At 42.1% G+C, this 110,134-nt stretch overlaps 2 protein-coding genes and 2 pseudogenes across 4 annotated transcripts; 3 read left to right on the top strand and 1 right to left on the bottom strand.

Annotated features, from left to right (window-relative positions):
- Positions 1–764: 764 nt before the first annotated feature.
- On the bottom strand, positions 765–10,816 carry LOC145446863 (uncharacterized). 2 transcript variants are annotated; one of them, XM_080325235.1, is made up of 4 exons: positions 10,056–10,816; positions 5,433–5,508; positions 3,178–3,373; positions 765–2,391 (listed from the first exon to the last, which is right to left on the bottom strand). In XM_080325235.1, the coding sequence occupies exons 1-4, from the start codon at positions 10,492–10,494 to the stop codon at positions 2,344–2,346; spliced, it is 759 nt and encodes a 252-aa protein (XP_080181361.1). In that variant the 5' UTR covers positions 10,495–10,816; the 3' UTR covers positions 765–2,343. The 2 variants fall into 2 exon arrangements, with proteins under 2 accessions (XP_080181361.1, XP_080181360.1); XM_080325234.1 differs by having other exon boundaries at positions 5,433–5,511; positions 10,056–10,798.
- Positions 10,817–26,887: 16,071 nt separating this feature from the next.
- LOC145447167 (cytoplasmic dynein 1 heavy chain 1-like) lies at positions 26,888–85,691 on the top strand. Of its 2 annotated transcripts, XM_080325580.1 has the most exons (87): positions 26,888–27,090; positions 27,168–27,316; positions 28,585–28,666; positions 28,732–28,905; positions 30,035–30,290; positions 31,625–31,811; positions 32,173–32,276; positions 32,338–32,457; positions 32,820–32,930; positions 32,995–33,086; positions 33,540–33,669; positions 34,061–34,302; positions 34,803–34,875; positions 35,244–35,424; positions 35,844–35,944; positions 36,334–36,453; positions 36,519–36,608; positions 37,169–37,313; positions 37,578–37,757; positions 37,824–37,960; positions 38,505–38,687; positions 39,085–39,159; positions 39,219–39,341; positions 40,514–40,615; positions 45,479–45,649; positions 45,730–45,876; positions 45,989–46,188; positions 47,082–47,283; positions 47,445–47,669; positions 48,530–48,739; positions 49,172–49,318; positions 49,386–49,586; positions 49,773–49,912; positions 51,674–51,839; positions 52,160–52,293; positions 52,351–52,508; positions 52,958–53,100; positions 53,461–53,639; positions 54,465–54,621; positions 55,199–55,393; positions 55,689–55,844; positions 56,851–57,096; positions 57,449–57,629; positions 58,148–58,332; positions 58,427–58,681; positions 59,537–59,830; positions 59,978–60,094; positions 60,154–60,321; positions 60,399–60,576; positions 61,177–61,309; positions 61,763–62,014; positions 62,304–62,484; positions 62,932–63,179; positions 63,546–63,633; positions 64,207–64,398; positions 64,864–65,093; positions 65,819–65,965; positions 66,577–66,732; positions 66,834–67,008; positions 67,452–67,639; positions 67,791–67,954; positions 68,933–69,095; positions 69,247–69,474; positions 69,939–70,098; positions 70,812–71,057; positions 71,364–71,572; positions 72,825–73,077; positions 73,788–73,919; positions 74,497–74,637; positions 74,965–75,081; positions 75,152–75,309; positions 75,707–75,815; positions 76,045–76,146; positions 76,205–76,378; positions 76,843–76,971; positions 77,303–77,464; positions 78,018–78,232; positions 78,829–79,047; positions 79,112–79,296; positions 80,254–80,324; positions 80,820–80,846; positions 81,656–81,846; positions 82,229–82,393; positions 82,637–82,745; positions 82,810–82,984; positions 84,216–84,346; positions 85,416–85,691. In XM_080325580.1, exons 1-87 carry the CDS (start codon positions 27,011–27,013, stop codon positions 85,536–85,538), a joined length of 14,040 nt encoding a protein of 4,679 aa, XP_080181706.1. In that variant the 5' UTR covers positions 26,888–27,010; the 3' UTR covers positions 85,539–85,691. The 2 variants fall into 2 exon arrangements, with proteins under 2 accessions (XP_080181706.1, XP_080181707.1); XM_080325581.1 differs by lacking the exon at positions 80,820–80,846.
- A 20,958-nt stretch (positions 85,692–106,649) lies between these two features.
- Positions 106,650–107,870, top strand: LOC145445752 (phospholipid scramblase 1 pseudogene; annotated as a pseudogene).
- An 880-nt stretch (positions 107,871–108,750) lies between these two features.
- LOC145446697 (phospholipid scramblase 1 pseudogene) lies at positions 108,751–109,508 on the top strand (annotated as a pseudogene).
- Positions 109,509–110,134: the final 626 nt, after the last annotated feature.

Genomic DNA, 110,134 nt, shown 5'->3' with positions numbered 1-110,134 from the left:
TGTAGTAGGAATTGTAAAGATGCGACGGCCAACGTGTAGTATAGAGCAAATACATTATCTTATATTGTTGTAGCTGTTATGCATTTCCCATACCTACGTTCCACTGTGGATATACGAAGAATGCCTATACTTACGAAGCCTGCATGTGAAGAGTGCTAAGTCTTCAGCTTTAAGGTTTACAAATATGATATTAAAGGGAATCTGCACCCATCCCAGCTCTTCAATATATAACATTAGTTTGTAATCTGATAACACCTTCCAGTTATGCCTACGATCTATTCCCGCCAACACTTTCGCGAACCGACTAGGAGAATCATGCATAAAGTTCGATCCATCATCGTATGATGTTATCCGATTTTCTACTAAGGAAAAACCTTACGGATTTTTCAGGAATTTCCACTTATGTCTCCTATAACTGAAGACTCAATAATCTATCAAGATGCACCTTTTCTGCTAAAAAAACACAGTCAACGTAACCAATGCTCCGTTGTTGAAATTACTCATTCAAATGTCTACCAGGAAGTCGTACCTGATCTGGTAGCTCGGATGTTATTTTAACGTATAGTAATTACCCCAGTGAGATGGGAATTTTTCGTAGGTTATAAATCCAATTCACCGAGCAAGGTTGCTGATAGCCATGAAGACTGTTCAAATACAGTCGTGTAGGTAGGCTTTCAAAATGTTTCTACTGTGACGCTCTCATCTCATCGCAAGTTATGACCCATGAAAATATCTTGTTTCTGGCAAATCATAGCGAGGCGCAATTGTCTGCAAATACCACCTGTTGATGAATTAGGATTCCTTTGAAGGTATTTATAGGAAAATGCGAAACGCCGATGTCATTAAGTGAGTGAAGAAAGTCAGCCGACAATCCTCTTGCTCCAAATAAAGGATGCATGAACGACATTACTCATTATTGGAGAATTCGCTAACCCCAATAACAATCGTTTTCGGGATAAAATATAATAAAACAGTTTTTTGTAATCAAAACAAAGTGCAAAATGCGAAGCATAACAAGTATAAACTATCTTTTCGACAAAGGCTAAGAATAAATACTTAGTCACGTTGCATGGATGTTATTAAACTGAAAACATTCATAGGTCAGACATGTGAAGCCAGACATTTAGAGGACATGGCATAACTGAAATATAGTCTCAAAATCTCGGTAGCTGAAACCATAGTGACCAAAAATGCTTCAAAATGATACGTAGAAGGAGCTTGAACAATACATATTTGATTACTACTGCTAGAACACAACCCGATATATCTGAATCGCAGCTTCGTGATGGTTGTTCTCATAGTGTTAGTGATACACGCACGGCCCACGGCTGTGTAATTCAACAGCACTACGCTCTACATATGATGTGGTATCAAATTAAAGTTGAAGGTGTGAAAAATCTTTTGGCAGCAGCTATATTTTGATCTGAAAGCCACCGTATTCAAACTGCAGCTGATAGGTTTTCTCGAGTGGTCGTTTTGCAGTTCATAAATCTCTATGGTATCGTGGACACGCTTCATCGTTTCTTAACCATGTGCAAACTTTCAGAATAATATGAGCTGACCACTATCTAAAATTGGTTGTCCGGGTAACTGCTTAATCGCGTCGAGAATGTGCAACAGTGAAGAAATGCGTGCCAGAAATTTCGCAAGTCTGGAAGAAGTGATGCGTGCGTGACCTCGATACCATAGAGATTAATAGTACCATTCGTGAAAATCATTTTTCTGTAGGCCTAATTCTTTCTGAGGAAAATGGCTGCTGCAATTTTTTTCAGACTTCAACTTTAATTTGATTTAATCATATAGAGCAGTGGTTTCCAACGTGGGCGATATCGCCCCCCAGGGGGCGATTTGGCGGTCTAAGTGGGCGAAAATGACCAAGGGGGCGATAGGGGGGCGAAAATGGATAAAGGGGGCGAAAATAGCGAACGGGGCGATAGGGGGCGATGGCACGTTAAAACGGCTTAATTGGAGCCAATTCGGAGAAATGACCTTTTTTGTTAGTCAACTAACCTGTCATTACAGTTTGTATGCTCGTTATTCGGTTCACAAAATTCGGGGGGCGATTATCGGTGTGGAGCTTGTAAAGGGGGCGATGAGACGAAAAAGGTTGGGAACCACTGATATAGAGCGATCTGTAGCTTTCGGCCGTTATGCACTTTCCGATCCATTTGGTTAAAATGCCTCCCTATTCACACGTTGTTAAGCAGAAGCGGTATTGATACGAATGATGTGCATCTTGGTCCAGCGGTTAGTTGGTGTTTGCGGACGATCTGAAACCCCGCGATCTCCGTCGTTTCTTTTAGGCATGACGCATGTGTAACTGCGGAATGCTATGGCTGTCCGTTAGAGACACCCCGGTACCCAACACACAAATTTTCCAGTGTGAGGTTTCTGTGAAAGGGGGCATATGGTTGTATCGTGCAATATAAAACACCGGCTATCGCATGTTAAGACCGTCGAATTGAATGCAGACGTTCAATAAAAAAAAGTATGATATTCAGATTATATCAAAACGTCCATACTCTAAAATCCAGACATTGCCCGCCACCGCGTGAAATTGACAGGAATGCGAAGGGTCGTCTCAGCTGCACCGATGTCTGTTACGACATAGTGATCTATGTACAGGCTAGAGATGGTCAGTTACGAAGAACTTCAACCTTTTGCAACTACTCAAGAAGGCTTTGCATATACTTGTACAAGTTCCTCCAGTGCCGATGTTTTAGATTACTTCTAATTCTACTTTTCAATTTTATCGGCAAAACTACTTACTTTAGATTTTGTAAAGAACAAATTGGTTGAGATTTGCCTGCATCTCCTTCATGAGTAACATTGCCATGACAACGGGGTGAAAGGGCCTCTGTATCACGGTAACTGAATACATTTTTGAAAATTGCACCTGTTGTACTATTGCTAAATTAGGGTTAGTCGCGAAGATGCACCCCGCAATTTCGACGGTGACCACCTATTAACTTCAAAAAGTATGCGACCCATTGCCGAAATCTACTTTTTGAAACTTTAATTCCTTGAGTAAACTTCAGATCTTCATTTTATACTTATTTCTATACTAAGTATTTTGCTTGCAACTGTGTAAAAACCGACAGCGTTTCTTCTACTTCTACTTGAGTATGAATGTGCAGTGTACACCTCTAATATATTGGCCTGAATATCATAACCAACCTTAATTTTCCGATTGCACGGAAATTTTTTCCTGGAACACGTCAGTTTCTTTTTGATGCATCTGGCGAATCGCTTCATGCACGAGAAATCATTCGCTCTACATTTCAAACAGACAGGCTCCTCTTGAAACAAGCAGGCGCTGCATGAAGTGTGCTGGCAATCCCCTTGACAGTCCTGCCTCTCTATGGCGGTGTTCCTTCAATCATGAATACAATCCCTTTAAAATTATGTAAGATGGGAAGCCGTACCGAACAAAACTGTGAGTCTATCAATTTGATTTATTGAAAAAAACGTAAGAGTGTGGTACCCATAAGTACCCATATGCAGCACCGTAACTGCCGCACCCCAAACCCCCCAAATGGGGGGGGGGGCCGAGCTCAAAGGGGGCCCAAAATTACTTCGTGAATTAGCATAAATAATAAAGTATTTCTTGAAAATTTATGCCAATTTTTTAAAACTTATGCCAATTTTTCAAAATTTTTTCGCGCCGTGCGCGAATTCAAGAAGCCATTTATCTTTATTATTGGGTATTAGGCCATTACCGCGCTACGACGCACCAAGACCTACAATCAAGTTTTAGGCAATATAACATGCGACTCCAAGAAGTGTGCCAGAACGATCGGCAGCGAGAAAACCTTGGCCGAAAAGGTCTATGCCCTTATGCTGACCGAAGACTGCGTTCTATATATAAAATACACATAGGTTTAATTATACATAGGCGCCTAAATGACTGACGCCGAATGTTCCTGTCTTTGCAATCTGAAGCTCACAAGACAAATACCATCCCGCTGGGAAAAAATTTATGCCAGTGAAGAAATACCAATTTGAAATCGTGTGCGTCTCTTAGTTTAGAAGCCAACGTTTGGGCGATTCTATATGTTTTGATATAGCAGACTGGAAGTTACGAAATAACATCATGTAACGAAGTCATATCAACGGGTCCGCCCGCCAGAAGATGTTTAATTATTATTTGCGGGCCATCCCGTTTTCAAGACACTTCACTCAGCTCTACCGGTAAATTTAATTACGTGAGTAGAGAGGAAAATAAATTGATAGCATAATATATATGCAATCGCCGATCTGATTGACCGATTTTATCATAAATTATCGAAAATTTTCGCGCTTCGCGCTGGCTCACAATACAGTACAGGTGATTTCGTGACAAACGCGAACAACGTGATGAGGGGGTCGTTTTATCACCCTATGGGAGCCCAAGACCCACGTTTTTGGGGGCCTGACGAGGTGCTGTTTCGTTCCTGCCAACGGGTATACGCTTGAAGATGTTTAATTATTAATGGAGTGGTCCTACCTTTTCAAACACACCTCACTCAGCTCTACCGGCAAATGTGATTACGTAGGCAGAGAGAAGATAAAAATTGATAACAATATAGGCAATTCCCGATCATACGGACCGATTCAATCATGAATTGTAGAAATTTTTCCGCGCTTCGCGCGGTTAGGCGACAAAATCTGATTCACTCAACAAACTCCCAATGAATATGATAAATAGCGTTAAACAGTGTATCGCCGGAGGGGGGTCTGGGGGGCGAAGCCCCCCAGAAGTTAGGTCTATAACCCTATGGGGGGCCCAAGACCAAAGTTTTGGGGGGGGCCTGACGAAGTGCTGTTACGGCCCTGCCCATATGTATACATTGTACATTGAAAAAGCCATTTGTGGTACTGAAATTCAGAATTACGCGAAACAATAACTTCATATCGTTAATTTATTCGCTGAAAGCTTTTCGACTGACTCTCATCAGTAGCGAACGTCAGCAACAGAGTGATTCAAATTCGAAATGTAGCAACTATTTTGTCTGTAATATGAAGTCATTGTTTCGCGTTTCATTGTGGATTGTACAATTGTACATATGCCGGCATTGCCGGGCCATATCAAGAGGCAATGATTTAAAAGCTCATTCAAATCAATTCAGTCATCTGCATATTGATTATCAGATGCGGATATGCAGATTGCATATCAAGGAACCCGTTGAAAAGTTGACATTGCCGCCCAATTCTGCAAGGTATGCGACTGAAGAAATTACCACAGAAATAAATAAAATAAGGTTTAACACTGCTTCCATTGCGATGTCACAGATATAGGATGGAGCTCCATGTTGACCTATTCAAAATCCAAAATTGTGACCCCGCATCACGCATATTCTGGTATATAGAACAAAATAATTTTTATCATGAATCGCATGCGCATATAGTTTGCCCAATATATCCAATAGTAATGATCTAATGCTACAGTTTACCTTGCCGAGCAAATAGCTTTCCGATTCGCAAGGCAGAATTCCGGAGTGCATTCTCTTTTACATTCTGATTCTCTGGCTGCTGTATGCGGCGAAAAGAAAAGAATAGTAATACAAGAGTTGGGACTAATTAACGTGATAAGGGCCAACTAACTATCACTGTAAAGTATTACTGGTTGGGTGGCAAGAAATCAGTAGTCTACGTGCTCATGAGAATTGGGAACTCATGTGATATATTAGTAATCGGAAAATATGCCCACACCATACTGCTAAATTAGGAAGCATATATATTATATATGTAATAGTTGAACTCGATCTAACTTGTTTCTATGCGAGAAGGGAATCATACCGGTGTTATTATTTTGATATTTGCTTTACCACACTATAGTAAGTAGTTGCTAAGTTTGTGGTATTGGCTATCGTTATGAGAAAACAAGTGTGCCGATAAGGACGCATATGCGCTATGCTCGCTTTCTTTGATGTGAGGTCGAACCGGAAGTTTACGCCATAAACAAATTATACGCGATCTATGTCTTCACAGTCGTCACGCCTAATCCTAGGCAAACACCGCGTGATTTAATTACGCCGGATTAGAGTGCGCCCCCAACAAATACATACACGAAATTTTGATTAGCATGAAAACACGAGACCACTTTCGACGATTTGATTAGGCAAATATATTATGCCCCTTTCCACGATTGAGCACAGGTGTACTAATGACCATATTTCTATGGCATGCAATATCGTGTTCTGATGTTCTGTCTACATATTGCGTTGATACAATATGGAAGAACATTCTGGGTACACTCTACCGATGCAACCGCGGCCGGCGCATACGAAGAAGAATTAAAGTGCGGGCTATGTAGATTGTTTCTGTTCTACCTGCCGAACACAGCTCTTGTGAGTGTGGAAACGGGAGGTCAATGTAAACGGCCACACACGCGCTTGGTATAATTGTCAGGGCAATACGAGAAATTGCAATAAGTTATATATTGGTTGTTATTATATTCTTAATTCGCCGTAAAACTGGTAAATACACACAATCCGGGGAGCAGTAACCCACCATTAACGGAAATATCAAGACTGAAGACTACTTTGAAAATTTCAGTAACGGAGTCAAATTTTTATTCTTAATCCTATATGCAATACATGAAGATAGGATAGATTACAGAATCGTGGTAAATGAAGAATTGGTAGGAGTTCTGGAGGTACAGAGATGCTTGAAAATGAAGAATCGAAATTGCATAACTTAAGCTCTGATTTTTGAGTCCAAGTGCAAATTAGATCAGTGATGCATTCAAGGTCTTCTTCTTCTTATCATTATTAGTAGAAATCGTGGTAGAGACACTTATCACATCAAAGATTTCATGACCCGCGCATATGCATTTTATTATAGGGTGCTTTCTTATATGACATGTTTCGCTCACCCATAGGATAGAAAAAGACATATAACTTAAACTATATGTAAGTTGAATTATACATATCGGTTAGTAGATTTCGTATTCTGTTGCCTCAAATTATAGGACAGTAATGTAAATTTCTTCAATATTGAAGTCAGGAAACGTTTGTGAATGCCATCATAATATTTATCGTTAAATGCAGTTTTCATAATTTAGTACTCCGCGATGTCGATTGCCGGGTTAGAGGTAAGGAAAATCTCTTAAAAAATTGCAGTTAGCGGTTATAGTTCTCTATTGTTCAAAGACTAAGTTTTCACTTACTACCTGGTATTGCAAGTGCAATGTTAGGGAAACGATGCACAGCAGCTGCACACATACCGATAGCCCGTGACTGCACTTCATTTTATGCAATATAGTTTTCATAACGAGACAATTATGATTCTGGTGAATGGAGGTTGAGGCATAACTTGGATGTACCCAATTCGAATCCAATTATTTCAACATCATAATTCAAATATCAGTTGACTGGCTTCGATGCGGTTTGCTAGTTTCAAAACGGCACTCCCGATCACCCCGAAAATATTGCCCCCGTTGGTATAAGACTACGACCAAGGTTTATTAAAATAATTACGAGAGGGAGTGCTGTTTGTGGTATAGTAATTCACGCGATCATAAGTAGCTTTAATCGAATTGTGAAAGCTTGTAATATGTACAGGTAACCGCCAGTTATGCCTGAAATGACGAAAGCAACACTAGCGCATTCCAAATTAGGACTGCATTTGAAAGTTTATCGCCGAACCCGGAACCGCCACAATTATATCCTGAAAATACTGGTATGCCAGAGATTCGGGTTCATTAAACGCCGCCCATCTATTGGTTTCCATTTGAGACTAGCCAGACACGCGATTACGATGCTGAAGTATAAGTAATTATTATAAGTAACAATTCATCACTGCCAAACGAGTGCTTGTGAAATTATAAATGCTGCTAGGAAGGATAGTGCTGTGTTCATAACAGAATTTTATGATTTTGTGACGATTCGTTCAATGGGGCATGCGCCAGGTATAGAAACTTGAAAGATAGGTTTAATGCTAATGTGTATGTATATGCTGACATATATCTTTAATACGACAATATTTTCAGTACAGCATCACTGCAATAATATAGTAATGAAGATATATCTCAAGTATATACGCGTTGGCATCAAACCCATCAAGTCAATGGGATCTGGTCTATATGATAATTCTAGTTGCCTAATTTCACTAAATTAAAGCGAAATCTAATTTTAATCTAATTCGTGAAATGTTTCCACGATCTAATTCTAATTGTGCTCTAATTTGTGAAATGTTCCTATGCCCTAATTTCAATTCTAATCTACTTTGTTGTTTTCCTGAAAATGCCTCTTCATTCAAGGCATTTTGCAGCGAGTTAACAGGAATATCCCTGTCGCGCAGGGAAATCCAGTGCCTAGCCCCACAATATTCGTTGAGTTATATTTTCATCTGGACAAGACACACACATCGCATTACTTACACGGTACAATCATTCTAGTTTTTAAAACTTTACGTTAGTACAACGTCGTGCCGACTAACATGGGCGATGCTCATGACCACAGCATAAGCAATATTTTATTAAAGTAGTAAAAATATAACAAGAACTATCATGATCATGGACATCATTTTATTTTGAACTATGAGCTGAGCACGATACCTGACAACGCTTTCCAACGGCCAATGAATCGATATTGGGGCTAGTCAGACATGTTACTATATGAAAGACTGTCTCATCCTAAAGATTGATCTTGTGGGGACGTCCTATGCCGTTTTCTAAGCGTCTCGGTCTCGACAGCGTTTGGGCCATTGCACGTCAAGACAATATGAATATGATATCAGCTGACTCTAGATCGATGGAATGCTGTTGCAATCGCCGAAGTTGTTTCAGCTAGTGTGGAATAGTGTTGTTGGGCACAGGCGAATAGCTTATTTTTAAACAACAACAATAATAATAATTTGAAACTAAACTCAATTTTAGCATTTCAAAATGCTTTATTCCGCGTTCTTCCAAAATCTCAAATAAGATGACCAGCCGCGATTGCGGCGACCTGGTATAGTAAAAAAACGAGCCAAGTTTGGTGTACAGACGTTAACAATACTCATGGTTATGAGATTGCGCTGTGACTAGACATGAACTGATGTTTGCTGTATTTATTTCCCATTCACAATTTCATTCCATCTCCAAGTTTTTTTTCTGCGGATTCAGTAATTCCAATTCTAATCTAATTCGAAAAAAAACCTGTGTAGCTCTAATTCTAATCCTAATCTTATTTGGAAAAGCTGTGTAGCTCTAATTTTAATTCTAATCCTAATCTAATTTGGAGAAGCTGGGTAGCTCTAATTTTAATTCTAATTCTAATCTAATTTGGAGAAGCTGGGTAGCTCTAATTTTAATTCTAATTCTAATCTAATTTGGAGAAGCTGTGTAGCTCTAATTCTAATTCTAATCCAATTCGGAGAAGCTGAAAATTTTCTAGTTGTCCAAATCTGCTATAGATAGCGATGACATGTGGTGGGAAATAGCAGTTTCGAAAAACAAATAATTTTATCTATAATGGCAAAAATTTGACAATGCACGTTTTTGACAATACAAATCAGCCAAAAAATATACTAGAATTTATATATATATTTCACTTCATGGCCTGATCATGCTATGTGATATCAAAATTGGATACCTCAATAGTCGTCGCATTTGTAAATCTCCTTTCTCTTTAGAGGTTTACAGTTGTATAGTTTACGAATAATTTGAATGCTTTGACCATGTTGATGATATCTTCTAGATTTCTACAATTTTGGATTCAAACATTTTCGCGTCATCTGTGGTGACTATGTGTATCCGTGATGAGTCGTTACACCTATGGACGCATTGACTACAACCCCAGTATAACTGGATTGCTGAAAGGGACCCATAAAGTGTTTAAGAGAATATCCGCTTACACGACTATCTGAGGTGATGAAATAGCCTACTTCGGTGTAAACAACTAGGCCATATTTCTAATCAAACTTGGGACGTGAGCAGTTGATCGACCATTAGGATTCGCAGAAAGACTTTCGTTCTCATCCACATCACAGCAAGTTTACTTACTAAAATGTGTTTCATCAGCGTCAAATATTATCGCTACTTTTACAAATGGAGCATATTGCATCTCAAAATTGCACGCAAAGTAACTCACCGTCTCTGACACAACGCCCCCTTTTGTTATCCCCGGCAACTACGATGCTCGGAAGGGATGTCAAGTCGTACGGATCCGCTTGTAAGGCGCAATGAAGACCGACGTCACATCTGCCTAGGTACCAATGCTTCCCTCCGCATTCTTCTCCCTCGATCCTGGCGCACGTCGGGCAACAATTACAGACACCCACCGTCAATCCACCTTTGCATTTCAGCTTTCTTGGTCTTTTGATTGGACACGATATCCGGGAGCAAGGCGGGCAGTTTGGGTATTCAGGTATGATGAGATTTGTCAGGATGCGATTTTCCATTTGTTCATCTTCTCCGCAGTCTAATAGCGAGGCACAGTCTCTTTGTTGTCTTCGTTTCGACGCGTTTATCAGGATGCCGGCGCGTTGTAGCGACACAAATGTAAGCGAGTAGAGCAATAATTTGTTCATTTCAATGTGCTAGTCCGATTCCTTTCTGCAAGTACAGATTATGCAAATATTTTGATTTGATCGATGTCTAATACACTAGTTCAAACGTAACAGTTTTCGAAAACTTGCGTTAACGTTATAATTCGCTAATACCCCTCGAGTCTGCATCTTGTGCTCTTTTCTAGAATGTCGAGTTTTCATTGCATATTAAAATGCCATGGAAGCATGCCTCATCCATAGTACACATCATTTTATTCATAATGCTGCTCCGAGAACTCATTTGAGGATATCAGCCACACGGACAGTCAAGTTCCTGACTGAATGAATGTTAGCAGTTTCCCCGCTTATGTAACAATCACCGGATCGTTGTGCAGCTAGTCTCACATGGATAGGAGAGAATGACGATCAAATCGTGTGTAATAAAATGGCTGTTAATCAAACCATCGATCTCAATTTTGACGCGTGCCTCATCCGTGTATTCTCTACTCTCGAAGTCTTGGGTTCATCAGCACTCAGAGTTATCGGTTCGAGATTTTAAAAAGCTACTATATGTAAACAAAAGGGAGAATTGGCGTGTAGTAGATATATCGAAATCATTGATACAGGGAAACACCTGAAACATTCGACAAGACATTGAGCAATGACTACTACAAATGAGTGTTTGTCTTATATTGAATTCCACGACACAATCATTTTTTTACCTAGATCAATTCTAAAATCGCCGACAAAACAACATGCATCGATAACGAAGGGGCAAATACAGTCATTGAACCGTGTGTCAGCAGTTACAATCGCTTTCTTTTCGACAGCTGTTAGCAACGCGACCTGGGGCAAATAGATAAATATAATAAGCTAATGCCGGTATGTATATCGCGTGAATGGAACCGCAGTGTCGGTACATCTGAGAATAAATCTTGACTGCCTTTGTTATCAGGTTATATACAATCGTCAACCGTGAACCGTTTTATCAGAGGTGTCATAAAGACTAATCGTCCCTGTCTTAAATTTATACGCGAATGGTGCATACACTGTCTTTATTCTGGACCTATGTATAATTGTATATTGTATAGGCCTACTTGCATATTAGGGCTCTTCAAAAATGACTTTTTTCTCAAATCGTACTGACTACTTCATAAAATTGTTAGGTTACCTAATTTAAGCCTACACACAAAATTTGGTTCAATTCCAGCCAGTAACCGCTCTCTCTCTCTCTCTCTATTTATTATATAAAAATGAATAATAAAAAAAAATTGAAAATTTTCTGTTCACCCCATGAAAGTGTTAGGCTGTCTATAGAAACGATGCTTACCAAATTTGGTTCAATTCCAATCAGTGGAAACGGAGCTATGGCCGTCGAAAAATTTGGATTTGAATAAAATAGTATTTACGGTGACCGATTCTTTGTTTATTTATTATTGTTATGCTCACCGTAAATACTATTTTATTCGAATCAAAATTTTTCGACGATAATAACTCTGCTTCCACTGGTTGGAATTGAACCAAATTTGGTGAGAATCGTTTCTATAGACAGCCTAACACTTTCATGGGGTAAACAGAAAATTTTAACATTTTTTATTATTTATTTTTATATAATAAATAGAAACTTTCTTGTAGCAAAGCGGTTACGGGCTGGAATTAAACCAAATTTTGTGTGTAGGCTTAAATTAGGTAACCTAACACTTTTATCAAGTAGCCAGTACGATTTGAGAAAAAAAGTCATTTTTGAAGAGCCCTATTGTATATTGTTCATCGATATGCAATTATGCCTATTCAGACAGATTCCATCAACAGGCGGACCTTCCATCAACCGATTTCAATGGTACGGTAGAAATAAGTCGACAAAACGATATCTAAAATTACACTTTGAGAAAGACTTATAGTCAAGTACTTTTCATGAGCTCTCTGCATATACGCTGGGATTTTATAGGTCTACTTCCGCAGTCCCATCTTAACTACTTATATCTAGTAACCACTGCAATCGCATTTGAGTTGAAATACCAGCATATAGGTAGCCTACGCATTGCATATTCATTATTTATTGCATACTTCAAAATATTCGTCATGCCAGATTGTGAGATGGCGATTAGATTCAAGTTTACGTACTGACAGCTTGTGCAGACAGGGATCATGGGCATTGAACGATATAGTGCGCATCAATAAAATGGCAATTAGGTCATTTAAAATGGCATAAGAGAAGTATCGTGACTTTTGGTTATTCGAATTATCAGCACAATAATTGAATCATTTGGTAGTCAATCGTCCATTCACGTTCATCGCCATCTAATGTAAAGTGTAATCAACCGGTAATATGGATTAGGTGATATGTTCTTAGTAATACAAACATTACATCCCTCAAACCACCCGACTTAGAGATTGTGCCGTATCTACAACTAATCAGAAAATGAATGCATCATGAATCTTCTGAAATGAAAACAATGTAACCCGCACTTCCCAAAAGTCGTAAGCCATCAGGATATCTGTGATTTTTCCCGCTGGTTATCACAACTAACGAGGTCACGCAAATGCCAGGTTGACAGCGTCAAGAGTTGAGTGTGATCATTTGGCACGCCTGGACGGTAAGACACTCGAAACGAAAGGAGAAACAGTAACGACAACACAGGGTCCGTAGGTCTGTTTAGTGATATTAATATATGAATCAACCGTCGTGTTTATCTAGTCATCTATTCGTTCTTGACAGGTGTAGTGGAGTGTTGGACACACGAAAGATTTCGCCGCGCTTTCCCACAAGAACTGTGAAATGGATCCGAAGAATTTGTGAAAATTTTATGAGTTGGTAACTGCCGATGAAAATTGCACAGGAAACAGTTGCTCAACTTATTTCTTGCACAAATTACATAACTTAGTACTGATTTCATCGTCTAGTACTGATCCGTGAGACGATCGTTGACATGCACTGAGCGAGATAATGTAATGGTGATGAGTCCGGCTTCTAGATCGGTAGGTCGCGGGTCCGATTCCTGGCCGGGTCAGACCAAAGACTAAAACCCTGGTATCCGCAGCAATCCTGCTAGGCGCTCAGCATCCACGGATAGCATTGAGAAGAAAAACGGTGGTGCAGACTTGGTGACCCTACGCTCGTATCGCATCACCGCCTTCAAAGCATCTCGATGATACAGGCCAAAAATTATGTAATATATATCTCTCTCTCCCCCCTCTCTCTCTCTCTCTCTCTCATACAAGAAAAAAATTGTTTTCGGCGTTGTCTCATTCACTGATCTGCAAAGTGAAGAAAATATACCTAGCGTGGTAGTTACAAACTAGATTAGAATTTGTAACCTTATTAACAGAGGTTAGAATATGAAATATATTTGGAAGAGTACTTATGATTTGGGTTGTCTGACTTAAAAGACTACTACAAGTCACTTCAACAATTTCCTATCCTTTCATATAATCAATCTTGTGGTTATACTAAGATGGATAAGGTAGATGTAACATATATTTTTGGGGTGTTACCGACATATGTTTACGATGTCATAATATCCATAGGCGATGCCAAATTATACTTATGCTAGTGGAAGCATTCGGTTGGACATTTGGATGGGTAGGGGTTGGTTAGGTCAGGGCGTTAGGGGTTATATTAGCGTTATCCTTGGGTTGGGGTTCGGATTTGGTTGATTATGGGATAAGTCGGAGTTATCTCCTAACCATACCTTGACCTTAAACCCTAACTCACCCCTAACACAATCTCACCGGAACATAACCAGAATCAACCGATGACCAGACTCAGCTCCTACAACCTAACGCTTAACTAAACCAACACAACTCCTTCCATATCTTAACCCTTAGAACCTGCTGCCCAAACCCCTAACCAAACCAAACCCTAACCAAACGTGGTATCGCCAAAATACTTAGTGAGACTGCTGGTGACAACATCGCCAAAGATTATGATTACACACTGTGAACATCGTCCCATTCCCCATATGCAACATTCGCTCCCGCTTTTCCACGAAGTCTCTGTTGTGCTGCCAAAATTGTCATGTGCATAAGTGTGTTATAAATTAAGACATATAAACAAACGTTGTGAATATTCGCGTATAGTATTGCATCGCATCGCTCGGTGTGAAAATGGAATTAGGAATGACGTTTCCCGTTCCTCCCTTACGAATCTTTCGACTTATATATGTCGACGTGATTGTCAACATGCGCGCACCGGGAAACATGCTACAACAGAACAAGCCGATGAAGCAGCCCAACGCAGAAAAAGCTGTTTGATATTGTCGGTTGAATCCATGTATACCGCGTACTTCTGCAACCAAACAAACATTTAACAAGTGGCGAGGGTAAAGTAATGAGATGAAACCACATTTTTAGTTTACATTCAACGTCGACATGAGTTGGCCTAGCGATGTCTAGTCTACTGAGCCCACATAGTGACCTAATGATGTCAGCGCACAATACGTACTAATCGCGCGTATAGCTTTATCGGAAAGTTACTTCAGGACACTGCTAATAATATTCTCATTGTAAATACTTGAGCATGCGGTTTAAAGCAATTTGTCAATTTACTGTGTTTAAACATATACATCACAGATAGTGCCGATTAAACCTACGCAGACAGATTTTGTTTGTTCCTACATATACTTGCAGAGTCTTTTTTCCATCATCCACCATTGGCAAGATATTATGTATATGCATTGCTAAAAGCTGTTTCATGGACAACGCAAATTCATATTGCAACAAGACTCATTCGAATCTGAATAAGTATTTCAATTTTTCAAAATTGTGTCTTACTTAACTTTACCTGTGTCAGGGATCTCCTTCCTCGAGGCGCATTGTCATTGTTACGGGGACTAGAAAAGCCGTGTGGCCGATGATGTGACTTTGTTCTGTTGTAACTACGGTTAATTAAGATGCCAAATTAACATAGATAACTCATTATAACCATGTTCTTTCGGTGCTGGTTTACGTCTAATACTCACACGCGGTTCGTTCATTGTTATGCTATAGATCAGTGGTCGGGAACCTATGGCTCGCGAGCCATATATGGCTATTTTGGGTATAAGATATGGCTCTTTGCCAAATATTTATTTTTGTACTGAATTGATCAATATTGCAGCGACTTGTTGGTGAATTTTGATCACGGCCAGAATAATTATTCTCGTGGCAGTATAGACATGTCTTTGAGAGGTAAAGACAATGCCGTCTTCAGGTTTATGGAGTCGGACCCCCTCTTTTCAAAATCCTCAAATTTAAGTTACTGTCACGCCGGCGACCAATATCACTCGCGAATTATATGTACCCGACTCGAAATCTTGAATTGGGCGATACGTTGATTAATCAAAGAGCATAGCAGACATGGCAACGCAGTTTTCAAATACACATTGTCTTCCTGATCTACGGCGCGAGATGAACTGTTGTGGATGTTACATTCACTATTACAAACTCGAATTACAGACAACGCCATAGCTATAATCCACGTTGATTGGGTAAATATAGCTCTGTGTGGTACCAGCGATAAAATGTATGCGTGTAGCGCAACGTTATGTTAACCCGAATACTTCGTTTATAATTGAGAAGTCGATAAGTACTTAGATTTTCGGAATCAGTGTGATAGTCACATTCCATTAATATCAGTTATAATAAATATCAAGCTACTTGCGATGAATTGCGTCATCAATCGTGAGGCTTGGTCCGTCTGTGCCTTAGCCTACCTCTCGCTTCGAGCTATGTTTTCGAACAATAAATACCTGTCCTTACAGAGAAAATATGGCGCACACGAGGAATCCCATGTAGTGAGTTCGAATTCGTGCTATGATGACGTCACAAATTTTTAATTGTGACGTAGCAGTTGATTGGAATGTATGTCTCTTTGGGAGTTGAGATGGAAAAGATAGGGCCAATATGTCTCTTCGGACAAAAAAGGTTCCCGACCACTGCTATATTAGATAGAGCAATGGAAGCTGGAACAGTGTTAACAAGATCGTTTCTCAAGATGTGAAAGGCAGTGATATCCTTGCTTACTCGCCATACCAAGACTAGTGGCAGGATTTCGTATTTAATGATATATTCCAGATTCCAATCCTGCAGGGCGGTATGTAGGGTTGCATTTATAACAAAAATCAATTTAAAACAAACATGATTAAAACAAGGCTTTTATTCAAAACATGTTTTTTAAGCCATGACGTCAAGAATTTTTAAGTATAAAGCCTTATCCGCGTTGTAATCCAAGTCAACCTTGTTACATTTCGTTTTTATTTTATTTTTTATTATTGGTGTCTTCAACAAGTTTTCATTCTGCCTGCGCCATTACCAACGGCGTTGTTTAATTATGGCGGTCTTCGTCTTTGATGCAGGTATATTTACTTACCTTATCATTATGCAAGCTTCCGTTCAGTAGCTCATCACTACAAAGTCAATCATGCATCTGATTTCGTGAATTAGGCAAATAATTTGAGCGAAGATTGGCTTAGGCCTACAGTTTCTGGGGTGATGTCGTAAGATCTACCTACAGCGTAGCCTATATACATACGAATAGGCTACTTCAGTTCAAGTGCCCGAAAGGTAATTACAGTACAAAGACATGAGATGTGATGCCAGCGAAATACAATCAACTCGTCCTCTTCGCCAATCCCGCTGTAAATACAGCGCTTTCAAAAGCCCAGAGGAAGAGAGAGCCGGACTCAAGGAAGCCGGCAGCAGAGACCAGAAAAAGTACGCAAGAAAGCGGAAAGACCTCAAAAGACACGAACTTAAGAAATTACTGTGCGGGCGCAAATGACCCAAGTGTTGATAAGCGCCAAACAAACAACCAACTCGCGAGATCTCTCCCGTTACGACTTTTTCGCGTGGGGCATTATGGCGATCAATCGAACAGTGTGCACTGTGCAGTGTGCATAGCACCACAGGCCTATAACCGGAAATGCTGAATTTGAGGCATGAAACTAAATAATAGGTGGATGATAAGCATTGAGATTTCTATTGAAAACGTTCACCTGCACGTGAATTGTCAATTTGTTCAACATCCTGAACATTCGATACTATATGGCGTAGAAGGGCATTTTACAGCGTGGCTCATTGCGTCTTTGGACCTCTTCAAGGACCTCACTGCCAGTTGGGGTTGCATTTAAAACATAAATAAATTTAAAACAAACGTGTTTAAAACACGTTATTTTTATATCCACGACGTCATGAATATTCAACTGTGATGTCATAGTGGATTGTCATTCACAATTAAAAATATAGGGTAAATATAGCTCATTTGAAGAAATAGGCTTCCAGTCCCTGTCATATTCGGACCAAAAATATCTTTAACCAGGACTATCGTCATGCAGCATTTTCACGGTCGGCGGTCTTCATCATCGGAACATTCATTCCTTACCATTGATCTATAATATAGATTCTATATCTATGTACTATAGCTGTTGAACCGACTATTTCGAGGGTTCCAACCATCTGCTAGTGCAGCGGAATCGGGGATGAGATGCCCAGATAAATCCGCGACACATTGAAGCTTGCCCGAAGCGGACAGGGGTTTTGTCGTCGAAGCCGCCAAGAAGTAACCCCACATCAATGCGTACCACACACGGGCCTGCAATCTTTCAGCCCTTTCTTGTCTTTTGTTTGTTTTCCCCTTGAATATTTTTTCATATTATATTGAATATTAAAGCCACTCGTGATTTCTAACCATTGGTTAAAGCAAGTGAAGTGATGTGACTCAAACATGACAGCAACGATTTTGAATTGTTATCATAAGTGGTATTGTGATCTGTTTGAATGCAGGCAATTATGCATTACACACGTATGTCGATTCGACCATTCGGATTAGATATTGGAGAATCAGTCGATCGGTTTGTATGGGGTGAATTGACTCTCCAACACCCTTGCCCAGTGCTTTTCAACCTTTTTTGTACTTCATTCGCACTTTTTTTGTAAAATAAATTTCATTCGCACAAACGAACCGAATATTGTTATACAAAAGGAAGATGAAAATACCGTTCCACTAGTGCTTGGATGGTCAGGTCTTGAAGTGTGTTCTGCACTCCTATCCAACATAACATACACCGTATTTTTCACGAGTGAAAAATGCTTGCTGAAAAAAAAAAACGATTTTGAGAGCTGACAAAAAGGTCTAGGAGGCTCCAGTATGTCGAAAGGGTGAAAAACCCACTTGTTTGTGTTGAGGCTTTTGCCTTTATGTCTTGGAAAATAAGATCCAAATAATCAAGGAAAGTAGGCACATTATAGCTCGCTACCTTATGATACGTTGCCCCAACTTTTTTTTCGATTTCCCATCTTCTGTCTCGCGAGTATGCGGTAAGAGCAAATAAACTCATGATACTGTGTGTTCTGTTCTTTAGCTCAATATAACTTGAGAATTTATGACTGTTTATTAACGTTAAAGCAGTTTTTAAGACTACCACCAAAATCTAAGTTTTTGTGGCATCTCGCAACCTGAGCCTCACCCATGAAAATAAATTCATTTTTAATATTACAGTGGTATGCTATGATTTTACGGACATGCATGACATACAGAACGCCCACACCACAATTCTATTCAACACAGCTCCAACGAGCCAGATAGTGTAATGGTTATGCGTCCGGCTCTTCGATCGGTAGGTCGTGGGTTCGATCCCCAGCCGGGTCATACCAAAGACTCGAAAATTGGTATCCACGGCTATCCTTCTAGGCGCTCAGCAATCCAGGATAGCATGGAGGAGAAAAAAACGGGGGCGCAGACTAGATGACCTCACGGCCGTATCGCAACTCCGTCGTCAAAGCATCTCGAAGTTGCAAGAAGAAAAAGAGTATCATATCTCTCTCTCTCTCTCTCTCTACAAAATGTCTGACGCACATGATTTCAAATTAAGGTGAATTAAATTCCTTTGCGTGTCGCAGTTGTACTATTGTCTACTCTATACTCAGATTGCAAGAACGGGAGTATTCCGTGCCGACAATGGAGCGTATCCATATCGAATGGTTTTGCCATCCAGTATCGGTCATTCTTTGGCCAAGGTTTTGTCGACGCTTATGTTTTGGCAACGCATTTTCTCAACCGTTTGTTGGTCAAAACTTTCCGTCTTCATGTGACCCGACCCAGAAGGGTTTGGCCTCGAAATGAATGAGTCTCATAGGCCTGCACTCGCTCGTTGCACACACCTACACTAGTTCATCCGAACGGTCTTCGACCATGTTTTCCATAAAAACCAGTCGGTCTAATCTTATCACCAATACTCATGATAAAGCCATATTTTCTGCGTGTCTCGCTTATTCGCTCCAGTACCCAACACCGTGACCTTAGATTTGTAAAAACTATCGCAGGATTTTTGCAATAAATTCAAAAATTATTATATTTTACATACATATTAACAGATAGCTCTGACACCGTGTCGACCCAAAATTATACCTTCTGCAGTTCATACTTTAATAACCCTCGATAGGATAAAATTTGCGTTACTGTAACCTGCAAATTGGAGTCTGTGATGATGGTATTTACTACTATCCTCGTGCCTCGAACAGGTGTTACGGAATATGGTGATTGTTTAGCGAAAGTAAGCAGAAAGTCAATTTAACGTCATTTTCCCAGCCTGTCGCAGGCTCAGACGGGCTGATATACTGTATGTCTGCCACTACACCAGCTTGCAAACCAGACTTTTGGTTACGTAATAATTATAGGTGCGTCGTAAGTTAAACAAGTTTATACAATTGCGTCGCAACAACAAAAGTTACACTGCCCTTGAATTTTCTATAAGGTTTATTTGAATTATTCCAGGTCAGAAAAATTAATTATTATTCACGATTTTCATTCGCACTCATGCGTGATTTTCATTCGCACCGTTCGCACCATGCTCGTCATTCGCACTGCAATTTTTTTCATTCGCACAAGTGCGAACCGTCACACAGGTTGAAAAGCACTGCCCTTGCCCATTCCGTTTTTACTCTCGCTGTTTGTTGACACAAAGTGGATACTGGATACTATACTGCACGTTTTGTGACTTTCCTTTGATATGAAAGATTAAACTATTACACTATACAGCGTTTTGTATCGATAATTCGAGTATACAAATATGAATTGCTAGCGATGCCAATACTGCCAAAATAAAATCTGAAAAATGCCGAAAATAACACTGCCTGCGAATGACCCTATATCGAACGTCCACATTACATAATTCGAGTCATTTATGGCGTATAGAAGAACGAATTTCCAAAAAAAGGGGGGGGGGTATTTAGGCATGCCCGGTGGACATATTCTTATTAGCAGGGGAGTATGTGTAGTGACATCCACCCACGCAGACCAACCGGGTTCGATTTTAGCCGATAGCCGAAGCGTCGGGGGTTGATATATGGGCTACACTTCCCATGTGTCGCTCGTTCTTACGACGTCAATATAGTCACGGAGCAGGGGCGGGCAACTTCTCCGTCCAGCGGGCCGGATAGGGAAACATGAAGGTAAGGCGGGCCGGATTCAGAAATTTTTATGAGCCAAGGGGAGCTCCCCCATGGGAACGCGCCACAGATCTGTCCATCCTACCCTGCACTACCCTTTGTATATACAATTCAGAGATGAACACATTCTTGCAGTTGCGAACCATACCTGTTATTGGGAGACCGATTCACGGGCGAGCCCAAATCGGCGATATGAGATCATGTGTATGTGGCTTCTAGTCACGCCAGGCGCGATAATTTTTTTGAATAAATGAATGAATTTGATTAATGATATTAGTGCGTGTATGAACAAGTGGTTTCTTCGAAAATTCACGACACATTGTTATAATTTTGGACATTGGTCATGTCATAAAAATATATATTCATGGGCTTGTCCCATGTCACTTCGGGTGGTTTAATTCTTATTAATTACTTGGTTTTAGTGTATCTATGATACTCTATTCTCACAATCAAGACACGCACTTGGACACACTAAATCGCGCCAAGCGCGCGAAATTGTTTTGGTCTGACATCTGCCCGAAAATATTGTACTATTAATAGATATTACGAATGTTCTCGAAAAATTTGCGAATGGTATGTCCCCATTGACCCCTGGCTACGCCTGTGCAGTGAACATCAGTTGTATTGGAACGTCGCTTTGTTTTACTAATAATGTTCATTGTCCAAAATGTTTGCGCCTAAATGCTTGTAGACGGCGACGCGGGCCACATCATCACTTAAGACCGCAATCTGTCGGCGGGCCGGACAAAATCCCGTCACGGGCCGGATCCGGCCCGCGGGCCGTATGTTGCCCGGCCCTGTCACAGAGAAAGACTCGATGAAGGAATGAAAAATCAAATTGAACGGAAAAGAGCAAAGGAGAACTGACCGACGCGAAAATATCAATTTAAATTTATTGTTAACAATTTCATCATTTCAATACACCACAAGACTGCGATACAATGAAAGATAAGAAGGTATCGAAAAATCGACAAAAGCTGCATCTGGCATCTTCGCCGCCAGTCTAAGCTGGATGCCAGATTGAGAGACTGGTCCTTTCGGCTTCCTCCGATCAGTTCATAACATCATATTCTGTCTTGTAGTTCGCATTATATAGGCCTATTGTCCGTGTGTGTTGGGGGGATGAAAATATATGATCCGACGATTATACGACCTTGGAGGGCCGTAAGTGTTTGATTGATAGATTATTCCGAGTCGTTTCGACTTCTTCCCATCTTTTCATTGTATCTTCATCTTGTGTTTTGAATCCATCTTGTGCTTTCAATCTATATAATCATAATTTTATTAAATTATATGATTAATAATAATATAGAATATTAATAGTAATGCGTATGCGTCAGGGTTACAACCAAGTCACAAGGCTCCGACTCACAAGTCAATCCCACTTTTATTGTTTTGAATCGAGTCAAGTCGAGTCATTTTAAATTCACCACCGAGTCAAGTCCAAGTCAGCGAGCAGAGGGTCGAGTCCGTGTCCAAGTCATTGTGTTGACAGCTCAGTTTCCAGTTAAACACCCTTTTTATGACTCTGTTTGGTAATATCGAATGGTTTGCAATTATAATATACTAATTTACTCACTCTTTAGCAGTTTCTGGTCACTCAAGCACCAGTAGGCCTACCAATAGACGAAATCCCAATAGTCTGGTTACATTTAGTATTCTTCGAAATCACAATGAGTCTGAGTCCCGAGTCATATGACTTGGTTCGAGTCATGCGCATTGACTCGAGTCCAAGTCGAGTCAATTCACAAATTGACTCGAGTCGAGTCGAGTCATTTCCATATTTTGAGAAAATGACTCGATTCAAGTCGAGTCATCAGAAAATCGCGACTCGAGTCGGACCGATCATGGTTCCGGATCCGTTCCTGTTCGATAAAATGGAATCCTGATCCAATCCGGACCCTGTTTCCATATCAAATATTGGGATCCTGATCCAAAAAGATCCTGCACAAGGTTTAGCAAATGAGCATTCATTTGACCCAGTAGTCGATATTTTTCTTATTACACCTCGGCAATGCATTGAAGTTTGCTATTAGGTATTTTTCGAAACAGCGGTGCAATGCTGAAATCAGCTGATTCCAGGTTTATACCGAACACCGAAGTAAACAAACAGAAGGCCACTTTCGTGAACTATAAATTTAGAATCCTGTCATGATCCGGATCCGGCAGTTTGGCAAAAATGTGAATCTGGATCCGATCCCGTTTAAGAAAGCTTGTCGGATACCTGTCCGGTTAGAATCCAAAATCCCGATTCTGTACATCTCTAATGCATATACGAACGAATGAAAATATTTAGCGGCATCAGCGACTGAGACTTTCTTCCCACTCTGATCGGATGATGGCAGCATAAGCCAGGGTTGTAACCAAGTCACATGGTTCCGAGTCACGAGTCAATCTTACTTTTGTGGTTTCGACTCGAGTCGAGTCGAGTCATTTTCAATTCATCACCGAGTCGAGTCCGAGTCCAAGTCACCGTTTAAAGGGTCAAGTCCGAGTCATAGTGTTATGACTCGAGTCCGAGTCCAAGTCACAGTATTGAAGTCATGTTCAACTTATGTTTTCAATCCTGCTTGAATGATATCGAATTCCTTGTTTCCCCAAACATGCTTATTTTGTACCTATCAAAGTCTTGGCACATGTTTATTTAGGCAGATAACGGACAGTTCCTGGCCTCATTTACCGATGCTACAGATAGACGAGACAGACCGCCAAATATCAAATATCTGTCTTGTCAGTCTGATACATCACAAATACGAGCATTCAGTTTTTATTACGAGCACATCGACGACCGCTCACAAATAGCTTATAGAGACTTAACGAATTCACGCCTACATACTATCTGATAGAGAACCAACGAATTCACGTCTAGATACCAGCTGGTAGATAATCAACAGATGCATGTTCATGTAGAGGTACAGTTTTGCTTTCACATTATCAGGTGGTTGACCAAAAAAAGGTCAACTTTCCTGCTCAGCTCCCGAAATAGTCGCCGGAGCGTTACTTTAGTGTTGATATACTGTATCGTAGTCGAATTTGCCCTACATTTACCAAAAATTCTCAAAAATGAGGAAAAAACCTCAAACAGGAGGCTACTTCTTAAAATTGTTAGATTTCATGAAAGAACTTAAATTTGGCTCAATTCTAACCAGTAGAAAGCAATGCTAAGAGAATATTTTTTGGATTAATTACAAATAGAGACTTTCGAATTTTACCGGCTACCTCATGATATTGTTAGATTTTGTAAAAATATGATTCAGAGCAACTTTGGCTCAATTCCAACTAGAAGAAGCGAAGTTATTAGAGTGGAATATTTTGGATATGAAAAAATAGTCGACTTATACTACTAGTATGTAATTATATTATATGAAAGAATTTCTCACGAAAAATACTCCATTAATTTTCAAATCCAAAATTTTCTCCTCTCATATCATTGATTCTACTTTTTAAAATTAAGCCAGATTCAGTGTTCTTTTTATGCAACATAACAGCTTTATCAAGTACAGCCACATAGTAGAATAAAAAAGAAGTTCTTTTTGATCAGCCCTATTGTACAAACATCACACAACATTAGCCATTCATTATTACTCACATGCACAATGCACATATCCCTAACCAAACGTCAAATGGGCGGAGGGTATTGTGGGTTTTCACCTGACAGCAGATCAAATCAATGAGTTACACTTCAAAAATACTAAAGTGGAAAGGAGAAGCGGCATGGCCTTGAAATAAATTCACATCCACTACATACACGTCCCACTCGTGGATTAGATGCAGGAATTTAAAAGCATTTTTGAACCACGCTGAAGAGCATTGGATAGCCTACTCATCCATTCTAGTCGCCCAAAAATGCAACGAATCATCGCCTTTAATTCTACAAATGAGCTTATCAGTCTCTTCCATGTACTTGACCATCTGAGTCATTTCATTGGCTCTAATTGCACTTTGCTTCGATTGTTTGCTTGTATAATTGAAAATTCTTGAGTACTTTGATTGCGGAGGATCTATTACCTCTTCATCACTGGATGATTTTGTACAAGGCATTGCAAGTTGCTACTATTTTAGTGCCAATGTCTTTTGTTTTTACGGCGGCATAGGCTATCTGATATCAGACGAGTGAAACGAAAGCAGTGGTGAAAAATAGCGATGTCGACAGAGTTCGTCAGATAGGTTGATCTAACCATTACGATTCGCAAATTTCTTCATCTTCAAGTCATATAAAATAAGCCGAGTCAATGACTTGGGTCGAGTCATGCGTAATCACTCGAGTACAAGTCAAGTCAATCCAAATATTGACTCGAGTCGAGTCATTTTACCACTTCAAGAAAATGACTCGAGTCAAGTCGAGTCACAAAAAAATCGTGACTCGAGTCTGACTCGAGTCGAGTCATATGACTCGAGTCATTACAACCCTGGCATAAGCATTGGCAGAGAGTGTAAAGTGGCGATATCCGATTTTAGTGCATGACGTCCGGGGATTTTGCGTTAGCGATTAGGGTTGGTCAAGGGCCAGATATGGGTTGACCCTTAAAACAACTATAGGCTAGGCGTAGCCAGGGGACGGAATTACACATCCCCATCCGGATATTGGACTTGGGCATTGCGGCATCACATGTTTCAACGGCGGATCCGTGACGTCAAGTCATTATCAAAAAGAATTTTTGCTCCTCCAAATTTTCACACGCCGTCCCAAATTTTCATCCTGGTCAAAAATAAGAACACTATTTAGCTTAATGTAATACAACCCAACTCGGCGTAAACTCAGTCCCTAAGAACTGCTAAGTCAATTCTAATCCTTCCTTGCGCGAACCTAGTTCCTGGTGCTTGATGGTAAAAAGACTACTCCAGGTCGTTTCGACACCCTCCTATCTTTTCGTCATATCGTAATTTTGTGATGTTTTGATTAGGTAAAACTGTTAATAAAATGAGCATGATCCACCCCAACTCTAACGCATCAAATGCGTAAATGTCCAACAAATTACTGCTCAAGAGATTCGGTGTCCTAAACATAAGATATATGCTGAAACTAGAAATTGCCAAGTTTATGTACCAGTTCCACTGCGGCCACTGCCCCGATAGCTTCATCATAATCATCATCATCATTGGTTTATTAGCAATTTTTATCAGTTGAATACACCACAAAATGCGATACAATGAAAAGATAGAAAGGTTTCGAAGCGACTTGGAGTAGCCTAGTCTATGGAATCAGACACCCACCTTGGCCTCCCTAGGCAATGTAAAGAGGAGGCATGCACACTGAATGGAAAGTAAAGAAGATAGTATAGAAAAAGAAAGCGACAAGAAATGGGGCGGCATGTCATGGAAAGCGAGATCGATAGGTCAGCCGTGGTCCGGTAATCTTCAGGATGGACTAGTATTTATTTGGTTGCCAGTGAACTCGGCCCTTTGTGAACTCGGCACAATTTATTTAGTAGTAATTATGCTTGTATTTCGACTTGAATGTAGACATATGCTCGTCGACTACCGGATGGCCGGCGGGATATTGCTCCACACATCAGGTCCGGCATATTTGACAGAGCGCTGATCTTTTCGATCGATCATATGATATTTCGACGACGTCGACGCGCGTGTGTTGTACTTGATCCCCTCACTCCTCGCTCCTGACAGTACTATACCGCGATATCGCAAAACTATGTTAAAAAATCGCCAAATATATTGTAAATTGACGAAATGCCAATATATATGGAGGACTTTACCAAAGTACATTGAGAAATGATGACATTGAGTCATCGCCGAAGTATAAATAATATGAAGTGGGACATCGCTGACATCGCCGACATCGCCGACATTGCCAATTTATAGTCACCCCGATGCCAATCAGCTGGGGCGTTCTCTCGCTAATGATTGGTGTCTGGCTGGACTCTGCCGCTGCAACTGGCAGTTTGCACGAAATAATTAATGTCGGCATCCTTATCAGTTCATGTCACACCCGTCGCCTCTTTACGTATTGCGCACCGCCCGTAACCTTGAATAAGATTCATCAATCAATTCCTTACCATTATTCACCAATTTCAGATTAGATTGTATCTTATTTGTTGCTAATCGCTATCTCAGTTGCAGTTGGGAAAGAGTATTCGTGCTTGTCGAAAGATTAGGTACAAAGTAAGACGTGACAATGTCTGAATCGAGTCAAGGTGGTAGTACCGAGGCACAAGAAATAGCTGAACCTGCGTTGCTAGTTGACTACATAACCAAGTAAGTCGAGATGTGAAGCAGTACCATAGATAATATTGATTTCATGCTAATGAGCCGGAATTTCTGATGTTTTTCAGGCTTGTACCGCTATTGCTTGAAGATGGAATCAATGTTCCTACAACGTTGAAGTCATCCTTTGAAGATCGAATCGTCAAAGAGTCGATAGCAAAGTTCTTGGGCGACTCGCAAGTCAGATCTTTGATGATTGAAAGAATCTCTCATAAAGGTAACTGGTACCAATTGAATATTCTTTTTGTGCAGTAGCAATATATACATGCATGATCCACCCTTTGCTTCAAACTGCATGAAAAATATGTGGAGTTTTCAAAAGCAAGATTGTTTGGATATTCATAATACTTCCCAAAAGCGTTATGCTGTGGCAACCCACAGATTTTTTACAAAGCTGTTTTAGTCAAGAGCTGCTTCCATACTGATCCAAAAAATAAATAGTATTAAGACTACACTACAAAAAAAAATTAGACAAGTTTGGTCTCAAATCGATTTTTTAGCAGAAAGTCTTAAAGACAAATTAGTCTTACCAAGTACTTTCTGTCTTAAAAGTAAGACCGGAATTGATCGAAAATAGTAGGGGTGCTTTGGGGGCATCCTTTGCAATGCTAGGGTCTGAGCGAAGGGGAAGCATGAGAGACCAGAATTTGCAGTGATGGGATGATACTGTACTAAGGAGTTTACAAGATATTCACTAGATATAGTTATCAAGGTACATGCCACTTACTACTCACATGTACTATTCAGATCAATATATATATGGTTGTCTGAGTCGAAAATAGCATTTATGGTGAGTGGGTGGTAAAATGAGACCAAATCATCCTCATTTCTTAAATTTGAGACCAAATTTGTCTAATTTTGAGACCAAATTTGTCAAATTTTTTTTTGTAGTGTACTGTGCACTGGAACCTCCCATTCAGTGGTCTGACTGTAGTATGCGTCTGTGCGATGGGAGGAGCTGACCGTTAGTCTACGATAGTATACGGCAAGTCTGTGGTCTACGGATAGACTCTTACAAAATGCTTAACTGGCAGTAGCTGACGCGAACGTCATGTGTAGTTCTTGACTGGTAGTTCAATAGACGACAACAACTGCCTTTTCCAGATATATTGTACAGATTGTTAGTAATTTAGGTAATTTAAGCAGTAAGTTGTAGCGTGCATGAGTCTCATATCCTGAGTCAATATACTATATGCGCTATGTTCTATACCAGCGATAAGTCACGAGATGTGACATTGTACCATAACAGATAGGAGAGAGAGGGAGCCAGAGCTGTTTGGAAGTAGCTTTCGATTGAAATTGCCAAGTTGAAAAAAATCTGACACTGGCCACAAAGCTATATTGCTGCTACTGCATTAAGAATGTTTGTCAACATTTAGTCGCTGATTCGATAACCTTACTGCTCCATCACATCTCCATCGTGAAATGATTTAAATTCAATAGACAGCGTCAAACATCTAATCATCAATGTATGATGCAATTCAGATGATTCCGAAGACTCCGAGGATCACGAGGCTACCTATAACATCTCTGTCGATGTGCACTACAGCAACGGGAAAGCTACAGGGTCAGGATTCCAGAACGTCGATTCTGAAGAGTCCGTTGTTATTAACGGTGCATTTATTCATTTAGACTCGCGTTGATAAAGAGAGGCATGGTCGTGGAAGCGGACAAGCCGATAGCGCAACAGATCCGCGCCATCACGCTGACCGAGGATTCCCCTTACGAGACTCTCCATTCGCTTGTAAGCTGTGCGGTCGCGCCTTTTTTCAAGTCCTACATCAGGGAGAGTGGAAAAATTGACAGGTAATCAACAAGATTGTAATGACTAGAGTCACGATTTTTTGGTGATTGACTTGCTTTGAGTCGTTTTCTTGAAATACGGAAAATGACTCCACTTGAGTCAGTGTGTGTAGTGTCTCGACTTGTACTCGAGTCATTGCGCATGACTCGACCAAGATGTATGAATCAACAGTCTGATGGCTAAGACTTGCATTTCGTTGCAACTTTGAAGAATTGTACAATGTACAGTTATCACATAATTGCTATTTCGTCTATCAGTGCTGGCACTTGAAAAATAGGGCCAGCTACAATTAAGAGTGAGGAAATTTGTATGTTATGAATGAGAGACTTTTGATAGGCCCTATCACCCAAGTAGAGTTGCAAATCAGTGGGTTGAACATGACCTGAACTCGGAAATTCACTTTCGACATGAGTCACTCGCACTGTGAAGTGACTAATTGACGTTGTACCTCATTTGGTAGAGTCTTGGAGTGGATTTCGGAAGTTGTTGCAGGTCATTGTCATTTCACCTCAATTGCCTGCTTGGTAAAGCAACCGCTGCTTGCCAGGCGCTTTTGAAACGGCACATCTTTTACAATGTTTAATGCGAAACTCGAGAACTTTTTATGCGGCTACTTCTTGAATGGAAATTCTTAATTTAAACATAATCATTTCATGTCAATGATGACTCCAAGTGTGTCCAACGCTGTACTACAGCTGTGTTTTGGAGCTTCGTGACTGTTAAGATTCCGAGAAATATTTTTTACGTGGTTCTATTGAAGTATCTGCCAGGCGAAGTCTTTGAAAAACCCATAACTCCATTTTGATTGTTTAGTTCCTTTTGAAGGATGGGACTATGCTTTTTTCTAGCCTCTATTATTTTACTGTCAAAAAAAGTGTTTCTATAAACAGTTTGAAGATGGCAAATGGTAAAAGAGACGAATGAAGAAAATTTGTTCGAAATTTCTGAATCGATGTAAAATTTTATGCTTTCAGTTATCTAATTATTGGACAAGCATCAAACTCCTTGCATTTTGCAATTGAGATGTAAAATTGTTATATATTAGAGATAAAAGTTGAGTCGGACCGGTGGTTTAAAACCACTGCTCTGGGCTATTTTCAAAATAATGATACACCGGCAATATTTATGCAGGGAGGGTGACAAAATGGCGCCGTCTGTGGAAAAGAAAATCGCCGAGCTGGAGATGGGCCTCCTGCATCTGCAGCAGAACATCGACATCCCGGAAATTTCGCTGGCCATCCACCCCACCGTGCTGTCCATGATCAAGTCCTGCCAGTCTCAAAATCGACGGGCCCGCGTCCAGGATTTTGGCGACAAAGTGGAAGATTCGACGTACTTGAATCAACTTCAAAACGGCGTTAACCGTTGGATCAGAGAGATTCAGAAGGTGCGTTGCGACGCGATTGTGTTCGAGAGCTACTTGACTTTGTAGTACGATCAACGGATCGCAAACCATCTGTATCTGCCTACTGGTGTGTGGTTCTGGTTCAAAGTGTTCATATATGAAATATTCATGAATGAGTAATGAGTGAGTAACTTGCTTTGTAGGGTATGACACTGTGTAAAATGTCGACACTGGCTCTTGAAAAATCTATTCGTGTTTATAAGACACTTGATCGTTTGCGGAATTGCAAAAAAATATTGGGCCCACATTAGCAACTCGCGTTGTCCAGAAAATTCGCGTTTGAATGTAGAGGTGCGGGTCTTGTACAAAAGTGATCATGTTGTGCAATTATATCCGTTTGCTTCACAATCACATACTTCCGAGTAAAATTTACGTTACGGTATCCGTTTTCATTTCCATCATTTCCACCCAACATTAGTGGGCAAAATGGACAACACGAATCACTGGTTCGAGATGGATTTGAATCCTTTTTGATTACAACATATCAAGTCGTGTCGTTTTGAAAATTGAATGACATAATTCCAAGTGAATCGGCGTCTCACGACTAGCAATGTTAACTAACTTTTGCGAAGCAATCCACTGAAACTTGAAGCAACGGCTCATATACACATACACAATGCAATTACATGTACGCAGCACATGCTCATTCCGAGACGCCACTATTTTGAGTTACCCACTCCAGGGTTGTAACCAAGTCGCAAGGCTCAGAGTCAGAAGTCAATCTCACTTTTATAGTTTTGACTCGAGTCAAGTCGAGTCATTTTCAATTCACGACCTAGTTCAAGTCAGCGAGCAGAGGGTCAAGTCCGAGTCATGGTATTATGACTCGAGTCTGAGTCCAAGTCATTGTATTGACTGCTCAGTTTCCAGTTAAAGTCTTGTTAAACCACTATTTATAACTTTGTTTGGTGATATCGAATGGTTCGCATTTATAATATACTAATTTTCCTCACTTTTAGCAGTTTCTGGTCGCATTTTCAAGTACCAGTACCAATAGACAAAATCCCAATAGTTACTTTATTATTATTCGAAATTACACTGAAATGTCGGTCTTGGTCGTCTGGGTCTCGGGTCATATGACTTGGGTCAAGTCGAGTCATCAGAAAATTGTGACTCGAGTCGAGTCATGACTTGAGTCATTACAACCCTGACCCGCTCGTACGGTACTTGTTTCGGTTCTTAGAGGAACATTAAATATAGAGATTCGATCTCTGTTTGTATACGTTTCGTTCGATATGAATTGGCTGTGATATTCCCCATTTCGACTAACCAGTAGCCAGCTTGCCGCAACTAAGTTACCTGTGTCTTGAAAACAGGTGACGAAGTTAGACCGTGACCCGTCTTCCGGGACCGCTCTGCAAGAGATCAACTTTTGGCTGAACCTGGAACGCGCCCTGTTGCGCATTCAAGACATCCGGGAATCACCCGAGGTCACCATGACGTTGGAAATTCTCAAGCACGGAAAGCGATTTCACGCGACTGTCAGCTTTGATACCGACACCGGTAAGAAATATTCGACGTGGTAATTGCAAGCTGTGTGCCGAGAGGCGAGCATAGATAAGGATTTGAGAAAAATTTGGAGGTTTTGGTCATAGAACTAGGTATAGGAAGCTCTTTATTTTTGTCCTTGATGTTTTTGCGGCATATAAACTCGTCAGATATGTATGGACTTTCAATAATTTTTCACCTCTATTTGCATTCATCCTTGGACACGGATTTCGTGAAAAAATTCAACTTTCATGTGACTTGAATAAATTGGAGTTATTGCAGGATTCGAACTTGGACACATTCGGGTTAAAATATGGATTTAGATTAATGCGTTTGGGTTTGAATCTTCAATCTAAAGTCCTGTTTTGAACCGCAGGCTTGAAGCAGGCCCTTGCCAAAGTCAACGACTACAACCCGTTGATGAAAGACTTTCCCCTGAACGACCTGTTGTCCGCTACCGAATTGGAAAGAATTCGCAGTGTAAGTGACGGACGTGCTCCGTTCTACAAATTCTGCAAATAACAGCCTTGTTTTATTGCAGGCCCTGACTGCGATTTTCTCTCACATGCGTAAGATACGTAGCTGTCAGCAGTATCCGATACAGCGGGCCTTGCGGCTTATCGAGGCTATTTCAAGGGACTTGATGGGACAAATGTTGAAGGTATGTGTGTATTTTATTTTATTTAGGTTATCGAGCTTGGTCAGCTGCTTATAATTTGCTGTGCCAAGAACGACCTAATCCATGTCTGCAGTCTATGGTCATTGTGCTACAGACATGGTTGTACTGCCATGCCGCGACTCTCTTGGTTGAGCTTGTGAATGAAATCGAGTAGCCTAATATACTTAGTCTCAAATTCGTTCAACATATTTCAGTCTTGTTGCAAAATTTAATCTTGGCATCAGCTATTACCGCGAATTATTAGTCGTACAGTGTTAGTCGTATTGGTGCCCTTGTTTTGTGAAAATGATCCTGATGCTACCACCAATCGATTGTCGTTCCAAGCGGCGTGCATGGTTTTCTAGGTGCTGGGCACAAGACGATTGATGCATATCTCGCACGACGAGTTTGAGAAGGTGATCACTTTCGCTTTTGAAGTGTTTACGACCTGGGACGAAGAGTATGAGAAAGTCCAGGTGGGTGTCCCGGGGTGACCGGTACCGTCGTCGATTACGTAGAGTTGAAACGTTGTTACGCAAGGGCTTGATGAGGGACATTGTGAAGAAGAAGAGAGACGAGAACCTGAAGATGGTTTGGAGAATCACGCCGGCCCACAAGAAGTTGCAGTCCAGGTGCGAACCGATTTCTGAATTAACATATTACACATTTCGTTGCGCCAATAGCAAGCAGACTATGAAGATAAATTAAGATCCTGGTAGCTTTCATGCCTTGCTGGATGTCCACCATTTTTATTCAATAAAGTATTATACAAATAGTAGCTGACTTTTAGTGCTTGGTCGCCCAGATGCTCGATATGCATTCAGTGGCATTTACTAGCGTATGTAAACGGTGGTGTGGGAAAGTCTTTCCTGTTATGGAGTTTGTCATCTCGAGACTGAAGGATAAATCATTGTGTTGTTTGTGGTATTCGCGGTATATTTCGACTACAGTGGTCATGGTCATTTACACCCTGCCGAATCTTTATATTTTAAATTTTTGTGTCGTCAGAATTCGAAATGCTTACCAGTCGCATTCTGCAAGCAGACGAACCAGCAGCGATAATCCTCTTGTTTGTCGTCATTTAGACTGGAGGCGATGAGAAAGTTCCGTAGACAACACGAGCAGCTCCGTAACGTGATCATTCGCGTTCTGAGACCTACAGTTCAGCAACAACAGGCTGCCACGCCCGAGGAGGAGGAAGCGGACGGCAAAGGGGTGGGTGTTAAAATTACGTTTTGCTTTTCGCAATCGTGCTTTCGTATGCGAAAAGAAATTCTCTTCTCCAACCCTTGGATTTGTGGCCGATATGGAGATTTTGCGAGTGATCATGTTTTTGAGTAGATTGAATTGAATTTTTCAAATCCCAAATAAGGCGTATCAATCCAGGTCTAAAACTTCTCCTGTGTTGCCCGTCCGTCTCTTCAGCTTTATCATATCATTTTGTACTTAAACTTGGGTAGTTTTGACACGTCTTGAAAATTGACACTTCTACTTATAATTGAGAAGAAGTTTACAGCCTCTGGCGAATTCTACTTGTGTTCTACTTGAAAACACAATTTTCTTCCGTGTTTCCTATTTCTGTGACACGAGAAAATTGCTGATTCAGCCCAACGCCGTAGTCTTGGAAGCCGCTGACGCCAACGCCATCGAAGAGGTGAACCTGGCTTACGAGAACGTCAAAGAAGTCGACGGTCTCGACGTCGGCAAGGAAGGCACCGACGCCTGGGAAGCGGCTATCAAACGCTACGATGAGCGTATCGACCGCGTGGAGACTCGCATCACTGCGAGACTCCGCGACCAGCTGGGGACCGCGAAGAACGCCAACGAAATGTTCCGGATATTCTCTAGGTACAGACCTCAGACTCGTGCAAACTACTGGGTTTGCAAAATACGTAACTGCTCGCTTTCAAAAACTCGCACTCGCAATTAAAACTAGATCTAACGACCTTGAATAAAACACAACTAACTAGACTCAATTCTGAGGCAACTCGTTGATTTTCATTTGATCGGAATTGAACAGGTATTTTAAAAAGACGAGATTTCAAGTTTGAAATGAGAGCCCTAAAAACTCCGAATCCCACCCCCTGGCTATCCAGTATCAATAGCGAGGACTCTTGAAGTAGAAATGGCTGCAAGAACACTGGTATTACGATTCACGTCGAACGGTGACACATGTTTTCTAGTTCCGCAGCCAAGTTTTTTTTTTCGAACCGCAACTTGAACTACTCGCTGTTGAAAATCTCTTGGTAGAACTAGAACTACTTGCAGAAACGAGATTGGTAGTTAGTACAAGTCTGAGAGACGTCTGTCATCCGCCGTTGCGATATCTCACGGCTTCTCTTTTCCAGATTCAACGCGCTGTTCGTTCGCCCGCATATCCGCGGAGCCATCAGAGAGTATCAGACGCAGCTTATTCAGAGAGTAAGATTTTGCTTTTGTGATGTCACATCAACTGGTGTAATTATGCAGTAGAGGTTGACACGGGCTCCGATCTGGTTGTGGACTCGGTGACACTTGGAGATTTCGTCCCTTGTGAATAGTACAGAATCTGACACTGTTCCCACACTCACTTCTAAATGCGACTCCAGTTTCGTGGACTAATTTTTTTTCTTTTTCGCAAGCAATATGGGATATATTTCCACCTAATTAACAATCAGCATAAATGAAAGCGTTGTTATAGAATTTTGTACTATCCGGAAGGTGTTTTGGCATGACATTGCTCGATGTAATAGAGATTAAAGCATTGTACGTAATTTTTTGTTGTGTTATCACCACAATGTCAATTTAAGGTGAAAGATGATATCGAATCGCTGCACGAGAAGTTCAAGGTTCAGTACGGTTCCAGCAAGTGTGCGAAGATGTCTCGCGGATTGGATTTACCGCCAGTGTCCGGTTCCATCATCTGGGCCAGGCAGATCGAAAGGCAGCTCTCGGCGTACATGCACCGTGTTGAGGACGTACTCGGAAAAGGTACCGGTTCTTTATATACTCTACCTGTTTTATTGCTCTGTATTCATGCTAGACATGCTTGGCTCGCATTTAATGAGTCGTCTTATACAAAGGTGATCAAAGTGGTCACTATTAATACATGTAATCAATTAAAAGTAGTAGAGCTTTGAAAGACCTGTCAAAATTACGACAGAAACTGACCAATGAAACTACGAATACGCGCATATTTTGAATATATCAGTTAGGCTACTATGGTTTTTATGACAATTTCACTCGTCACTTGACCCAAAATTACTTGCTACTTTTCAAAATTGAAAGTGTAGAAGTGAAAATAGTCTGAAAGCATAACCACTAGAGAAGTACAGGAGGTAGGCAAAATGTACTCTAAACTTTGTTATTGAGCCACTGTAGTCTTGTCAAGTCCGAATTGTCTCTTTCAGGATGGGAAAATCACATGGAGGGACAGAAACTGAAGTCTGACGGCGATCAGTTCAGGACTAAGCTGGACACCAAGCCGCTGTTTGATGATTGGTCACGGAGGGTGAGTGATTTGGATCATGTACGGTCAATTACTAGCTCGGAATAATATTGAGAAACCCTGGTTGGCATGAAAATTTGTTAATGTGGTTTTTGAAAGGTAATTGTCGTTTGTCATGAAATTAAGGCAAATCTTTGTCCGGATTTTGTTATGTACTTGAAAAAGTCGCGTGTGACAATTCAGAAACTTATGTGGTTGTGATAAAGGAAATCTGTCCTTTCTAAACAACCGTCCGTCAGGCGAAATTTGAAACGTTCAAACCAAGTGACTTTAAAATTTAGCTCACCGGGGCTTTTACGCACTGCTTTTGAATTTATTGTTACTCGACTTGACAGCTTTTTTCCTTTCTGTATTGAAAGTGTCACTCTCAATCCTTAAAATCTTTTCGCCAGGTGACACAAAGGAATCTCGGAGTAATCGGGCAGATTTTTGCTATCGAACCGACCCGTAGCAGTCGTCGTCTGCCGGGTGGCGAGGCTCTGAAAGTGCTCCGGCTGAAAGTCAACTTCCAGGTCTGGTTTTTCACCTGCCCTCTTCTTCCGACTGGTTTTCGAATCTGGTCGATGTTTCATTTCAGACGGAAATCATATCTCTGTCCAAGGAAGTGAGGAATCTGAAATGGCTTGGATTTCGCGTCCCGTTGGCTATCGTGAACAAAGCTCACCAGGTTGGTAATGACACTGACGAGTACCGATTGCGATGATTTTAGGTAGTAAGAGTCTGTTTATTCAGGCATTAAGACATCTTACCAAAAGGATTTATCATTACCCCCCATAGCAGCCCAGGAAACTCTATTAACTTCATTGCATTGTTGCAAGCTAGCATGAGGCTGTGCTTGTGCATGTGCATGTATATAGAAACGACATTTTTGTATAGATATCAATCCATTCGATTACCAAATTTGAAAATACTTTAACTGTGTAACTGCCATTATTTTCATGTTCGTTGTGCGAAGTTCGAATTTGAACTTCGCAATTGATTAACTGTATTTGAGTGGTACTTGGACAGAATCTTACTAGGGACAGAATCTTACTAGATGCGGAACGGAATATGTCAGGTTCTCTCATTTTCCCCAGCCTAAGTAATGACAGCGTTAGTCGCCTTTTCAGATCGACGATACCGAGCCATTCACTGACCTTTTGCGACATGGTGATCCGGGATCTTATATTCTCATTTGGTAATAATTACCGCTGCTCATGGGATTCAGAGATGCATTGCTTTCAACAGGCGAATCAGCTCTACCCGTTTGCGATATCGCTGATGGAATCCGTGAGGACGTACCAGAGCGTGCTGCAAAAGATTGACGAACGTCCGCCGGTTTCGACTTTGATGGCGTCTTTGCGGAGAGAACTGCAAGCTATCATATCCGAAGGTTTGCTAACCCTTGGATTTTAGGGGCTTGAAATGATGTCATGCTTTAAAAGGATCGAGGCTGCTTTTCATGGTCGTTCTGAAGTACCAATTCTACTTGAAGCTACTGCCACTTGTAATTGAGTAGAATTTTTTCTTTTACTTCTGCTTCTACTTGAATAGCGACAGGTCTTCTTTTTCATGCATCCTTTGGTAGAAAATATATCTGTTTGACCGCAGCGCATGCATTGCTAGATACATTTTCGAACCCGATATTACTTACCAGGGATACAGCTGGTGTGGGAATCCTACAAGCTAGACCCGTTCGTACAAAAGTTTGCCGACTCCGTGTTCGGATTCCAAGAGAAAATCGATGACCTGATCGCGATCGACGATCGCATCTCGGCCGAAGTCCTCAGCCTCGAGACTTGCAACTTTAACCACCAAGTCTTCGGCGAGATCATAGGTGGGCGCTGTGGATTAATGGTAATGATGCGGCCAGTGAATTTGTGAACATGGTCTGCTTTTTCAGGCCGCATTCAAAAGTACGTCGACGATCTCAACCTGCATTCGTACTCCAATTTGACGTTCTGGGTGAAGAGGTTGGATGAAAAAGTGGAAGAGAAGCTGGCGGCTAGACTAGAGGCTGGGCTGCAAGCCTGGAATCAGGTCATTGGCTGTGCTTTATTTTAATTTTGTATGTAAAATACAGTCGCTTTCATCTCAGCATCCGTTGCAACAATGCCGTTATTATAACTCGAATTCCTCTATACAGAGTTATCAACACACTAAAACACTCTTGATAAGAGGCAGAGGAATACAAAAAGTCTTCGATGTGTGATAAATGTAATGTTGCAGTGGATGATGTGATGAAGGCAATATTCAAGTTCTGTATCACGAACCAGCTATTGATGTATACAGTTTTCTACCGTGCGAAATTGAGCGGATTTAACATTTTCAAACCAGTTCTGGATTTCGAGAACCAGCACCAACAATTTTATGAAGGGTGATTAATCCTTCGTCAACCGGAACGTTAGGAACCAACCAATGGAGTATGTAAATTTACACCCGAAAACACCTACACAATCATATTAGTGTGTACCTAGCTATCTGTATAACGGTACAGACAATATGATCCATATAGAGGAATATTCGATTAGATATTATCTCTGTTGGAAAAGTCACAATGTTACGAGTATGTCTTGCTGCACAGGCGCTGGTAGGCAAGAAAGAGAGTAAGAGAGAAGAGTCTGTGTCTGAAGACGGAGCCGGTGACGGGAGTGGAAAAGTGGTGGCAAAGCTGAGCGGCGATCCGAAAATTGCAAAGCTGTTGTTCGAGCTCCGGGTCATGAACCAAGTGATTTACATGCATCCGAAAATCAACAACCTCAGAACGGTGAGTTGTGCCAGCACCCGAGTGTCCGTATCTGCGTCTCTATGGCCTGACCCGTTTTAGTCAAACTGTTCTGTTGCCAACCTCTCTATCTATCAACTAAAAGGCCTAATTTGAGAAAATCTTACACTAGCCCTAACTTAACCCGTTGTTGCTTAGCTTAACTACAATTCAAGCTAAACTCCATAACCCAAACCTAGCTCATATCCCCCTATCCTAATAGTGACATAAGCTAACCCGACCCCTAACATCAAACCCTATGAAATATGACCATGTCCCTTACCCTAGCATAAATAACTTGACATTTGTAGTGCCTCGCCTAACTTCAATACCTCACTATTTTGCCCGTATGCCACATTTGTGTAAATCGCAGTAAATTTCGCCTTCTTGTCACATGCAGGAATTGATCAACGAACTGCAAGAGTGGTGTGATGTCATTCAGAGGCTTCCGCGGATTTTGAGCAGCCGATATCAGGTTTGCAATCGATATACCGATGTTGTTGTGCACCATATTCATTCGCGGTGTCTCACTAGGTCGGACTGGACGCTGGCCTGACCGACGTGGATATGTACTACAGAAAATGCTTGATGAAGACGCCTTCCGGCACCGTCACCTTGCAGAAATGCTACGACGCCATCGAAGCTCTTCACGCTGATGTAAGTATTTTGTTTCAACGGTTGTGGTAAATTCCACGATCAGTTTGCGTGCATAGGTGGTCAAAGTTTTTATCGATGGTGGCCAAGTTGAACCAAAAGTACCATATCAAATTTTTACCAGAGTGAATGAAGGTGGTGCAAGTAATGAATTTCAATGAAGTAAGCAAAACCAACTGGAGTGCTCAGAGAATGTAGAAGTACTTTATTACTGAAGGCCTCTGATCTTGCGATATCAGCGATGCGCAGAGGACAGTTGTGATGATACACGAGTGCAAGTATCAGTGGTGGCATATATTTCTACTAATAACGATTTGCAAGACATGTTGAACCTGCGAGCAGGGGGGATAGCTCCCGAAATCGCCTGTGTTTACACGGGCACCACTGGTTATAGTTGCATCATGTTTCAGTAATACAGAGGCTGTGTTGCAAGATTTGATGTGCAAGTTTTTCTTGTAAAAGTGGTACAAATTTGTCCAGGCTTCAAACATTGCTGAAGTGGAAGTTCAAGTAGTGAAAAATCGTAACGAGTGCACATTAGGACTGTTGAAAAATAGCTTTTTTTTCTGGATTCCAGCCATTCAGTCATTAAATTGTCAGGTTACCCAAAAAAAACGCCGCACACCAAATTTGGTTCAATTCTAACAAGTATAGGGCTCCGCAGATCCAATTAAAATTTTTAATTCGAACAGGAAAATTGAAAAAAAAAATTTCAAATTTTTCTGCCAACCCCATGAAATTGTTGAGCTGTCTTCAGAGACGATGCAAACCAAATTTGGCTCAATTCCAACTAGTAGAAGCGGAGTTATTGGATTTTTCGTTGATATTCTTCGGATTATCCTTGATTGGTGGATAATCCGAGGATTATCAACGAAAAACTCCATTGAAAATTTTTTTTTTTTAATTTTCCTGTTTATATTAAAAATTTTAATTGGATTTGCGGAGCCCTATACTTGTTAGAATTGAACCAAATTTGGTGTGCGGCGTTTTTTAGGGTAACCTGACAATTGGATGGCTGGAATCCAGAAAAAAAAGTTATTTTTGAACAGCCCTAGTGCGCATAGACAAAAATCTACTCTGAAAACGAACAAGTGATTTGTTACTGACCACTTCCAGTCGGTGCTCGCGATGTTTTTTTTTGCTGCGGACACTGAACTGACTCTTTGCTTCGACAGGTGTCGGGCTACGTGGAGGAATGGTTGCAGTACCAGAGTCTTTGGGACATGCAGCCCGAGCTCATGTACGACAAGCTGGGCAACGATATCCAATGCTGGCAGGTACATGAATTTATTGTTTGTACGCGCTCCCGTGCTCTGGTCTCTGCGGTGACTTCATTTCAGGATATTCCATAATTGTGGCCGTGCCCTTGAATTCCCTACATGACTAACGTTGACATCTGTCAACGCTGCCTGATAAATGCAGTGTGCGTTAAGGAGACTGCAATATCTTCATTTGGAATTTGTTCTGCATATCAACTTTCAACTCTGTTAGATATAAAATCCGATAACACCATAATTTATGCTGTTTTGTTGATGTCAAGGAAGAATTGCTTTTTGACAATCGTTATTTTCCAATATCTTAATTTACAGAAATGCTATAGTTTGGATGTTCATATGTAGCAGCTTGTCATAGTGGTTTGCGCATAGATAGATCATTTATTAAATTCGTCTCACCAGGAAAATTTGAAACATTCAAATAATCGGTATGGACAGGGAAGGGACGATACGACCGAGAAGTCATCTAGTCAATCCCTTCCCTATAGAGCATACAAATTATAACTCACGAGACAGACGAACACAATGATAAATTTCAAAAACACAAAAATAAAAGAGATCGGTATAGACGAACAACATACACATAAGAAAGCCATGTTCGAACAGCAACAACAACAACAGTGCATCAATTACAGACCAATAGGTTGATTAGAAGGGTCCAGCAAATAGTCTATCAGTGATTTTTTTAAACCGTTGAAGCTTCGTTCACGAATTGTAATGGGTACATTATTCCAGATGATAGGACCGGCTATCAAAAGAGATCGTTTGCAGAATTCCTTCCTTACTAAATTGTGGCGATAATTTGGTGCGGCTGAAAATCTGGTATTGTGACTATGGGTGGATGTTGATAGTTGTAATTCATCCTCCAAACTAAAGGCAAGCTGTTTATTGTGAAAACGATACATGAATTTAGCTACTTCCAGATATTTAATTTCTTCAACTCTCAATATTCTCCACTCCCGATACGACTTCCCAAGATTACATCGAAATGACCCCGTAAGGGCACGAATGGCGTTGTTTTGAATCACCTGTATTGGATGCAAAGTACTTTTGTTGCAGAAGCCCCAACTCAAAATTCCATATTGCAAGTGACTGTGAACCATTGCAAAATACACTTCTCGGAGCACCGTCTTCGGAACTAGATGTCTAAGGCGCCGTAAGATGCCAACACCACGGGAGAGTTTAACCGCTAGCTTCTGGGTTTGGTCCTTCCAGGATAGATCGCCATCAATGAATATGCCAAGATATTTTGCAACCCTAGTAGGGTTTATCATCTTATCATTTACCATTACACTAACAGTGCGATATTCTTTAGTACTTATGACGTTACTAATGAATATAATCTGGGTTTTGGCAGCATTCAGCGTTAATTTATTACACATCATCCATTTGGATATCAAAGTCATTTCTCTATTAAGCTTCGCATTGAGCTCATCAACGTAATCTGACGAGGCGAAGAGGTGCGTGTCATCAGCAAATAGGGTGGTTTCCATCGATGTGGATTTAGCTAGGTCGTTGATATATATCAAGAACAATGTCGGACCAAGAACAGACCCTTGAGGGACACCGCATCGTATGGCGCCAGGCGACGAGTTAATGCCACCGATATCGACACATTGAGATCTATTGCTCAAGTAAGATCTGAAAAGGTCATTGGCGACACCCCTGATACCGCAGGCCGATAACTTGGCAAGAAGGATGTCATGATCAACGGTATCAAACGCTTTCTTGAGATCAAGGAATATACTGCATGCCACTTTGTTTTGCTCAATTACCTTATAGTATTTCTCCGTCACATCGAGAATTGCCTGGGAGGTATTGAATCCTTCCCGGAAACCAAATTGCTGTTTCGACAGAATTTCTTCTTTTATCAAGGAAATCCACCAACCTCATATGGACTAGCTTTTCGAACACTTTAGCCATGGTTGGTAGTATAGAGATTGGTCTGTAGTTACTTCTGTTGGTGTCATCTCCTTGCTTGAAGATTGGGACTACTCTCGCTATTTTTAGGGGGTTCGGAAAGATTCCATTATTTATACAGAAGTTGAATATCTTGCAAACTAGTGGAGAGATGTACGGACAAATTAATTTCAGAAAAGCTGCAGGGATGCCGTCTACACCGTTAGCCTTATTGCTGCGAAGGCCAGCTATAGTCTGTACAATTTCGCTTTGCGATGTGGATCTCAAATAAATGGATTTCGATGAAGTCGAGGCAAATGACTGGCGCTCAGTCGGCGATGGCAATTCGCGCGCTAGCGATGGACCTAACGTGCAAAAATAGTCATTAAACGATTCAGCAATCTCACCCGGGGTAATCATCATCTCGCCAGTCGAATCAGTGATACTCAATTGCTTACTCGAGGTTTTAGAATCCCTATGAATGATACTGTTGATCATTTTCCACTTCCTTTTCGGATTATTTCTATTCTCTACGAAAGCTTTCAAGAAATAGTTTTCCTTAGCCCTTTTTTTGATACGAGTTAACTTATTCGAGTAAGTTTTATAAAAAATTTTCTGCTCAGCATTGCCCTTAACAAAAAGAGGATAATGCATTGTGTTACGCCGTCTGATAGAGATCAGAATACCTTTCGATATCCAAGGTTTGCGGAGTAATTTACGGTCGCGCCTGCTGAGTGTTATCGGAGGAGCATGACTGTTCAATAACTCGTCAATGGCATTCTTGAAAGCATCGAAGTATGCTTCAAAATTGCTCAAGGTTAAGGGTTTGTCAAATAATCTAGAGAACACATATTCAGATTCGGTTGCTAGACGGGAAGGATCGATACCATCGAGGTCACGTTTATAATAACGCAAGGGTTTGCATTTGCTAGTTCTCAAATCAACTATCGCAAAAACAGGCAAGTGGTCAGATATTACATATGAGCACACACACGGTTGGATTTCCCGGGTGGTTAAATTCGTGTAAATATGGTCAAGAAGAGTACTAGAACTGTCCGAATACCTAGTCGGTTGGGAAATTAATGGTACGAAGTTACAGCATCGTAACATATTGATATATCGGTTCGCAGTCGGGCTATTTTTTGCTTTGAGGTTAACATTAAAATCTCCAATGATGAAACAATCGTTCGACTTTTCGTTAATTTTACACAAGGCTCGATTCATTTCTTCTGTGAATTCGGTGACATCATCCACGCTAGATCTAGGGTGTCTATATATGATCGCAATGATTAGGGACCTGTTATGCTGGATATCTTCCAAATTGACCCATAGCTGCTCACAGTCTAGATACGCAAGATTATAGGCCGTAAGCACAGTGAATCGCAGATTAGATTTGATATAGAGGCCTACCCCGCCCGCATTGGAACGGGTCGGTGAGTGCAGGAACGTATATCCATCCAATGCTATATTAGAAGTCGGATCAGATTTGAGTTTGGTCTCAGAAATAGCGATGAGCGTAGGCATACTATTCAGTGACGTTATAATTTCAGAAAGATCATCATGGTTCTTCTGGAGGGATCTCATATTAAAGTGAGATATTGTGAATCGATCTGGGTTGGAGGATCCCGATAAGATATGAGTCAATTTATCTAGGCAAACATATTCACATTTCTTGACATTGTTAAAGTTGAAGCTTTCTGGGGACAAATCAGCACCTTCATGGAGGTCTGATTGAGGTTGCAAACAGTCCGTGGCATTGATATTGTGTTTGTCATGTCGCCTACTAGCAAGATCAAAGGAATAGTGGGGCAAAGGCATAATAATGAATGAAAGAATGAAAAATAATGCGCTTACTATGAATAGATTGGGTGAGGGAGAATAGTTACTCACAGGATCTTCTTTAGATCACTATGTTTTTCGATTAGAAATGCTGATGAGTCAACGTTCTTTTTTGCCCAGATCTTCCCATGTCTGGTCCAAAGGAAATCAAATTTTTGCTTCTTTTTCAGTTGACGGGCGTCATACAATAACTTGTGGGTCCTCTCGGTGAGATTTTCCGCGATGAAGATTGAGCTGCAATTTTCCAACTTTGCGCTCGAAACGTCGCGAAGTTTCAATCTTGCAAAGTAGATCTCATCTCGGATAGTTCGATCCAAGAATTTCACCATGATAGGGGATGTTTTTGTAGCATCTCGGAGAGGTTTACGATAGCATAATGATAGGTCCTCTTCATCCAGACTTACCCCGATCGCTTTACAGATGTCCATGACAACTTTCTTTGTATCCTCGTTTTCTTTCTTCACAATGCCTTGAAATTCTAGTAAATCGAGGCGAGATATGCGGTCGAGCTCGTCAATGCGACTAAATGCAGTCTCGATACTTTCTCGATTGGCTTCCACATCTGTTAGGTTCTTCTGAACCTGTTCTTCTAGCACATCTAGTCTCGTATTAAGTTTGTCCATTTTAGCAGATATCTCGGAGGTATTGCTCTTGATGGTGGCAATCTCCTCTAACAGCCGATCTTGGTTTTTTTGCAGCATGTTGTTGATCTCTCCTGTTAGCTTTTCTAGCAGCGAAGGCAATATCTTCTTTATCATTTCTTCCTCATTCAATACGACCTTTCCTGAGCGAGACATACTCTAACAGTTCTTGATAGAGAACACGCCTTTGATTGTCGGTCCCGTGAGCGTAATCAGACACGTCCGCACGGTAGCTCGCCAAATGCTCACTGGAACAAAAGTTTTTTTCATTTTTTATTAAAAGCGGAGGGTTTATTTTCTTGACATCTGAAGCAATCAATATAACTAATCAAAAACTTGAATAGAGCTTCAAAATTATTATTCTCTTGAAATACGGTCATCATAACATCTATTTACTCATAGTATATAAACGAAAGAACATTTGAAAGCTGTGTTGAAATTCCGTACCACAAATTTGTTCTTGAATTATTTTCTTGTTTTACCCAAGGCTTTGCTGGTGGAGATTCGGAGACGCCGCGCTACCTTTGACACCTCCGAGACAAAACGGACCTTTGGTCCCGTCGTGATCGAGTACGCCAAAGTGCAGTCAAAGGTCAACCTCAAGTACGACTCTTGGCATAAGGAAGTGCTGTCGAAATTCGGCCAGCTGATTGGACAGGTACAAAAGATTGAGAGTCGCGTTCTCGAGAGAAAATTGAGGGCTTTTGTGAAGCTAATGTTTTCGCCTTTGTTTTGTAGGAGATGAGCAAGTTCCACGGACAGATCACGCGTTCCCGCACCGAATTGGAGCAGTCTTCCATAGACACCGCGAACACCTCGGATGCCGTGGCCGTGATTACCAACGTACAGGCGTTGAAGCGCAATGTGAAAGGATGGGAGAGACAGGTAGACTTCTTCGTGATCAGCTTTATTGGCTGAATTTGGAGTTATAAATGCGTTGCCTTCCGGAATCGTTGCAGCCTTGTCGATGTGTGATCTCCCGTTTCGATGTTTCCAGGTGGAGATGTACCGCGAAGGGCAGAAGCTCCTGGAGAAGCACCGCTTCCAGTTCCCGTCTTCCTGGCTTTACATCGACAACATCGAAGGCGAATGGATGGCATTCACGGACATCATGAAACGCAAGGCGGGCTCCATTCAGACCCAGGTCGCCAGCCTGCAAATGAAAATTGTGTCGGAAGACAGGGCCGTTGAACAACGGTATGTGTATTCGTCCTGCAGTACTGATGTACTTTACTTTTTAGAAGTAGTCAAGTGGAGTTTACCTACTTGTGTTTAGGGCTGGGCACAATGATTCGAGTACTCGAATCTGAATCGAGTATTAATTTTAATGATTCGAGTCGAGTAGTAAAATACGATTTTTTCGAGTACTGAAATTATACTCTCCTCGCTACTGAAAGCTAATTTATCAACGAGAATTATAGTTTCGATACTAATTTTCACTGTTGAAGCCTTGGATCCTTGATTGGCCGTATCGTAGCATACGAAACATATAGTACAAAGCTACGAACGGTATTAGAAATAACGCATTTGCGAAGTCATGATCATCGCACAACATTGTCACCAAGTGCAATGAAATCAGCATGGTCGAAAAAATACCAAAGTATCTTTAATGTGATGGATAACAGGAATTATAGTCTTTGTGGTCGAATAAAAGGTACATATTTGAAATTAGACATATTACATTATGTTGTTAGGTCATAATGGATGATACTCGATTACTCGACTCGACTCGAAGCATTTCACGTGATTCAGAATCGAATCACTCAGGTACTCGATTTTGCCCAGCCCTACTTGTGTTGCTTCCTCGAGCGATTGATATTTTAGACCTCTGCATTTACTTCACAGTGAACTCTCAGTTTTGTAGGCAAAGAAGTAGGCCTTGAATACTTCACTTTTTTGGCTGACGAAGGGTTTGAACCAGTGCGTTGGGAATCGATGTTAGATGCATAAAATACAAGACTTCGTATATCTTTTGGTATAGAAACAACACATAGCCGTCATACATTTCTAAGAGGACAGGCTGGACCTTGAATAAAAACCATGTCATGTCGGTTATCCTGAAATGGACGGCCAATACATTTTCTCTGTAGGACTGGCGAGCTGCTTTCGGACTGGGACCGCGGCAAGCCCGTTGCCGGTCATCTGCGTCCTGAGGAGGCCTTGCGCTCGATCACCATCTTTGAAGGCAAGTTCCAGAGGCTGCAAGACGACCGTGGCAACCTTGTCAAGGCCAAGGAAGCTCTCGAACTGGCCGACGCCGGTGTCGTCAGCCCCACAGAGGAGAGAGTGCAGGTAGTGCTTACACACGGTTCAAGCTTGAATCATTACATCACGTTTAGTGCTATTCGTACACATTAGTCGTACATTTTGCGTGGGGACATAAGCTACTTTGAACTATGAACATGTGACGTAGCTACTTTGGTTTGGTTTCTCAACACTTTTGCTCTTGGCAGGTGGCCGTCGAAGAGATGAACGACTTGAAGGAGGTGTGGAACGAGCTGTCCAAAGTGTGGGACCAGGTCGAGCAAGCCAAGGAGCAGCAGTGGCTGTCAGTGCAGCCACGCAAGCTGCGGCAGGCGCTGGAATCGTTTTCGGAACAGCTGAAGAAGTTTCCGGCGAGGTTGCGGCAATACGCGGCCTACGAGCATATTTGCAACGCCGTGAAGGGATTCATCAAGGTACGCTATTCCAAATTGCCATCAGAGTGATTGCAATTAGAGTCTATATAAAATAATCTGAGTGCTGGAATCTGAAATGATTAGCAATTTTAATGATTTGAATAGAGTAGTGGGAGGGTTGATGTAACTGAATTTATATGCCCCTTATTACTTGATGAGCGTGAATTGTTGCAAGTAATTTCGTCACGCTGCTGGAACCCTGAAACCTTGCTAGGAGCTCGCATATCAATCAAAACATGTCGCACCAGGCTGCCTACATTTCATCTGTATAGTAGCTAATTCGTCATGATGTGTAAATGCATTATTAATTTGATGGTCGCGTAGCATGTCCATATTTTGACATTTCAATTCTGTTTTGCAATGTTTTTTTAATTGGATTTGTACTTGGGCAAGGAATCCAGCGATAGGTTATAATTTTTATGATTTAAAGTTATATCAGTCATAAGATTGTGGCTTGGATTATTACATCATTCAAAAGAAATTCTATATTTGGATTTGAAAATGTTAAATCTGTTCGTTTGTGATATATGTAAAGTATGCGATATGAATGAGTAAAAATTAGTTATATCATAAAAATAGAGGATTATTTACATATACTTCACAGCAGATAATATTAATAATGTTGCAGTGTTCGAGCACCATAATGGTGTACCGGTATTTAAATATACCATCTAGCAACAACTGATACTTCCAGATTCAGGAGGGTGTGAAACAAATTCACAGTTTAACCCAAATATGTTAGTCTGTTATAGCCGGTAACAAAGTTATTCACTTCGTTTACAACTGTCACCGTACGGATGTTGAAATCTGCGCACTTGGCTGTTTTGATATATGATTCGTAACGAACAATCTCGTCTCAGGTGAACTGGATGGTCGTGGAACTCAAGGGGTCGTCCGTGAAAGAACGACATTGGAAGCGGCTCATGCGTCAGCTGCGCGTGACATGGGTCCTGACCGACCTGACCCTGGGACAGGTTTGGGATGTGGACCTGCTGCGAAATGAAAATCTTGTGAGGGACGTTCTTTCGGTCGCGCAAGGAGAAATGGCTTTGGAGCAGTACCTTACTCAGGTAAGGAAGAAATGTTTGGTGGTGGCAATTCACGATACAACGATAGGCCGACTCCAATATATGTCTTATGCGTTGTGGTGGGGAGTTCAAATTCAACATGATAGATGCCAAAAGGGCGTTCAACAAAGCTCTCAAAGTGGGCATCCTCAAACAATTTTTCATTCAACATAGTTATATGCAAATATTAGTAGAACTATTAAAGTATAAGTCACAAACCAACTACTCGCACTCTGGCGTTTAAGGGGGATGCGATAAAGGCATGTCGAGCTTAAAATGGAGGCGATGTGTCGAAACAATGTTTCAGACCCACTGTCGTAGACTGTAGTGCCAAACATTCATCAAATTCAATTCATATCATTTCATTCCAAGTCATTTTTATCAAAAGACGCTCATTCATTCGCCTTTAAATATACAATATTTAATTCCGACCAGGTACGCGAGGAGTGGCAGGCATACGAGCTGGACCTGATCAACTACCAGAACAAGTGCCGCATCATCCGGGGCTGGGACGACCTCTTCAACAAGGTCAAGGACCACACCAACTCTGTGTCCGCCATGAAGCTCAGCCCCTACTACAAGGCGAGTGAAGGCTTTGTAATTGTCCTGAAAAGACTCGTTCTGCTAATTGCAACCGACTTGTTCTCAGGTGTTTGAGGAGGAGGCTAGCTCTTGGGAGGAGAAACTGAACAGGATAGCTGCGCTGTTTGACGTGTGGATCGACGTGCAGCGGAGATGGGTTTATCTGGAAGGGATATTTACGGGCAGTGCGGATATACCGCACTTGCTGCCGATGGAGTCGCAACGCTTTGCGTCCATCTCATCCGAGTTTTTGCAGCTCATGAAGAAGGTGTGTTTGTTGATTTACTTTAAAATCAGAATCTCTCGCGAAACAATGGCGAGTCATTCCTGTGATCCAGTGGTTTTCTTAGTAATCAGCTTGTTAATCAACTTGCCAAGTTTGGTAAATGGACAATGAGTATATCTGCCCCCATGTCCATACGTGGCCCCCTGTCCATTGGCAATTTTTTTGTAGGTGACCCGGTCGCCGCTGGTTCTTGACGTGATGAACATCCCCGGGGTGCAAAGATCGTTGGAAAGGTTGGCCGACCTGCTCGGAAAGATTCAGAAAGCTCTCGGCGAATATCTCGAGAGAGAAAGAGCTTCGTTTCCAAGGTTTGTGTTCAGTTTACTTTTTTTCGATTAGTTTGTGCTAAAATGGTATTACACAATTAGATTGCATCCCGAATATTTAGTGATGAGCAGGCCGTGTTATTTTTGGCATTTCAGGAGCCAGATGCCAAAACTGCCAAAAATAAAAATTTGAAAATGCCAAAAATAAACAATTTTTGGCATATGCCAAAAATAACACGGCTTGCCAAATAGTGTATTTCGTTCATGGTGTTGTGTTAACAGGACCGCGTTACAAGCGAGAAGAGCGTTTGTGAAAGGCAGGTTTCTTAATCTGGGTCCAGCCCACCCATTAGGGGTGAAAGCATGGTGTCCTAAATAGTGTGGGCACAGCGAGATTGAACGGCTGACTGCATTTGGTTTACGTCATACTTTCCATTTGTCCGAAGGCAATTTTACGACCATTTTTTACCGGCTTGTCGAGCGCTAAATTTGATAAAACGGGTATCAATGAGAAGCTGCCGCAGTACTGATTATTAAAATATAAATTATATTCTGCTCATGGAACTGGAACTCCCGAAATCAACCACGATTTTTGCATTGTGATCGAGATGAACATTGTGACGCAACAAACTGCCTGGCTATTTCTGAGCTGCATAGACTCGTTTTTCCAGACAGTCTTGTTGCGTCAATGTTCTTAAGCAAGCTAACCTTCCCAGGACTCTTCCATGCCAGTTGGTAATATTAAAGCCACCTGAAGTGAAAAAATGTCCTCCGAAAATATATCGGTAGACTGAAGGAGAAATGATAGTCGGGCTACTACATAGAATGTGTTGAGAGACAACACAGGAAACTCCTGGAAAAGGATCAGGAAGAAAATTATTTCCACGATGAGATCGATGGCACTGGCGAAGTGATCTCTTTTCATGATGCATGGCAGCCGGTTCGGCCCTCCAAAGATTTTGAAGCTCTGAAAACCTTTTGTGCATGACTGGCAACATTCTTTCTCTCAGCGGCTACTGTTGAAGCCGATATTTCCTAGATTCGCTGGGCGAGAAATGAATTTAGGAGAAACTTAGCTGACCTGAGTTTGGAAGCACTGCTACAGTGCAGACGACTTAAGTCTATTCAACAGCTGTGACCATCAGCTGTTGAGCGTGTTTGTTAGGCTTTTCTTTCTTTTTTATTTTGCTTATTGGCACCGATTCCGATGGATACTGCACATTTTGTGGTTTCGTTTGATATAATTAACCAATGAAATCGTTAGGTTTTTTCCTCTCTTATCGTTTGTTGGCACTGATTATACGTGGATGCTGCACATTTTGTGGTGTCTTTTGACAAACTAGCCCAAATAAAGCGTTTTTGTGACTAATTCGAGGCTGAAACTATCTATTTAGAGGACGATGCCAAAACTGCCAAAAATAAAAATCAAAAAATGCCAAAAATAAGTTATTTTTGGCAGTTTTGGCATATGCCAAAAATAACACGGCCTGGTGATGAGACTTAGTCGGAACTTGACTGCATGTGACTCTTTTCGCTTTATGATTTTGACGACTCGTGAATTCGCCGAAATCTGAAATCAACTTGAAGACTGTATGATTAATTATATGGTCCATAGATATACGAATATGCAACATAGTAGCATGAGTATGCGCATTATGTTAGGGTTTGGTCAGTTTTAGGGCTGTAAAGTCGCATAGAAAATTGTCTCCAACTCAACGGCCATCTTTTATTGCGTCACATTCTCAAACGCCGGCCGTATGCCGTACGACTTGGCGCTTAATCGTTTCATACCTACGTCGGCAGATTCTACTTTGTCGGCGACGAAGATCTGCTCGAGATCATCGGAAATTCCAAAAGCATTCCCAAGCTGCAGAAACATTTCAAGAAGATGTTCGCCGGCATCACGTCGCTGGCTCTTGCCGACAAGGACATGATTATAACCGGCATTCTGTCGAAGGAAGCGGAAGAGGTGAAGCTATTATTGAGAAGGATAACATCTACTTGCACAAACACTTCCAAAATAAGTAGAAATTAGTTTCGGGATAAGTTTGCATTGTCCTGGCAGCCTGAGGAAATAGCATCTGTCTGTATCACAGTCACTGTGCATATTTTGAGTACTGACTTGCTGCATGCTCTATTTTCATTTTTAATGTGATAATGGCTGTGGAGGGCAGGGAAAGTGAACTTCTCTTTGTGTAAAATTTAGAAATCTGGAAACATTTTTACCCAACCCTGATAATGCATTGGTCTTTTTACGATGCAACAGCACTGTGATGTTACTTTTATCAGGTCACCTACAAAAGCCCGGTGTCTCTCGCCAAGCACCCGAAAATTAACGAATGGCTCACCAAGCTGGAGCAGGAAATGAAGCAAACGCTCGCCAAACTGCTGGCTCAGTCCGTGACCGACATCTCTTCCTTCAAGTGAGTCGTCATCGATTGATACATTCGGAACTGCTCACTAACACTGTTTTGCCGCAGGGATAAGAAAGTGGAAAGGCAAGAGTACATGGAGTGGATGGACAAGTACCAGGCTCAACTGGTGATTCTGTCCGCTCAGATCTCGTGGTCCGAGAACGTGGACAGGGCGTTGCAGAAAACGGCGGAAATGAAAAATCCAGACACGTCCGCATTGCAAGGTCTGCATTGCGAGGAATTTTATTTTATTCCCAGTAAAATTTCTGTTGAATCACCGTGATTTAACTGTGGTGTCGGCGAGATGGTTGCAACGTACATTTCGGCATCATTATTGTCCAGCATCCCCTAATATTTGTTTTAAAACTTTTCACTTATTGTGTTTATCGAAGTAACCACATTGCATTTATCAAAGTAATTCCATTTGCCTAACAGGTATATTTCACACTATTACTTTCACGCATGACCCTGATCTTTCTTACGGAACGCACTAGGTTTCGTGAAAGTATGGTGTTGATTTGTTAAGGACTGATTACGTTTCGAGATCATAATTGGGAAGTGATCTGCTGGCACAATTCCTTGTCGGACCTGGTGCACGACTGAGTACACGCAAAGTCATTGTCACTTATTGTCTTTGGTAGCATCAATTATTGTGTGCTCCTATTACGAACAGGAGTGCTTGCTCAAGTCGAGGAGACCCTGAACGTGTTGGCCGACTCTGTGCTTCACGAACAGCCCGCCGTACGTCGCCGAAAATTGGAGCATTTGATCACCGAGCTGGTTCATCAAAGAGACACCACCAGGCACTTGATCAAGGTACGCGATTTATAAGATTATGTCAGAGTTTATAGGAAAAAAAACTTTGTTTCTTCTGATGCGTCTTATGTGTTGAATCACCAAATTGTCAACACTTTAAAAGTTTGATTTTTGAGCTGCTGCAGTTGTCAGAATATTGTATGGCATATGTTCAATTTCTGTTTCATTACACTGTGATAGCAATAGTTATCGAAATATTGCACCATAGCAGCATTAGATAGTTAGTGCCGTCAAATGTAACAGCCATTCATTGATCTTGTGAAATATTGGATATCTGTATTAAAACTTAGAAATACTGGCTATTCTATAGCGCCCGTTCGTCTATATCTCTGTAACTTCATAGCACTTGTTCGATTTCAGGAGCGCACCAGCGCGCCGCACGACTTCACTTGGTTGATGCAAATGCGTTTCTACTACGACCCGAGACAAAGCGACGTGCTGCGACAGCTTTCCATTCATATGGCGAACGCGCAGTTCCAGTACGGATTTGAATATCTCGGCGTGCAAGACAAGTTGGTCCAGACGCCTCTCACTGACAGGTAATGGTTAAACGTTGCGCTCTGAGTGGATGTTGGACTGCTGGGGGCACTGCGCTCCAGATATGATAGTGTCAAATTAAAATTGTAAGTGCAAAAAACATTTTCGACAGCAGACAATATTCTCAGAAAGTCGCTGTATTCGAACTGCGGTTAAATGTTTTCCAGAACTGTACCATTTCACTCCGTCTGTCTCTGTGGTCTGTCTCTGCAAAACTTAACCTGCTGCCCATTCTTCACGTTATCATGCAGTCACGTAGACCACTGACAAGATAGCGTCATGGTTAAGCGTCCGGCTTCTTGATCGGTAGGTCGTGGGTTCGATCCTCGGCCGGGTCAGACCCAAGACCTAATTAGTAACACTGGTATCCATGGCTTCCCTGCTTGGCGCTCGTGCATTACTGGGACAGCATGGAGGGGTGGCGCAAGACTTGGAAAGTCGTAAAAGGATATATCTGCACCTTCCTTGTCCAGCGACATATGCACATCATGCACTCATGATATGCATATGCGCAGATCGTGTGTATGTGTATCATGAGTCGGTGTATATGACGCAAAAACATCAAGGACAAAAATAAACTATGTCCTTTCCTTTCCTTGATTAACCAATATTCTCGCAGAAGTGTCGTGAAAATCTGCTATTGTTCAAATTTTTGTGCAATGCTGCTCCAGTTATGAAAAATTTCATTCAAATTCGGTCCACACCTTCAACTATATGCACATCACACGTCCGTGTTTGAATGAGGGTAACAGTGAAAATGTTGTCATAGAGATTCCAGTAGATGACTTGATTGCTCCTTTTATATCTACGTTATTATTTTACTTCAGATGCTATCTCACGATGACCCAAGCTTTGGAAGCTAGGCTCGGCGGTTCACCCTTTGGACCAGCCGGCACGGGAAAGACGGAAACTGTCAAGGCTCTGGGACACCAACTCGGAAGATTCGTTCTCGTCTTCAATTGTGACGAGACGTTCGATTTCCAGGTGAAGTGCCGTTGTCAGTTGTGCGTAGCTAATTATGATAGATTTTATATTATCCAATTCCGTACAGTCTTTTTACGTGTTGACCTTGATTCGATTTGCTCGTTCTTTATGCCGTATGAATCCAAGCAACAGGAATAACCACATTCCAGTAAAGGCAATTTTGATGGGCAACTCCCAATAATGGTTACAACTGCTAATTGATTGACTGGAAGATCATTTTGGACTTGAAGCGATATTGCATGCAATCACCTCAATTTTGTTGGCACTCGATATACTTATTCATGCTAATGCTGTTTTATCAGCTTTCCAATTAGTCGAATAAAATATCTTTAAGCTCTACCACCCTTCACGCCTCTATTACGTCATTTAGGATCCATGACTATATTACAATTTTGCTACACAGTATCTGTAGCCCTCTGCATTTCACTATGCTAAGCGCTTTGAATGTCCGCTGTAAAGTTTGATCAATGACATAATATTGAAAAGTGGTGACTTGATTCCATCCAAATCTATATGATTGAATCAGCTGTGATACGTTTTCGCCCATCATTATTCACGATGATATTTATCTTTTCAGGCTATGGGGCGTATTTTCGTCGGGCTCTGCCAAGTCGGCGCGTGGGGTTGCTTCGATGAATTCAACCGCCTGGAAGAGCGTATGCTGTCAGCCGTGTCACAACAGATCCAGCAAATTCAAGAGGCCCTCAAACTGCACTCTGACCCGGCGAGGGACATTGTGAAATCTGTGTCTGTGGAGTTGCTGGGAAAACAGGCAAGTCCATCCATTTAGTGGGAATAGTCGAAATCTATACTGAGCTGGTCAACGTGACCAGCGTTAGCGCTTATGCAGGAGTAACGTCATAAATTTCTACTTGAGGTAAGTAGCAGTAGTGATGTTCAAGTCATCGCAAAGCTAGTCAAGTGAAAGTAGGAAATAAAAGGTTTGAAAATTGCTCGAGTGGTTTCATCATGTGAATTTGGTCGAGGTTTCACATAGTTTAGCAGTATCCCGAATAAGTTAAATTACTCGTTCTGTTGATTTGTATCACACTTTTACATTCTTTCAGGTCAAAGTAAGCCCAGACATGGCGATCTTCATCACCATGAACCCTGGATATGCAGGACGTTCGAACTTGCCGGACAATCTGAAGAAGTTGTTCCGAAGCTTGGCCATGACAAAGCCGGATCGCCAACTCATCGCTCAAGTTCTTCTGTATTCGCAGGTACGTTGCATCGTCGACCAAGCATTGCATGGCTTTGTTTGTATTCCGGCTGATAGCGAAGGTCCCAAGGGTTAGTTCTGTATCTCCAGAAGCTCTCACTCTTAAATAGAGTGATGAGTAGAGGAGAGCAAGATTTTGCAACCGTTACGACTTCTGGCAGCTTCTTAAAGACTCTGAAGTTATGTAGTATCGCGTTTTAAGCTGTTTGGTAGAATCTGATATGCAACTTTTTATTTTTTCATGCAATTTTTTTGAATTTTCATACGACTTCTTGCAAGTCTTCGATTTTTCATGCAACTTTTTGCACGTTTTTCCAAATTTATATGCAACCAACTTTTTATTGGAAATATTTGGCACTATATGTAAATAGATCGCGTGATTAATTCGCTGTAGTTTAAATTTGAGGTCCTTTCTTTCTGACTTTCTGATACATTCAGGCTAGACCGCCGAAAATTATATTTAAACTGAGTCAATTTTTCCACGCTATTGATTTTGTTGAAGTCCCATAACATTGAGTTTTTGCTACTTTGCTTTGGATGCGGAATGAGTCGAGTATCTCGTACACTAATAATTTCAAGGAACTTGTCCGTAAATGCAACTTTTTAGTGCAACTTTGTGAAAATGAAATCACCCTTTTTACTGCAACTTTCGTGTAAAATAAGTGCAACTTTTCACGGATTTGACTGCAAAAAAAACTTGCCCTAGCTGATGAGACGCAGGGTTTATACTGCAACCTAGCTGAGCGCTGCGATATCTCTACTCGTTTGTTCAACTGTAATGAGAGATGGCTGCTTGTTTAAATTTTACAAGCATCTAAGTTGCTCCTCCAGTCCCCCATATTGATGTAAGATGTTTCTCATTGCTTTGATATGAACCAAGCTATCTCTTCAATACCAACCGATGGAAAATTTTTCCCATTCGTTTCGGTCAGCTGTAAAGTTGGTCTTTTTCGGAGGTGCTCGGGAACAAAGTAGCTTACTAACACTTTTTCTTACTTGTACTTCAGGGATTCAGAACTGCCGAGAAGCTGGCCAGCAAGGTGGTGCCCTTCTTCAAGCTCTGCGACGAACAGCTCAGCAGGCAGTCGCATTACGACTTCGGGCTGCGTGCCTTGAAAAACGTGCTGGTGTCTGCCGGTAATGTGAAGCGCGTGCGCATCCAGAACATCAAGCAGGACAAGGTCGGGCGCGGCGAGACTGTGGACGAGGCGGAAATTGCCGAAAATCTGCCGGAACAAGAGATTCTGATCCAGGTGTGTGCATTGCTTTGAAGGCAACTTGGTTTTGCACGTGGGGCTTCGGCAGTTTGGAGTTGAATAGCAAAATCTTATACCAACATGCAGTCTAGTGTTTATGTCCATTAGTTATTGAAATCTATTCAGAACTTTATTTCGAACACAGTCTGCGAGACATGGAGTTCATGGTCTACGAACGTTCCACCAAACCACCGATGACTAATTTGAACCACCTCCAGCGAAATTGCATCTCCCTTAGCAAGGGAAAGTAATTTTTTAGGCCGTTTCCTTCTCTGAAAGATGTGACGTGTTTGCCTGCACCGGAATACTAGGTATTTTCGCACATATTCACATTTTTTTCTATTGACAGAGTATCATGGAGACCATGTTGCCGAAACTGGTTGCGGAGGACATCCCGCTTTTGAACAGCCTGCTGCAGGACGTTTTCCCGAACGTGGTGTACCGTCACGACAGGATGGAGGCTTTGAGGAAGGAGCTGAAGATCGTGTGCGAGGAGCTGTTCTTGATTTACGGAGAAAACGACGAAACAGGTAATATACAGCAGGGGGTTCAAATATATAATTGAGCAATATATCCGTATTGAAATATACCCAAATACTGATCTTGAGCCTCAATTATTCGATTTTTCATGCCTGTGATGTCATATTTGGTGGCACATTTGTTGATATACGAAATTCTATTCAATACTCTACTAGCTTCTGACCCTGACCAGTGTCATTCTAAAATATTCGGGTTGGTTTCAATATTAATATATCATTCAATTTAATAGTGAATGTAAGGTACTGCAGAAAAATACAGGCTACCACTCAGAGCTGCAGTCTTTGGAACAAATATTTGTGTGTCCGAGAGTCTTTTTAAAGCAGGAGACTTATTCTGGTTTCTAGTTTGACTAGATCTTGATGATTTTGGTGCATTTTGAATGAGGCTGAATAGTGAATAAACAAATTTTTCTTGACAATCGTAGTTTTATATTTTTTGGATTAATGCCGGTCACAGTGAAACTGGCATAGATATCATCATGATCTCACAATGCTTCAACCGTTTCCAGGCACCGCGTGGGTGGAGAAAGTGATCCAGCTGTATCAGGTGTCGCAAATTAATCACGGTTTGATGATGGTCGGCCCGAGCGGTTCCGGAAAGTCTATGGCTTGGAGAGTGCTGTTAAAAGCGCTGGAGAGACTGGACGGCGTGGAAGGCGTCTGCTATGTAATCGATCCCAAGGCCATCAGCAAGGTACGATATTGTAACTAGAGCCCGACCGATAGTGCGGCGATACCCCGTGTTTAACTTGCGTCGACGTATCTTTCATCTTGTAACTCACCCATAGGAGCAACTGTACGGTAATCTGGATCCCAACACCCGGGAATGGACAGACGGCCTCTTCACTTCCATACTGCGACGCGTCATCGACAATGTACGTGGCGAGCTCGGAAAACGTCACTGGGTTGTATTCGACGGCGACGTTGACCCCGAATGGGTGGAGAATCTCAACTCTGTGCTGGATGATAACAAGCTGCTGACCCTGCCCAACGGAGAGAGGCTTGCGCTGCCGCCTTGCTTTCGAGTCATGTTTGAAGTCCAGGTGAGTGGGATACTTACTGAGTATTCGATGCAAACTATGTCTTGTTCCGTTGACACCTACTCTACAGCAACCATTCAGAATATATGCGCTGAGCAGAGATTTACGCTGTAAATTCATGCTTAATTGCAAGCAGTGGTAGCTATTTCCAAAACATGTCTATGTCCACAGTATGGTAGAAGTAGAATAAGAAGATATAGAGTTGATCTGTAGGTCGCATACATAGCCACTCGACCGACTTGATTAAACGGTGCAAGTGGTCAAAACCTACTTGATTACTCGTAAAATGTAAAAGTACTTCATTACTGAAACTGTCAAGCTCCGATGCTAAAAAAGAAAACGAAGTAATAATGCAAATAGGAAAGGATGTACAAAAATGAATATAGGGTATATATAGGATTGGAGTGTTGTATATTTTTGTCCTCTGTTTTTTGCGGCGTATACACCAACTCGTGATAAATATACTACACGCATGGTTTTTTTGCGCCGTATACACCAACTCGTGATATACACGCACACTATCTGTGCTTATGCATACCATGAGTGCGTGATGTGCATAACTGCATATGCCACTGGACAAGGAAGGGGCAGATATAGCCTTGTAAGGCTTTTCAAGTCTTGCACCACCCCCTAATGCTATCAGGATGATGCTGAGCGTCAAGCGGGGAAGCCATGGTCACCAGTGTTTTACTGAAGTCTTTGGTCAGACCCTGCCGGGAATGGAACCCAGACCTACCGATCAAGAAGCCATTACGCTGTACTGCCGTTTATTTTAAATTTCAGTAACTGTAGATACTTACACTTGACCTTTGTGTTCCCACTCTGTCGCCTATTTATTTCAATCTTTCTGCCCCACAGAATCTGAAGTACGCCACCCTGGCGACGGTGTCCCGGTGCGGCATGATCTGGTTCTCAGAGGACGTGCTGTCCACCGACATGATCTTCTCCAACTTTCTGTCCCGACTCCGCGACGTACCCCTGGACGAGGGCGACGAAGAATTTGCGGTGGGCGGCAAACCGAAAGCCGGCGGGGCAGACGAGAAAGAGCGCTCCCCGACGATGCGGGTGCAGCATGACGCGGCCGCCGTCTTGCGACCTTTCTTTTCTTCCGACGGGCTGGTGGTCCGGGTGTTGGATTACGCCGAAAAGCAGGTGGGTGCCCCAAGCGTGCTGGATAGCCTTCAACTTTATTTGGGCAGGTATAAGGTTGATGATAAAAACATGTCAAGCTTGATAAGGGGACGATCAGTCGAAAAAGTTGTAGCAAGTCTGACACATTCAAAACCCCCTTTTTTTCAGGAACACATCATGGATTTCACAAGGCTACGAGCTCTGAACTCGCTCTTCTCCATGCTCGATCAGGGCGTGAGGAACATCCAGCAGTACAACGCGTCTCACTTTGATTTTCCGATGGAGGTCAGTTGGCCATCACTGTACCCGGGTTTAGCGGCGACCTTATGTGTGTGCTATTTCAGTTCGTGGTCATGGAGAAATACCTGCAGAAGTACATGCTGTACTCCATACTGTGGTCGCTATCCGGAGACGGAAAGTTGAAATTGAGAGAAGAAATGGGACAGTTTATCAGACGCACAACAGGCGTGGCGCTGCCCTCGCAGCACAACATGGGGATCATCGACTTTGAGGTATGATTCCATACTGGGAATGTGGATATCGGTTGACTAGCTCGGGAAATTGACAATGAGTCTGTTGCACAATCCAGGTTACCTTGACTGGCGAATGGTCGCCGTGGATTAACAAGGTGCCGCAAATTGAAGTGGAAACTCACAAGGTGGCTGCTCCGGATGTTGTGGTGCCGACTCTCGACACCGTGCGACATGAATCGCTTTTGTACACTTGGCTCGCAGAACACAAACCGCTGGTTTTGTGTGGTCCGCCAGGTAAGGATAGTTCATGTGTAATGTGTAATGCTGTTCATTCGGTGGAGCACCCAGATGTGGTACAATCTACTCGTGCTTTTCGGAGTACTAGAGTAAGTTTTGCTTGCTTGCACTACGTACTCCAGTGGTTTTAATTTTACACTACATTCACTTCTATTTGAACAGCACCTCTGCTTCGCTACTAAAAGTATGCGGCCCCTCTACCAAATCTATTTTGTGAAACTAATTGAGTACTTTTCGTACCTTTTTTCATGTTATTGTTTCGCTTGAAGTAGTTTTGAACATTTCTATAATCGCCACTTCTACTTGTAATTGAGTAGAAGTTGACAGTGTTTCTTCTACTTGTACTTAAGTTGCAAGCCCACCAACTTTGACCCCTTTTGAAGTATCACATGAAGATCACCTAGCTCATAGTTGAACTGACCCGTTGAAATATATGCTGCCCTGAATATGCCAGTTTAAACTTCCGTAGGTGTAGCAATGTTGAAATGGGATGCAACTCCATATGGGTGTCTCTTTGTGAATGTTATATAATGGCCACCACATTTTATTCTGTGCTCAATTACGCAAACTATTGTTCATACGTCTGCCGTATTATAGGTTCTGGTAAGACCATGACCCTTTTCTCTGCGCTTCGCGCCCTGCCTGATATGGAGGTTGTCGGCTTGAACTTCTCAAGTGCCACCACGCCGGAATTGCTGCTGAAAACGTTTGACCATTACTGCGAATACAGGTATGTGGTTTATCCCTTTTTTTCGCACTTATCCCATACATCCATCATCATTGACTCCATATGTAGTGATTTCGAGATCAAGATGAAGCGAAGTAATCTGGTGATCATTCAGGCTACTGTGGCTATTAGGGGAATTGGGTCTACGTTGTGTACTCGGAAGATGTGAATAGTGAATATAATATAATACAATGATTTCGGTAAAGGGCAAATCAAATTTTGTAGTAACTGTAAATAATTGAATCTAAATCAAAATGAAAATATGATGGTTGAAGCTACAATGAGTAACGACTATTGAGCAAATATATGTGGAACTGTTCCGCTATTATTCACATATGTCTCTGCCAGGTACTATTCACATATACGTTGCTGCAGGGGTGCTATTCTCGGTCTTATTCGCATCTATATCTGAAATGAGAAATTACAAGTTTTACTATACTCATCATTTTTGTTAAGACGCACTCCTAAAGGGGTGGTGCTGGCTCCCACTCAGCTCAACAAGTGGCTGGTTTTGTTCTGCGACGAAATCAACTTGCCAGATATGGATCGCTACGGCACGCAACGCGTCATTTCGTTCATTCGACAAATGGTCGAACACGGTGGATTCTACCGCACTTCGGATCAGGTTTGGGTGCATTTGGAACGCGTGCAATTTGTTGGCGCTTGCAATCCGCCCACGGACCCGGGAAGGAAACCGATGTCTCACCGGTAAGCCAGACAGGGTTGTTCAGAAAAACTTTCACAACTTTCACTTGCATCGAGATTTATTATTAGGTTACCCAAAAAAGTGCAACCCGCCAAATTTGTGTTAATTTCAACCAGTAGAAAGCGAGCAATCCCAAATTGATAGACGCTGCTAATTTATGACAAAAAATGCGATGCAGATTAGCTGGAAATTGGCCAATTTCACCAAAATTGCCTCATTAAAACAATTGTGACACTGACATAACTCGCAGAGTTTAGTGCTTGATTTCATGTGTGAAATTGTACGTTTTAGGTTCCTGCGCCATGTGCCTGTGATCTACGTCGACCACCCAGGACCCGCATCTCTTGTCCAGATTTACGGCACGTTTAACCGGGCCATGCTGCGGCTCATACCACCTCTTCGGGCCTATGCCGAACCGCTCACCAATGCCATGGTGGACTTCTACACCATGTCGCAGGAGAGATTCACACAGGTAATGAGCCGAGTCTAGTAGTGAGAGTAACGAAAATATGCTTCTTCTCACAAGAGTAGTATTTTATCAACAGAAAAATATAGTTTCAACCACGAAGTCGCAAAGTGCTATGAGATAGTCATGGTTCAGAAACATTAAATTCTATTGGATGATGTGTAACTACCATCATTTTCCTCTGGTACAAAATATATTATTGTTTCAATGATTATAGCTGTCATGACTCCATACTCGGAACTCAATGCTTGACTCTGAATTGAATCACCAAAGTTATTGACTTTGTACAGGCCTAGTATTGATTAGGCCGAGATTCGCATCTTGAATTATTGGGATGCACTGGCGCTATGGGGTTACCAAGAGCTGCATCTATTCGTTAGGATTTTGAGCATCATTTAAACTTATTATTCAATTTGTGAAATCAAAATGAAATAATCAATCGGCCCTTTCCAGGACATGCAACCGCATTACATCTACTCGCCTCGTGAGATGACGCGCTGGGTCCGTGGCATCTGCGAAGCGCTTCGTCCGCTGGAGACCCTGGCCGTGGAAGGCCTGGTTCGAATATGGGCCCACGAGGCGCTGCGGCTTTTCCAAGACAGGCTGGTTTATGACGAGGAAAGAAACTGGACAGAGACCAACATTGACATGGTGGCGTTGAAACACTTCCCGAATATCAGCCGGGAGAAGGCTTTGAAAAGGTAATTCTGAAAACAGCTCTTGTCTCAGCGCATCTACTGCGCCGCCCTGCGCCGCCATAATAGCAAGGCAGTGGATATAGCGAACTGGTGTAAAATAGTAAACAGGTTTAGGAATAAGTTCATGTTATATTGTGTACATGCATACACTGTGCGCGGAATTGTAGCTGGACAAGAGAAGCTGAAACTGAATTTAATTTTTAACGTCTGACAACTCCCTTTCAAAGTCTTCCTCTAATGTGGATTGTCCATTGGTGTTGTGGGAAGACGGTTTTACGCGAATGCGAATGAACCTGAGATTGAAGAGTTCTATCCTGCGATGCGTTGAAATGTTGCGACCAAACTTCTGAAACCCGTTTTTCTCTTCAGACCAATATTGTACAGCAATTGGCAGAGCAAAGACTACGTCTCGGTCGATCAAGAAAAGCTACGCGAGTACACAAAGGCTAGGCTCAAGGTATCTTGTACGATCCGGCACATTTCTAAGAAAAGTTAATGTTTCAAATAAGAGAAACTTGTGAACAGCAAATGTCAAATGTGCTCATGTGCCACAGCTTAACCATCCAGCACTGTCGGGGGTTCCCTATATTGCCACCATTAGTGGCAGGTCTTCGGCTCCCGACACCGGAGTTTTCAAGGAAAAAGTAAAACGGAAGCTAGCTATTCACAAATGCCAAAACTCCAATGATGCTACATTTGGTCTAATTCTATCCATCGGTTGTGCGCTTTGGAATCATGACAGATACGATAAATGTGATTTCTTGTCAGCTCTCACTTTCTTTAGTGTGGCGAGTTGATTGTGATCTCTGCCGGTGATCTAAGATTGCCATTGAATGGTAATTCAGAAATATTGAAAGGAAAGTGGAAGTGACCCGTCACTGACGGCCCCTGCATTTTGGCATCATCGACGGTGAAAATTATGAATCCTGTCCGCAACCTGAATTGAATTTGGCCTGCTCGAGTTCAATGAAATGTGTCGACTGCAGCTAAGCTACAAAGAAAGTTATATTCACATTTCCGCTCTGTGAAGGTGTTCTACGAGGAAGAGCTGGACGTGCCGCTGGTCTTGTTCAACGAAGTCCTGGACAACGTGCTCCGAATCGACCGTATCTTCAGGCAACCGCAAGGTCACCTGCTGCTTATCGGCGTGTCGGGATCTGGAAAGACTACGCTGTCGCGATTCGTCGCTTGGATGAATGGATTGAGCGTGTTCCAAGTCAAGGTGGGTGCTTGAATCGCAATGCAATCAGACCTGCGCAAAAGCAGGTGCCTGAGTAAAGTACTAAGCCTAGATTATTTGAGTTATAACAGTAATAATCACCTGTGCTATTCAAAATGTATCTTGTCATGTTTCTAGTTACGTGTCTTCGAAAATAATTACGTATGTCCGGACCAAAATTATTTTGTAATGCTTTTTGACCATTGTGAGGGCCGATCATTGGTTGACAGATATGGCGTACCATGAATATTTTTAGCCTTGTGTAACATGTTCTGTGCTTGGTTACGGCCAATTGAGGTTTCGAGGCTCCAACGTAGCAAGAAAGAAATATTGAAATTATACTTCACACTGATAAAATATGACTGTTGGTGCGAAGGCGTCTGTTTTCGTTATTTGAAAAAGTCTTATCACATGGAATCGTATTGCACGCCTCTACTGCATATTCTTAATTGCATTCGCGTACTTTAGGTGCATCGCAAGTACACCGGTGCGGATTTCGACGAAGATCTGCGCAACGTGCTGAGGCGGTCTGGCTGCAAAGGGGAACGAATCGCCTTCATTATGGACGAGTCAAACGTGCTTGATTCTTCCTTCCTGGAGAGAATGAACACGCTGCTCGCGAACGGCGAGGTACCCGGGCTTTTCGAAGGGGACGAGTTCACGACCTTGATGACCCAGTGCAAGGAGGGCGCGCAACGGTGAGTGGTGTGGGGTAGATTTGTAACTAGGAACGGTGAGGTTGCACCAATAACTATCGCTTACTGTACTGAACTCGATGCCTGGCTGAAATTTCTTGTGACCATGGTTGGTCACGGCAGTTTAAAAACTGTTTCACACGTGCCTTTGCGAGTGTGACGTTTTTGTTTATTTCAACGAAGCCTGGCAACTGCATTGGCAAAGGTTGGTGTACAGTAGCCCAAATTCCGGGCTCAATGCATGAAAAGCTGACAAAATGAATGCCGGTTGACCTATTACTGGGAAGCAATATCTGATTTTCGATCTCCGTGCGACTATTTTTGTGCTGTTCTGTGTTATAGGATGACTTCTAATTCCAATCGACACAAATGCATGGACTCGCAATGCAGTTTAGTAGTTGTAGTTGAGTAAAATCTATGCACTAGGGACTCTTGTTAATCAAATTCTTCCCAATGTGTCTGATACACGTGTGTACCACAGTCATTGATATGTGACAATGCCCAAATGACATAAACCGACGCTCGGCATGCTGACAAAGATATGTTTTAAACAACCTTTAGGTCTGCGGTAATAGATATAATAGATAGAGCGAAGAAACGAAGTGCTTGATTTCGCTAATAGCATCGGCGCGAAAGATTACGCGGTGTAACCTAACATCCATTGCACTGTAAAGCTAGATTTGCTGGCTTCTATGTACCAAGCTTCATCAACCCTATTCTCTGTTTAGAGAGGGCCTGATGCTGGACAGCCAAGACGAGCTGTACAGATGGTTCACTGGCGAAGTGATGCGTAACCTGCACGTCGTGTTCACCATGAACCCGTCAGAAGAAGGATTGAAAGACCGTGCTGCCACTTCGCCTGCTCTGTTCAACAGGTTCAAGGCCTTGAATACAGTTGCATGATGTGACTTTGAGATACACTTTCATATGTTTGAACATGCTGTGCAGGGGACTGGCTCAGTGTTATAGTCAGAGCTTGTTGAAGTAGATAGTCTTTGTTGATACTCCGAGTAGAATTAATGTAGATTTCTCCTGCATTTCAAGTGGCAGTAGCAATTTCTAAGTAAAAAAGTAAGTATTGTAGGCTTACTTCAGCCTAAAGAAATGAAACTGTCAAGTTAATCTAAAGTCGTAGCCACTTATGTGAATATTGCAAGTTGAAAACACCTACCAATGTTGAGAGGTGGTCAAATTACCGATCTTTAGTACTGGAGTAGGTATAGTAGTAACTTTGTGTAAGTTCATATTCAAGTTCAAAATGAAGTAAGAATATTCTAGCGAATGAATTAGTAGGCCTAGTTTTGCCTAAAAAAATGAAAACTCTCCAGTAGTTTTCCAAAATCATAACTACTTCTACTTACTTAGAAAAAGTAGGACCTGTAATGCATTCACTTCGGCTTGGACCGAATCCAAGTTATAATTGCTGTTTTTGATACTCGGACGAATATTTAGTGTCGACGATTTCAAACCCATTTACGTTGTACAGATGCGTTTTGAACTGGTTCGGCGATTGGTCTATCGAGGCGCTGTACCAGGTCGGCAAAGAATTCACTTCGAAACTGGATTTGGAAGACCCGCAATACACGGTGCCAGACATGATTCCGGCTGTGTACGAGCAATTGCCCAACCCGCCGATGCACAGGTATCTATATATCACTCTTATCTTTATAATTCTCAAGTAATTTCTTAGCTACGAGGCGATGCAATGAAAATATGATTAAATTCCTGGGCTCTTTGTTATAGGGAGATGGTTGTCAACGCGTGCGTATTCGTTCATCAAACGCTGCACCAAGCGAACAAGCGTCTGGCGAAGCGTGGAGATCGCATCGTCACCATTTCGCCGCGGGCATTCCTGGACTTTATCAATCATTACGCCAAGCTGATGCACGAGAAGCGCGAAGATTTAGAGGAGCAACAGGTTTGGAATTTGAAAAAACTGCAACTATGTTTTTATGCAATTGTGTGAATACTGTGATTGCTGGCGTATCGTTTGATTTAGGTTTCTTATATGTTCCCTTAATACAGCCACACTTCCCTTTCAGTACATCTTTGCTGACTATCTGTGGTTTTGAATTGGGGGTCTCGTTAGGTTTTATGAATGACTTGGGACGGCGTAGAGAAATGTAAAATGACTCATGACTCGGAGGCAATGTTTCAAGTCAATTGCGAGTCTGTAAATATTCTCTACCGCAACGCAAAGCAACTTCTCAGTCGCACTAGGAATGATCAATATCAATCCTTTCTCCATTGGATCTTTACTCTAGTAGAGGATTCCATTTCATATATCATGCTACCAGTGCCATTTTACACGTTGCGATGCCGACTGAGATTGGTCCAATCGAAGCTACCTCGCCTTCCCAGGTTCACCTTAACGTCGGTCTCCGAAAGATCAAGGAAACCGTGGAACAAGTGGAGGAACTGCGCAAGGATTTGTCCCGCAAAAACCAAGAGCTGCAGCAGAAGAACAATCTCGCAAACGAGAAGCTGAAGAGAATGGTCAAAGAACAGCAGGAGGCTGAAAACAAGAAGAAGACCTCGCAAGAGATCAGGTTCGCTTCCTACCGTCGTTTTGCTGCGTGCTGACGACGGCAGCATAGTTTTGAATTGAACTACTAATTCCGAATCAGCAAATAATATGATGGCGACTTGTTTTGGAATTTTAACCTTCAAACTTGTGTTATCTCGTCTCTGTCGTGGTAGGAAACAACTGGAAGAATTGAACTTTACCATTCAAGAAGAGACGGAGAAAGTTCGAGAAGAGCTGTCAGGTGTGGAGCCTGCAGTGCAGGACGCCAAGCAAGCTGTCCGTTCCATTAACAAGCAGCATCTCGTCGAGATTAAATCGATGAACAACCCGCCTGCAGGTGAGCTGGCGTTTTTCTGGAACGCGATTTTGTAGCGTTGTGGTTAACGCTCCTTCCTAAGTAAAGAGACGGATTCGATGCGTTTTAAAATGACACGCCGCAAAATACGTGTGGTGTGTACCAATGGTTTTCAATAGGGCGCTCGAATCTGAATGAAGTATCAATTGTAATGACTCGAGTCGAGTAGAGTTGTGCGACTTGAATTTTTAGAGAACTGAAATTATACGCTCCGTGCCACTAAGATTTAATTTAGTAATGACCATTATAGTTTTGATACAATCTTCCACTTTGGCAGGCTTTAAACCAGGGTTGTAACCAAGTCGCAAGGCTCCGATTCGCAAATAAATCTCACTTTTATAGCGTTGACTCGAGTCATGTCAAGTCATTTTCAATCCACCACCGAGTCAAGTCCGAGTCCAAGTCATTGTGTTGACTGCTCACTTTCTAGATAAAGTCTTGTTAAACACTCTTTTTATAACTCTGTTTGGTGATAACGAATGGTTTGCATTTATAATATACTATTTTCCTCACTTTTAGCAGTTTCTGGTCGCATTTTCAAGTACCAGTACTAATAGACGAAATCTCAATAGTGTGATTACTTTACTATTCTTCGAAAATACAATGAAATGTCGGTCTTGGCCGTCTGAGTCTCGAGTCGTATGACTTGGTTCGAGTCGTGCGCAATGACTCTAGTTCAAGTCGAGTCAATACACAGATTGACTCGAGTCGAGTCATTTCTGTATTTTTAGAAAATAACTTGAGTCCAATCATCAGAAAATCGTGACTCCTGGATTGGCCGTATCGCAGCATACAAATCATGCAGTAAAAATCTTAACACATTAGTGGAAATCAAATCTTTTTGCAGTCGTGATCAAACCACAGCGTTGTCACAAAAATGCTACAAAATTGATATTTGCCGATGTATGCCCTCACCATCAGCTGCTTCATGTCAATGACGATTACGTTTTTGCAACACAGGCGTCAAACTCTGCCTGGAGTCCATCTGCTTGCTCCTCGGCGAACAGGCCGCGGATTGGAAGTCCATCCGACAAACCATCATCCGAGAAAACTTCATCTCGACCATCATCAACTTCTCCACCGACGATATCTCGGAATACACTCGCAAAGTCATGCGAGACAAGTATGCTTAAGGATTTAGGCCGTATCTTTGATACCGAGCGTTTTCAATGGAAAAACATGAGATTATGTACAGGCCCCATTCACCGGCTATGTTAGGAGCTAGTTGTAGGTGAACTTGGTCTGAACTCGAGACAATATCCTTTTCATTGCAGATACTTGAACAATCCCGCCTACAAGTACGAGACTATCAACCGTGCCAGTTTGGCGTGCGGGCCGCTTGTGAAGTGGGCCATCGCGCAACTCAACTACGCCGACATGCTGAAAAGGGTGGACCCGCTACGGTCAGAATTGAAAATGCTAGAAACTAGAGCAGTCAAGAATCAGAAGGAAGCGGAAGACGTCGAAAAGCTCATCATAAACTTGGAGAAATCCATTGCCAGGTGAACGTCGAATGCAAACCTGTTTGTCAATCTTTGGTGCTAACATTTGATGCTGTTTTCAAGGCTATGCCTTCTTTGTATCATGAGAGCGCCGGCATGCTGGTAAAACTACTAGCTTTATTGGTGATCTAGTGAATGACTACTGCAGTCTTAAAATGTTTCATATATATCCACCGGGATAATGCTGATACTCTTGCATTTGAGCTTATTCCGATGGCTTAGGAAGCTGAGAGCTCGCAGCAAGACGGCTGTAGATCTGATTTTGACACGCTTTGCTAATCACTCTAATCACAGAGCGTTGTACACTTCGATTTTTGGCGAATTTTGGTTGGTTTACCACTGAATGGAATGCTTCTGCTCTCAATCATTGCAAAAACACACTGAAACTCTTTGCTGTTGCTAAGTTTGCGCTTTAATATTCATGAGATTGGCTCTCAGATTCAACTTGCTAACTCCACTTGCAGATACAAGGAAGAATACGGCTTGCTGATCGGCGAGGCTCAAGCCATCAAGCAGGAAATGACGACTGTCGAAGCCAAAGTGAACCGCAGTGCAAGTCTGCTTCACAGTCTCAGTTTCGAACGCGAACGCTGGGAGCAAACGAGCGACTCCTTCAAAAGCCAGGTAGCAGAGCGAAACAACGTTGTTTCCATCAAAACTTTCACAACTGTACACTGTACAGTGTACCCTGGGGATTTCGGTAACAAAAAAAAAATTTGATCAAAGGCAATCTGAGGAAATTCAAATTTGATCAGATGAAATCTGTTCAACAGGCCTATATTCCATAGCTATCGGGCTGCAACCATGCTCTTGTAATATTCTGACTTAATTCACCATAAACTCTCTTTATCGCTCTCACCCTGTCTCTGTCTGCAATGGGATATATGAACTTATCTGTCATCAAGCTTACTTATTATTCCCACTCTTTTTACCATCAATTCTCTTCATTTCTCTCTGCGGGTGTGTAAACCATGGGATAACATATGTACCGGTATCTCTAATTAAGCTTGCTTGAAATTCCGTCATTCTGATGCAATGTACCGTCAACTCCCTTTATCTCTCTACACCATGTTTGAAATCTCGCTTCTTTCATGTTCCGGAGGAATTACCATCTGTCTACAACTCTTTATCTCTTTCTCTCTGTATTGGATAAATGGTATGTATGAGATATCGTCAACATCGAAAATTAGAAAGGTATGCAATTGCCGAGAGTAAGGCCTTATTCAAAGGTTTCCTATGATAGACACGGACAGTGATTGGACAACTCCAGGCTGTTAGAATAGCACTGATCACACGTGATCGTTGTATTGGACACAGCAAGTTTCCCATGTTCTCAGATGTCCACGATGCCGGGAGACTCGCTGCTATGCGCCGCGTTCGTCACGTACGCCGGCTACTTCGATCAGAGCATGCGGGAACAGCTGTTCCACTCGTGGACCTCACACCTGGAACAGGCCAACATCCGATTCAGACAGGACCTGGCCAGGGTGGAGTACCTGTCCACCGTGGACGAGAGAATGCAGTGGCAGTCCAACTCGCTACCCGTGGACGACCTGTGCACGGAGAATGCGATCATGTTGAAGGTCAGTTTTCAAGTTTGGATTATGTTGTGGTTTATATTGAATGAATCAGTAGTACTACATTTTGGCATATTATGTGAAGATTGAAGAAGTATCTCCTGTTTTTCTGCTTTTTGTAATAAAATTCGTTTGGTGACGATACGCTCTTTTTTCACGGAGTAATTTCTGCTGGTAATGCAATATTGAAATATTGGCGATCGCTTATTATTCCGGCAGTGATATGAAAAACATTCCCATGATATTCTGCTACCTAGTAAAATGAAATCTAATGTACTTAGCGTATCTCAAAACTATGCGACTTCCTTGCAGAGATTCAACCGCTACCCGTTGATTATTGACCCGTCCGGGCAAGCTACCGAGTACATCCTGCGGCAGTACGCCGAGAAGAAGATCTCGCAGACCTCGTTTTTAGACGACGCTTTCCGCAAGAATCTGGAAAGCTCGCTGCGTTTCGGCAACCCGCTGTTGGTGCAGGACGTCGAGAGCTACGACCCCATCCTGAACCCGGTTTTGAACAGGTGGGTTCGACTCTGGGGAGTGGAGGAGTCTGAAAAACAACTGGGTCCGTTGCTGGCTTTGTTGTGTTTGCTCTTGATGTGATGGTCCCTCTTGGTCCGCCTGCTTTACCCCCTTTCGTCTTGGATCACGTAGTCTCTGTTGTACGAATCAGCGGATACAAAATTTTGACCTAATTTAGATCAAATGTGGACTAACGTTTTGTCGACATGGAATTCTTTAATAATTTTCAATTTTCGTGAGACTTGCAAACTAATTTTTGTCATTGCAGTATTCGGACGTGATTGGACAAGAAATTTTGGATTCGAAAATATCAAATCAAGTAATCGGTGTAATCGGTGGTTCTATTATTTTTATCCAAGTAGGCTTGTGGAAGTGCAGAACTTATCTATCCCAACAAGCAATATGTTGATATTGCCAAATTTATGAGCCAGTCGAAAATTTTCTAGTGGAATTATTTAGACAGCGGGAACATGTTTCTTTTTATGTAATTTTATCCTCTTATGACACACAAGGTACGATGCAGGTTTGTAACCAAGTCACAAGGTTCCAAGTCGCAAGCCAATCTCGCTTTTATAGTTTTGACTCGAGTCAAGTCAACTCATTTTCAAAACATCACCGAGTCAAGTCCGAGTCCAAGTCAGCTAGTAGAGGGTCGAGTCCGAGTCGTAGTGTTTTGACTCAAATCCACGTCATTACGTACACTGTTCAGTTTTCAGTGCAATCTGGTTCAACTCACTTTTTCAACCTGCTCGAGTGACATAAAATGGCCCGCATGCATTATATAGGAATTTTCCCAAGTTTCTGGCCCTATTTTATAAGTGCCAGGACTGATAGACGAAATATCAATAATGTTAATCTTACTTTTCTTCGAAGTTACAATGAAATGTCTGTCGTGGCCATCCTAGTCTCGAGTCATATGACTTCGTTCGAGTCGTGTACAATGACTCGAGTACAAGTCGAATCACTACAAAAATGTTTAGTATTTGAAAAAATGACTCGAGTCATGTCGAGTCACCAAAAAATCTCGAGTCGAGTCATTACAACCCTGGTACAATGTGATGCTCAAAACACAATGCAATGTAAGGAAAAGATAGGTTGATGTCGCCTATACCTCTCAACCTAACATCCAACCCTGCCTAATCTAACAGTATTATATCCTGATCTATTCGGCTGTCTAATAGACACTTGTATCCGTCCTTTACCAATACAATCTCTGCCTGTCTGAATTCTGGCATTGACGAATATTTCCAGGGAGCTGAGACGCACGGGCGGCCGCGTCCTGATCACTATCGGCGACCAGGACATCGATCTCTCCCCGGCCTTCACCATTTTCCTGACCACCCGCGACCCGACTGCCGAGTTCTCGCCCGACCTCTGCTCCAGGGTGACCTTCATCAATTTCACGGTGACCCGGGGCTCGCTGCAGTCGCAGTGTCTCAACCAGGTGCTGAGGTCCGAAAGGCCGGATGTGGACGCAAAGAGGTCCGATCTGCTCAAGCTGCAGGTGAGCTTATTTCTGTGTTTTCATTTTGTTTCAATTAAACAAGCCGTCAGAAGTGTAGAAGCTCGCAATTACACAAAAGATATCTTCATATTGTTCATTTATTCACTAAGAGCTTTTTGACCGACTCGGTAGCTAGCATCAGTGATTCGATGAATCAAATTCAGAGTTTAGGAGATATTTTGTCAGCGAATGTATTTGTTCATGTTCACGTATAATTGTTATTTTTAATTATTTCCCCTGATGCTGTATTTTTGTCAATTAATCCTGAATTTTAAGGTTTAGTTAATCCAAGTTTTGAGTGTAACGACTTCTGTAGGAAGATGTCCCTGGCCTAGGTGGCTCGGGCTTTGATGATTCTGTTATATCGAGCCTCCCGTCTGTACCTTGCTCATCTGTGTATCATATCTTTCCCATTCACATTTTTGTTATGTATCATTGATGTATTACTGACGTACGCAAGTGATGAGAGTATGTCGAAATGCTTTTATAGCGAATATGTTAAGAATATGAACATATTATTTTTGGATGAACATATTATTTTGGGTAACAAAATTGTGAAGATGCACTTTTAGGCAGTTGTTGACGTTTAGTTATAATATTTTTAATGCAATATTCATGTCGCAACCATGCTTGTGCAGTATGTGCATTCACCAAATTTGTTCAACAGCAGTATTAGAAATGTTGCATGATACATTTCTCTATGAATTCAGGGTGAATACCAACTCCGTCTCCGACAACTTGAGAAATCTCTGCTGCAAACGTTGAACGACGTCAAGGGCAGGATTCTGGACGACGACAGGATTATCGCCGCACTGGAAACGCTGAAGAAGGAAGCCGCAGAGGTGGGTACTGTTTACACAAAGACCGAAGCAGTCAGCTTTGGTACGAAGAGGTCGTAGTAAAGCTTTCCCCAAACTAGCTTTTAACAAGATCAAAAGTGAAACGAGTAAAATCTATTCGATTAGAAATAAAAGTAGGGTGAAAACATAACCGCTCGAGTAAGCGGTGCAAGTAGATTAGGGTTACCGTACGTCCTCTAGGAGGATTTGTCCTCTTCTTTCAAGAAATCGAAAATATCCTCGAGGACGCCCAAATGTCCTCATTTATGGCAAATATCCTCCTTCGTAGCCATAAATTACACGAAAACAGATAATTTGGCTAAAAAAAGTCAACGCCAACCAATTTTTACATGGGAGCGTTCTGGCCCCTCGACCCAAAAATATTTCCCGTGATATTTTTGACTTGCCCAAATTATTTTCTCTGAATAGTTCGGTTCGGCTCGATATAGTCTTTAGGTTACTCGCGTTGAACTATAACCAGTTAAAGTTACGTAAATGAGTCGAGTCCGGTTTTAAGACTGGGGTTTGCCGATGTTCTTGTGTCGCAGCACTTCACACTCTCACAATTCTCGTTGTTCAGGTCTCGAAGAAAGTGGAGGAGACCGACGTGGTGATGCAGGAAGTCGAATCCGTTTCTCAGCAATACGTCCCGTTGGCGTCGGCTTGTTCCTCCATCTACTTCACGCTCGAGTCCATGCACCTCGTGCATTTCCTGTATCAGGTACGGTGCTTTCCCGGTCGCCTGATTCTTTTCGACATATATTTTAGAAGAAGATATTCTGATGGGCAAATGTAGAATCCGGCTTCACTATTCCTCGGTATCTCACATTTGCTGTAGCATTTAGACTGAAGTGGATTATAAATTCTCTTTACCCATTGCTCAAACATTCCCCAAATTATGAATAGTAATTTGCGCCATATCACGTTTTACTTCACGAGACTGTGAAGATTTCTCGCCAGAAAGTATTCCTATGCAACATTTGTATCGTGATACGCAGTACACATCTTGTGTTTTGTTTGTCGCGTCAAAATTTTTTTGTTCTTCCAGTATTCGCTGAAATTCTTCCTGAGCGTCTACCACACGGTGCTTTACCAAAACCCGCACTTGCAAGGCGTGGAAGATGAGGGAAAACGATTGAGCATCGCAACAAGGGACTTGTTCCAGGTTCGGTTTGATTTCTTTCCTACCTTTTCGTCGGTTGACAATTGACGTCTCCCGTATCTGTCGATTTCAGGTCGCCTACAATCGCGTTTCACGGTCGCTGCTGCACGAGGACAGGGTTATGTTTGCGATATTGCTGTCTCGTATCTATCTGAAAGGCTTCAACGCCGACGACACGATGCAGATGGAATACGATCACTTCTTGAGGGGTCAACAACTGGTTTTGACCAAGTAAATTCACTCTTCGATTTTTAGTCAATTAGCTATGGCTGTACGGTTTCTACTGTTTATTCAAGACCATATGTTGGTTACTAATTTGGTGGTTTATTGTCTCAAATTGCATAAAGGGGTACGCATGTAGTCAAAATATTGCTAAACTTGCACAAACTTTTAAGTCAATTTGAATCCCGAAAAGTCTTTTGAGATATAACAAATGTATTTTTGCAATCGACGTCGTGATGAAGCACTCTTCGAATCGATTTGATGTTTCCATGCAGTTAAATTGTGTAGGTGTGCACTGGGCACTGCCGGCACTGCCGGCACTGGGCACTGCCGGCACACTGTTCCAATTGTGCCTTGGAAAGGTAACTTTTCCGCTCGACTCACCGACCTATCTGATGCGTTTCAGGTCATCTCAAGCGTTTGCGAACGTGCCCGGGCTTGCGCAAGAGCAGAAGGACAGTTTACAACGGCTGGCTCACTTGGAGACGTTCAGAAATCTGGGAATGAGACTTCAGGTGGGTTTGTGGCGTGGTTGATTTTGTCGGGCTGCCTCGATGCCAATCGTGTTTACAGTGTAATGGCAAACTATAGCAATTGTTTTCGAGCTTGCTCTCAGATTTTGATCATGACATATCGATAGAAGTTCTTTTACAAAAGCCCGAACAGAAAAATAATCCTATGTGCGCTGAAACTGTGTCAGTGATTGTCAAATTTTCATTTGTGCCGAATGCGGTTTTCTTGTAGGCTTCTCCAGAGGAGTTGGAGGTATGGATGAAAAGCTCGAGTCCCGAATCTCAAGTGCCCAACACGTGGGCCGCAAAGAAAATGGTCGAGGGAACCCAACAGGTAATGTGACGCGTAGGCTCACTTTGTGTTGTAATTATCAACACCGTTGCTATTTCAGGCTCCTAGCAAAGCAGCCACTGCTCTCTACGCCTTGCTGCTGACTCAGGCTCTTAGAGGGGACCGTGTAGCAGCGGCGTCTGAGGCGTACGTCAGCGCGGTGTTCGGCGATCATTTCATGACGGATTCAGAGCAGGAGCTGAACATGGCTTCGATTGTCGATGGGGAAGTCAAGGTGATAGAGAATTTTGTGATGGTGATGTGTCGGCTTTTTGATTGGGAGACAGTTCGGAAACTCTTGAACTGGTCAATGACCAATTGCGCTTGATTAGACTTGATCTAGTACATACTGGTGATGTATGATTGCATTCTGAAAGGTAACTGCCGTTGTGGGTACCCATGCTGTAGATTAGAAAAAATTTGTCTAATTCAAATCCAAATTTAAGCTGAAAACTAACAGTCTATCAGTCATAGGTGGGTGATGTGCAGATTCAACATTTTCAAGTCTGAATCTATCTTGGAATTTAGATTCGATTACAAATCCAGAATTTTATTAAAAATTTCAAGCCCATATCCAAATACTGCTAGATTCGAATCGGATCAAAATCATCAAATCTTGTGTCTCCAAATCCAGTATGTCTGTTCGGCATCTGGTAAAGGTCATTTCTGTGTCGCGGTACACTTTGTTTTCTTTCCCAGGCGCAAGAACCTTTGCTGCTGTGTTCTGTTCCTGGTTACGACGCCAGCAATCGTGTGGACGACCTCGCGATACAACTTGGCCGGCAAATCACTTCCATAGCCATCGGATCCGCTGAAGGCTTTGCCCAAGTAAGAAATTAACCGATATACTCATCATCCTTTTCCACGATGCCATCATTTGAATTACCAAGATCTTGTGGGCATTAAAGTTGTCTTGCATCACTTGGCTATTGCCCATCGAATATTACGTCTTCTGCAAAATGTAAGTTCTATTGCTTCATTGCGGTAGAACAAGCAGGTAGGACCTTTTTCAGTACATCAAAAAGGTAGAAGCTCTTGTATTCTTACCACCAAATGTAGAAATCGTTGGGGAATTCCGGCGGTCATGTATTTTGATATCGGTCCAGCTTTAGTTTTACTCCGTTGCCCCCTTTGCTACCGTCGTATTGTTCGTTCACAGGCCGAGAAAGCGATCAACTCTGCTTCGAGATCGGGCAGATGGGTGATGCTGAAGAACGTGCATCTTGCGCCCGGATGGCTGGTGCAGTTGGAGAAGAAACTGCATTCACTGCAGCCAAATTCGCAGTTCAGGCTCTTCCTGACGATGGAGATCAACCCCAAGGTGGGCCTTCGATTTCTGCATGGTCAATTAATCACCAATATTGAGCATTTGCTGTCCTGTTAAGATCATTGGTTTCAAGTAACGGCATTGAGTCTGTCAGGCACACTGTTAAAAGCAGCACGTAGGTTTTATCGAGGTGGTCGATGTAGTCAACTCTGCAACTCAAGTGGAAGTGATGTCGTAAATTTCTACTCTGTTGCAAGTAAAAGTAGCAATTTCCACAACAAAACTACTTCAAATGACATTACAAAATGATGGTGTGAAAAGTATTCAATTAGTAGTTTTACAAAAACTATCTTGGGTCGAAGCTTCGCATCGTTACAGATAAGTTCAATCTTCGAAAATCTAATCATCCGTCACTGTTATGGCTATTTCAATCGATTTTTAACGATTACGCATGTAAAAGTGATGCAGGCTTATACTCTCAACGTTTCAAAATCCAAAGCGTAAAGTGACTAGTTTTGTCTAAAAAACTGTTTGAACTAGTCCAAAAACATAACCCCTGTAGTAGGTGGTGTAATTTTCATCGGAATATTATCTTCATCCGTTTTAGATCCCGGTCAACCTCCTGCGTGCCGGCCGCGTGCTGGTCTTCGAGTCGCCCCCGGGCGTCCGCGCCAACCTGCTGTCGACTTTCAGCCGCGTTGCAAACCCGCAGAGGGTCCAGAAAGCCCCGGCCGAACGGGCCAGGATGTACTTCCTCCTGGCTTGGTTCCACGCCGTCGTACAGGAGAGGCTGCGATACGCGCCTCTCGGTTGGAGCAAAAAGTAAGTCATACTTTAGAAACCGCAGGGGGCGGTCGAATCTGAGTAAGTAAAGACAAGGAGGCGATACTTACTTGACCCAACTGAAGCCAAAACATGCTCTGAAAAAGTTGAAATACTTCGTGACTAACCGGGGCCGGCTCCGGTCATTATGATCACTGTTCACTTATCAGTTCAATCTAGTTAAATCCGCGTTTTTCACCTCTTCTCAAGCGTTTGAATCTCTCACATTCGTGATATAGTAATTTTAACAGTATCGGGCTCTATTTTCCAAGTATCAGGACTAATAGACGAATTACCAGTAATGTGGTGACTTCACTATTCTTCGAAGTTACAATGAAATGTCTGTCTTAGCCGTCCTAGTCTCGAGTCGTATGACTTGGTTCGAGTCATACACAATGACTGGAGTAGAAGTCGAGGTCATACAAAAAAGGACTCGAGTCGAGTCATTTTACGCATTTGAGAAATTGACTCGTGTCAAGTCGAGTCACCAAAAGATCGTGACTCGAGTCATTACAACCCTTGATCATGACTCTTAATCTCAAGCCTGTAACAGGATTTGGATTATGATGTATAATCCAACCGTCTCATCTCGAAAGGTATGAATTTAACGACTCGGACTTGCGATGCGCGTGCGACACCATCGACACTTGGATCGACGCGGCTGCGAAGGGCCGGTCCAATCTACCGCCCGACCGTGTGCCCTGGTCCGCTCTCCGGACCTTGTTTTCGCAAGCTGTGTATGGCGGCAGAATCGACAACGAATTTGACCAACGCCTGCTGAACACTTTCCTGGAACGGCTGTTCACGCCTTTGAGGTATGGTAAAGGCTTCGTAGGTCTCGTGTGTGGAGTGACAGCGGGTCACTTTCGTAATTCACAGCTTCGAGCACGATTTCGCATTGGTGAAAGCCGGGCCGGGTGTCGAAGGACGGGGCATCTTGATGCCGGAACAAGCGACCCGACAGCAGCAGTTTGTGGACTGGAGCGAGCGTTTGCCAGAGCACCAGACACCGACCTGGTTGGGTCTGCCTAACAACGCAGAGAAATTGCTCTTGACCACGAAAGGTGCATTGCTGGTTAAGTTATTGTGGCCTGCAGTTCGTAAAATAATTTCACACTCTAGCCTTCTGTTTTTTTGCTCATCAGTTGTCTCGGTGATTAGACACATCGTAGCTCCCTACCGATATCTCCGTACTGCCATAACGCTTATTGGCAATGCTCTTCTATTGTGATATCTGCAGTAGAAACACTCTACAATTCCCATGACTTTGTCTTTGGCACACTGAAGGGATTAATAAATAACGCTTATATGGCAAAGTATGTGATAAAGGTAACAATTACAATCTCGGACCATGAAATCTGTGTTGTAACTAGAGGTCGACCGATATTGATTTTTACAGGCCGATACCGATACCGATATTTCGACGCTCACAAGGCCGATAACCGATATCATAGGCCGATATTAATATGGAAGGAGCAGAGAACTATTTCGCCAAAAATATTATATATTAGGCAAGGTGGCACTTGTTCATGCCACAGAAAGGTGAACAACAAACGAGAAAACTGAAATCGATAAGACTTATTGCTTAATTGTGAACATTCGTTGAAATTTGGGATAACCCGAAAATCAAAACATGATACAGAATTGCAGATCAGTTCAGAAAAGGTAGATTGTAGTTAGATATAAAATATCGGTCGCGATATCGGCCTAGATTGGCCGATACCGATATTCGAGAAAGTTCCAAATATCGGCGCCGATAATCGGTCGACCTCGAGTTGTAACCAGGGCTGGACCAAATAAAGAGTATTTAGATGCGAGTCGAGTATTCGAGTATCTCTTATTATGATGTTGTACGAGTATGGCTTACGTGCAAAGTTGAAATATGTTGCTTTCATCTGTCTATTACCTATTCCTACTCAGAGAGTGAACAATCAATGAATTTTATGCTGTGGCATTGTAGTATAGTCACTATCGCAGTAGCCTGTGTACTCGTATGCTTGGTAACTTGCTCTGTATTGTAGGTACCGAGATTGTCCGTAAGCTGTTGCGAACCCAACTTTTGGACGAAGAGGACGAATTGACTTACGAGAAGGTGAATTACTTCGTTCTATCGCGAGTAATGTTTCCCAACCCTTTGTGATCTAGTAGATATCAGCTGGCCTTGAAGGGTGCTGCTTATAAAAAATTGCAAAGTTTGGTCCCGAAAATGCAGTAGACCGTGTGTAAAATAGTACTTGATTTGCTGTACGGCTTCCTGTACCCCTCAGTGAATTGCCTGTTGCCTCCTTGCTCAACTGCCATAAATGATTAAAAAAAGGATTACAGAACATGAAGAGGGCATGATCGAGTATTGGTGTTTTGCGATGCCAATTGGTCGCTTTGCCTTCAGCCAAATATCTTCAAGTGCCGCACATTACCTGCCACCTGAAAACAAATGATCTTGAAACAATTTGTGCCGCTACACTGTTGTTTCATCCGTGCGTGACTAAGTGGCGCAATTCCCTTCATGTAACACCCGATTTTGTTGTCAAAGTTGTTCCTATTGCGTTATAAGTTGCATCATCTGTTCCTGTTGCTTGTTATGTAGGGATCGCGAAAGGGGAGAAGGAGCCGGGTAATCTTTTGTCGCACTTTTTGAGATGTTGTGCCCTGTTTAGTGTCGATAGTTTATGTTTTCTCGTAATTTTTTTTGCGGTGATGCGTGCTCTCACATTGCTCGTTGGGTATGTTCGCCACTTAACGCCACACATGTGTATTTGTATGTGCTCATTGTTACTGTTGAATTTCTGAGTGTTTGTGTACGTGTTTCTTCGGAATGCGAGTTTCGTAAAGCGTCGGTTATGACGCATCCTAGTGTTCAGAGATGACTTCTAAAATTTCCAACTCTGACATAAAAAAATGGGCTTCTTCTTTTTGAATTTTTGAATTTGAAACTTGAGTTACATGTCTGGGTTTTATTTCAATGAACTATTATCGGAGGAGTTGGTCATAGTCGAACTTGATTTGTATTTGAGACCAGAGCGGGTAAGTAATCAAGCACTCCTACTTTTTTGCTTGCTTGCAAAGTAGAAAGTAGTTTTGTGATATGTTTACATCACTTAACTGTGAAATTGTCGTAACAACTGGGCAAAATATCCTCTGTATCAAGATAGCTGAATGCATTTTCAAAAATGTCACCTTTGCAGTGTCATAATTCAGTTTTATAGGCCGACAAAATGGCCACCTCGGCTCTTGGACACATCAAAAAAAGCCCATCAGATTCTTGACTTATTCATTCAAGACTCGTAAAGTGTCGTGTCGATACAGGGATGATTCTATGCGTTTGGTTCTGCGAAATAAATGTCACGGTTTTCCGGTGTGAATCGATTTCTTTTCGAATGTATCCGTGCGTCTGTTCTCTCTCACCACGGGTTGGACTTGCAGGTGGCTTTCACGGAATCTAGCGACGGAACATCGCGTCGTAGACGAACCTCGTCGACCTTGTCTGAGAACGATGGAGGTCCGGCCTGGATGAAACTCTTGCTGACTACGGCGAGAAATTGGAAATCCGTCATACCGACGCAGCTGAAAGGCTTGCTCCGGACGGCGGACAATATCAAAGATCCTCTGTTCAGGTCAGAGCGATTAGGTCTGCTTAACTGGACTGTTTTGGTATAGTATATGATAACCAGGGATTGGACAGCCACATTTCATTGTTGTCCTGATCACTGCGGAGTGTGATGTGTTGGCGATCATGGCGAAATTCCATAGTTACCAATTCCAATATGTCCTGCAGATCTCCTTTGCCTTGGATACAAAATTGAGATTGATATAATGTCTTGGTTGAAGCTTACCGTCAATCCTGTGCCGTGTAAATGTATCTGATTAGTTCTGAAGTTTACACAGTGTCTGTGTGTAAACGTAATAGACGAAGGCATTGAATAATTTCCGGGAATGGTATGCGCTCACGATATTCGAATCTGAAAATATCGTAGCCGAACCCTCTTCTCTCCGCAGATTTTTCGAGAGAGAAGTCAACCTCGGCGTCAGGCTGCTCAAGTCTGTCCAATCTGACCTGGTCGAAGTCATCGCAGTCTGTGACGGCAAGAAGAAGCAGACCAACTACCACCGCGCCCTGCTGGGCCAGCTGCAAAAGGGAATTCTGCCGGAATCGTGGAACAAGTATGTACCGCGAATGGCGAACAAATGTGGTCGATGTTGTCGTTGATGGTACTGATGTAGAAGTAACGGCATAAATTTCTGTTCAAGTAGAAGTATCAGTAAAGGACCCCAAGAAAGCATTGTAGGCCAAGTTTTGCCTAAAACTGAAAACTATTATATGTGGAAGTATGTCAAACTTGTACTCCGATCAAGCAGTTATTTTTTTACCGACTATCTTTAATAGTGAATTCCAAATCTTCCCAGGTACAAAGTGCCCACGGGATGGACCGTGATGCAGTGGATCACAGATTTCAGCGAGAGGATCAAGCAGCTGCAAAAAGTGTCGACAGCCTCGAGCGGACAAGGGTTGAAGGTACATTATTGCGCAATTTGATTGGGGCGGCTTGTGTTGATAATTTTCGTCCTGTTTCGGTTAGAATCTGCGTGTGTGGCTTGGAGGATTGTTCGTGCCGGAAGCGTATATCACAGCGACCAGACAGTACGTGGCTCAAGCAAACAGTATCTCGTTGGAGGAGCTTTCGCTGTCGGTCAAGGTTCTGAGCCAAGGCACCACGGAAGTCGCCATCGGCGGGAACAGCTTTGCTACCACAGGCTCGTATCCAAAATAGTACATTCAGCTCAACCGTTCTCTCTGCCCTGATTATTGAAATATCATGCCAATGGCGTCATATTTTGTGGTACGATTGTCGATATACAATGTTCTTTCCAATTCTCTACTAGTTGCTGATGATTACTTACGCCTGACGAGTGTCAACCGAAAATGTTCGGTTTCATTTCATCATCATCGATTTATTAGCAATTTTTATCAGTTCAATACACCACAAAAATGTGATACAATGAAAAGATAGGAAGGTGTCTAAGCGACTTGGAGTAGTCTATGGAATCAGACCCACCTTGGCCTAGGCAATGTGAAGAGGAGACATGCACAGTAACTGAAAAGTAGAAGAAGATAGTATAGAAAAAAGCATGCGACAAAAAATGAGATCGATATGAATATTCTATTCAATTGTATATTGCAGTTCTGTACCTCCAAGAAGCTCTTGCCATAGTGTTCAAATGACTGTCATTATAGCTGACGGAAATGTGTTTTTTGCAATCGCACCATCTAATATACTGCTGTTCTCTGTTCTTTCATTGTCACAGCAATAAATTTCTACTGGTACCCGTACCATACCTCAATACCTCATAGACGACACCTTCCTAGCTAATTGCTTTAAAAATGTTTGAAACATTTTCACGTTGTTAAGCCGTAACTGTTCTTCAAAGTTTGAATCCGAGCAGATTGGTAGGCTAGCATTTGATTACTACACAATGGATCTTTATTCGAATGTATATGCCTGATAGCAGTAGTAAGGCTCGATTACAAAGTGTGCAATGCGTTAGGGATTGTAGGCTCATCCAGTCCGTACATTGAGAAATTTACAAGAGATTTAATTTATATGGCAATTCCGTGAAAGGAAATATATTTATTAGAAGTTATCATACTAGCACATTGAATATCTGCGGACTAGAAGATGTTTCGTTTCCACGAAACAGATGAGCATAGCTAATACTAGGAATGTAACAACAAGAAGTGAGGCCCACAAATCCATCTTTTGCTAGTGTTTCATCGTCCCGTTACGTTTTTGTTATAGCCTTTTGTAAAAGTAAGAAGCCGAGTGAAGGATTACGATTACATGATATTTGTCGAATGTAATCTATGATGATTACGAATCGCGATTGCCCATGTCTTGTATGGTGGTATCATGCTATCAAAATCCCAATAGCATCATCATTATTCGCAAGCATGCATTGATGTAATATATACATTTTCTTGTTGCAGGCCTTATCCTTCAGGGAGCTAGCTGCTCGAACAACAGACTGTCGCTTTCCGATGACCTTGCTACCAAATTGCCTCTGACGATGCTGTCGTGGGAGAAGACGGATACTTTGAAATCAGAAAGTGGACAACGGGTAAGACCAGATGAGATGGTGCGTTGCAGTCTGTGCAACATACATCGCAAAGTCATTGCAGTGCCGTGAATAAAAGTGAAGACAAATGAGGCATGACCTATTCACCTCAAAATGACAGCATTCTAGTGCGCCTGTGACAGATATCACGTATATCCATTTTCTAGCAAGTTTCCCCGATATCCATTCGTTGTCGTGTATAGTCGTTCCCAGCGGGCCAAATGGGAAGCTGAAAATACGTCGGCGGGCTGAGACGGACTATGTTCTGCAGCGTCCAGTTTTATTTCTAAATTGAAAGCAGCAAATTACATTGTTAACACATGTTGCTAAATCGATGCGTTAATATTAAGCTGCTCTGTGTGGCTTGGTAAAATAGCCTTGATGTTTTGCTAGCTTCGCTAGCAGGTCTGCATCAGCCGAGTGTATGAGCCGAGTGTATGTATTCAATGCATGATTTTTCTTATATTGCCCACTCAAATTATATTCCTCAGACACGGAGACCTGTGTGGTGCTGACCATAAAACAGCTCGCCGATGACTTCAGTAAACAAATCTTTCGTGCTCCAAATGTTGAAATGTCGGCCTTCAGCCGTATCTGTCAATGCTTGACATAACATTGTTTGTGAGTGAGGATGACCAATAATCACGTTCACTGACATCATTATTTTACGAAACGTATGAAGTTACAGTTTAAAGCACAGGCTTGCCAACAAACAAGATTTGAACTGTATAAACAGTGACTTGTAACTATAATCGTTACAGCATTAATTTGGTATATTGGCCTTATTTTGCACCTGGATTACTCACACTACGTGTACGTAGGTTACGTAATCACGGTTCTTGAATAAACTGCACTTGAAAGCAAAGGCATTTCGGCATCAGTTTCCACTAGTTTTTGTCTACATATTAACAGCGACAATAGATTTATAGTCTAAATTCCAATCAACTTTTCGCTGGATTTCAATGTTGACCTTTACCTACCTCTGTAAGTGACACTAGTAATTTTCAACCTGGGATATATCCCGTTCTGATGTAGTGAGGTAAATTAATTATCATCCGTTTCCTGTTTTCAGGTGACTCTGCCAGTGTATCGTAACGGGATGAGATCTGACCTGCTCTTCACGCTGCGATTCGACATTGCCGGTGACGAACTCAGCTTCCATGAACGGGGTGTTGCGATGCTTTGCGCCGATTGATTGGGCTTGCTGTCTATTGGGAAAATTTATGATGTTAAGTTTGGCGAATTGTATTCGTTTATTAAATTTGCCGGGTTTCCTGGTCGTATTGGTGTGCTCTTGTGTATACAGATTTGAAGATGTGTGTGTTGTGAATAAACTGATTAATGAAAATTTCGTCGACTTTTACGTTTGCTGCCTTTTCGGGGTAGCCTTTCAAGTGTGGAATATACCGCAGGGTTGTAATCAAGTCACAAGGCTCCGAGTCGCAAGTCAACCGCACTTCTATAGCTCGAGTCATTTTCAATTCACCACCAAGTCAAGTCCCAGTCATGGTATTATGACTCTCGAGTCCAAGTCATCGTGCTGACTGCTCAGTTTCCAGATAGAGTTATAGAAAGTGGGTTTAACAAGATGATGACACTTTTTATAACTGTTTTGTGATATCGAATGGTTCATATTTATAATATACTAATTTTCCTTACTTTCAGCAGTACTTTCAAGTACCAGTACCAATAGACGAAATCCCAATAGTGTGGTAACTGCTACGAAAATTACATGCCACATTGACGTAGGCTTACCATATTTTGGAATCGGTAAAGGAGGAAAATTTTCAGACTTGGAATACTGGAGTAAAATCCGGAAAAAATGGTAAATTCTCCACGACATTGTGGTTGGTTGACAGAAAAACCTACGTTTAAATGACTATCATATCATAGGGGTACCATACGTCCTCCTTTTTCAGGCTTTTGAAAATGTCCTCGGAGGACGCCACAATGTCCTCCTTTTTGAGATTTTGTCCTCTTTTTTGAGAATTTTGGTCAAATTGGAGCGAGATACCGTAAATCAGCACCCGGCGGGTATTTCGGGAGCTGAGCCGGAAAGATGACTTTTTTTTTAGTCAACCGACCACGAAGTGAGAAAAATTTACTATTTTCTGAAGATTTTACTGGGTTTGAAAATTTTGAAAAAGTTTCCTCCTTTCCCGATTCCAAAATATGGTAACCTATCATATAACCATTAAACATATGCAAACATGATTAACGATGGCATGCAAAATTGTTTCAATGTGGCACAGCTCGAATTATTCACTATGCAATTAGCATGAAATAATGCCTTTCTAAATATCCTTCCTTTTTTTTTATATTTTATAAGTTATTATAACATGGACTCTCTAATATGTATGAATCATTCAAACATGACATATAGGCCTATCCATTCCTGTATAATTAAAATGTAGATAAAACAATCAAAGTGTAGCTCTTGTGTATGAGTCAGCAACTAATACGGAGATGTAATTACTTACTAATTTTCCCATTACACACTTAATGATTACAAGCACACACACTCTCACTACTAAAAACATTGGTCAGAAACGAAATTTAGGAAGTAGTTTAATAGCATATGTCTAGCTAGTCTACATGCACTTACTCAAGTATACAAGGACTAGGACTTGCAGTCTTTCTTAATCATTTGTTCGACCCAAGCAGCTAAGCTACACTACAAATAAATTTTGTCTAGTGCAGTGGTTCTCAATCTTTTTTAGACACGCCCCCCCCCCTTTATGATAGTGAAAAATTTCGCGCCCCCCTAATAGTCATATCACAAAATCTAACCGGGATGTTAGCAACCCCAACAGATTGTTTGATGGCATGGAGGGTTATGACCAGGCCTGTTTATTTTTGGATATTGGGTTTTATTTTTGGAGATTCTCCAAAAATAAGATTTGAAAACATCCAAAAATAAGCTTTTTTTGGATGATGTTTTTTCAAGTTTTTTAGTGAAATGCACGAGTCAGAGCAGTGTAAATACTGTTGAAACAACCAGGAAACTCACAAACACACACGAAAACAGCATGTGTGAGCGGGAGGGGGTCTCCGAAACGCTATAAGTACTTCCACTCACTGGAAGGATCAGAGGCGACACGACAAGGGTTGAAGAGGCGGCATGGTATGAAATCGTGCGAGTGTGGTGCCGGCGGGACCTTGTAACGCAGGCCAAATACCGCCACCGCTACAACGATAACTTCGTCTACACGATGATGAGACTGAATGGTTACCTCCAACGGCAACTGGACTTGATCCAAGAAAAGAAAAGTATGTGCCCCAAGTTTGTAGACACATGTTGGTTGTCAATTAAGAAGATGACCACTTGGTTGACTAGACACCGTGCCAAACTCCTCGGGGTTATAAACGATAGAAGTCCGGCCTGTGCATCCCTCCGCTGCAGTAGTGAATCCAACTAATCGTCCTCGAGCGCATGGCCACAGAGCTGAGCACCACCGTCACAAAGATTCAGGGACTTGGCCATCTGATCGTGGAGCATCAGGATGAGCTCCATCGCCTGGTCGAACGCCTTCGAGCTCGGTGCCCAGCTGAGGACTGGGAAAATGACACCCGTGGGAAGGAAGTTCCTTTGGTCAGAAGGTGCTAGGTAGGGATGGTGTGAACCTCTGAAAGGTTCAGGTTCGTGTGAACGCGAACCTTTTTGAAAGGTTCTGTGTGAACACGAACGTGAACCTCGTGACGTCACGTGACGTCATATTGCTAATTCCAACCCTTTCTTTCAATGAAGTGATAGCCTATGCCCCATATTAATGTACTGTACACGATACCTAGCGAAGATTCGGCCCACATAATGCCACAATGCTGAAGTACATATCGGCGTTTTAAACGTCGCTAAATGTATCAACCGCGGTAATCAAAGGATATAATAATTGCATAAAATCAGTACATTCCGTCGCTTTGCCAACAATTTCGACGAGGACTTACCAAGGAATATAAGCTTACGCCTTAACGGTCTTAGCCAGACCGGACAATGTGTTCGGAGTCTGAGTATTGCTACATTGATATTGAGCAGAGTGTACAGCGGGTTTCTATACTCGCTACCGAGACCACAAACAATAAGTTATGCAGCAGTAGCAAGCACCTTAATCGCACGGATTTGGTTTTAATGATACAGTAAAGATATGAAGTCAAGATTGACCCAGTACGACCGTTCGATTTTTTACATCAGAAGACGATATCAATGTCATTGATTGGTTGAATAAGCATAATTCGCTGACTACCTATATCAGTGGTTCTTAACCTTGCCCCCAGCGCCCCCCAGGGGGCGCTGGCGATCTTGGAGGGGGGCGGAAACGCTCAGGGGGCGATATGGGGGGCGCTGGGCTCAGGGGGGCGGTATGGGGGGCGCTGGAGAAAAATGGCTTCGCAGCAGGGCTGTGGAGTCGGTAAATTTTACCACCGACTCCGGCTCCGACTCCGACTCCACACATTTTGAATATACCGACTCCGACTCCGACTCCTGAGTCTTTAAACGTACCGACTCCGACTCCTGGGTCTTTAAACGTGCCGACTCCGACTCCGACTCCCGACTCCGACTCCAGCATTATTACCAATTTACTTCGAAAATTATATGCCACATTGTCGGTTGAATGACGATCATACAACTATTAAACATATGCAAACATATGATTAACGGTGGCATGCTAAATTGTTTCATTGTGGCACAGCTCGAATTATCCACTATGCAATTAACATGAAAAAAAGATTTGACTCTCTAAGACTCTCTAATATCCTGAAATGTATGAATCATTCAAATATGGCAGATATCCAATCCTGTATAATAAAAATGTAGATACAAAATCCAAGTGTAGCTCTTGTCTATGAGTCAGCAACTAATAAAGAGATGGAACTTACTAATTTTGCCATTTCTCACTATACTGATTACAAGCACACACACTCTTACTACTAATAGACATTGGTCATAAATGGAATTTAGTTAAGTATAGTCAAAGACCATAGCCTATGTCTAGTCTATATGTACTTAGTCAAGTATTCAAGAATTGAGACTTGCAGTCTTTCTTAATCATTTGTTCGACCCAAACAGCTAAGCTACACTACAAATATTTTTAATTTCGTCAAGTGGGAAGCATCGTTTGGTCAAATTTACATGATTTTTACAATTGTACAAAACCAGCCGATGCATTTGCTCTGTTACAATATCGTGGTATAACTCAAGAAATTGCATCAATTTTGACTGCGTCGCGAAAACGCATATCGCGATTTTCTTCCCCTGTGCAACTGAGTTGTAACTTGCAAGTAATGTATTTTTAGGCCAAAGGGACACATGAGATTTACGAACCATTGCGCAGGCAACTGAGATGTTGATAACCTTTTTTTAGTCGTCCGATAGGAGCGAACCGAATTAGCTAACATTGCAAACAAGACTTATATTAACCCTTTTGAAGGGGTTGTATCATATCTGATATGGCATGTCTCTGTGACCGATTTCTCCGTGTTGACACGCCGTAGGCTTTGGGTACTTGGTTTTTTGGAAAGCTGAGATTTTATCGATTCATTTGGTACCTTACTCAAAAATTTTAGCTCGCAACGAAAAAATATTTACGAAAACCCGAAAAAATTGGTTATCACCTGAAATTTCCAGATATTTTCCGACTGGGAAATTTTGTCGAAAATTCTGCCAGAACATCATAAGTCAACTTGTACGGTATTCCGTGCAACTTTTCGTCGTTTTGAATATCAAACCTTGTTCTGGGGAGGTTTCTAAGGGGGTTTGTTAATTGTGGTCACGCTTCGGTGATTTTCATGAACATGGTCAAGTTCAAATTCAAGTTTATGCCGAAATGTGAGTCATAAACTGGTTTACTATGCCTGAAAATGATTGGATATGACAAGAGAAAGTATTCTTCGTTGTTTCATGCAATAAACTGGGCGGTAGGGGTCCGATTCGGTATTTATCTGGAACTTGACCATTATGACCACTAACTGACCACGCCCATATGTGAATTTTTTATATATTTTTGATTTTTCGATACCGGGAGAGCCGCGCGGTTTACGGCCATGGTTGACGGCTTGTTCGAAACCTGGCAACGGTGGCTACGCACTGATGCATCATTTTTGACTCTCTGACGCCATCCTGGGGATCAGCCTTGGAAAATGAGAAAGAGATTTTTTAGAGAAAAATTTTGTATATTTAGTCTTATAAAAAAACTTAGACATGTCTTTGGGTGTCGATCGATGTCGGAAACGGTAGAGGGCTATACTCCGCCCACTTTTAAACTGCAACAGACCATATTCAAGTCACAGTGAGGTCACGGTATGAATTTGAAAAGTGATGGTCAAATCTGCAAAATATGCCCCCCATTCAAAAGGGTTAATACGCTCTAAAATTGAAAACAATTGGTTATGCAACTGTGCAGTGCGCAATCAGGCCCTGCCGCGCGAAGCGCGAATTTTTTTTTGCAAGATAATGCCTGAATTATATCAATAAATATGTTGCTGACATACATTGGGTGTCGCATCTGTATACCACTGGGCTCATTTGGCAAGGATAGGATTATTCGACGTTTAGACATAGCAAAATCGACGGTAATCAGTGAACATGCCTCTATCATTTTGTGCAAATGTTTTGTCGACGATCTCGCTGCGAGTGCACAAGCAAAGTCGCATGTTGGACGACACGTTATGGTGGTACATAAAAATTCCATTAAAAATTCTTTGAAAGCAAATGTTTTCATGATAGAGAAGTTGGAGTCGGAGTCGAAGTCAGGGTCATTCTCACAAACTCCGACTCCGACTCCAGTCAGTATTTTCCCAACGACTCCGACTCCGACTCCAGCTATTATAGTTTTCACGACTCCGACTCCGACTCCGACTCCTTCAAGCGAAAATTACCCCGACTCCGACTCCGACTGCGCCGACAACGACTCCGACTCCACAGCCCTGCTTCGCAGTAGATGATATTGTGATAGGACATATCCTTAATTAGTATTTAGGGCAAATTAACACCGACAACTTCGTTACATATAGCCTTCAAAATACATATAGGTTTAATTGTCCATGGGCGCCTAAATGACTGACACCGAATGTTCCTGTCTTGGCAATCTGAACCCCAGAAGACGAATTCCATCTGGCAGGAAAAAAATTATATGTCAGTGAAGAAATACCAATCTGAAATCGTGTGCGTCTTTTAGTTTAGTACGATTGGGCGACACGGGATATTCCTGTTGGGCGATATCCCCGTTGAGCGATTCTATATTTTTTGATATTCCAGACAGGGGGTCACGAAATAACATCATGCAACGAAGTCATACCAACGGGTTCCCCCGCTCGAATATGTTTAATTATTAGTATCGGACCCTACAGTTTCCAAGAAACCTCACAATGATCGCTTTAAGATTTGATGAGTCTGCGCACACTCAACAACTCACTGCGCTGACCCTTGGACAACAGCGCGTAACGACTAAAAAAAAATGTAATAACTCCGGATTTGTTGTGCGCAACGTAGATTTTCTGTGTGCAGAGACCGCGTGTCAGCACTGCGCACGTGCGCAGCTTAGAGGAAACATTGCACCTCACTCAGCTCTACCAAATGTGTTTACGTGAGCAGAGAGAATATAATATAAAAATTGATCTCAATTTACATGCAATTCCCGATGATATTGACCAATTCAATCATTAATTAATGGAATTTTTCGCACTTCGCGCGAATAGGCGAGAATAGCTGCCTCAGTAAATGGACACCCATTGTAGATACCTAATAGGCTATCAGCAAATAGCGGACAGCCTAATGGGGTCTGGGAGTGAAGTCCCCCGGAAGTTTGGTTTACCACCCGATGGGGGCCCAGGACCAACGTTTTTTGTTGAGGGGGGGGGCTTACGAAGTGCTGTTACGGCCCTGGTAACGAATAATTGTACCTGTGGGCACGCCCGAATATGTTTAATTATTAATCACGTGCCCTTTATTTTCCTATACAACAGCTCACTCAGTGCTACTGGTAAATCTGATTACCTGGGCTGAAGGATAAAAGTTTATAGCGACTTAGCGATTTATATATGTCATTAACACCTATTCAGTCATGCATTATGGAAAATTTTGGTACCTAGGGCGACCAGGCCACACAAACTTTGCTGACCATCAAAATCACGATATGGGGTTCGTGGGGGCGAAGCCCTCAGAAGTTCGGTTTATCACACTATGGGTGCGCAAGGCAATCGTTTTTAGGGGGGTTGACGAAGTGCTGTTACGGCCCTCCCTCTTACTCATTGTCTTTATTACATTACTTACAATATGAAGTTGGGGGGGGGGGGCGCTGGAGCACGATAATTTTTGAAAGGGGGCGCTGGAAGAAAAAAGGTTAAGAACCACTGACCTATATCGATTGCGGGTCAAGCTCACTGCAGAGAGTCACTAAATATTCACAAACGGAAAGCTGGATATTCCGATAAAATTTTTGCAACAAATCAAGTAAAACTTTTAAGGTTGTCGAGGTGCATGGTGCACGCTCGTTTAGTGTTGATTTTTTATGCTGCCAGCACCATGCATGGAGTAGCCCGCAGTTGAAATACAATAAATTTGAGCCAAAGATCTTATAATGGAGTGAAAATTACAATTTACCAAAAGGTTCACAGTGCAGAACCTACCAAGGTTCTGTTGTGAACGCGAACCTCTAGATTTCCGAGGTTCACACACAGAACGCGAACGTGAACCTCACGTTCACACCATCCCTAGTGCTAGGCTCTCAGGTTCACTGAGTCACGCAATTTCGTGGAGGATCAGAGTGTGCAGGTGCACTGTGTAGATCTCGACCTTCTCGAGAATCTCGACGAAGAAGAGAAGCAGTCCACGTTCGAGGCAGCCAGGAGCCTTATAGCAGGGCTCATCGACGGCATAAAGAAAATTGAAGTTGCCGACAATGAAAGGGTTCTGCCCTGTCCACCACACCAAGTGGTGCAACTTCGTAGGCAGGACAGAACAAACACTTCTTGCTCTTTTAGATTCTAATAATATAAACAACAGTGATACCTATATGTAAGCTACTTCATTTGCAGCTCAGTGAATTGATCGACAAACACCGGGGTGGGCTGTCGAACAAGTGGACACCTGAGTAGATAAAGAATATCGAAGACCAATTCCAATCCATGTCTGTCCGATACCAAATGGACGTCACTTTCAAGCGCATTATTGACGAGCGTCAGTTTTTTGGACCCACATGGCTCGATGTTTCCCACAACTGCGACGGTCGAAGCTGATTTCTCGAAAATCAACTGGGAGAAAGGTCTCTTCCGGGCGTCACCCACTGATTTTTATTTGGAGGGCATTCTCCAGGCCAAAGACTTTGTGACGAAAGTATTAGAAAGTTAGATCAAGATCACTGATGATGTCGATGTGTTGAAGAACATGAATACATGATAATAACATACTTTCGGTGAAGTTTTCTATGTAGTATTAGGGCTAAAAACACCTTCATTTCTTATTTTTGGAGATTCTCCAAAAATAAAATTTGAAAACATCCAAAACTAAGCTATTTTTGTTATTTTTGGAGAAATCCAAAAATAAACAGGCCTGGTTATGACTGTTGATGAGAGAATTCAAAAATATGACATTCGGTCTTGATATAGAGAAACACGCGTGAATTGGAGTTAAATCGCGCAGAGCGTGAAAAAAAATTTCAGTTGACCGCTTCTTTGCGCCTTTCGATGTTACCTGATGTTATAACTAATTTCGAGAAGTACCTCGCCGGCCACACAAAACCTCCTCGCTGCTACATTTGGCCCGCGGGCCACGGGTTGCCCGCGCCTGATCTATATCGTTACTTACAGTGATTGATGGTGCATAAAAATTCTATTTTAGTTATTATAAGAGCAAGTTTTTGCAACTTTTGTAACTTTTTTGCAGCTTCCGACAGCTTCCCAGATACTCTATGTTCTATGATGTTTTAAGCTGTTTGAAGGGATTTTATAGTGCAACTTTTTCAACTATTCTCTATTTTTCACACCAACTTTTACTGCAACTTTTATCAAATATTGCATAAAAATGCAACGGAGTGATTTAAAAACATGCTATAGACTATTTCTAGTATGGTTCTATTCTCTTTGATTGCATAACAAAGAGCTATATGATGGGTTAGCTGCATCTCACTGTTAGCTATGACACGATGGCTTACAAGCAAGAGGTTCAACTATCTGTGTCAAGCACGACCGTGTCCGAACAATATGTAAAACGATCGCTTAATTAATTCTCATGTCGTTCAAATTTGAGATAGTTTCCCCTTTCACAAACGCCAAGGCGAGACCGCCAAAAATTGCATTTTCACTGGGTCACCTTATTCAGACTATTGATTTTGTTAAAGTCGCCAAGAGTGAGTTTTTCTGCAACGCCTCGGGTCAAGTTTGCAGACCTAGGGGGCTTGGGGTGTGTTATTTGACTTGCTTTAGGGGGATGGGTTATCGCTATGCTATTGGGCTTATTTTGAGAAAATTATTCCCGCATTGCGTCATTTTCTTGCTGTGTACCGGGAAAAAATATATTTTTCTGCGATATCGCCAGGGCCGTAACTGTCGCACCCCAAACCCCCCAATTGGGGGGGGGGGGGGGGAACGAGCTCGAAGGGGGCCCAAAATTCTTTCGTGAATTAGCATAAATCATAGAGTATTTTAGAGTATAGAGTACCGCGCCACGACCCACCAAGACATACAATCAAGTTTTCGGCCATATAACATGCGACTCCAAGAAGTGTGCCAGAACGATCGGCAGCGAGAAAACCTTGGCCGAAAGGGTCTATGCCCTTATGCTGACCAAAGACTTCCTTATATATACAAAATACATATAGGTTTAATTGTCCATAGACGCCTAAATGACTGGCACCGAATGTTCTTGTCTTTGCAATCTGAACCTCACAAGACAAATACCATCCCGCTGGGAAAAATTTTATGCCAGTGAAGAAATACCAATTTGAAATCGTGTGCGACTCTTAGTTTAGAAGCCTACGTTTGGGCGATTCTATATTTTTTGATATAGCAGACTGGAAGTCACGAAAAAACATCATGTAACGAAGTCATATCAACGGGTCCGCGCGCCCGAAGAAGTTTAATTATTATTTACGGGCCCTCCCGTTTTCAGGACACTTCACTCAGCTCTACCGATAAATCTAATTACGTGAGTAGAGAGGACAATAAATTGATAGCATAATATATATGCAATCGCCGATCTGATTGACCGATTTTATCATAAATTATCGAAAATTTTCGGGCTTCGCGCTGGCTCACAATACAGTACAGATGATTTCGTGACAAACGCGAACAACGTGATGGAGGGGTCGTTTCAACACACTATGGGAGCCCAAGACCAAATTCGACAGCCCTGGACGAACTAGGTTATGCAAAGGAACCTTTCGAGTATCTCATACCCTACTAATTCAACAATAATCATAAATTCTTTTTACTGCAACTTTTGTCAAAATTAAGTGCAAATTTCTCGCGATTTTAGTGCAACAAAAACTTGCCCTAGTTATTATTAGTAATGTAAAGATACATTTGAAAGGAATTGTTTTCATAATAAAGAAGTTGGAGTCGGAGTCAGGGTCATATTCACAAACTTCGACTCCAGTCAGTATTTTTTCCACGACCCCGACTCCAAGGCGTGCTAAAAAGAGACTCCGATTCCGACTCCGTTAAGCGAAAACTAGCCAAACTCCGATCCGACTCCACCGACCGCAGCCCTGGTCAATACACAGATTGACTCGAGTCGTGTCGAGTCATTTCCGTATTTTGAGAAAATGACTCGAGTCATCAGAAAATCGTGACTCGAGTGGACGCAACCATTTTTAGTCGGTAGCAGTTATCGCCTTTATATACCCAGCACTCTTCGTAAAGTGGAAGACGAACGTCTCCAAAGTACTAAAAGTCAGTAAGTCTAAGTATATGTGGTCGGGGAAGGCGGTACCATACTTTCAGCAGTTAGTCGGGGGTAGCTAGATACGAATTCACAAGATGTATCTTCTCGGCTAACGCAAAGTGTCTATATAATGATATACTACACATTGGTATAATATTTGAAAATAAGTTCAGGTACCATGATTCAGGGGCTATGTCTTTCATGAGAGGGATGCAATCTTTCCCTTAAACTACTTTCTACTTTTCAAAATCCAGATTGCAAAAGTAAATAGTTGCGTATTCCAAAATACTGTTCAGGTAGGAGTGGAAGTAGCCAGAAAACATATCAACTTCAGTAAGTACTGCAAGTAGGTTTAATCTACTTGAGGACCTACCCCAAAAGTAGTAAAAATCGACATATATAGTATCTCCAAAACGCGACGTGATATAACAAAAATAACGCCATATTCGGATTCAGCGCCCCCAAATTAGGTTGAATTGACTCAAAGGAATCCTGGCGCAAAAATCCTGTAGACCTAGGGTTTTGGTTTAAATCATTTTGCCCTTGATTAAAATCAATTAAATCAATTAAATCATGATTTTTTTGATTTTTTTTGTTTTTTTTTACTCATAATAACAATAACACCAACAAAAGAAAATGTGATGAATGACAACCATGTCAATCAAGGTGATGAAGGATAACGCTTAAACTTTGATAATGTGAGGCTGTGAATCATCATACAGATAGCTGAAAACATTCAACCCTATATGTTGTAATGATAGCTGAAAACGTTTAACCTATGCGTTAATGATGGGTCGCCCGAATCATTACTGATCTGTTCTAGTATCGAGGAAACATGTTGATCGGTGGAGTGGTTTCTGCTAGCAAACTGGATCAGAGATGAGGGAATCTTTCTAATTCGATAGAGACTCCGGACTAAGCTTCGTTTGCGGTATCCCACCAGTGCCTCGGAAATAGCAGCAGTATATGTCGCAGACAGCTAACTAGCATCCACAGCAAAACGCTAACATATTGATTGACTATAGCTCTTTGCTCTTTTCCCGTCTGTCTGTCAAATAAATGAACTATACCGGTGCCGGTGGCGAGATGTTATCTCTGGTTTAAATAAAATGCACATGATTGTCCGATAATAAACCACATTCACGCATCTCGTAGGAAAATTTGAAAAAGCAAAATAATCAATAAAATCAAAATGATAAAATTAAAATAAAAAATCAACGAAAAAAACCTGATTTAAATCACACTGAACCCTATGTAGACCAGTGTTATCGGTTCGAGTCGATAGCACACTTTGAATGAATTATCGGTATCGGCCATTGGAGGTGAAAAAATATCGGCAATTTTCGTGACGTTAAAATATGATGGTAGGAATTCAGAAAACTACAATCCTTGACCGCTGGAGATTGGGAATATTGCTGTATTTCATATAGCTTACACTTACACGGTGTCCAGATGCAGCCTTTCTAATTTATTTCATGTTCATTGTTCATTTGCTCAAGTATGACAATGGCTGTAAAGATGTTGAAATACATGTTCTGAAGTTTTGCAAATCCGACTTTTGAGGTAGATTCCACCTTATTTGAATATAAGCTGAATATATTGGTGTTATCCGTGCAGGTAGTGCGGGGGAGATAGTGTAGTGGTTACGATAAGCGCCCAGCACGTAAACGAACCGCGTTCGATTCCCGTCGGAGGTTTATCTGGGCTCCTCTTCCCCTGCCGTTGCCGTTCTTACGGCGACAAAAAAGTCGAGAAAAAGACCCGACGAAAGAAAGCACTCACAATGAATGGAAAGAACTAGTTGGAAGGGCCGCGGCTTCAAATAGATCAACATCGAAAAAGAACTGTGACATCGGGCACTGTGGGTCGAGGTGGATGTTAGAGTAAAGGATCGCTACTGATGCGTGTCGTTCTACATCCTCCTATCTGTTCATGACATCGCATTGTGTCTTATCGCATTGTACATTGTGTGTGACTTGTTCAGATCAAAAACATAACCCAACCATGTTATGTTATGTTATGTTATGTTATGTTATGGTATAAGATATCGGTTTTATCGGTATCGGCCCAAAAATCCAATATCAGCCGGGCTCTAATCATATCAATTTTCTTAAACTTTCCGATGTTCCCTATTCTATCAGATATTTTGGCTGAAATGTAGACTGCATCCAGCATACATAGGCCTACCTACGCTGTTTATGATTTTTATGTATGTATGAGAGATACAACCAATGTTCTCTTTACAAGTTGCCCGCGTGCGCGGCCGTGCACTGTTGACAAAGTAGCCGCGCACAGAAAAATTCGTTGTCAAAGTTGAGTCACTGTTGTCAAAGGGACCGCGCAGTGAGTTGGTGAGTGCGCGCAGCCTCGTGAAAAATTAAAGGGAACGTTGGATACAATCCCCACCGTTTGCAATCATAATTAACTCTGTATATTCGTTATGCGATTCCGAATAAATAGTGACTCAATCTGTACTTCAGTCTTCTTGCAAAAATGCAACTACTTGAATAATGCTTCGCACTTCGAAAAATCGAATTGACTTGAATTTGACTTCACTTTACTTGACTCGAGTCACCTTCAACAATCGACTGACTTGACTGGAGTCAAAAATGGGCATTTGACTTGATATGACTTGTGACTCAAAGGCAGTTACCTCTTCCCAACACTGGCAGAATGGCCGAATGCTGTCTCAAATCCCGCAATTATTTCCAATTATCACGATGCGGCTGGCGATTCTTATGATTGAACGTAGTTATAAATACCCGATGCGTATCAGATACGGTTGCCGTATGTCCTCCTTTAGGAGATTTTGTCCTCCTTTTTGGAAATTCGTCCTCCTTTACAGCTTTGACAGCTAGGCTAATAGAGCGGATCAACTGAAAATTGGCATAAATGACGCGAAATATGCCTGTCGTAATGCGGACGTTCGAGCCGGTCATTCGGGAGTCGAATAAAAGTGATGACTTTTTTTTTTAGTCAACGCAACAAGATTTCCACTAAATATTCCAAAATCAGCTGTTTTCAATTTCGGTTAACTAACTATTATGGTTGGATTGAAGTACCCCCATTTCCCGATTCCAAAATATGGTAACACTAGTATCAGACATCCGTTGGTCGCCAACAGAATTCAACTATTCAACTTGAAATTATAAAAGGCGATAGTTGTATGAATAGGGTTGCATTTAAAACAAACGGTGTTTTAAAACACAATTTTTAAACAAATGCCCTTTAAAAAGAACAAAATTGTTTTTTGTTTCAAACGTTGTTTAATTATGACATAATTATGTAAATGCTTTCGATAAAACATGTAACATGAGCCTACTGACGATTGGCACCCAATATAGTCGACGTATACGATATTGGGTGGCTGGAACCCTCGAAATCCTCGTCAGCTCAACAGTTATAGCATGTAGATAGATCATTGGTACGGAATATGTGTTCTGATGATGAGAACCGCCGACCGTAAAAATGCTGTATAGTATAACTATGTAGTCATGGTTAAAGCTATTTTGGTCTCTTTATGACAGTGGTCGGAAGCCCTTTTCGTCGAAGGAGCCATATTTACCCCATCTTTTCAATTGACAATGTTTATCCACTGTGACGTCACAAATTGAAGATTTGTGACGTCACGGCTGAAAAAAATAAAAAATAAACACCACACGATGAATAGAAGCAACGGGAACAGGAACCAACTTATCAATCAATCAATCAATCAATCAATCAATCAGGTTTATTAATATTTTCATCGTTTCAAAACATCACAAGACTGCGATACAATGAAAAGATAGGAAGGTGTCGAAAAAACTTGGAGTAGCCTTTAATATCAGACACCCACCTTAGCCTAGGCGAAGTAAAGAAGAGGCATGCACACTGAATGAAAAGTAATGCAGAGAATATAAGACGCAAGCGACAAAGTGAGGTGGCATGTGGCGGGGGGCGAGGTCGATGTTAGGTCGTGGTCTGGTAATCCTGAAGACTGGCTAGTATTCATTTAGAAGAAATTGCTTGTATTTCGACTTGAATGTGGACATGCTCGACGACTGTCGGATAGCCAGCGAGTTGCTGTTCCACAATTGGGGTCCGGCATACTTATATCATCAAGATAAGAGCTACCGTCGTTTCGACACCATGTTATCCTTTCATTATATCGCGATCCATAGTTGGTTCTCAAGTTTTTACCATCGCTGACCCCTTTTGTATCTTCAAGGACCATACTCCCTCGTTTAGGAGGATTTGTCCTCTTTTTTGAGGTTTTTGAAAATGTCCTCCGAGGACGCCTAAATGTCCATCTTTTTGGCAATTCGTCCTCCTTTACAGCTTTTAGAGCCAAGTCAACACCACTAACTTTTTTTAGGAAACTTATCAATTTTACAGCAAAAATAGCAAAATCGGCTGTTTTCAGTCTTAATCAACTAAATTTTCCGAATTGGTAAGAGTGTCCTCCTTTCCCGATTCCAAAATGTGGTAACCCTAATGCTGACATGCTCGAAGACTGTCTGATAGCCGGCGAGATACTATGTTCCACAAATCAGGTCTGGCATATTTGATAGAGCGATGATCTTTTTCGTCTACCATACGGTAGTTGGGCGACGTGGCCGCGCGTGTGGCGTAAGCCTAATTATGCAATTTTGCTACCGAGGTAAAGAAGTTATTGAAGCTATCGGGGAAGTGGCCGCAGTGGAACTGATACATAAACTTGGCAATTTCTAGTTTCCGCATATTTTTTATGTTTAGGACACCGAATCTTTTGAGCAGTTATTTGTAGTCTCTAAGGTTGTAGAACAAACCACAGTTCCGTGATAATTTTCTTCTTGCGACTGAATGCTCTTCCGGGACATGTTTGAGTCTATGGAGTGCCACAGCCGGTACGGGTCCTCCAATCGCTTGCTCCGGTCTTCCAACGTGTTGTCGGCAGTCGAGCACAGCTGGGTACTTAAGGCCCGGCTGAATTTTTCCGTTCCGGTCGATCCGGGGTCGATTTAGAAAGGGTGTGGAGCTAAGTGTGGTGTGCTGCAAGTGCGGACAGCATACTGAGACCCTGCCCACGTGCTGAAGCACTGCCTACCAGTGATGGGTAGAATCACAAACAGGTACAATTCCGTCCTGGACCGTATATCAAGCTCTTCCTCTTTTTCCAGGCTCGATGTGGACCGCGTTTGTGAGGAGGACGCCACATTAACTAACAGGCGGCTGAGGCCCGACCTCATCCTAGCGGATGTTCACCGGGTCTTGGTTGTCGATGTGTTGTGCTCCTTCGAGAATGGAGTAGTCAGCAGGGACGCCGCCGTTGAGCGGAAACACACAAAGTACCAGGACCTCTATCACTCCCTGTGTCTTGCTACGGCCAAGACCGTGAAGATGCACACGTTCGTAGTCGGGTCCTTGGGGAGTTATCACCCCAGGAAACTGGCCACCTTGAGAGCTTTGTGTTTCTCTCTTCGATTCCAGGCTGGTCTCCGAGCGAGTCGTATAGTCGCTTCTCAGCGCGGCTCGCATCGGTTCTGGAAAGTTTGGTGTAGTTTTCGGGACCTCTTGCGGACTTGACCCCCTTCTGTTTCACGCAGTATTTAATTTCCCGTCTTCTCTTTACCACGTCAATTTTGTGTTCTTACTTTCGAATTTTCTCTCTCCTCTTACCACTCACCCCGACTCCCTGAGTGATTACAATTTTAGCATTGAATCCACTAGCCATCACGGGGTTCGACTGCAGGCACATGAACACCGACTTTCTCACGGGCTCCTCCCCATATTAACGTACATGCTGGGTCTTCTAGAGTCGTTTTGATTAGTTTCAATAATTGAAACAGAGTGGTACCCAATTGTTACGGGGAGGAGTCACCCCACCTCAACCCGTCTCGGACAGCCACATTTCCTCACACAATGGTTACTTTTACAATGCCTGCAGTCGGACCTCGCCAGTTCGCCTCATTTTGCGTTGTTTGTGGGGCCCCACCATCATATAGAGCATGTTTTCGGTGGGGGCTTTGTTTATCTATGTTTCAGGTTTTTTTTTTGGCGAACTGGTCCCGTGCTCCCTTGTCCTTCCTCTCTAAATAAATATCGCATTTTCATATTGTAATTTCGCCCTATTTATTTGCATACGTTGAACTCATAATCCCGCTACCGTAAATCACGGGTATATTGTTCCGTCTTTATTTTATGTAATGTCGAAGAGACTCGAGTCGCGAATTGAATTTACTCGTTATTTCATGATATGAATAAATCAACGCCCATTTCGGAAAAGCAAGCGGACTCCAAATTAATTGCGAAAAGACAAAACGAATAAAATTTGGAGCAGAAGGCCAGTACGATACAACAACGGTGATCCAATGGACCGATGAGGTTAGTATATTAGGAAAAACAACAGGCCACAAATGACAAATCGCATGCAACGGGAAGCGGTTTGTTTTATCAATTGCAATTGGTAAAACTGATCGACGCATCAAAGAAATAAAAAAGATAAAATTTGAAAGGTGTGAAAAAACATAACTAATAAGGACAAGTATTCTTCCTATGTTCGCATATCACACCACCTCGAGAATGTCGAAGAACCTGAAGGCTAAACTCAGAGGACTAATAATGTCATTCCTAATCGGCTTGGAAAATAAGGTGGATTACAACAAAATAATTAAAAAAGAGGAGATCGGAGGGCTCGGCTTGACCGATATACCAAGAACTACGGATCCGATATTCATCAAGCCTGCGATCCAGTATTTAAAAAAACTCGGGGAAAAACACGGATTCAGAATGGGACGGAAAAATGGAGCACCAGCAGGCAATCATCCTCAACATGTACAGAAAAAACAAATTACATAATAACAGACCTCATTCATTTCAGTCGCAACCACACTGAGTGGAAGTGAACGAAACGATGAGGGAACTGGACAATGTTCCCTCTAAGCTGCGCACGCGCGCAAATGCGCAGTGCTGATACGGTCTCTGCGCACAGAAAATCTAAGTTGCGCACAAATAATCCGAAGGTATGACCTTTTTTCAGTCGTAACGCAATGTTTCCAAGGGTCTGCGCAGTGAGTTGGTGAGTGTGCGTAGACTCGTGAAATATTAGAGGGAACATTGGAACTGGGAATCCTGGACTCAGACTACGAACAAGAAGGGTCAAAGTACATATACCGGGCGACAATCACAAGGCTACACAGAAGGGAGATCATGGACATGGAAGGCCCCAGCTGGAAGAACGTACGGGCAAAATGCCTCACGCGAAAGCAAGGAGACTTCAACTGGGACCCGGCGCATCAAATACTTACAACCATGGATAGGTTGAACGCACGCCTGGTCGAACCATCGGATAAGTGTGTACACTGCGAAATCAGAACTGAGTCTCATGTCCATATTTTTACCCCCAGTGTCATACAATAATACCAGTTCTAACCCTTATTTTAGGAGCGTGGGAACAAGTCACGGCAACTACCGGACAAAGAGCGAACATGAAGACCATACTTCATATGGCACCCAAACGACCAATGAGGGAACACCATGAGCGAACTCAAATAATCGTAATCTCTATGTTCAAACAGGCGATATGGACAGGGAGAAACAAGAAGCTACATGAGACACGCAAGATAGATCGCCAATGGCTGATGAATTCCTTCAAGCGGAGAATAACGATGAGGAACCCGAACCCGCAAGACCCACAGCTAGAGAATATCATCTCGAACATAAAGAACAACATAATGGAGCGCACCTTCCGGTGAAGCGAAGCGAAATTGAAAATCGCAATTATTGAGTCTATGTAATTTGAGTGTTGCGCCTTCTTACCGCTATGAGCTTTCCATTGTGGAATTTAACATACCATAAGAACGTAATAAACAAAATGTAGATATGAATGAAATACTATGGATCAAAAAAAAAAACCAGGTATTTCGCAGTTCCGAGTTGGAAATAGGTTGACCAGCAACCTTAACGGTTAGTTTTCTTTCAAAGATTATGGCGGATTTCACGGCTATTACCAATAAAAGACGGACGGTGTCGATTTGCCCTGTACTATTCAAAGGATTTGCTCAGTTTGGCGTATTCTCAATTGGTGTTGATTGCTCTGTATGTGTCGGAGGTCACCATCGTTAAGAGCAGGATATGCCACTTGGTATTCGGATCGCCAGATCTTACTCGCTCTATCGGCGCGTCGTACATTCCGTGGCAATGAACCGACGGACTGGCTAGGCATCTTATATCATTTCTCAAATGAACAACCTTCTCTGCGAACAATTCATTAGATTTTTCGAATGATACGTTGGTCTTTTCTTTTATTGCTAAGATTTTGTCTTCATCGTTATATACAGGACATCCGCCATATGCCGCGCTGTGACACTGGAGACAGTTAACACATTTGTTATCGTTTTGGCATTTCTCAATGCTCATATTCGTGTTCGGAACTACCACACTTTGAGCAGCATTTTCCCGCGACAGTTGTGGCTGGTGTGTCCGTAACGATTTCATTTATAACAGCAGACTGGCGGTGGATTGCACGGCCTCGTCCGGAAATATAAGTAACCAAGCGATACAGAGCGGGGGTACTGATCTGACTGGAAGTGCAGCAATACAGACATTGTCTCCACCTTCTCACGTTCACCTGTCATTCTTGCAAGTCTTTTCACGGAGATTACTCCGAATTCTGAGAGGTCTTCGTTCAATTCATCATTAGTCAACTCTAGTGGGACACCGGAAATAACAGCGCGACAGCCGTAAGAGCTAGCAGGGTATATGCGGACTCGCTGATTTCTATATTCGTTTTACCGTCAGGTATCAAGCTGCTGGTAACCAATTTGGTAACCTATACTTGCTGTTATCACAGGTTATTAATAAATCACTCGAAGGGAAAGCCCGAATGGCCTTAATTGTGGGTCCCAAATGCTTTATGAAGCCAAGAATTGATCATATTTGGTCGATAGTGTTTGAGTTTCCTACGTTCGCCATTTGCGGATAGTATAACTACCTGCAACGAGGCATCCTTACGCGATTCATTAGAGCTGCTAGAGCTCTAAACGTTTTGGGAGCTAGGGCTACTGCCTGAGTATGTGAGCTCACAAATAGGTGGTGCGCTCCGACAGGAACGGAAGGGATAACTTGGGATGTGGCACTCGACATCGGTTGAGTATTTGCATCGATACTACCCGCAACTTCATTCCATGGTACAATATTGCTACTTCCTCCTGCTACGGCGTATGATTTCGCTGCTACTTTCGCTCGACCTGGTGAGTCATTACTACCATCACTATCTGATGAATTAAAAACGCTTCGTACGACAAGCGCCTAGCCGCAGAAGGCGACTAAACTGTGTCCACTGTCCATGATCACTATCCACAGGCGGGAAGTACTTCCTATACAAGCCTATTATATAAAATTCCATTGCTGCGTAAGCGACTGCGACAAGCGTAATGTTAGCCTACGAGAAATTCGTTGATTAGCGCGAGCTACTCTGGAGACGAGCGTTCACGACGACGGCCAACCACGACTTAGCAGTAATAGAAGATGAGTAAGAGAGGAGGTGAGTATCATCAGCGAACAGGGTGGTACTCAATGAGGAGGATTCAAAAATGTTGTCATATAAAGTGAAGAGGACCGGCCCGAACACTGAGCCTTTGGGTACAACACAAGTAGGCCAACTAGTTGAGGAGAGGACAAGATGTTGGAGATTGAAACCATTTGTTGGCGTCCAAATAGCTTTTCATGAGCTCAATTTGCGGGCCCCGGAATCCATAACGCGCCAACTTTGAAGGAGAATATTATGATCTACGCCAGGAGTCGGGAACCTGTTTCGACCGAAGAGCCATAATGACCCAATATTTCCAATTGTAACTCCTAAAGAGCCATACATGTCCATACATGTTTATATAGCTCAGTGATGTCCACCAATTGTTACGTCTCGATTGAAAGTTCGTGACGTATGGGTAGCACTGCACTAAATATGTGAGATTAGTAGTGTCCGCCCACGTGCGTAGGTGGAGCCAAACAGACATGGGTGATTACTTCATGAATGTAATCGATTGTGATTACGATTACTTCTGAATCACGCGATTACGATTACGATTACGATTACAGCCTAATCATGAAGTAGTCGAATACGTTTGCGTTTACATTGGTAAAGTAACGATTACTCACGATTACATTTATTTTGTTTCTTAGAACTAATCTTAGAAGATATATTGTTCGGAAGACAATATAAGGATTGCGATAAAAGGCCTAATGAGATAACAACTTTCTTTATAGATAATGTGTCATTTTTTTGATACATCATAATGTTTGCCCAACTTTATAGGTGACGATTTATCGCACCCACCGATTTGCATTCTTGCCAGGTCCGTGCTAAGTCACAATGCAATAATGACTGATTGATTCATTGATCTAACAAGTTTCCATTTGGAACTTTTTATCCACTGTACCCTTTCTCATCACTGAATAACTTAGGCCTACATATTATGATAATAAAATCAAATAAACTAAGGAAATGTCTCGTGTCATTCTTTGCAGAACCCATCATATCCGTGGCTTATAGTTGAGTGCCTCAAGCAATTTTGATCACACCAATATGGCTTCTCACGAAAGCGCTCCCATGCCCAATCAGACGCAATGGATGGTGAAGCCAGAAGCAATCAGTGGCTGTCCGCCTGGACTGGAATATATGACATCCTTGGATCAGCTTCTCGTACATCAACAAGTCGAGCTGTTGGAAGTGATGACAGGTATTGAAACGCAAAACAAATACGTCGTGAAAAACAACCTGGGCCAGCAATGCTATTTCGCTTACGAAGAATCGGATTTGTGTCATAGAATGTGCTGCGGCAACAGGCGTGGATTTGATATGCATATCGTTGATAATTTGGGACAGGAAGTTATACGCGCATCTCGCGAATTCCGGTTTTGCGTAGGATCCATGTGGTGCATCAGCGGGGAGACTTGTGCTTTCATTGTGAATATGCAATCTCCTGTTGGAACCCACATCGGAAGAATCATCCAGCTATGCTCGTTCTGGAAGCCACGTTATGCAATCCAAGATGCGAATAACCAAACCGTCCTCGTTATTCAAGGGCCGTGCTGTATGTTCCGGACCTTGTTGCACTGCTGATGTCCCGTTCAACATCTTCACGGCTGACGAGAGCACGCAAATTGGCTCGTTGGCTCGTCAATACGGCGGTTTCGCGAAAGAAATGTTCACCAACGCCACCAACTTTGGCATCAACTTCCCAGCGGATTTGGACGTCAAAGTGAAAGCGGTCGTGTTGTGTGCGACTTTCCTGATCGACATGATGTTCTTCGAACAGAAAAATAATCAGTAAAACGATTCACAGACTTCTGATAAAGTCTCAAAGTGTTTCTGTGATAATCATGTATATTGAAATCACGTACCCCCTATATATTTTGTTATCGATTCACACAGATACACAATCTAGTTCATTACTTCAATGTATTGCATCGTTGATATTTCCCTTTGGTTGAAGATAGTTATATATTGCAAAATCGCATCAGAAATATTGCAGTATTTGAACAGTGAATCACAGTTTTAATCTCATTTATAGGCTTGCTTCTTATTAGCAAGACCATCACGTTGCCTTCCATTTCCTTATCACAACAAGTTGTTCCTGCGATGGCTGATATTGCTATTTGCTTGAAGATTGTTTTTCTATTGCAAGATCATATAATAATGATAATATTGCATCATTTCAAAAACTAATGCACTCATATTCTTGCTTTTTCATTGCAGGAATACCATGACATTGTCTTCCACTTCTTATTGCAATCAGTTTTTCCCTGTTGGTGATTTAACCTATTTACAATGTAGACTTAATTCAAAGTGCTTTGTCGACTTTTTATCTGCAATACTTTACCGTTTGTGCTAGTAAAATATGGTTTGTTATGAATTTGGAAGTGAAGCATGTTGTTTTGCATTGATCCTTGGGATTTTGGAGAAAGTATGTAATTGCTTGAAATTAATTATAGGCCATTAGAGTAGGCTATTTGTGGCCCGTGGTTTCATCGATTACCGATAGCGGCGGAGATAGCGTAGTCGTGCTGATAAGCACCTACTAATCGGGAACCCCGGCTCGATTACAGTCGGAGGTTTATCTGGGCTCCTCTTCCCCGTCATCGTCGTTCTTACGGCGACAAAGAATCCCAGAAAAATATCCGACGAAAGAAAGCACTCACAGGGAAAGGAAAGAATTAAAAAAAACGCCGCTGCTTCAAAAATATCATCATCGAGAAGACTGTGACACGGGTACGGGCACTCTAGACCGAGGTGGATGTCAGTCTGGAAGACCGCAACTGAGCGTCGTTCGACATCCTCCTATCTGTTCATTACGCATCCCATTGTGTCTTATCGCATTGTAGGCCTACATTGTGTGTGTCTTGTTGAGATGAAAATATAACTCAACGATTATTGATTACCGTATATCGATTTGGAATTTTACATTCCTCTTTATTTATGATTTTTTTTCAGCAATGCCGCGTACCTCGCATCTTAAATTGTTTTTTATATTCAGCAGATCTTTCCAGTAAATTGTACAGAGTAGAATTTAACAAGGAATATGCAACCAACACCGTCTGACGGCGCTGCGGTACAAGGGCAATGGATGGACAGGCCAGGAACAGTTGTAGGTTGTCCGCCCGGGCTGCAGTATTTGACCGCATCGGACCAACTCCTTATTCATCAACAAGTGGAACTATGTTTGAGGATTTTACTGGTATTGAAACAAAGAATAGATACGCAGTTGAAACAGCGTTGGCCAGCAATGCTATTTCGCGTATGAGGAATCTGGTCTTCAGACCAGGCTCTGATGTGGCAACCGCCGCGGATTTGACATACACATTGTCAATAAAATGGGCCAGGAAGTGGTAAGAGCCCACCGGAAGTTTAAATGCTATGCTGGTTATTGCTGTCTTATTAATGTTGATACGTGCGCTTACACTACCCACGTACAGTACAGTCACCAGTTGGCGTTTCGATTGGTTTGATAGTTCAACTGCGCTCTTCATGGCGGACAAGCTACGCAGTGCAAAATACCGAGGAGGAAACCCTGCTTGTTATCGAAGGCCCTTGCTGCTTATGCGAAGGCCCGTGCTGTCCGTTTGACGTTCCGTTTAACATCTTCACTGCCGAGGGATCTTCACAAATTCGTACGCTGGCGCGTCAGTATGCAAGCCTGGCGAAAGAGGCGTTTACTGACGCAACCAATTTCGGCCACACCTTTCCTGTTGTTGTTGTTGTTTGTGGTAGCCTATTTATGGAGCTTCGACAACTATGGTCATTTACACCAGGCCGATATAACTTATTTTTGATTCCGACTTGTAGCACGGCCCACGGCCCAACGATCGAAGGTATGTGGTCTGTTTCGCCGCCTTAGCTACACTCTGCCAGTTAGGATTCTGTTGTTACTCTTCAACACTCTATTCCTATCAAAGTTACAATACGGAGTTCTTTGTTGGGGCGCTGCCTGCAAAAATGCGATTGACCCACTGCAAAAACTTTAAAATCGAATCATCCGTATCATTGCCAAAGCCCCACGGGGGCCCGGATGTGCAACCGATAAATCGCTACTCAAAAGGTTTGGTGTTCTAAACATAGAAGATATGAGGAAGCTAGCAATTGCCAAGTTTATGTATCAGTTCCATTGCGGTCAATGTCCCTGAAAGTTCAACGACTACTTCACCTCAGAGTCAAAAGTGCCGAAGTACAGCACACGCGCGTCATCGAAGAACAACTGCCATATGATCAGGACGGAATACAAGAAAACACATTGTTCTATCAAGTATGGCCGGACTCCAATTGTGGAACGGCATCTCGCCGGCTATCCGACAGTTGTCGAGCATGTCCGCATTCAAGTCGAAATACAAGCAATTTCTTCTAAATGAATACTAGCCAGCCTTCAGGATTACCGTACAACGACCTAACATCGACCTCGCCT

The sequence above is a fragment of the Botryllus schlosseri genome, chromosome 9 (assembly GCF_051294905.1).
Source record: "Botryllus schlosseri isolate E-star chromosome 9, Bs_hap1, whole genome shotgun sequence".
NCBI lineage: Eukaryota > Metazoa > Chordata > Ascidiacea > Stolidobranchia > Styelidae > Botryllus > Botryllus schlosseri.
This window is presented reverse-complemented; position numbering and strand designations above follow the sequence as displayed.

Excerpts from the sequence above, each read along its gene's own strand:
- LOC145446863 (XM_080325234.1), bottom strand. The coding sequence starts at position 10,494 with ATGAACAAATTATTGCTCTACTCGCTTACATTTGTGTCGCTACAACGC. Across the intron at positions 5,512-10,055 it reads GGGGCGTTGTGTCAGAGACG|CAGCCAGAGAATCAGAATGT; the intron begins GTGAGTTACTTT and ends CGCCGCATACAG. Across the intron at positions 2,392-3,177 it reads CGTGCAATCGGAAAATTAAG|AAACCTCACACTGGAAAATT; the intron begins GTTGGTTATGAT and ends CCCCTTTCACAG.
- LOC145447167 (XM_080325580.1), top strand. The coding sequence starts at position 27,011 with ATGTCTGAATCGAGTCAAGGTGGTAGTACCGAGGCACAAGAAATAGCT. Across the intron at positions 57,630-58,147 it reads CGGAGAAAACGACGAAACAG|GCACCGCGTGGGTGGAGAAA; the intron begins GTAATATACAGC and ends AACCGTTTCCAG. Across the intron at positions 77,465-78,017 it reads CGATGGAGATCAACCCCAAG|ATCCCGGTCAACCTCCTGCG; the intron begins GTGGGCCTTCGA and ends CATCCGTTTTAG.